Below are 144,179 nucleotides of genomic sequence, written 5' to 3'. Positions count from 1 at the left end.
TCCATTCTCACCATTTATTTGTAAATTTTAAATCTCAAAATCTAAATTTCATATCTTCTTGTTTTTAAAGTAATTTCCTTGATGAGTCTTTTATTCATGTTTATTAATTTTTAAATATATTTCAAAAGATTTTTTTAATGATAAGGGTATCACAATATACTTGAGACAAAATATATTTGTGGTTTCTTGAACATCGCTGTTAAATGTGAGTATGTATAATTGATTTTTGTGAGGCGAGGTCCCTGAAAACCCTGCTGATTGATCATTATGATCCATATGTTGAATTAATCAAGGGGTGTGGGGACCTACATATTCATGTATATATAAGGCATACCACTTCATATGATTGTTGCTACCTGAGGAAGGGGGAACATTTAACCCCGAAACGCGTTGGGGCTTATAATCTTGCAATAAAAAAAGTTTTTTGGAACAATACCATCATCTTTATGAACTTTAATAGCAGCGCAGCCAATACCGTGGTTTTTTCATTATCCCCTAATCCATCCTAATGGTGAAATGCAGCAAGGAATTCCCTGAGCTTAGGTACACAGACGCTGTTATCTGAAGCTGTATACAGCGTTTCCACGGACCTGACTATCACCTATGGCTCGGAGCCTGAGGAAATTAGCCCTGAAAAGGGCTGAAATAAACTTCTGTCCCTAATCTGTAGAACGCTGTGTGTATAGCGTACACAGCAGGACCGGCGACAGGAGCTGCGTGAGCGGTGACTGACACCCAGACGCAGAAGGCAGATAATGGCGTCCTGAGGGAAAATGGTCGTATTTATAATGCAAGGACATGTGACATTGACAGCCTATGACACATGCCCTTGCTTGTCTGGCAAAAAGTCCACTTAGCCGTGTGTCTGTCTGGGATTGGCTGACATGCTGGCCCGCCCGCCCGCCCGCCCCGCGCGCTTAGAAAAAAAAAAAATGGCGATCGGCATTTTCTCAGCACCACAGATCTAATACCAGTCTCCCCCGCACACTATACGCTGAAATTTGATAATAGTGTGAATCACAGAGTGACTCACACTATTACAGTGAAAAGCCAGCTAGTAATTAGCTAGGCTTTTTGCTGATAGAACCGTTCTCGAACGTAACTAGAGCTGCCGAACTTTTAGCAAAAAGTTCGAGTTCTAGTTTTATCTAGAACACCCCCCAAAATCACTCAAACCGCGAACTGGAGAACCTCGAACCGCGCTCAACTCTAGTTACAGTTGTTCGGTTCCGTAAAAAAGGTAGAACATCTGATTGTCCACGGAAAGTAGTAGACATCTTACATTTGCTGGAAGATGGCCTTTCTTCAGCAGATGTTAATGTAGCTTTCCCACCTACCCCATGGACACAAACTTTTTTTCCTTTTCCAACACGCCTGTTCCCCTTTCCACCAGCATCTGTCCTTTTGCCACTCATTTTGTTAGCAACAAGATTGGACACTTAAAATGTGGTAGCAAAAATGGAGAGATGGTGTAGATTGCAGAGGTGGTCTAGCTTTATTGACAGCTGAAGAACCAACACTGACTATTCCAGTCAATTTTAGTATGCCCTTAACAGTGGCAGCACAGTTTGCAATTAGAATTGCGTAGCAAAAATGGACAGGTGGGTAGAATGCACAGGTGCTGTACCGTGATTGGCAGCAAAGTAACACTTTGGTAGTATCACAGACAATTTTAGTATGCCCCTAACAGTGGCAGCACAGTTTGCAATTAGAATTGCGTAGCAAAAACTGGGCAGGTGGGTAGAATGCACGGGTGCTGGACAGCGTACAACAAAGGAACACTAACTTAGTATTCCAGACACTTTTAGGATGCCCCAAAAAGTGTCAGCTCTTTGGGGAAATAAAATAGCGTGGCAAAAATGGGCAAGTGGGTAGAATGCACTGGTGCTGTGGGTCACTGGACAGCAAAGGAACACTAACTTAGTATTCCAGAAACTTTTAGGATGCCCCAAAAAATGTCAACCCTTTGGGGAAATAAAATAGCGTGGCAAAAATGGGCAGGTGGGTAGAATGCACGGGTGCTGTAGGTAGCAGGACAAAAAAGGAACACTAACTTAGTTTTCCAGACACTTTTAGGATGCCACAAAAAGCGTCAGCTCTTTGGGAAAATAAAATAGTGTGGCAAAAATGGGCAGGTGGGTAGAATGCACGGGTGCTGTAGGTAGCAGGACAGCAAAGCAACACTAACTTAGTATTCCAGACACTTTTAGGATGCCCCAAAAAGTGTCAGCTCTTTGGGGAAATAAAATAGCGTGGCCAAAATTGGCAGTAGGTAGAATGCACGGGTGCTGTGGGTCACTGGACAGCAAAGGAACATTAACTTAGTATTCCAGACACTTCTGGATGTCACAAAAAGTGTCAGCTCTTTGGGGAAATAAATTAGCGTGGCAAAAATGGGCAGGTGGGTAGAATGCACGGGTGCTGTAGGTAGCAGGACAGCAAAGCAACACTAACTTAGTATTCCAGACACTTTTAGGATGCCCCAAAAAGTGTCAGCTCTTTGGGGAAATAAAATAGCGTGGCCAAAATTGGCAGTAGGTAGAATGCACGGGTGCTGTGGGTCACTGGACAGCAAAGGAACATTAACTTAGTATTCCAGACACTTCTGGATGTCACAAAAAGTGTCAGCTCTTTGGGGAAATAAAATAGCGTGGCACAAATGGGCAGGTAGGTGGAATGCATGGGTGCTGTGGGTAGCAGGACAGCAAAGGAACACTAACTTAGTATTCCAGACACTTTTAGGATGCCCCAAAAAGTGTCAACTCTTTGGGGAAATAAAATAGCGTGGCAAAAATAGGCAGGTGGGTAGAATGCATGGGTGCTGTAGGTAGCAGAACAACAAAGGAACACTAACTTAGTATTTCAGACACTTTTAGATGCCACAAAAATTGTCAGCTCTTTGGAGAAATAAAATAGCGTGGCAAAAATGGCCAGGTGAGTAGAATGCATGGGTGCTGTAGGTAGCAAGGTAGCAGGACAGCAAAGGAACACCAACTTAGTATTCCAGACACTTTTAGGATGCCACAAAAAGTGTCAGCTCTTTGGGGAAATAAAATAGCGTGGCAAAAATGGGCAGGTGGGTAGAATGCATGGGTGGTGTGGGTCACTGGACAGCAAAGGAACACTAATTTAGTATTCCAGACACTTTTAGGATGCCACAAAAAGTGTCAGCTCTTTGGGGAAATAAAATAGCGTGGCAAAAATGGGCAGGTAGGTAGAATGCACGGGTGCTGTAGGTAGCAGGACAGCAAAGGAAGCCTCACTTTCTATCCCTGCTAATGAAAAAATGCAGCAAGGAATTGCCTGAGCTGAGGTAGCCAGACGCTGTTATCTAAAGCAATGCACAGCGTTAGCACGGACCTGCCTAGCATCTATGGCTATGAACGCATGAAAATCAGCCCTGAAAATGGCTGAAATAACCAGGGGTCCCTAATCCCTAAAGCGCTGTGTAGATTGCACTGTATGTCTATAGCGCACACAGTAGCAGCAGCAGCAGCTGGAGCAGTGACTGTCACCCACACGCAGCAGAGAGATAATGGCGGCGACGGGGAAAATGGCCGTGTCTTATAAGGCAAGGACATGTGACATGCACAGCCTATGACACCTGCCCTTGCTTGTTAGGCAAAAATCCACTTAGCTGTGTGTGTGTCTGTGATTGGCTGACAGCCTGGCCCGCCCCACTGTATGCGCGGTTTGTGAAAAAAAAAAAATGGCGATTGCCATTCTTTCAGCACTCAGCAGCAGCACTGATCTAAACCCCGTCCCCCCGCACACTATACGCTGAATTTTGATAATAGCATGATTCACAATGACTCACACTTTTACAGTGAAAAGCCAGCTTGTAACTAGCTAGGGTTTTTGTTGATCGAACTGTTCTCGAACGTTACTCGAACTGTCGAACTTTTAGCAAAAGGCTCGAGTTCGTCGAACGACTCGAACACCCCCCAAAATCACTCGAACATGAAACTGGCGAACCTCGAACATCGCTCATCTCTAGTAGTTCCTCCTTGAAATCCTGGTGACCCACTGAGTTGTTTTTCCAGCCCCAGCTCTCTACATACTATCCACTGAACAAAACCAAGATAACCAATAGGCTTCCAGGCCAGAATTCTGTTTTCTCCAGCCAGAGCTCCAGCAATACTGCATTTTACCAGGAGAAATATACCTACCATCTAGTACCGCACCACAGTGGTAACAACAGGCAAATACAGGCAATAAATACAAAGTTGTGAGAACCACTTTAAAATAGCAAGATTAGTAACACTTCATGTAAAACCATGTCAAATATGAACACAAAACATATATACTGTAAACAAAAAGGTAAGTGCCCGAGACCAACCACAGAGAATGAAGCTAAATGACCATGCGGGAGGAGGGAAGAAAAGCGTCACCACGCGAATCGCCATGTACAATGGCGGCTTCCTCAGGGGCATGGTGTATTATCCGGATTGATCCCAGCTATTTCCCTGTGGTGTCCTCTTCCCTCTGCTTTATTCCAAGCAGTCAGACACACTGTCACACAGGGTGAGGGGCACGGTCTGACTGCCCCCAATCACAGACGCTGACACTGCTGATGGGCAAGTGAAGCAGTGCATATGCATGAGTTAATGAGCAGCCCCTGAAGTAGTGTTACCATTGCACGGGAGACTGGTAAGTATAATGCGCCTGCCCTAATCCTCCTATCCCTTCTACCACGATTTTAAAGTGCCTGATTTGGGTCCCAATAGACTTACAGTCAGGGCCAGAAATATTTGGACAGTGACACAAGTTTTGTTATTTTAGCTGTTTACAAAAACATGTTCAGAAATACAATTATATATATAATATGGGCTGAAAGTGCACACTCCCAGCTGCAATATGAGAGTTTTCACATCCAAATCGGAGAAAGGGTTTAGGAATCATAGCTCTGTAATGCATAGCCTCCTCTTTTTCAAGGGACCAAAAGTAATTGGACAAGGGACTCTAAGGGCTGAAATTAACTCTGAAGGCGTCTCCCTCGTTAACCTGTAATCAATGAAGTAGTTAAAAGGTCTGGGGTTGATTACAGGTGTGTGGTTTTGCATTTGGAAGCTGTTGCTGTGACCAGACAACATGCGGTCTAAGGAACTCTCAATTGAGGTGAAGCAGAACATCCTGAGGCTGAAAAAAAAGAAAAAATCCATCAGAGAGATAGCAGACATGCTTGGAGTAGCAAAATCAACAGTCGGGTACATTCTGAGAAAAAAGGAATTGACTGGTGAGCTTGGGAACTCAAAAAGGCCTGGGCGTCCACGGATGACAACAGTGGTGGATGATCGCCGCATACTTTCTTTGGTGAAGAAGAACCCGTTCACAACATCAACTGAAGTCCAGAACACTCTCAGTGAAGTAGGTGTATCTGTCTCTAAGTCAACAGTAAAGAGAAGACTCCATGAAAGTAAATACAAAGGGTTCACATCTAGATGCAAACCATTCATCAATTCCAATAATAGACAGGCCAGAGTTAAATTTGCTGAAAAACACCTCATGAAGCCAGCTCAGTTCTGGAAAAGTATTCTATGGACAGATGAGACAAAGATCAACCTGTACCAGAATGATGGGAAGAAAAAAGTTTGGAGAAGAAAGGGAACGGCACATGATCCAAGGCACACCACATCCTCTGTAAAACATGGTGGAGGCAACGTGATGGCATGGGCATGCATGGCTTTCAATGGCACTGGGTCACTTGTGTTTATTGATGACATAACAGCAGACAAGAGTAGCCGGATGAATTCTGAAGTCTACCGGGATATACTTTCAGCCCAGATTCAGCCAAATGCCGCAAAGTTGATCGGATGGCGCTTTATAGTACAGATGCACAATGACCCCAAGCATACAGCCAAAGCTACCCAGGAGTTCATGAGTGCTAAAAAGTGGAACATTCTGCAATGGCCAAGTCAATCACCAGATCTTAACCCAATTGAGCATGCATTTCACTTGCTCAAATCCAGACTTAAGACGGAAAGACCCACAAACAAGCAAGACCTGAAGGCTGCGGCTGTAAAGGCCTGGCAAAGCATTAAGAAGGAGGAAACCCAGCGTTTGGTGATGTCCATGGGTTCCAGACTTAAGGCAGTGATTGCCTCCAAAGGATTCGCAACAAAATATTGAAAATAAAAATATTTTGTTTGGGTTTGGTTTATTTGTCCAATTACTTTTGACCTCCTAAAATGTGGAGTGTTTGTAAAGAAATGTGTACAATTCCTACAATTTCTATCAGATATTTTTGTTCAAACCTTCAAATTAAACATTACAATCTGCACTTGAATTCTGTTGTAGAGGTTTCATTTCAAATCCAATATGGTGGCATGCAGAGCCCAACTCGCAAAAATTGTGTCACTGTCCAAATATTTCTGGACCTAACTGTATATGGAGATCAGATATTCGGAATTATTTTATTTTATTTTTTTTTTTTTTTTTAAAACTGCAGTTGGACGACCCTGGATATCTGTTGGATCGCCCATCACTATTTATGATTCTAGGGGTTTTTTTTAGAAGTTTTTAGAGTTCTTTGGTATTAAAGCACACCAATCACCAGGATGACATACCTTTAGTGATCAGCTAGGATGTATAGGTTTTGAAATACAAGCAAGTAAAGTTTGTAAACTCAGCAGTTGGTGAGTTGGTGCAGTTGCAGCAGCTGATAGCTGGGGTAGGTTCATAGCTATTTCCTCCCCTTGTTAATTATGCTAATTCTATTATACAATTGTTTTACTTTGTGACTAAAAGGACCTGTGCTGACGTCATACCTGTTTCGGACGTGTACCGCCCCAGCAGCGGTCAAACCGCTCGGATCCGGGTGTCGCTACTCGTGGCTCGAGGGTCTCCGGACCTGGGGGCTCAGGGTCACTCCAAAACGTGATGGGGGGTTATTTACAGGGGAATTAGATAATTTGTGACACCACCCGTGGTGTGTGGTAATAGGGAGTACCGCCACTGCCGTTGGGAATACCTGGTGTGATGGAGTGGGGCAGCCAGATGACGTTACCCTATGACGATGATTTAGCTGACCACTAAAGGTATGTATAGAATGAGCATGATAGTGCCAGAATAGCACTGGCTTTAGGTTATATAGGAAAACCCTGATAATTGGTGCGCTTTAATAATATTATTATATTTCACTTCTATTTCACGTAGTTTTTCATTTAGGTATCACACGGATATGTGTGTGTATATTTGTGAGGAAGATGTCCGAAGAGTGGAAAAAAGAAAAAGAGTAACTAAGAGAAGATCTTAGAATAGAATACATTCTATTATATAAAGCTGTGTGTGTGTGTGTGTGTATATATGTCTGCTAAAGAAATCACCACCATCGCATTTACAATGATGAAATTTTGCACAGCCACCTCATTTGACTCAGGGAACGTCATACACTATGTTTTGAGGGGAAAATTTAACCCACACACAGACAGACACACAGACACACACAGACCAGACATAGAGACACACACACACACAGAGACACACAGAGACTGATACAGAGAGACACACACACACACACACACACACACACACTCACAGAAAGAGACTGTAATGCCTGTCTGGATCCACAGACTCAGACGGGCTGTAATGGACAGGCTAGAGGGAAGCCACTCACCAAGCAGGACCCCCAGAACCCTGAAACCTTTAACCCCTATAAAGGGATTTGGAATTACACAGGGCCCTGGAGATCACTACTTATGGAAGGCTGCAGTCTGAGAGAGTAGTCATCAGGCAGGGTCAAACCAGGAATTGCAGTGTGGCGCCCCTGACCTGGTCAGCCACCACTGAGTACTGCACCCATGCTGGGGACAGTACAAAACAGGTAATCCAGAAGGCTGACCGAGGTGTGACTACACAGGCGCATAGTGATCAGGTCTCACACATTTACCTTTGAGAGGACCCCTGGGGATCCCAGGAGGGGGCGAAGCCTCCATCTCCACTCGAGGGGTGGAGGGGGCGAAGCCTCCATCTCCACTCGAGGGGTGTGGTAGAGAGCCTGGTTGCTAGGTGACGTAGGCAAGAACAGGAGAGGAGGGAAGAGTGAGCCGAGGACAGTTGAGTGGTGAAGTTCAGGGAGGGCAGAAGCAGACCCTGTAGCTCTACACAATTCTGACAACGTACGCGCAGTGACTACCGACGGGGGAGAACGGTCACCTGGGAGTGCTGCCCGAAATCCACACACAGCTAAAGAGAGAGCAACGGAGTGGAAAGTAAGGAGACTGTCAGGGAGAACCAGGCCCAAACGGGTAGCAGGTCCCAGTGCAGGGATAGATTCACCTTTCCTTTGCCAAACCTGCATGAGGGGGCACTTTACACCCCCAAGACAACACCACAGAGTCCGCAGCCACGTAGCCAAAGTTAGGGCCCATAGCTCACAGGAGGCAAGCAGCCGGAGTGACCTGGTCCAGGCTACAAGCAAACGGGCCAAAAAGAAGGGGAGACAGGCACCAGCAACTTCCCTGGGCGACCCCAGCAGGGCTTCAAGCAGGGGTTACCCCAAAACACAACGGGCTAAGGAAGGCGAGTTGGTAGCCACCCTCATCAGTCAGCCTGAAGGACACCTGGTTCCAGCCTGGTTCATCCCAGCTACGCCCGGGTTACTCACCCTGCCACCATCAGTGAGTAAAATCCCTGAAAGACATCCTGCTTGTGCGTGTGAGTCATTCTGCGACTTGTAGTTCCACACACCTACACGGGACCCTGGGGCATGCCTCACTCTCAGGAGGCTATTACAACTGACTGCACCTACTATCAGCCCCAGGCACCCCTAACCTGCAGTGGCGGTCCCCACTGACCGCAATTCTGAGAGTGGCGTCACGACAATCAAAATAGAGGATTTCCTACCTGTGACGAGATCCAGCCGAGTGGAGTCCCTGAAGGTAATGCACCGCTGCACCGACACCGAGCCTCGGGGCCCCACACATCTGGCGTCACGAACAGGATAAGGACTAGACCTGTTCAGACAGGTGACCATGTGCCTGGGCGGTCCGCTTGGAAAATTGGAAGCGCCGCCATATTGCCACCATGAAAAGCGCGCTGAAAAACAACAGCAGCCCGCGCTGGGAGAAGTTACCGCCCACGAAGAGGTGTGGCTACCCAGAGATCCCCTGGAGAGTCCTGTCCTCGCAAGTGATGAGAGCGGAGGCGTTCAGAGACGTCGGGAAGGAAAGGGAGCCAGAAGCCTGCTGCTGGAAAAGGCAGAGCGGAAACTGATAAGCCTGCTGTTGGGAGAAGAGTTCAAGGCAGTGAAGGAACTGGCACTGAGACTGCAAGGAAGAGTCGGAGGTCTGCTGCTGAGAAAAGATCTGCAGAGCGGCGACGACGTGGTGAAGATGGCGTCTGAAGATAGGAGCCCAGAGCCGGGTTCCGCTGCCTGGTGGTCCTGGGAGCTTGCCCAGTTCAGTAACCGACTGGAAGCGAGGATCGTGCAGCAGATCCGAGAGGGACGTGCGGAGCTGCAGGAGATGGCTGCGGCGGTTCAGGCCTATGAGAGGGGAACCGCACGACGAGTGCCAGACCGAGCGGCGACGACTCAGGCCCCGACGATGTTACCAATGGGTGAGTCCTGTGTTGCCCCTGTCAGCGCGAGTGCCCCGACCCTTGCTGCCATGCCCGCGGTCCCTGAAGAGGCGCCCGGCGCTGCAACGCTGAATCAGGCCGCAGCCACGCCAGGTGCGGCCCGCCAAGCCCAGGCCGCCGCAACGATGCCCAGCCCGGCCCGCAAAGATCCGGCTGCCACCGCGACCCTCCTCCACGCCGCAGGTGTGACGCTGACCCAGGCCGCCGCCATGCTAGGCCCGGCCCACCAAGACCCCACCGCAGCAGCGACGCTCGTCCGCACCGCAAGTGAGGTGCTGAACCAGGCCGCAGCCACGTCAGGTGCGGCCCGCCAAGGACTGGCTGCATCCGCGACGCCAATCCAGGCCGCAGAAGCGCCCAGCCCGGCCCGCCAAGACCAGGCCGCTGCCCCGCCAGGCTCGGCCCGCCAAGACCAGGCCGCTGCCACGCCAGGCTCGGCCCGCCAAGACAAGACTGAACAATTATTTACCCCGGCCTGCAAGGCCAGAGCAGACACCGCTCCCCAGTCCAAGGAAGTCCCTGCTAGGAAGTCCCTGCTGGGGGAGGACCCCGAATACTGGAAGCTGAAGGCTGATCTGGAGGCCCACTTCCCAAAGGAGATGGTGGACCGGTATCTGCTCCCCCCGCATACTCACAGGAAGACTCCTGCAACATTCATGCCAAAGGGTCCCCCGCCCTGGCCTGCTGATGAAAATCCATCCCTAGCGCTGCCACCAGAGGAGTGCCCAGAAGAACTAAGGGGGAGGGGAGGCCAGGAAGCTGAGAAGCTGACCCCAGAGCCATCAGCAGTGGATGCAGCACCAGTCCAAGAGCCCGAGATGCTGCCATACTCCCGCTGGGATGAAGAGGGCCCGACATCCTCCGCTGAGGAAGATTTGCCCAGATACCACACCTGGGAGCCTGCAAGCAGTGAAGTAGCAGCCCAGCAGAACCCAGCCCGCAAGACACGGCGCCGCAGCAGGACAAGGGATCCACCTGCACAGCAATCTCCAGATAGAAAAGACGAAGTAACAGCCAGAGACTTGGAGGAGAAGCAGTCATTAAGGAGAGCTAAATCCCAGGTCAGAGGCCCACTTTGTCGTGGAGTAGTGGAAGACTTTAGTTTAAAATCAGGATATGGCTTTATAGTTGTACCTGGAATGAAAGAAGGCATCTTTGTGAACAGAAGGGATGTGAGAGCACATTTACCTAGAGGACATCCAGGAAGAAACCTACAGATAGGAGACTCAGTAGAATTTACAAAGCACCAAGGAGAACGCGGATGGTACGCACTAGATGTTACACCATGCCCCAGAAATCCCTACAGTAAACCTGCTGTCTCAACACTACAAGATAAAGAAAGAGAAAAAGAAACAGACACAGAAGAAGAGGAAAGAAAAGACAAAGAACCCATTGATGAGACCACTACAGATGATGACAGAGATGGAGAAAGCAACAGGTGCCGCAGCCCTACAGGCCCAAGCCCTGGTAAGGAGGAAGAAGGAGCAAAGTCCATGTAAAGTAAAGTACAGCAGTTACAAGTTTTGACAAGTTTCGCAACGTTTACATGTTCAAGAAATGTGCCCACATGAACTAATGTGAGAAACCTCTTTTTGCACTTTGAAAAATGAACCTTAAGGCTATGAACTGGCTATAGCCACAAACTCTCGCAGTGTTTATAGTTACCCCAGAGGTACAACCACTACCAGGGAGCACGCCTGTTTATGGGGCCTGGCTCTCCACCACAAAGAGGGTACCTGGTCAGCACCAACTGTGGAGGCCGCCTCTACATCCTGCTAGAAGTGGCTGAAGGCGCGGCTCCACCAGGCCAGGTATACCCTGAAACCACCAGACCATGAAAGCCGCCTCTACATCCTGCCAGAAGTGGCTGAAGGCGCGGCCAACAGGAGAGGCAGATGGGAAGAAAGGTCTGGGAAAGCTGATGGCCCAGACCTGGTTACCAAAAGAAACCGGTGACCTGCCGCCTGAGAGGGTTTAGGGTGGGTTAACGGACTTGTGAGTGGAGGGTGGTGATGTATGGTACCTGTTGGTTTTAAAACGTTTTACCATGTTTTACTGTTTTATGCATTTTAAAATGTTGTCTTGCAGCCCGAGGACGTGCTGGTGATAACTAAGGGGGAATGTGGCGCCCCTGACCTGGTCAGGCACCACTGAGTACTGCACCCATGCTGGGGACAGTACAAAACAGGTAATCCAGAAGGCTGACCGAGGTGTGACTACACAGGCGCATAGTGATCAGGTCTCACACATTTACCTTTGAGAGGACCCCTGGGGATCCCAGGAGGGGGCGAAGCCTCCATCTCCACTCGAGGGGTGGAGGGGGCGAAGCCTCCATCTCCACTCGAGGGGTGTGGTAGAGAGCCTGGTTGCTAGGTGACGTAGGCAAGAACAGGAGAGGAGGGAAGAGTGAGCCGAGGACAGTTGAGTGGTGAAGTTCAGGGAGGGCAGAAGCAGACCCTGTAGCTCTACACAATTCTGACAACGTACGCGCAGTGACTACCGACGGGGGAGAACGGTCACCTGGGAGTGCTGCCCGAAATCCACACACAGCTAAAGAGAGAGCAACGGAGTGGAAAGTAAGGAGACTGTCAGGGAGAACCAGGCCCAAACGGGTAGCAGGTCCCAGTGCAGGGATAGATTCACCTTTCCTTTGCCAAACCTGCATGAGGGGGCACTTTACACCCCCAAGACAACACCACAGAGTCCGCAGCCACGTAGCCAAAGTTAGGGCCCATAGCTCACAGGAGGCAAGCAGCCGGAGTGACCTGGTCCAGGCTACAAGCAAACGGGCCAAAAAGAAGGGGAGAGAGGCACCAGCAACTTCCCTGGGCGACCCCAGCAGGGCTTCAAGCAGGGGTTACCCCAAAACACAACGGGCTAAGGAAGGCGAGTTGGTAGCCACCCTCATCAGTCAGCCTGAAGGACACCTGGTTCCAGCCTGGTTCATCCCAGCTACGCCCGGGTTACTCACCCTGCCACCATCAGTGAGTAAAATCCCTGAAAGACATCCTGCTTGTGCGTGTGAGTCATTCTGCGACTTGTAGTTCCACACACCTACACGGGACCCTGGGGCATGCCTCACTCTCAGGAGGCTATTACAACTGACTGCACCTACTATCAGCCCCAGGCACCCCTAACCTGCAGTGGCGGTCCCCACTGACCGCAATTCTGAGAGTGGCGTCACGACAATCAAAATAGAGGATTTCCTACCTGTGACGAGATCCAGCCGAGTGGAGTCCCTGAAGGTAATGCACCGCTGCACCGACACCGAGCCTCGGGGCCCCACAGCAGAACAGTGACAGAATCGGCAGGCAAGGATGTAATCACAAAACAATCAGTGGTCAAATCCGGATCGGACAGCGCGGTACATAAACAGCAGGCAGGAGAGGTAGTCAGGAAACAAGCAGATATCAGCACACGGGAACTATACAAATCTGACGCCCTGGACAAGCCAGGTAGTCACAGATAGAGCCCCGCACAACACCAGTCCCCTCACTAGGTAACACCAGCCAACCACATTAAACCCTAGTGACCCCCCTCAGGGCTGGATGGACACACCAGGGGGGCAGAGCCAGGCGGTTGGCATGCCCACCGAGGAGTTCAGAGAGCTTGAGGCAGGAAAACAGCACACAAAAGCAGTGGAGTTCAGTTGAGAGTGGAGTGGAGGAGGTCAGGCCTGTGTGACAGGCCTGTGACAGACTGACAGGTGCCAAGGTAGGAGCCCTGGTACCTTTTGGCTAGGACGCATATGGAGGCCTCTGTCTGCAGGAGCCGGGAAGACGGCTCGGTGGAACCATGGTGGACCGGGACAGGGTAGTAGCCCGCCGGTACCGACCCGAGGAACAGACTCGGAAACCGGAGCACAAGAGGGGGTACTCAGACCCTGAAACGAGGTCTAGAAACTACTGGACTGACTTAATTAACTGATTGCGGTCTGGACTTTAGGTCCTCTCCTACCCAAAGTCCCTCATAGAAGACAACAGCCCAACGAGGGGGATAAGCAGCCACCGCCACGGCTCAGAGATCCCACGGGCCAGCGTCTGCGGGCAAAGGGTTCCTCCGACATACACAAGGTGGGGAGCGGACTCCTGTATTGCAAGTTCAGGTAGTCCATCATCACAACCAGGTGCAGGAGAAAGGCAGAGACCACCAACCGGGTGGGGGAACCCGACTGCAGCCGGCGGCGGGCGCCAACCACCATCATCTTGGTTTACCAGAGACGCGAGTGTTTCATTCTAATAGTGAGTACACCAGTGCCCTCCGGCCGCCCATCTCCCTGCACCACCAAAGCACCCCCAATGGGTCCCGGGGCCACCATCCCTGCCCACAGAGGGGTTAACAACTTGCTGCGTACCATCTCCCCCAGGTGCCCCGTAACTGCAGCGGTGGTATCCACCTTCACCACATCCCATGGGTGGCGTCACAAACTTAAAACACGGCTCCGGCCGTACACCTACGTCCCCAAACCGCCAACGCCCTTTTAGATCGGAGTAACCGCAGGGGCCCCCGGGTCCGGAGACGCTCGAGCGACCCACCAGCGAGCCCTGATCCGAGCAGCTTGGTTGCAGCCGAGCACGAGGCGGCACACCCCGATTTCCTGGCGTCACGAACAGGATACTTACCCATCCACTTACCTTGTGGAAGTGTGCCTTGAAGTGAAGTCAGCGGTGATTCGGATTTTCAAAATCCGCCATCTTGCCGCCATCTTTTGGCGCGAAGATTCCCGCCAGAGTCTTCTTCCCTGCGAAAAGAGCGCTAAAATTGAAGCCCCGCCTCCTGGGAACGTGGCGGCGCTCGCTCCGGTCGCAGGAGCGGGTGAGGCCGCGGCGCCTGCGGTCACCCAGGTAATGCCAATCTCCTTGCCCTATGTGCCCGGTGGTGCCTGGCTACCACAGTACGATAGGAAGCCTATTGCGCTGCCGTTGTTCCGGAAGAAAATAAGCATAATCCTTGACTTGTATGCCATGACTGGCAAGCAGCGTGCAGCAGTAGTACTCTGTCAGCTGACCGGCGCCGCCGAGCAGGAGGTGGAGACCTGGGCAGACACGGACCGGGCCTCGATAACCGCCATTTTCGATAAACTCCAGGTCACTTTTGAAACCCGTACTGAAGCGGAGTTACGGATGCAGTTTTATCATTGTCGGCAGCACCCGAAGGACAGTGTGGCGCCCCTGACCTGGTCAGGCACCACTGAGTACTGCACCCATGCTGGGGGCAGTACAATACAGGTAATCCAGAAGGCTGACCGAGGTGTGACTACACAGGCGCATAGTAATCAGGTCTCACACATCTACCTTTGGGACATGTCCACTCAAGGGGTGTGGTAGAGAGCCTGGTTGCTAGGTTGCGTAGGCAAGAACAGGAGAGGAGGAAGTAGTGAGCCAGTTAGTGAGTGCAGGGAGAGCAGTCGCATGCAGCAGACCCTGGAGTCTGTCACAAGCTGACAGCGTACGCGCAGTGACTACCGACGGGGGAGATCGGTCACCTGGTAGTGCCACCCGAAATCCACCCAAGGCTAGAGAGAGCAAAGGGGTGGCAGAGTAAGGGGTCTGCCAGGGAGGTACCAGGCCCGCAAGGGTAACAGGTCCCAGTGCAGAGATACATTCACCTTTCTTCTGCCAAACCTGCCGGTGGGGGCACTCCAGACCCACACCATACCAACACAGAGTCCACAGCCACGTAGCAAAGAGAGGGCCCATAGTTCACAGGAGGCAAGCAGCCGGAGTGACCTGGTCCAGGCTACAAGCAAACGGGCCGAAACGAGGGGAGAACAGGAAGCAGCAACTTCCCTGGGTGACCCCCGTAGGGACTTCAAGTCAGGGTCACCACAAAAACACACAGGGCTAAGGAAGGTGAGTTGGTAGTCACCTTCATCAGCCAGCTGGAAGGATACCTGGTTCCAGCCTGGTTCATCCCAGCTACGCCCGGGTTACTCACCCTGTGTTACGGGGGGCTGTCTGATAATAACCTAAAGGAGTATCAGACAGTCAGGGTCCACCGTGCAAAGACTCTGCTGCAGACTATGGCAGAGTGCAATACCTGTTACCTCACAGAAGGATATATTTACATTAAACCAATTAAAAAAAAAAAAACAAAGAAAAAAAACTGCAAAACTGCCCTATGTGAACATAGCTTAAATACTAAGGTAACAAAAACTTCAATACTGAGCGTGTGCACAAGGCCTTGGACCATGTGCACATATTGAGTATTTGGTTAGTTTTTTTTTATTTGTAAGGCCATGTGTGCACGGTCAGCATTTGGTGAGTTTTTTACCTCCGTATCTGTAAAAAATATTGAGGTAATAAAACCTCACCAAATACTCAATGTGTGCACATGGCCTTATTGTAGTAGATGAAAATATATGGGTTTGGGATTGGTGTGGGCAGATGTCTCCAGCCTGCACACTGTGTGTCCCCCTCCATTTTCCGTTTCTCAGGTCATCAAAATGATGAGCCCCAGTCAGAACTGTCAGCCATATGTGTATATCTAATATATAAAGCTGACTGTGTATATGTACAGTTAGGTCCAGAAATATTTGGACAGTGACACAAGTTTTGTTATTTTAGCTGTTTACAAAAACATGTTCAGAAATACAATTATATATATAATATGGGCTGAAAGTGCACACTCCCAGCTGCAATATGAGAGTTTTCACATCCAAATCGGAGAAAGGGTTTAGGAATCATAGCTCTGTAATGCATAGCCTCCTCTTTTTAAAGGGACCAAAAGTAATTGGACAAGGGACTCTAAGGGCTGCAATTAACTCTGAAGGCGTCTCCCTCGTTAACCTGTAATCAATGAAGTAGTTAAAAGGTCTGGGGTTGATTACAGGTGTGTGGTTTTGCATTTGGAAGCTGTTGCTGTGATCAGACAACATGCGGTCTAAGGAACTCTCAATTGAGGTGAAGCAGAACATCCTGAGGCTGAAAAAAAAGAAAAAATCCATCAGAGAGATAGCAGACATGCTTGGAGTAGCAAAATCAACAGTCGGGTACATTCTGAGAAAAAAGGAATTGACTGGTGAGCTTGGGAACTCAAAAAGGCCTGGGCGTCCACGGATGACAACAGTGGTGGATGATCGCCCCATACTTTCTTTGGTGAAGAAGAACCCGTTCACAACATCAACTTAAGTCCAGAACACTCTCAGTGAAGTAGATGTATCTGTCTCTAAGTCAACAGTAAAGAGAAGACTCCATGAAAGTAAATACAAAGGGTTCACATCTAGATGCAAACCATTCATCAATTCAAAAATAGACAGGCCAGAGTTAAATTTGCTGAAAAACACCTCATGAAGCCAGCTCAGTTCTGGAAAAGTATTCTATGGACAGATGAGACCAAGATCAACCTGTACCAGAATGATGGGAAGAAAAAAGTTTGGAGAAGAAAGGGAACGGCACATGATCCAAGGCACACCACATCCACTGTAAAACATGGTGGAGGCAACGTGATGGCATGGGCATGCATGGCTTTCAATGGCACTGGGTCACTTGTGTTTATTGATGACATAACAGCAGACAAGAGTAGCCGGATGAATTCTGAAGTGTACCGGGATATACTTTCAGCCCAGATTCAGCAAAATGCCGCAAAGTTGATCGGACGGCGCTTCATAGTACAGATGGACAATGACCCCAAGCATACAGCCAAAGCTACCCAGGAGTTCATGAGTGCAAAAAAGTGGAACATTCTGCAATGGCCAAGTCAATCACCAGATCTTAACCCAATTGAGCATGCATTTCACTTGCTCAAATCCAGACTTAAGACGGAAAGACCCACAAACAAGCAAGACCTGCGGCTGTAAAGGCCTGGCAAAGCATTAAGAAGGAGGAAACCCAGCGTTTGGTGATGTCCATGGGTTCCAGACTTAAGGCAGTGATTGCCTCCAAAGGATTCGCAACAAAATATTGAAAATAAAAATATTTTGTTTGGGTTTGGTTTATTTGTCCAATTACTTTTGACCTCCTAAAATGTGGAGTGTTTGTAAAGAAATGTGTACAATTCCTACAATTTCTATCAGATATTTTTGTTCAAACCTTCAAATTAAACGTTACAATCTGCACTTGAATTCTGTTGTAGAGGTTTCATTTCAAATCCAATGTGGTGGCATGCAGAGCCCAACTCGCGAAAATTGTGTCACTGTCCAAATATTTCTGGACCTAACTGTATGTATATGTATTGTGTGTATATGTATGTATGTGTGTGTATGTATGTTTGTATGTATGTGTGTGTATGTATGTGTGTGTATGTATGTGTGTATGTTTGTGTGTATGTCCACTAAAGGAATCCGCACTGTCACATTTACAATCACGATATTTTGCACAGACACCCCAGTTAACTCAGGGAATGTTATAGACTATGTTTGAGGGGAAAATTTAACTCCGCGCTATAGTTATTTGCCAAAAAACCCCCTTACATTAAAATCAATGGAGCTGGAAGCTACAGGTCATTAATAGGAGCTGTGATTGGTTGCTATAGGCAACGAAGGACATTATTAGTATAAGAAGCTTATGATATCAGTGGAGAGACTGACAGAAAAGGAAAGAGAGAAAGGGAAAGAGACAGAGACAGCCAGGGAAAGAGACAGACAGACTGCCAGGCAAGGAAAGAGACAGACAGACTACCGGGCAAGGAAAGAGACAGACAGACAGAGACTGCCAGCCAGGAAAAGAGACAGACAGAGACTGCCAGGCAGGACAAGAGACAGACAGACAGAGACTGCCAGGCAGGGAAAGAGACAGACAGACAGACTGCCAGGCAGGGAAAGAGACAGACAGACTGCCAGGCAGGGAAAGAGACAGACAGAGACTGCCAGGCAGGGAGAGAGACAGACAGAGACTGCCAGGCAGGGAAAGAGACAGACAGAGACTGCCAGGCAGGGAAAGAGACAGACAGAGACTGCCAGGCAGGGAAAGAGATAGAAAGACAGAGAGAGACAGACAGAGAAAGAGACAGACTACATGCACATTTACACACAGCCGTACAACAGGCACATTTCCTTACACACACTATACATTACCTCATCTTGAAGCTCTTCACCATTGCAGGGCAGGAGAGCAGACACTGGGAGATGCACGGAGGCTGCAGCAGCTGAATAACAGGACCTGCCACATCACCGGTCATGTGATCAGGCAAAGTCCTTCATCTCAGCCTCCGTTCTGCTCCACTACATTTCCAGTCCTCTTCTGCACTGATCATCACATAGATCAGAGCAGAGAGGACAGCTCTCTATGAGCGACCCGGGCCCCCTCACTGCTCTGATGGTGGCTCTGCACCCTGGGGCCCGGTGAGCAGAGGAATGAAAGGGGAGGGGCCAGGGCTGTCAGCGGCCCCGCCCCCTCCTGGCTTCTGCTCACGGGGCCCCTACAGGAGTCAAGATTGTAATACCCTGATGCCGCCCCCGTCCTGCCGATGTGCTGCAGGGTGGGCGCATTATAATGGGGGTCTGAGCATGGGCCCCCTGGAGCCTCGGTCCCCGGGCGGTAGCCCAGATTGCCCTCATTATAATCTGCCTATGGCTGCAGCCACCGGAGTTCCGGAAGATCTGTCATCACAAGTTTGGCGCCTGAATCAGGACTTCGTCAGGATCCTTGCCGCCCTGCAGCTACCGACGAAAGTTAAGCCAGCAGAGAAGATACAGCTTGCAGACAGCCCGGAAGACGTCCCCTGGATGCAGCGGAGGAGGAACAATGACCCCCGGTATGGACCGCCTGTTTGCTACAATTGTAACAAGACTGGGCACTACTCCAGACGGTGTCCGTTAAACGAGCAACCTCTGAGGCCAAAGGCCAATCCTCAGGAGCAGATCCTCAAGGCCCAGCTGACTGGCGGGATCGATACAAGGGAGGTCGCCCCATCATCTCCCTGGCGGTGGACGGTGTCCCGACTATGGCTCTTCTCGACACCGGGTCGCAGGTAACGACTATACCCTATACGTTGTACCAACGGTATTGGACTGATAGCGAACTTGCCCCCCCCCCGGATTATAGTCTAACCATCATTGCGGCCAATGGACTCCCTATGACCCAAGTGGGGTTCAAAGAAGTGACTTTGACCGTAGGGTGAACTGTGCTGAAACGTCAGGGGATGATTGTGGTACTGAATGATTCCAGTGACCATAACCCAAAAGTGGTCCTAGGGACCAATGTGATTGAGAACTGCATAGGGGAGGTGTTGAGCCTGCTGCAACAATTGTCTGTCATAGCGGGAGGGGGCCGGCAGAGGGCTCTGCAACGCGAAATCCGGGCCCTCCTGCAGCGGCAACAGGTGAATATGACAGGTGGGGAGATCGGTGGTGTGCGAGTGATGGACGCAGCGCCTTTGGTGGTGCCGCCGCGGAGTGAGATGATGATTTGGTGTAGGGTAGCAGTAGGTCCCCAGGGACAGGATTACCCAGCAATAGTGGAGCCATTGCCTTCGGAGCATTTGCCCACAGTAATGGCAACCAGAGGGGTGATTGATGTCAAAAAGGGGAGAGTGCCCGTGAGAGTGCTGAATTGCGGAGAGGAAGAGGTCAGGCTCCCCCGCTATGCCACCATAGCCAAATTGTTCACCGTAGATGCACACGCTATCCACAAAACGACCCCCCACGACCACCACATCACATTCGGGCAGCGACCCTCCACCCAAACAATTAGAGGAGTGGTGCCGGGAGTTGCATGTCGTCACCGAGTCAACACCCATGCACCACAAGGAAAAGGTATGCTGGGTAGTGCAGGAGTACGGGCAGGTTTTCAGCAAGCATCCATTAGATTTTGGGAGAGTTTAAGGGGCTCAGCACCATATCTCTGATGCCCTGGACTAGCCAGGTTGTCACAGGTAAGGCCTTACACAAACACACCCCCCGCCCTTAATAAGGTGACAGCAGCTAAACTACAAAAACCCTTGTCACCTCCCTCCGGGTTTGATGTTCACACCAGGGGGGCGGAGGCAGGCGGTTGGCTCCGCCCACTGATTAGTTCACAGGCCCGGAGGCGGGAAAAACAGTAGTCTAGTCTAGTCTAGTCTTGACAGTGAAGTGGAGTGGAGTGAAGTTCAATGGCAGACCTGTGCCTAGGTCTGCCATAGTCTACACCAGGTGTCTGGGTTGGAGCCCAGTCACCTCTGTCAAGGAGGCAGATGGGGGTGGCCGCCTGCAGGAGCTGGGATTACAGCCGGTGGAACTGTAGGGACAAGGTACGGGCGGTAGCCCGCCGGTACCGAACCGGGGAGCCGATTGGAACCCGGAGCACTAGGAGGGGTACTCAGACCCAGTACGAGGCCTAGAAACAACCGGGCTAAGTCAAATCAACTGATTGAGGACTGGACTTTAGGACCTTTCCCACAGAGCCCCGGGGCGGTACACATCCGCTCTTCTGGTGTCACGAACAGGATTGAACCCATCCACTTACCTGTGGAAGTGCGCCTTGAAGTTATCATTAGCGGCGTCCCCGTTGAAAAATTGCAGAATCCGCCATCTTGTCACCATCCTGTGGTGCGAAGTTTCCCGCCCAAGCCGTCTTCTCCAAGCAAAAAGGGCGTGAAAGTCAGGCCCCCTGAGAGCAGAGCGGTGCAGAAAGCAAGCAGAGTGCCCCGAAAAGACCAAGGGGGGGTGGGTGAAGATCCTGCCTCATGTGACTGAGTGGATAAAGGGCAGGGACTCCAGGACTCTGCCACCCGTTGTGTTCCTGGAACCCAAAAGTGCACCATGTCCGCCCCGTCCGGAGAGCCAGAATTCCCCTCGCCCGCGCCCGGAACAGTGGCGTGGGTGGAAGCCCGGACGACCATGATGTTCTGCACGGTGGCTCAGTGGCTAGCACTGCAGTCTTGCAGCGCTGGGGTCCTGGGTTCAAATCCCACCAAGGACACCATCTGCAAGGAGTTTGTATGTTCTCCCCGTGTTTGCGTGGGTTTCCTCCGGGTACTCCGGTTTCCTCCCACATTCCAAAGACATACAGATAGGGACTCTAGATTGTGAGCCCCAATGGGGACAGTGTTGCCAATGTATGTAAAGTGCTATGGAATTAATAGCGCTATATAAATGAATAAAATTATTATTATTATTATTATTATCTCCAAGCTCAGGTGCGCTTTCTTATGGAGCGATGGGCGGCCGAGATGGAGGGGATAGCTGCCGCCGTGCGGGCACGTGAAGTGGCGGCAGTGTTGGGGGAAAGGGTACGTGACCAAAGCCACTGTGTCCCAGAGGGACCGGCCGCTGCGGCTGAGGGACCCGGTCTGCTCCCACCCACCATACTGCCTCCCCCACTGCCCGTAATGGTCGCTGCTACCTCTCCGCTCGGATCCCCATCTCGGTCACCGGTGGCGGAGTCTGTCCCAGACACCTATTAGGAGCCGCCTACGGCCGCAGCACACGGACAGCCGCCCGTTCGGCCTGCACTATCCCCGCTCCCGTGGAAGGCCAATTCCCGGTAGGTGCCCTCGCCCGATGTGGTCCCGCCGGTCCCGGAAGGAGCCCTGCTTGAGGAGGTCCCGGCCCCGGCAGTCCGCCTGGCCAGGGAGGAGAAGGGCACGGCCCGGAAGAAGGCCCAGCAGGTGAGGCTGGTCGTCTCCGGGTCTCAGGCCTCAGCTGAGGTGCCACGGGGTGGCCGCTGCCAAGCAGCAGAGCCGGCTGTGACACAGCGGGGTTCACCACGGAGGGTGTTAGTCGTCGCTGGCACCAGGAAGCACCGACTGGGCCAGACCCCCGCACAAAGAGACCCTGGGCAGGCAGACGCCCCATATTGGGATCGGCGGCCAAACCAGCTGGGCCGGGAGATCGAGGCCTGCAAGAGGCGGAAGGCAGAAATCCTGACCCGTACCATCCGGGAGGAGAACCTGAGGAATGCCACCTACCGGGTGCGGGGCCCGACCTACCAAGGCCAAGTCCGCCGGTTTGACCCCCAGCGTGGATAGGGGTTCATCTTTGAGCAGCGCCTCGAAGCCGAAATTTTCGTCTCCCGACGGGATGTCAACTCCCACCTCCCGTTGGGCCACCCGGATCGGGATCTGGTTCCAGGTGATCTCGTGACCTACACCCGGCATTGCGGGGAGAGGGGCTGGTTTGCCCTTAGTGTTAAAAGGAGGGTGCGCCAAGATGTTCCAGAGCGCCCTCGGTCCCCTCCCCCACCGTACAGCTCTGGGGTTACAGTGGAGGAGGAATATGAAGATGAAAAGTAAAAGGTAGCGGATCCTGGCTACCAATGCAACCGCTGGCGATCCTCCGGGTCAGGGTGTCCCCTGGACGTGGGGCCTCTGAGAGACAAACAGGTGTGAAACCCTGTTCCGTCCCGTAAAACAACACCTTGGCCCGTTCCTGGACTGGGGAGAAGAAGTGCTGCCCGTTTCTTAGGGGCAGCATCAAGGCTAGGTTTGTTTGGGTGGGTGACAGAAGGACCCAATCCCGTTCCCGTATTAATAAAAATGTTTAATTTTTGCAACTTTTAAGAATATGCCTCCAGTAAAAGGGAAGAGTCCTACCGAACCGGGGAGCCGGTTGGAAACCGGAGCACCAGGAGGGGTACTCAGACCCAGTACGAGGCCCAGAAACAACCGGGCTGAGTCAAATCAACTGATTGAGGACTGGACTTTAGGACCTTTCCCACCTAAGACCCGACTGAAGACAACAGCCCAACCATTAGGATAAAGCCACCGCCCAGGCATAGAGACCCGACGAGCCAGCGTCTGCGGGCAAACAGGGCTCTCCCGGCACATACCAAGCTGGGGAGCGGACTACCGTTGCTCAGGCATAGGAGTCAATGTTTCTACATAAGTGAGGTGCAGGATAAAGGCGGAACCCACCAACCTGATAAGGGGAAAACCGCAGCCGGCTGCGGGCACCGTTCACCATCTTGTTTGGTTTACCAGAGACTCCAGCGTGTTTGTAATAGCGAGTACAATAGTGCCTTCGGGCCGCGCACAGCACCGACACGCCATCACACATCCGTTCCCGTGCCTCAGCATCTCCCTCGGGCCCCCGGGACCATCATCCCCCTACCCACGGAGGGGTCAACACCATCCCTGGGAGCCTAGTCAACGGCAGCGGTGGTGTCCATCCATTCACCACAACCCGTGGGTGGTGTCACAAACTCAAACCCCCCTACAAACAACCGCTGCTACGGCCGTGGACTTCCCCGCCGAAGTCCCTATGTGTAGCGCCAGCAACCCCTTTTCAGAGCGACGTGACCACTGGGTCCATGAGGAGCTCGAGCCACCCACCGACTAGCACGGATCCGAGCGGCTCGGCAGCCGGCCGAGCCCCGGGGCGGTACATATCCCCACGGGAACACATCCACCCATTAAAGAAAGGTACAGGCCGATCCCACCTGCACACTACCAGTGCACCAAAGACATGTTGAGGAACATGAAGGAGGCAGAGGTCATCCGGGATAGTTGTAGTCCCTGGGCAGCTCCCTTGGTGCTGGTGAAGAAGGATGGTACCATGCGAATGTGCGTGGATTACCGGAAGATCAATCAGATAATGCATAAAGATGCATACCCTCTCCCCCGCATTGAAGAGTCATTGGCTGCGCTGAAGACTGCTATTTCTCTACCCTTGACCTTACTAGTGGCTACTGGCAGGTGGCGGTTGCAAAAGAAGAGCGCGAGAAGACTGCGTTCGCTACTCCCATGGGACTCTGCGAGTACAACAGCATGCCGTTCGGGCTGTGCAATGCCACGGGGACCTTCCAGAGGCTCATGGAATGCTGTTTGGGACATCTTAACTTCGAGACTGTCCTGCTGTATCTGGACGACGTGATTGTGTATTCCAAGACGTATGAAGCCCATCTGGAGCACCTGGCAGAAGTGTTCATGGCCCTCTCCAAGTACGGGATGAAATTAAAACCCTCTAAGTGCCACCTGTTGAAACCCAAAGTGCAATACCTCGGGCATGTGGTGAGCGCGGAAGGCGTAGCCCCAAAACCTGAGAAGATTATTGCTATCAAGAGCTGGCCGCAGCCGACCACGGTGAAGGAGGTGAGACAGTTCCTGGGCCTGGTGGGCTACTACCGCCGTTTTATCAAGGGATATACTAAGATGGCTGCGCCCATTCAAGACCTCCTGGTGGGACAGACCAAAAATGGTAGACCTCCTAGACCCCCGTTTGTCTGGGATGAGAAGCACGAGGAGTCCTTCCAACAGCTGAAGTCGGCCCTGACAGGAGAAGAAATCTTGGCTTATCCTGACTACGGCCTCCCGTTCATCCTTTACACCGATGCCAGCAATGTGGGCCTGGGCGCAGTCCTGTCCCAGGTACAAGATGGAAGGGAAAAGGTGATCGCTTACGCTAGCAGGAAGCTCCGGCCGACGGAGAGGAACCCCGAGAACTACAGCTCCTTCAAGCTGGAGTTCTAGGCCTTCGTGTGGGCAATCACAGAAAGGTTTAAACATTACCTCGCGGCAGTGAAGTTCACTGCTTACACAGACAACAACCCGTTGACACATTTGGACACGGCCAAGCTGGGCGCCCTGGAGCAGCGGTGGGTGGCTCGCCAATTATGACTTCACCATCAAGTACAGGGCTGGCCGTAAGAACACCAAAGCGCATCCACTGTCTCAAATGCTACACTTGCCTGATGGAGGGATGGAGGAACACAGTCTGGAGGAGATCGAGTTACCCGCATTCCATCGGCCAAAGGACAAGAAGCCCTGTGTTGGCCAACAGCAGGCGAATCTTGACCCAATGCCCAGCCAAGGGTGGCAAGAAGCCCAGGACCAGGAGCCTGCAGTTCAGCTGGTCAAGATGATGATTGCCCAAGGCTCTTCCAGGATGGTCCCTACAGCCCCCTCCGAAGCTCAGAGGTTGTGGAAAGAGAGAGACCGCCTTTACCTGCATCAAGGGAAGCTGTATAGGGGGTTGATCAACCCGAAGACCCACGAGAAAGTCCGCCAGCAGGTGGTGCCCCAGGCATGTGTGCCCAAGGTCCTGCAGGCCTACCATGACGGTGCAGGACACTTCGGCTGGCAGAAGCTCGAGATGCTATTGAGGGATCGCTTCTACTGGAGTGGGATGCGGGAGTCCGTAGAAGCCTGGTGCCGAGAGTGTGGTCCCTGTACGCTGAGAAGACGGGGCGAAACCAGTCAGAAGGCCCCGCTACAGCCGATTTTCACCCACCAGCCGTTGGAGTTGGTCGCTTTGGACCATGTCAAGCTCACGCCCAGTGAGCGGGTACACCTACGCCCTGACCATTGTAGATCACTACTCAAGATTCATGGTGGTTGTTCCCATCAAAGATCTAACAGGCCGCACTGCAGCCAGAGCCTTCCAGGCCTACTTTTGTCGGCCACATGGCTACCCGGAGGAGGTGCTCACGGTTCAGGGCCCGGCCTTCGAAGCGGAGGTGTTCCAGGAGTTCTGCCACTTGTACGGGTGCAAGAAGATCCGGACCACACCCTACCATGCCCAAACTAATAGGATGTGCGAGAAAATGAACCATCTTGTCCTTAATCTCGTCAAGACACTACCTCTGGAAGAACGGAATCTGGGGCCCGAGAAGCTACCCGACTTGGTGGACATGTACAATAACATCCCTTGCAGCTCCACCAAGAGCACGCCTGCGTACCTGATGAGAGCCCGGCCGGGGCGGCTGCCAGTGGACCTAGAAATGGACGTAGAGGTACCTGAAACTCTTCCCCCCACTGCCAATTAGGATGCCAAGCGACAGACGCAGATATAATGTTGCCTTCATCCAAAGGTGGTGCTCTCGATGTCTGAGAGATCTCAACAGCAGCAGCTGTTTCCACTTCCAAAGCAACTGACAACCTGCCAATCACACTGCCTGTTTCGGGTAAAGAGGTGGAAGGTCTGCGTCCAAAAGCATGTGTGACTCCTGTCCCCACAGTCACAGAGGATGAAGAGCACGCAGATGCACTTGATGGGGCAGACAGTGGTTGCCCTGCCCCGCTAGGCCGCATTGTAGCACAGTGACCTTCCCACTGCGACTTATGCTTCATTTAAAGTCATGTACAGGGTGGGCTCCCCAGTATACAGCAAAACCACGCACCAGGAAAAGGACTCTAGGCAGTTGGGTTGTTAAATGATTGTTTAACTTTACCAAAACCAACCATAACAACAATGCATAAAACAGAAATAGAACAATCTATTCACAAGTACAAAAGCCTACACCCCTATGCTGCGCCACTCGTAATGGCGATTTATACCCCCTTCTCACCAACCTTTGCCTAACCAAGGGACAGCCTAAACAGTCGCCTAATAACTGGTAATCCCTCTGCGTAGCAAGAGTAATTGTGTGTGTGTGTGTGTGTGTGTGTGTGCGATCAAGACCTACCAGTGGTACAGCACAAGAGCTTACAACTTATCTACCTAAACATAGACAAAACCCATTAACCCCCCTAAAAACCCTTATTTGCTGAAGCATCACAGATAAGGCAGATGATAAAAGTGGTAAGGCAAACCACACAGCTCAGCAACACAGTCCTGGAAATCTTGTAAAGCAACAGTCAATGCAAACATGTGTCGCTGTCCCTCTAGGATTTTAACTGTAACTGACAAACTCACAGAGCAGAGGCAGCAAGTCTTATTGTCTATATAGGCGGCCTAAGCAGAACAGATATGTGTTTTGTTACCATAACAAAGTGTTGCGTGCATGCAGTCCTGGCTGGGCACAGCCTACCGTACCCGGGTACTGTACTGTGGTGGCCTGTTGCCATAAATACAGACTTGACAATCCTCTCACGGTAATCAGTATAGCCAGCAAGTGAAGAATGGCGGTCTCCGGCACAGGATGCTGCTCACACACGTTACGGTCCTCCTCACCAAACTCCAACACGAATCTTCTCACAATCCACCTAAAGGCCCAGTCACACTAAACAACTTACCAGCGATCCCAACAACGATCCAACCTGATAAGGATCGCTGGTAAGTTGCTAGGAGGTTGCTGGTGAGATGTCACACTGCGACGCTCCAGCGATCCCACCAGCAACCTGACCTGGCAGGGATCGCTGGAGCGTGGCTACACGAGTTGCTGTTGAGCTCACCAGCAACCAGTGACCAGCCCCCAGCCAGCAACGCCGCGTGGAAGCGATGCTGCGCTTGGTAACTAAGGTAAATATCGGGTAACCAACCCGATATTTACCTTGGTTACCAGCGCACACCGCTTAGCGCTGGCTCCCTGCTCTCCTAGCTACAGTACACATGGGGTTAATTACCCGATGTGTACTGCAGCTACATGTGCAGAGAGCAGGGAGCTGCACACACTGCTTAGCGCTGGCTCCCTGCTCTCCTAGCTACAGTACACATGGGGTTAATTACCTGATGTGTACTGCAGCTACATGTGCACAGAGCAGGAGCTGGCACTGACAGCTGAGAGCGGCGGAGGCTGGTAACGAAGGTAAATATCGGGTAACCAAGGTAAGGGCTCCTTGGTTACCCGATGTTTACTGTGGTTACCAGAGTCCGCAGAAGCCGGCTCCTGCTGCCTGCACATTTAGTTGTTGCTCTGTCGCTGTCACACACAGTGATGTGTGCTTCACAGCGGGAGAGCAACAACTAAAAAATGGCCCAGGACATTCAGCAACAACCAACAACCTCACAGCAGGGGCCGGGTTGTTGCTGGATGTCACACACAGCAACATCGCTGTTACGTCACAAAAGTTGTTCGTTAGCAGCGATGTTGCTAGCGATGTTGTTTAGTGTGACTGGGCCTTAAGTGTTTCCGTGGTGGCTCCTTTCTGTTACGCACACCTTTCACTTTTCCTTCAGCTCACACACAGCACCTCCTCTGGTCTCTAAGTCCACAGCCGAATACCGTTTTGCCGTTGCTATAGTGACCAAACAGTCAAAGGCAGATACAAAACAGCGGCCCCTTGTGGGTGTTCAGCAACAATGCATACAATGAACGGCAAATAAGCATCTTCATTCACAGTGGATAAAGGTCATCAATACACCCTCACCCTATCACTTCATATCCATGTGACGGTTTATGGACGAAGTACTCAAACTAGTGAGTTTTTGGCCTCTACTTACAGATTGGTGACAAATCTTACAGATGACATAAGTTGGGTGATCCTTTGCGATGTCAAAAAAGGCCCAGGCTAGGCAAGGCTTACAGCCCATGCGACCTGCACAGCCATCATGACTTCTGCTCAGAGGCAGATTTGTAACTGAGGATGCACTTGTTAATGTGCTTCCAGTACTCCGTCTCTGTCCAGGAAGACGTAACATAACCTCGTCGTCAGTAGCATGCTCCTCCACCTCCTCTGCTGACCTCATCGACTGGCTCACTGTGGATTGACAGTAAGTGTGGTCTCCAAACTCATCATCACCTTGTGTGTTCTCACTCCCCTTGTTCTGACTCCTCAGAGCCAACCTCTTCCTGCCCTGACCGAATAGTAAAGTTGTCGTTCCAATCAGGTATCTGAGTCTCATCAGCATGTTCCCCATTTTCTCCACCAAGAGGACTTACAGTTTGGGAATGAGGGTCTACATTATGCTCAGAACCTTTTTCATCTGGGCCTGGATCCGACTCACAAAGCTTCTGGGCATCAGTGCAGATCATTTCCTTGTCTGGACTCACTGCAGCTTTGGAGCAGACCTCTGATTCCCAGGCTATAGTGTGATTGAACAGCTCTGCAGACTCCACCATCTCTGTTACCCCATACTCACTACTACGAAGGGCGGGTGGAGACTTGAGAGCTGGTAGGAAGCAAGTGCGATTAGGGTGACACCTCAGAGGAATGGAGTATTTGGGATATAGAAGTTGAGGTGGAGGAGAGACCACTTGATGGAGCACTTGAGATCCATTGAAGCACCTGCTCTTTTGGTGCCTCATCTACATTTGGTAGCGAGGGTCATATCCGTAAACAAAGGGATCATATCAGATTATCCACGGGAAGAAGTAGACATCTTATTTTGGCTGGAAGTTCGTGTTATGAACCGGTGCCGCCGTAGCCGCAAGCATCCTGCTGCGGTTCCAGTTGCGCCCAGGCGTCAGCTGCCATTTTTGGCCGTGCCTCGGTCGTCCAGCTGGCTGCTTCTTCATCCATGTCTAAGTGTGGAGAAGCGGCTAGTGCACATGCGTGTGCCAATTTACCCCAGCCACAGCCTAAGTCCAGTGTTTCGCCTAGTGAGCATGCTCAGCCTTACTGTGCCATTCCTGAGGCTAAGTCCTCAGTTTGGGCTACTGAGCATGCTCCCACACCTAGTGCGAAAAGCCTCTTTGCACAGGTACTTGAACTCTGTGCCGTGTCGAAGTCCTGTGTTGTGCCTACTGAGCATGCTCAAGCTGATAGTCTGTTTTCTGAGACTGTTGTTCAGGCTACTGAGCATGCTCAGGCACTTAGTGCATCAGAGGCTAGGTCCGGTAAGGACCTCACTGGCCATGTCCGTGAGGTGGCAGGCCCTGATAGGCCAGAGGGCATCAGATGTCCTAATGATGTGGCCACTCCGGACTGGCTCGCAGAGGCCCGCCCCTATGACTTGTCACCTCATCATTGTTCATCAGACGATGACTGGTGCGGTGTTTGGGGCGTGGTTGCTATGAGGTCATCAGTGAAGTGGTGGTTCCGGATAGTCCGCTGATTAGGTCACTGATTACGTGGCACTCTGCTATTGGCTCCTGGAGGTGCATTATGGTCCATCCTGGGTTGGGGTGGACCCAGGTTATAAAAGGGGCTGGAGACAACATGGAGGTGCTTAGTCTTCTATTATGCTCAGACAGAGCACACCTCCATGTGTTGAACCCATTGTGGCTTTAGGACAGAGGTAGGCAGGGCTAGGGCGTCAGTGCTGGACGCCACCACACTTGGTAACGTGGCATGGTTACGGCCAGCTCCTGTCCTACCTGTTCTGCTAGTGCAGCCCAGTGGCATTAACTGGGCTGCTGATGCGCCTGCTGTCCACAGGTGTGCCCCCTATGCACACGGACAGCGTACCCAATGGCCCCTGTGTTGTTAACAGGGAGTTCCTGGGCTGGGTGTGTGGACCCTGTGACGCTAACAGGGTTCACAGTCTCCTGATCCGAGTGTTGTCTATCTCGGGTCAGGCTACTATTAGTTTCAGAGCCACCCAGCTCTGTATCCTCCGCCTAACCTTCGGGTTGCCAGCATTTCTTTTTCCATCTGGGAGCACGGTGGACCCCGACTGGCGATTGGGATATATATCACCTTGTCCTAATCTGCCAGTCCCCCCGTAACAGATGGTGTTTCTTCAGCAGATGTTACTGTTGCTTTACCACCAAACGCACGGACACAAACTTTTTTCCCCTTTCCAACACACCTGTTCCACCAGCATCTGTCCTTTTTCCACTCATGTTGTAGATGACCAAATTTTCAACTCTGCAGGGACACCCTACTCAACGCCGTCTCAGCACAGCAGCCAGCCCTCGGTCCCTCAGATGTGGACAAGTGAAAGACCATTTCCTCCTAGCCATGACAAAGCGGTGAGATTCATCCTGTGCACCACTGGTGTTTAGTGGAAAAGCTGATATAAGATTGTGTAACAGCTTCTGCTGATACTCCTGATACTCCTGCATACGTGCGTCCCTTTCGATGGCACAAATTATTGCGCCAAATTTGGGCTCAGACACCACTTAAGTGGGATCAATTTTCCCACAGTTGCAAACTTAAAATGGTTATTTTCATGAAGCACATTCAAAAATCCACAAGTCTTTAGTCTCCCCAGGATGACACAGGGGTAGAAAAGTCCTTGCATATCTATGACTTGCTCATCTTGATGAACGTTAGTCTGTCCACATTGTCACTGGACAGACGCGTGCGCTTATCTGTCAGCACACACCCAGCAGCAGCACTGAAGACATGTTCCGAGAGAACACTGCTTGCGGGACACGACAAGATCTTCAAGGCGTAAGTGGCGAGCTCGGGGCATTTTTCCAGATTGGAAGCCCAAAATGAGCAAGACTCCAGTTGCACAGTCATGACATCGATGTTCACTTGGAGATACTCCTGTATCATCCTCTCCAGGCGTTGACTATGTGTCAGACTTCTTGTGTCTTCTGGCCTTGCAAAGTATGGTGTAAAAAATTCATGAAACGATTACATAAAATTGCTGTTACCACCAGATGCGGTGTTACTGGTACGGATTGAGTGATGACTCGACAGTCTAAGATCTAAGATTGCGTACCAGCTTCTGCTGATACTCATGCATACGTGCATCCCTTTCTATGGCAGGAATTATTTCACCAAATTTTGTCTTGTACAGGGGATCTAAGAGTGTGGCAACCCATTAGTCAGCATTACTTTGAATACTGACAATCCGAGAGTCATGTTGTAGGTAGTGCAGCAAGAAGGCGCTTATGTGTTTTGCGCATCCAGGATTAACAAGTCCTTGCTGTGCTGTTGGCGGCAAGGTGAGAATCATGCTTCCTCCAAAAAATTGGGCCCCACAGACACCACTTCAGTGGCAGCACTTGTGCCCCATTTGCAAACTGGATAGGTTGATTTGCATCAAGCTCATTCAAAAATACGTCGGCCTTAACTGTCCCCAGGATGACACCGGGGTAGGTAGCAAAGTCTTTGCTGAGCCATGACTTGTTCATCTTGGCTCATTTTTGAAAACAACACAAGGGAACTCCAAGCAGAGTCTCCCTTTTTTCCAAAAATTGGGCCACACAGACACCACTTAAGTGGCAGCACTTGGGTCCCAGTTGCAAACTTGACAGGTACATTAGCATCAGCACATTCCAAATCCACATGCCTTTACTCTCCCCAGGATGACACAGGGCTAGTAAAGTCCTTGCGGATCCATGACTTGTTCATCTTGATGAACGTTAGTCTATTTACATTGTCAGTGGACAGACGCGTGCGCTTATCTGTCAGCACACACCCAGCAGTACTGAAGACACGTTCAGAGACAACGCTGGCAGCTGGACATGACAAAATCTCTAAGGCGTAAGTGGAGACCTCTTGCCATTTTTCAAGATTTGAAGCCCAAAATGAGCAAGGCTCCAGTTGCACAATCATGGCATCGATGTTCATTTGGAGATACTCCTGTATCATTCTCTCCAGCCGTTGACTATGTCAGACTTGTTGTCTCTGGTGGCCTTGCAAAGGATGGTCTAAAAAAATTATGAAACGATTCAATAAAATTGCTGTTACCAGCACCAGAAACGGTGCTGCTGGTAAGGTTAGACTGGGCATCATCAAAAAGACTGGGCGGCATGGTGGCTCAGTGGTTAGCACTGCAGTCCTGCAGCGCTGGGGTCCTGGGTTTGAATCCTACCAAGGACACCATCTGCAAGGAGTTTGTATGTTCTTCCTGTGTTTGCGTTGGTTTCCTCCCACACTCCAAAAACACACAGATAGGGAATTTAGATTGTGAGCCCCAATGGGGACAGTGTTCCTGATGTATGTAAAGCGCTGCGCAATATGTTAGCGCTATATAAAAATAAAGATTTTTTTTTTTTGATGACGAGACAGTCCCATGTTTGTCAAGTTACAACTGGGAGATTCACTCCGTGCACCACTGGTGTTTGCTGGAAAACCCGAGCTAAGATCGAGTAACAGCTTCTGCTGATACTCATGCTTACGTGCGTCCCTTTCTATGGCTGGAATTATTTCACAAAATTTGGACTTGTACCGGGGATCTAATAGTGTGGCAACCCAGTAGTCATCATCACTTCTAATTTTGACAATCCGAGGGTCATGTTGTAGGTAGTGCAGCAAGAAGGCGCTCATGTGTCTTGCGCAGCCATGCGGACCAAGTCCTTGGTGTGTTTGTGGCATAGAGGTGCTAACCGTGCTTTCTTCCTCTGACATCTCCCCCCAACCTCGTTCAACCGAAATTTGAACAAGGTCTCCCTCATCTGCTGAGTCTTCCATGTCCATCGAGAGTTCGTCCTCCCTTTCTTCCAGGTCTCCTGCACCTTCCTCAACATTTTGGCTGCTACCATGCGCCCTTGTTAATCCCTCTCCCCCACCGTGCCTGCCGCCTTGGTGATGGTAAACGTCTGGACCTTGTAGATGTTGGTATACCTTGCGCAATATGAATCCTCCTGTACTTCCTCCCCTTCCTCTTGTCTCACCCCCTGACTCCGAATAGTGTTTAGCGTGTGCTCCAGCATGTAAATGACTGGAATTGTCATGCTGATAATGGCATTGTCAGCGCTAAACATATTCATCGCCATCTCGAAACTGTGCAGAAGGGTGCATAGGTCCTTGATCTGAGACCACTTCAAAAGCGTGATCTGCCCCACCTCTGCATCTCGTTGGCCCAGGCTATACGTCATAACGTATTGCACCAGGGCTCGGCGGTGCTGCCACAGTTGCTGTAACATGTGGAGAGTGGAATTCCAGCGTGACGCCACATCGCATTTCAGGTGATGAACCGGCAGGCCGAAAGACTTCTGGAGCGATGCAAGTCGGTCAGCTGCGGCGGTTGAACGGCGGAAGTGAGCAGAGAGTGACCGTGCCCTGTGCAGAAGCCCATCTAGGCCGGGATAGTGGGTTAAAAATTGCTGGACAACAAGGTTCAACACGTGAGCCATACAAGGCACATGTGTCATGTTACCCCAGCGAAGGGCCGCACCCAGATTTGCAGCCTCTGCCCAAATCCTGTCTGGTAAGGCCACCCGCGTTGTAACTATGCACACGGCCTTCCCTGGCTGCAGGTTGAGTGGAGACAACCATTTATGAAACTTGGACCGCAGAGCTGACCACAACTCATCCGCTGTGTGACTCTTATTTCCAAGACATTTCAAGCTAAAGACCGCCTGATGCCGTTGAGCTCTGCTGTCAGCATAGTAAGGAGGTGTGCAGGATTCCTTGTGTGCAGTTGCAACACGGGTTGCCTGACCAGGCAGGCTTGGGGCAGAGGTAGAAGACCCAGACGAGGTTGAGGAGGCAGAAGCAGTGGAGGAACTTCGACATACAGAGGATTGACGCACAAGTCGTGGGGACGGCAAGACTTGTTCAGCAGACCCTTCTCCATCTATCACCATAGTTACCCAGTGCCCAGTCAGCGACATGTAACGCCCCTGTCCATGCTTACTTGTTCAAGTATCGGTGGTCAAATGCACCCGGTCACACACAGAGTTTCTCAAGGAAGCGGTGATGTTGTATGCGACATGCTGGTGTAGCGCAGGCAACCCTCTATTGAGAAATAGTGGCGACTGGGCATCTGGTACTGAGGCACAGCGACGGACATAAGGTCTCTAAAATCCTGTGTGTCCACCAGGCAGAAAGGCAGCATTTCGGTAGCCAAGAGCTTACAGAGGGATAAAGTCAACCTCTTAGCTTTGTCATGGCTCCTAGGAAATGGCCTTTTATTTGTCCACATCTGAGGGACCGAGATCTGGCTGCTGTGTGGAGACGGTGGTGAGTAGGGTGTCCCTGCAAAACTGCTGGTCTGTGAGTAAAGTGCAGGCGGAGACATGATGTTGCCTTCATCCAAAGTTGGTGCTCTCGATGTCTGAGAGAGCTGTACACCAGCACTTGTTTCTCCTTCGAAACCAACTAACGACCTACCAAGCAAACTGCCTGTTGTGGTTAAAGTGGTGGAAGGTCTGCGTGGAAGAACAGGTCTGACAGTCATAGAAGATGAAGAGCGCGCGCATGCACTGGAAGGGGCAGGCGGTGGATAGCCCGTTCCGCTAGGCCGCATTGCAGCACGGTGAGCTTCCCACTGGGACTTATGCTTGTTATTCATGTGACGATTCATGGAAGAAGTTGTCAAACTGGTGAGGTTTTGGCCTCTACTTATAGATTGCCGACAAATTTTATAGATCACAAGATTTGGGAGATCCTTTGCAAGGTCAAAAAAGGACCAGGCTAGGCAAGGCTTAGAGGACATGCGACCTTCAGAGCCACCCCGACTTGTGCTCAGAGGCAGAGTGGTGGCTGAGGATGCACTTGTAGACGTGCTTCCATTACTCCGACTCTGTCCAGGAAAGCGCAAGGTAACTTTGTCGTCAGTTGCATCCTCCTCCACCGCTTCTGGTGACCTCCTTGAGTGCCCGACTGAGGGTTGACAGTATGTGGGATCTAGAACGTCAGCATCAAGCGTTGTGTTTGCACTACCCTCGCCCTCAGACCTAACCTCTTCCGGCTGCAGGTTGAGTGGAGATAACCATTGATGAAACTCAGTCTCCAGAGCTAACCGTCCACGACTCCTCAGCGGTGTGACTCAGATTTCCCATACATTTCAAAGTAAAGAGTCGACCACCTGATGAGGTTGAGCTCTGCTGCTAGCATAGTAAGGAGGTGTGCTGGATTCCTTGTGCATAGTTACAACGCGGGTGGCCTTACCAGACAGGATTTGGGCAGAGGTGGAGGACCGAGATGAGGTTGAGGAGGCAGAAGCAGTGGAGGAACGTCTACATACAGAGGATTGGCGCAGAACTCGTGGGGACGGCAAGACTTGTACAGTAGACCCTTCTCCATCTCTCATCAGTTACCCAGTGCCCAGTCAGCGACATGTAACGCCCCTGTCCTTGCTTACTGGTCCAAGTATTTGTGGTGAAATGCACTCTGTCACAGACAGAGTTTCTCAAGGAAGCGGTGATGTTGTGTGCGACATGCTGGTGTAGCGCAGGCACACCATTCTTGGAGAAGTAGAGGCGACTAGGCATCTGCTCTTGGGGCACTGCGATGGACATAAGGTCTTGAAAATCCTCTGTGTTTACCGGGCGGAAAGGCAGCATTTCTGTACCCAACAGTTTGCAGATGCTGATAGTCAACCTCTTAGGCATCTCATGCCCTTCTAAAGACCTGTAAAACACTGCAAGGGGACTCCAACAAGACTCTCCATTTTTCCAAAAATTTGGCCACAGACACCACTTAAGTGACATCAATTGTTCCATAGTTGCAAACTTAAAATGGTTATTTGCATGAAGCACATTCAAAAATCCACAAGCCTTTAGTCTCCCCAGGATGACACAGGGGTAGAAAAGTCCTTGCTGATCCATGATTTGTTCATCTTGATGAACGTTAGTCTGTCCACATTGTTACTGGACAGACGCGTGCGCTTATCTGTCAGCACACCTCCAGCAGCACTGAATACACGTTCCGAGACAACGCTGGCTGCGGGACATGACAAGATCCCCAAGGCGTAAGTGGCGAGCTCAGGCCATTTTTCCAGATTGGAAGTCCAAAATGAGCAAGGCTCAAGTTGCACAGTCATGGCATCGATGTTCACTTGCAGATGCTCCTATATCTTTGTCTCCTCCTCCTTTTACTCGTCCAGCTCTTTTCTTTCAGTATGAGTATATGTGCTTGTCACTTTTCCATGTGTTTGTGGTGTCTTCTGAGTTGTTTGTCACCTTTTGTACACCTTAGAAGGTGTTTTCTATGTGTTTGTATGTGTTTATATTTGCCTGCCATTGTTTTCAATGGGGTTCGACGGTGTTCAACGAACACACCTGCCGTTCGACGAACCGAACTCGAACACTAGGGGGGTGACTCATCTCTAGTCCAGAAGGCAGTCATTGACAGACTCCACAAGGAGGGTAAGCTACAAAAGGTCATTGCTAAAGAACCTCTTTGTTCACAGAGTGTTGTATCCAAGCATATTAAAGTAAGTTTGACTGGAAGGAAAAAGTGTGGTAGAAAAAGGTGCAAAAGAAAAGGCCATTAAACATTTTTGGAGAGATTCACAAAGATTGGATTGCTGCTAGAGTCAGTGCTTCAAGGGCCACCACACAGGACATGGGCTACAACCGTCACATTTCTTGTGTCAAGCCACTCATGACCAATAGACAATGCCAGAAGCGTCTTAACTGAGCCAAGGAGAAAAATAACTGGATGTTGCTCATTGGTCCAAGGTGTTGTTTTCAGATGAAAGTAAATTTTGCATTTCATTTGATAATTGCGGTCTCAGAGTCTGCAGGAAGAGTGGAGAGGCACACACTCCAAGCTACTTAAGGTCTACTGTGAAGTTTCCATAATCAGTGATAGCTTGGGGAGCCATGTCATCTGCTGGTGTAGGTCCACTATGTTTTATCAAGACCAAAATCAACACAGCCATCTATCAGGAAATTTTAGAGCACTTCATGCTTCCCTCTGCTGACAAGCTTTTTGGAGATGGAAATTTCATTTTCCAGCAGGACTTGGCACCTGTCCACATGGCCAAAAGTACCAGTTCCTGGTTTTATAATCACAGTATTACGGTGGTTGATTGGCCAGCAACTTGGCTGACCTACACCCCGTAGAGAATCTATGAGGTGTTATCAAGAGGAAGATGAAAGAAACCAGACCCAACAATGCAGACAAGCTGAAGGCTGCTATCGAAGCAACCTGAGCCTCTATAACACCTCAGCAGTGCCATAGGCCGATCGCCTTAATGCCACGCTGCATTGATGCACTAATTCATGCAAAAGGAGCCTCGACCAAGTATTGAGTGCATTTAACATACATAATTTTCAGTACACGCCAACACTTCAGAGTTTAAAATCAGTTTTTCAGTTGGTCTGATATAATATTCTAATTTTCTGAGATAATGACTTTTGAGTTTTCATTGGCTGTAAGCAATAATCATCAACATTAACAGAAAAAAACACTTAAAATAGATCACTCTGTTTGTAATGACTATGTAATATATGTGCTCACCTTTTTGTATGGAATTATTGAAATAAATTAACTTTTGAGGATATTCTAATTTATTGAGATGCGCTTGTATATCCCCTTCCTTGGCCACTCCTGGTATATATGTGAGCATTCTTGCTTACTTGTCCCTTTCCTGGTATACACAGTGCCTACAAGTACCAAAACAGAGGAAGGGGGTGACCCCGCTCACCTGTACCCGAGATCAAATCCAGACCGTGCACGGAAAGAAAGAGGTAGGCAGACCTCAGCATCAGCATGAATAGAGTAGAAATCCAGCAATCTGGATCTAGAGACAGACTAAGAACAAACTCTGTTCGAAACGCGTCCTCTCACGTTTATTCCTATGAATTCATGATGGAAAAATGTTTTAACTTGAACATGAAATAAAGAAAGAACCTATATTTAACCTATTTTGGACCAGATTGCTGGATTTCTACTCTATTAGTGCCTACAAGTAATATTCAACCCCCTGCAGATTTAGCAGGTTTGATAAGATGCAAATAAGTTAGAGCCTGCAAACTTCAAACAAGAGCAGGATTTATTAACAGATGCATAAATCTTACAAACCAACAAGTTATGTTGCTCAGTTAAATTTTAATAAATTTTCAACATAAAAGTGTGGGTCAATTATTATTCAACCCCTAGGTTTAATATTTTGTGGAATAACCCTTGTTTGCAATTACAGCTAATAATCGTCTTTTATAAGACCTGATCAGGCCGGCACAGGTCCCTGGAGTTATCTTGGCCCACTCCTCCATGCAGATCTTCTCCAAGTTATCTAGGTTCTTTGGGTGTCTCATGTGGACTTTAATCTTGAGCTCCTTCCACAAGTTTTCAATTGGGTTAAGGTCAGGAGACTGACTAGGCCACTGCAACACCTTGATTTTTTCCCTCTTGAACCAGGCCTTGGTTTTCTTGGCTGTGTGCTTTGGGTCGTTGTCTTGTTGGAAGATGAAATGACGACCCATCTTAAGATCCTTGATGGAGGAGCGGAGGTTCTTGGCCAAAATCTCCAGGTAGGCCGTGCTATCCATCTTCCCATGGATGCGGACCAGATGGCCAGGCCCCTTGGCTGAGAAACAGCCCCACAGCATGATGCTGCCACCACCATGCTTGACTGTAGGGATGGTATTCTTGGGGTCGTATGCAGTGCCATCCAGTCTCCAAACGTCACGTGTGTGGTTGGCACCAAATATCTTGATCTTGGTCTCATTAGACCAGAGAACCTTGAACCAGTCTGTCTCACAGTCCTCCAAGTGATCATGAGCAAACTGTAGATGAGCCTTGACATGACGCTTTGAAAGTAAAGGTACCTTACGGGCTCGTCTGGAACAGAGACCATTGCGGTGGAGTACGTTACTTATGGTATTGACTGAAACCAATGTCCCCACTGCCATGAGATCTTCCCGGAGCTCCTTCCTTGTTGTCCTTGGGTTAGCCTTGACTCTTCGGACAAGCCTGGCCTCGGCACGGGTGGAAACTTTCAAAGGCTGTCCAGGCCGTGGAAGGCTAACAGTAGTTCCATAAGCCTTCCACTTCCGGATGATGCTTCCAACAGTGGAGACAGGTAGGCCCAACTCCTTGGAAAGGGTTTTGTACCCCTTGCCAGCCTTGTGACCCTCCACGATCTTGTCTCTGATGGCCTTGGAATGCTCCTTTGTCTTTCCCATGTTGACCAAGTATGAGTGCTGTTCACAAGTTTGGGGAGGGTCTTAATTAGTCAGAAAAGGCTGGAAAAAGAGATAATTAATCCAAACATGTGAAGCTCATTGTTCTTTGTGCCTGAAATACTTCTTAATACTTTAGGGGAACCAAACAGAATTCTTGTGGTTTGAGGGGTTGAATAATAAATGACCCTCTGAATAAACTTTTCACAATTTAAAAAAAAAAGAATCAAAAAAGAAATAACATTCTTTTTTGCTGCAGTGCATTTCACACTTCCAGGCTGATCTACAGTCCAAATGTCACAATGCCAAGTTAATTCCAAATGTGTAAACCTGCTAAATCTGCAGGGGGTTGAATACTACTTGTAGGCACTGTACTATATGTCCTCCTCCTGGTGCCCATCCTGGTATATATGCCCCCATTCTGGGAGCCTCCTGGTATATATATATATATATATATATATATATATATATATATATATATATATATATATCCCTATCCCGATTTCTGTCCCCTTCCTTGTATATATATGTCCTTTCCCTGATACATATGTCCACTTCCTGGACCACTCCTCGTATATGTCCCCATCCTTATTTGTTTGTCCCTTTCCTAGTATATATGTCCTCCTCCTGGTATATATGTCCCCATCCTGGTTCATTTGTCCCCAAATCCTGGTATTTATGTTTCATCCTGGGAGCCTCCTGGTGTATACAGTGCCTTGCAAAGGTATTCGGCTGCCTTGAATTTTTCAACCTTTTCCCACATTTCAGGCTTCAATCATAAAGATAAAAATTTTAATGTTATGGTGAAGAATCAACAACAAGTGGGACACAATTGTGAAGTTGAACGAAATTTATTGCTTATTTTATACATTTTTAAAAAATAAATAACTGAAAAGTTGGGTGTGCAATATTATTCCTCCCGTTTAAGTTAATACTTTGTGGTGCCACTTTTGCTGCGATTACAGCTGCAAGTCGCTTGGGGTATGTGTCTATCAGTTTTGCACATCGAGAGACTGAAATTCTTGCCCATTCTTCCTTTGCAAATAGCTCGAGCTCAGTGAGGTTGGATGGAGAATATTTGTGAACAGCAGTTTTCAGCTCTTTCCACAGATTCTCGATTAGATTCAGGTCTGGACTTTGACTTGGCCATTCTAACACCTGGATACGTTTATTTGTGAACCATTCCATTGTAGATTTTGCTTTATGTTTGGGATCATTTTCTTGTTGGAAGACAAATCTCCATCCCAGTCTCAGGTCTGTTGCAGACTCCAACAGGTTTTCTTCAAGAATGGTCCTGTATTTGGCTCCATCCATCTTCCCATCAATTTTAACTATCTTCCCTGTCCCTGATGAAGAAAAGCAGGCCCAAACCATGATGCTGCCACCACCATGTTTGACAGTGGGGATGGTGTGTTCAGGGTGATGAGCTGTGTTGCTTTTGTGCCCAGTTTGATTTTGTTTCATCTGAACAAAGCACCTTCTTCCACATGTTTGGTGTGTCTCCAGGTGGCTTGTGGCAAACTTTAAACAAAACTTTTTATAGATATCTTTGAGAAATGGCTTTCTTCTTGCCACTATTCCGTAAAGGCCAGATTTGTGCAGTGTACGACTAATTGTTGCCCTATGGACAGACTCTCCCACCTCAGCTGTAGATCTCTGCAGTTCATCCAGAGTGATCATGGGTCTCTTGGCTTCATTTCTGATCAGTCTTCTCCTTGTTTGAGATGAAAGTTTGGATGGACAGCCGGGTCTTGGTAAATTTGCAGTGGTATGATACTCCTTCCATGTCAATATGATTGCTTGCACAGTGCTCCTTGGGATGTTTAAAGATTTGGAAATCTTTTTTTAACCAAATCCGGCTTTAAACTTCTCCACAACAGTATAACGGACCTGTCTGTTGTGTTCCTTGGTCTTCATGATGCTATCTGCACTTTAAACAGAACACTGAGACTGTCACAGAGCAAGTGCATTTATACGGAGACTTGATTACACACAGGGGGCTTATATTTATCATCATCAGTCATTTAGGGCAACATTGGATCATTCAGAGATCCTCAATGAACTTCTGCAGTGAGTTTGGTGCACTGAAAGTAAAGGGGACGAATAATATTGCACGCCCCACTTTTCAGTTATTTATTTTTTAACAAAGTGTAAAATAAGCAACAAATTTCGTTCAACTTCACAATTGTGTCCCACTTGTTGTTGATTCTTCACCATAACATTAAATTTTTTATCTTTATGTTTGAAGCCTGAAATGTGGGAAATGGGTGAAAATTTCAAGGCAGCCGAATACTTTCGCAAGGCACTATATATCCCCCTCCTGTTCACATTCTGATATATATGTCCTCATCCTGGTCTCTGTCCCCTTACTGGTATATATGTCCTTCTCCTGGTATATATGTCCCCTTTCTGGGCCCTTCCTGGCATATTTGTGTGCTGCAAAAAGAAAAAAAAACAAACATTTTACTCACCCTCCCCAGCTCCCACACTGCACAGCGTCCTCTCTGAGTGGCAATGCATTTCAGCTTAATGTGTGCCCTCTGATGCATATTCAGCTGAAGCAAGACAGGGCTGGGTCGGCGGGCCTCCAGCAATCGTCTTCAGCTCACCGAGCACTTAGTTGTCCCGGCTGGCTGCCATCTGCATCCTCGCTACCTCTGCGTTGCCTGAAGCAGGGTGATGAGGTTGTACAGTGATTACCTCATCACACTGCTGCATGTTGAGCCGCTGGATAATACGTTGGCGCTCATTTTGCCTGCGGCACATGGCTGATTTGCATGCGATGCCTCTGAAGCACTTTGCTTGCAACTTAGCAATGTTTTGTAATGGCCAAAGTGACACCTCCGGACCCCTCTACCATGGCCGTGACTGGGGCCCGGTGAAGAGGGGGCCTGGGGCTTAATAAAACTAAGTAATAACCCCAGGCCCCCCTCATTATCAGGCCCCATACCACAGTCATGGTTGTATTGCTATGATGGCGGCCATGTTCCTATCCATTACATACTAAGTGATTTACAGCTTCTAGCAGTTTTACTTTGTGCTTAAATGGAAGGACCTGGCTTTATTTGCCAATTTTCTGCAGTATTGATGTATTCTTGTTATTTAGGGACTTGAGAAGAAGCAAAAATTGTTGTTTCAAGATTTAGCTTTAGGTTCTAATGGTCATCCTAGAAGTACTATATATCTAATATATAAAGCTGAAAGTGTGTATGTATGTCCGGGATTGGTATCTGCACCGTCACAGCTACAGCCACAAAATTTTGCACAATCACACGTCTGGACCCCGAGATCGTCATAGGATATGTTGTGAGGTGAAATTTTAACCCCACGTGTTCCAATTTAACAATCAATTTTGCCCCTATCTACATAATGGGGAAAAAGTGAAACGAAAAGTGTATCCGCACCGTCGCATTTACAATCACGAAATTTTGCACAGACACCTCATGTGATCCAGGGAACATCGTAGACTATGTTTTGACAGGAAAATGTAACCCTGTGTTTTACAGTTACGCTCCAAAAAACATGCTTTCATTAAAGTAAATGAAGCCTAAAACTACAGGTTATTAATAGGAGCTGTGATTGGTTGCTATAGGAACAAAAGACATTCATAGTATAAAAAGCTTATATGTAAGGTAATAAGATGTCGGTGGGGAGACGGATAGAGAGAGAGAGACAGAGAGAGACAAAGACAGACAGGAAAGAGACAGAGAGATAGAGACAGACAGGGAACGAGACAGACAAAGACAAACGGTGAAAGAGACAGACAGAGACAGACGGGGAAAGAGACAGACAGAGACAGACCTGGAAAGAGACAGACCTGGAAAGAGACAAACCTGGAAAGAGACAGATGGGGAAAGAGACAGATGGGGAAAGAGACGGACAGACATGCAGACAGGGACAGAAACAGGCAGACAGGGAAGGAGGAGACAGCCAGAGAGACAGACAAAGATAGATGGGGAAAGACACAGAACTTGATAGAGAAAGACGGGGAAAGAGACAGAGAAATAGAGAAAGACAAGGAAAGAGACAGACAGAGACAGGCAGACAGGGGAAAGAGACAGACAGGAAAACACACAGACAAAGAGACGGGGAGACAGACGGGGAAAGAGACAGACCTGGAAAGAGACAGATGGGGAAAGAAACAGAGAGATAGAGACAGACAAGGAAAGAGATAGAGACAGGCAGATGGGGAAAGAGACAGACAGGGAAAGAGACAGATGGAGAAAGACTGGGAAAGAGACAGACAGAGACAGATGTGGAAAGAGGCAGATCTGGAAAGAGGCAGACCTGGAAAGAGACACCTGAAAACAGACAGACCTGGAAAGAGACAGACCTGGAAAGAGACAGACCTGGAAAGAGACAGACGGAGCACATTACTTGGCCAATTTAGTTAAATCTGTGTGGAATATCTGGGGTGTTGAAATATATGTTGTGAAATGCTTCTATTAACTTAGTTTTGCCTTTTATTAATTACATTTCTATTTGTTTTGTGGTTTTTGTGTGCAGAATAAATTTTTGTTAATAGATTCTATTTTGTTAACAGCAGTTATTAACCCGGGCGAAGCCGGGTAGTACAGCTAGTCTAATATATAAAGCTGAGTGTATGTGTGTATGTCCGCTAAAGGAATCCGCACCGTCGCATTTACAATCACGAAATTTTGCACAGACACTCCATGTGACTCAAGGAACGTCATAGACTATGTTTTGACAGGAAAATTTTACCCCGTGCTTTACAGTTACTCTCCAACAAACCAGGCTCCATTAAAGTCAAGTCAATGGAGCTACTGTTCAAGCTATAGATTATTAATAGCAGCTGTGAGTGGTTGCTATAGGAACAAAAGACATTCATAGTATAACAAGCTCACGTGTGAGGTAATAAGATGTCGGTAGAGAAACAGAGAGACGCAGACAGACATAGGCACAAACAGAGTAAGAGGCAGACAGGGAAAGGGACAGAGACAGACTGGGAAAGAGACAGAGAGAGAGACAGACAGTCAAAGAGACAGAGGCAGACAGAGACAGACAGGGAAAGAGATGGATAGAGAGAGACAGAAAGAGACAAACAGACATAGACACAGACAGAGTAAGAGGCAGACAGGGAAAGAGACAGAGACAGACAGAGAGAGACAGACAATCAAAGAGACAGAGGAAGACAGACAGACAGGGAAAGCGTCAGAGACAGGGAAAGAGACAGAGACAAGGAAAAAGACAAGAAAAAAGACAGGGAAAGAGACAGACAGACGGAGAAAGAGATAGACGGGGAAAGAGACAGACGGGGAAAGAGACAGACGGGGAAAGAGACAGACGGGGAAAGAGACAGGCGGGGAAAGAGACAGGCGGGGATAGAGACAGGCGGGGATAGAGACAGGCGGGGAAAGAGACAGACGGGGAAAGAGACAGGCTGGGAAAGAGACAGGTAGGGAAAGACAGACACAGAGCTAGAGAGAGACAGACAGATACAGAGAGACAGACACAGAGATAGAGAGAGACAGAGATAGAGACAGACAGAGACTGATACAGAGATGGACACAGACAGAGAGACATGGATAGAGACCGAAACACACATGGATAGAGACAGACACACAGAGACAGACAGAAAGAGACAGACAGACACAGAGACAAACACACAGAGACAGACACACAGCGACAGAGACACACAGAGACAGATACACAGACTGACAGACAGACACAGACAGACAGAGAGTGGGAGAGAGACAAAGAGACAGTTATTATCCTGGGCAACGCCGGGTACGACAGCTAGTTGTAACATAAAGAAGCGGTTTATTTATACAGGATACATTTGGATCCATCTAAAGTGAATAAAAGTGAAATCCAACTTCAAATGTTTAGTCATGTAACTGTATTGGTCTGTATACTTTGATCGACTCATTTGTTATATTTGTGCAGTATTACATGGGCATAATCTCAATGTAAGCCAAGCTAACATCGTGAAATGCCATGTATGCCAAAAGTAATACAAACAGAAACAGAGAAAGAATCAAAACACTGTTTAATTCAAATATACAAAAATGGACATAATCTGAGGTACATTATAAAAGAAATCCCATACATACATTAAATTAGACCAGGGTGCATTTTCTCTCATTCCTGGGAGTCAGAAGGATCTTTAAGTGTTCTATAAGGTAGCATTTCCTTCAGATGATAAATTGTATGATCCTGCGTACCGAGGCCTATGGATTATAGCACACCATCAATCGCCACACTATCATGTAACGGTGTGGGAGAGTGTTTAAACTTCACATATACTAAAATGAACACAAACATCTCCTTCATACTTGTACACGGAACATACATACAGAAGCGCTGTACTGACATTGGCACCACTTGATGTCCATATTGTGCTTATGTATGTACGTTATAGTGTTCCTACAATGGCGCGGCCACTCAGGCCATTACATACTATTACAATCCTATTGCATTCACAGTGCAGGTGCAACACCAGTGCCAATATTCCCCATCATAAATGTCAAGGAAGCTCAACTATTGTGCTCTGCTATTCGCTCATTTTAACATTACAGACCAGTAAAATTGATTATTGTTGCCTTCTTGTTATCCCTCATTTCCACCCCTGTATCATCGACAGTGCACACACTAATACATTATGACAGCATGGCTACAATGGGTGCCATGCTAAATTTCTCTTTATACAATGGTAGAAAAATCATGTCTAACAAAATAAGAACATTTGGGTAGAAATGAACACATTGGATTTGTAAACTGAATATGTGCTATTGCTTTCTTGAAGAAATCGATACAAACTGCTCGTAGTTAACGTTAAAACGGTTCCTTTCCTGAAGTGTTCCAACTGTGACGATGGAGTCACATACAGACCATTAAGGCTAAAAATGACATTTTTGATCCAAACTGTACAGTAGTAGGTTTGCACATTATATATATATATCAAACAAATAAAAAGACAGGAAGTACAGAAAATATTCCCACTAATTTCCTCCCAGTGTCGGACAAAGTGCCCTCCAAGGGTATTGCCACGTTTTGTTTCATTGTCTGTGTTGCCTTGTTATCACCTGAGTTTGCAGATTTTAACCTCTTACACCCCAATGTAAAACAAGCAATTTTAATTTTCCTTTACCTCCCTTAACAGATGTATTTACTTATAAGTGACCTGTTAAAAATTGTTTTTGACTTTATCTTGGTCACGATAATTGCATGCTCGTCTTCTTTTTCCATTCAGAGTTGTCGATCTTTGTTAGAGCTCACTAAGACATTCCCTTGCCAATGCTAATTACGTCTTAAAAGGATGCCATTTCTTTGACCAAGGATTATTTGTTCCTTTTTGCTATATAAATGAATATTTAAGTATTAAAGTGAGTCAGCACTGAGCACCTATTTAATATAACCTTGTAGAAGCAGGTCTCAGAGATATATTCCACCTCAAAACCCTAATGCAAAACAATTTGCATTTTTTTCCAAAATGCCGACATTGCAGATATTTTAAATATTCCTATCTGAATACAGTGGTTAGTATATGTCTGGAGAGACCTTTCTACAGTTTTACCACTTGTAATTATGAAAATATACTGATTGGGAATTTAGATTGTGAGCCCCAATGGGGACAGTGTTGCCAATGTATGTAAAGCGCTGTGGAATAATAGCGCTATACAGTATAAGTGAATAAATATTATTATTATTATTATTACCTTGTCATGGCTACTTTCTGTTCTCATTGTGAAAATAGCTATCTACAATCATGTCTTTTGTGACCAACCTGTACATTCTAGTAATACTCAATGGCTAAATGCACTTTTGCATCTCTTTTTGTTTGCTCCATTGCTTCTAAAAAGGTAAAGTGACTATGCAAATACTTTTAATAGAGACTGAATCCTACCCATTTTGTGTACACAGCTCTTATCCAGACTTCTTTGTTTCTATGGTTACATACTACAAATGATAGGAAATCTAGCAACACAAAATGACTGTTTACAGCAGACACAGGAGCTTGGTGCACCATTGACGTGGCTGAGCAGCTCAGGGCAGCATCCCACCTACTTTGATTCATCTCCGCTATTTCTTCCTTGATTGATACTTCTGGCATTACAGGACCCACCAAAAGGTCGAGAGAGATGTTAAACAAGTAGGCGGAAGGTGCACTGAGCTGCATAGCCATGCCAAGGGTGCACCAAGCATCTGTGCCAGGTTTGAACAGTCACTTTGTGCTAACAGACTCCCATTAATCCTCGGTGTTTCTTACTGCTTCAGTGATATGTCACTTTTCTTAATCTGCTCCCATTTATTCTTATAAACAGTATTAGAGGAGACACAAATATGCAAAGTGGTAGCATATCTTGGGGCATTTTAGGTGCATCCGAGCAATTCCAAGAGATGTAACAGTGCACAAAGCTTTCCATAACTCCTACAGCTCTACAATAGGTGCATCAGATGGTGGTACAGATTGGACATGTACAATAGAGAACAATTGGTGCCAAGACAGTTTGTAAAGGAACACAGCCCAATGGTCAGCAGTTATTTGAATTCATTATTCATTCCTCAGAAACAATCATAGGAGCTTCTCATTGATTCTCAGATAAGTGCTATGACTACATATGTTTTCATCTATAGTCTCCTGTTCTACACAATACTACACATGTTCTGAAGTTAAGCGACACTTGGTATATTTAAATGATTTCAATGTGCTGATGGGTGACAGCTGGATAATTAAAATATGATAATTCCTTATAATTTTCTTGTTTGGGAGCTGCTTTGTCCTTCAGAAAGGAAAAAAAAATTCCAAAAACATAAAAAGTCAAAACCCCTCTTCTTTCTAGTCTAAGAGTGGTCAATTTGACTTTTTCTTTTACTAACAAATAATGTTGTATCATCTACCTAAGCTGTGGGCAGACGTCACTACCTCTACTCTCCAATGATCAGTTATGATGGGATCAGTCATGGCATACCAATGTAATGGCAGTATATGCCATCCATAATGAAAAAACACAGTTGCTATGCTAAATGCATGCAACCAGTCCAGACAAATCTGAACATTACTACTGCTGCGTTATGGTGTTTTAAGGCATTTCGACCACTGATCAGGAATATAAGTGGGGAAATAAATGAGATGTGAAGAGATACGAGAAGGGCTTTGACTGCGTAAGATGTGTGGTGATTGAATACTGATGAAGTACGTCTAGCCAGGCCTGTGGAAAGAAAAAAAAAAAGAAGAAATGCTGTTAGAGAAAGAACAATATATTCCATATACAATTATTAGAATGAGCTATTCATTCACACTACTATGGCACTGCTCTGCTTTATATGTCTGCCACCTTCTGCACCATGTTATGTCTCCAACTAAATACAGAGGGGTGATTAACAGGAGGTGATTAACCTAACTCTGGGAGAGGAAGACTGGGATCCACCACACTCTCTGTTTACCTGGTGGATTATTCAGTCTGGCTGGGAAGGGTAAGAGACAAGCAGGAAGATTCATCCTCTGTGGGAGAAGCTGAGGCTTCCAGAGAGACCTGGACATTTATCGCTTACTGGACTATATCCGGTTTCCTGGACTACTTTACCTCTCTGTGTGGTGGATTATTTGATGGACATTCGGGATTGCATGGAATAAATATTCATTGGATTGTTAAATCATCTCTCACTCTGTTGAATGTGTGATATCGGAAAAGGACCCCGTGACACAGAGGCATGCAGAAGTTTATTCTGTTGCCTTACAAGTAAATCCAACAGAAAATATATGGCATGCTCCACTTGGCTTCATATGGAGCCATACAGTGCTAGCGTGTAACTGTATAGTAAAATGCAGGAGATAAAGTGATAAGCAGGTTTGCCTAAAAAAGAGCTGAGGAAGTACTGGATATGTGTGGTCATCAAACAAAATATAGTGTTACAGAAAGGAAACTTTTTTTCATTACTACTATATTAATTTACCAAACTTGTATTCTTTCCTTTAGATGACTGACCATAGTCAAGCCTGTCAAGCTGAATACATATTGAACGTTACTATGGGAATGTAGGAGTTACGCTCCTATAGAGATCACTTTCTATAATACTAAAGTGCTGGTAGTGTAAATTGCTGCTGGGTACCTCATACATCTGCCTGCCTTGTTTTTCTGGTGAACACATCAGTGCTGGAGCAAGGCTTATCATATAATTAGTAAGAAAAGACCTCACTCAATATTCTTATACGTTGCGTAAGTGACAGACATACTTGTAGAGAGGCTGCAACTGGAGGTGTGATGTCTTCATGGGAGCCTGATATCCGTAGGAATCATAGGAGCCAATGAAATCAACTGAATAGGAATCAATAATATGTATGTTACAGGACAATGGAGAACAACTATTTTATCCAGAATGTGTATGTTACAGGACAACGGAGAACAACTATTTTATCAAGAATATGTATGTTACAGGACAACGGAGAACAACTATTGTATCAAGAATATGTATGTTACAGGACAACAGAGAACATCTATTTTATCAACAATACGTATGTTACAGGACAAAGGAAAACAACTATTGTATCAAGAATATGTATGTTACAGGACAACGGAGAACAACCATTTTATCAAGAATATGTATGTTACAGGACAACAGAGAACATCTATTTTATCAACAATATGTATGTTACAGGACAACGGAGAACAACTATTTTATTAACAATACGTATGTTACAGGACAACGGAGAACAACTATTTTATTAACAATACGTATGTTACAGGACAACGGAGAACAACTATTGTATCAACAATACGTATGTTACAGGACAACGGAGAACAACCATTTTATCAAGAATATGTATGTTATAGGACAACGGAGAACAACTATTTTATCAAGAATATGTATGTTACAGGACAACGGAGAACAACTATTGTATCAAGAATATGTATGTTACAGGACAACAGAGAACATCTATTTTATCAACAATACGTATGTTACAGGACAAAGGAGAACAACTATTGTATCAAGAATATGTATGTTACAGGACAACGGAGAACAACTATTTTATTAACAATACGTATGTTACAGGACAACGGAGAACAACTATTGTATCAAGAATATGTATGTTATAGGACAACAGAGAACAACTATTTTATCAACAATACGTATGTTACAGGACAACGGAGAACAACTATTGTATCAAGAATATGTATGTTACAGGACAACAGAGAACATCTATTTTATCAACAATATGTATGTTACAGGACAACGGAGAACAACTATTGTATGAAGAATATGTATGTTACAGGACAACAGAGAACAACCATTGTATCAAGAATATGTATGTTACAGGACAACGGAGAACAACTATTGTATCAAGAATATGTATGTTACAGGACAACGGAGAACAACCATTGTATCAAGAATATGTATGTTACAGGACAACGGAGAACAACTATTTTATCAACAATACGTATGTTACAGGACAACGGAGAACAACCATTGTATTAAGAATATGTATGTTACAGGACAACAGAGAACAACTATTTTATCAACAATACGTATGTTACAGGACAACGGAGAACAACTATTGTATCAAGAATATGTATGTTACAGGACAACGGAGAACAACTATTTTATTAAGAATATGTATGTTACAGGACAACGGAGAAGAACTATTTTATTAAGAATATGTATGTTACAGGACAACGGAGAACAACTATTTTATCAAGAATACATATGTTACAGGACAACGGAGAAAAAGTATTGTATCAAGAATATGTATGTTACAGGACAATAGAGAACAACTATTTTATCAAGAATATGTATGTTACAGGACAACGGAGAGCAACTATTTTATTAAGAATATGTATGTTACAGGACAACAACTATTTTATCAAGAATATGTATGTTACAGGACAACGGAGAATAACAATTTTATTAAGTACAGCTAACAAAATTGTACTGTAATAAAAAGCATTCTAAAACTGTGATGTCCTAATTGTACTTCTCATACTCTCATCTGTTTTGCTAGGAGTGTTTCATCTTTTTTTTTTTTTTTTTTTTTTCTTAAAGCTGGCCCAATCGTCTTCAATTAGAGCCAATAATCTTTTTGGTCCCTACGTTTTGTAGCTATGTACAGTTACTGATGTGTCATTGTCTCCAGCATTGTAAGTTTCCCTCAATCACATCTTGTATAGTGTGGCTACTGTGCAGAAGAAGGCACCTGTACCACCAACATGCCTGCTGTATCCTCAGGCACCTGTACATACTCAGAGAGGACTATGGGCAGCATGGGTCTTGTTCTATATGAAAAACCTATTGTTGGCCCAGCTGTAGAGCAGACCAGAGGTGGATATATCATTGGTGCAGCCTATGCGGCCGCACAGGGGCCCAAGTGGTAAGGGATCCTCATCCACCTCCAGAGCAGGTGGAATTGTACATTATGATGAGTTCTTGGGCTGCAAAGGGCCCAGATATTGTTCTTGCATAGGGACCTCCTCTGTCTGTGTCAACCAGTGGTGCAAACCCCATGTTCAACCCACTGGACTAGTGGTAATATTCTTGTCCTAAAGTAGCAGCAACCTTTATGACTGCAAATTCAAGCCCCTATCATGTTCACAAATATATTGTGTATAAACAAGTGTGTGTCAGCGATGTGTATGTATTGTCGTTTCATTTGTTTGCTTTATGCAAGTATAATTTATGAGCATTAAGACAGAATTTTATATGCACTGTATGACTGAGGTGCCAAGGGCTCAACAACAGTAACATTCACTCTGGGGCCCACTATTCAACTAAATCCAAATATTCAATAAAATAGACACTACTTACAATAGTAGATGGAGCTGCAGGTAGAACAGCAGGTTCAACTACCACGCTTCCTATCAGTAACCACAAGAACCAATACAAGTTAACATAAAACAAAATTTTATACACTTGCCCAAGAAAGTTAAGAGTGATTATTTTCTCATGTATAAAATGGCGGCACTAATCTTAAGGAATTGTACTCAATAAATTAAGTAATTAATGACATGCTCCATGCGGGTGGCACCGAGCAAGACACCCTCTGCTGGATTGTGGGGAGATCATCACTATGCAGCACATGTAAGTATACATCACTATCAGTTCATTACTGCTGCACCCCGCGTTATATATACATTTTATATATATATTTTTTACATTTTCTACATAGTCTATATTTTCTCTCTTTTCACTGCAGCACATATGTATGCATTAACTGCTGCAGTTTAGTCTGAGTCAGACATTTGATGCAGCTAATGAATACACACCCACCTATCTCCTTTTTATAGAGACACCAAATATCATGAAATAATTTATTTATAGAGTACAATCCCTCAAGATTGTTTTCTCTTAAGTGTATCATTTATTGCTGTATTGGTCACCCTCTAGTGGTTACTTATAGAAAGCGCGGTAGTTGAACTTTTAGTAGTTAGTACATCCAAATATTATATTGACCACATTCACAAATTGACCTGTTTTTATGTAACAATAAACTAAGTATTTGGTGAAATAAATGATGTGATGCTGCTTTTGTCTGTAATTAGTAAATCAGGTACATGGAGCCAACTACAGCTCATGTGGGGGGGCGCCCACCAAGAGATTGCCCATTTCCATGCGCGCCAGTCCAACTTATCGTTGGACTGGCGCACATGGAATCGTGGTATTGTGTACACGTGGTATTGTGTATGCAAAATATGGTAGCACAGTCTGGTCTGTGTATTTTATTATGGTTTTATTCATGCAAAATATAGTATTTGAGCACAAAGTTATACACTTTAGTTCACATTTCTTATTTGGGTATGAAGTTACAAATTATAACATTTTTTTCCCATATATTATGAAGGAACCTTATGAATAATACTCACAGCTGTCTTCTTCATCCATGAAAACTTTGCTGACGTAACAGGCATACACAAAGCCAAAGAGCTGTGAGTGAGCAGAAAAAGAAAAGAAAAGTAATGGTATATAGATTTTCGTGGTCACATATTTTCTAATGTAGAATTGTCTATGAAATATTCAAATCCTGAACTACATAGCTATTTGTGAACATTAAAAAGTGTTTTGTTTTATGTTTTTAATCAAAGTATACACAATATTAAATTGTGTGTTACTGCGATATATAAGTACAATAGAACAGCTAGTGGAAGGAGATCCATGCTGTCCCTACCACGTGCAGCATGAATCAGTTAAATAATTGTGTATGGTTCACTGTGAAACACTGCAGCGTTTCAAAGAAAACGTATTTCAAAAAGTCAGCTGGGTACCATGCTTCTTGGGTGACTAGCCCAAGGCCTCTCTGCTCTGCTCTCCTAGTGTTTGTGTATAAGGAGAGACATGGCAGTATACAGGAGAAGGACAAGCCACCAAGGGCCAGTCTCCTGGACCAGACGCATAGTTCTCAACCAAAGTATGCTTTCTCAGAAATGCCACAAAGTGTCAAGTGTATGCTGCCCATGGTTCAGACAGCATGAAGCTCTTACATGACAAATCTGCTGGCAAACAACAAGGAAATTATGTGAGGTCTTGAGAGAGATTGGGTGAAATCATTCATGGTGCAATAATCACTAACCAAATTAATTCACCTATTGATGCCTCTTTATAATGACCACTTCATTTTAAAAATGATTGCATATTTTAGTTTTTTAATAAAACAATAATCATGTATAAGAAATTATTTAATAGACACCGATAAGCACTGACATATTTGCAAATAGTTGTATTTCCTGATGTGTTCGCTTTTGGGCTGCTCATTTACTATTCTCTAGAGGCAAAATAGCCATTATTGCACCATGACTTTTTTTTTTTTTTTTTTTACTGTCTAAAGCATGATGATCTCCCCTACACATTACTAATATGTGAGCATTGAATGTGCTTCACTATAACCAATCCGAGGTAAATTTTCAGAACAATGCTCAGCCCAATTGTGCATATCACATATTTCTCATGTTAGTGTGGCGCCCTGGACAAGCCAGGTCGTCACAGAACTACACCAACACACCCCACACCCCGGTTAGGCACACCAAAGCCAAACACAAAATCCTTGTTGCCTTCCTCCAGGGGCTGATGTCCACACCAGAGGGTGGGCCAGGCGGTTGGTACCGCCCACCGAGGAGTTCACAGTGCTGGAGGCGGGAAAAGAGTTTCAGATTAGTTTGGAGAGGAGTAGGAGTGAGGAAGTAAAGTGGTAGTGGAGGAGACTGACCGTGTCCGGGTGCGTGGCCCGGGCACATACAGCAAGGTTGGCAGACGCTGGTGACTGTCTGCAGGAGAGGCTAATTGGAGCAAACCGTATGGACCGTGGGCGGGCGGTGGCCCGGCAGTACCGGATCGGAGAGTAAAGAGAAGCCAGCACCATCCGGCAGGGCTTACGGACCCCGACCAGGCTAGGAGTCGCCGTAAAACTGGTCAAATCCGTTAGCGAAGGGAACCTCTGGGGTTTCCCAGCAGTCAAGACCCGATTGAAGGCAACAGCTCAAACCGTAAAGGGAAACACAGTCACCGCCAAGGCTACAGTTCCCAGGGCCAGAGCCTGCGGGCAAAAGGGGCTCCCTCAGCATCCATCCAAGCTGGGGAGCGGGTTACCGGTGGGAAGCCATTGGAACCGTAACACAACACAGGTGCAGGGAAAGGCAGTCACCATTAACCTGCCGAGAGGAGAAACACCGCAGCCGTCTGCCGTGGCCCCAGCTCTCGCTCAGGTGATGCCGTTCTCCTTGCCCTATGTGCCCGGAGCTACTTGGCTGCCGCAGTACGATGGGAAACCTGATGCGTTGCAGGTCTTCCGGAAGAAGCTTAGCCCGCTACTGGAATTGTACCCCCTAACTGATAAGCAACGTGCAGCGGTAGTGCTGGGGCAGCTAACCGGTGCGGCTGAGCAGGAGGTGGAGACCTGGGCCGAGTGGGACCGGTCCTCTGTAGCCACCATCTTTGAGAAGCTACAGACTGCCTTTGAGACCCGTACCGAAGCCAAGTTGCGGATGCAGTTTTACCAATGCCGGCAACGGCCCGCGGATAGCATTTGGGGCTATGGCTTTATATATGAACCGGGCCTGGAGGCCGAAGTTTTTGTGGCCCGACGGGATGTCAATGCCCATCTGCCGGAAGATCACCCGGGCCGCAACCTGATGCCGGGAGACTTGGTGCAGTACACCAGGCACTGCGGGGAGAGGAGTTGGTTTGCGCTGGAGGCGAAGCTGAGGGGCAGTTAAGAGGCCAGAGTATCTGCCCAGCCTCCTCCCCTGGCCGACACCGTGGATCCGGAGTAAGTCGGCGGTCCCCCGCCAAAAAGTTGTCCCCGTTGGGACCACCAGTACAGTTTGAAAGTTTGTAAATGATAAGGATAATCAACCGAAGAAGTTCATCTGATTTACAACTGTGATTGAACCGGTCGTTGCCGGCAACTGTTGTCCCCGAGGGGACTGTCTGTAACCTTGCGTAAGGAACTGCTTACGGACAAGCCCGAGAACTTGCAGAGCAACCACGAACTTGTGGAATGTAAATAAAAATGTTGGGCTTGATACCGTTACCGCATCCGGAGAGGCTGATTTGGGAGGATGGGCCTGGAGGAAAGTGATGGCCCAGGCCCGCCACTACCGTAACCGGTGGCGATCCTCTGGGGGGGATTCAGGGGTTCCCCATGGACGCGGGTCCCCTGAAAGGGACAGAACCCGCTCGGGCAACTTGGTGTTGGACTGGGGTCAAGGGGTGCTGCCCATTTGCTTAGGGGCAGCATCAGGGCCAGGTTGCTTGGGTGGGAGAAGAGCGGAAGCCGTGACCGTTATTTATTAAAAATGTTTGGTAACGTTTAAGAAATGTGCCTCCCGATGTGGGAAGATTGAAAAATGCTTGTTTACATGTTTTACCGTTTTTACTCTTTTACAGTTAAAATAAAACCGGTGATGGACGGGCAGCCCGCGGACGGTCTGCATTTTACTAAGGGGGAATGTGGCGCCCTGGACAAGCCAGGTCATCACAGAACTACACCAACACACCCCACACCCCGGTTAGGCACACCAAAGCCAAACACAAAATCCTTGTTGCCTTCCTCCAGGGGCTGATGTCCACACCAGGGGGTGGGCCAGGCGGTTGGTCCCGCCCACCGGGGAGTTCACAGTCCTGGGGGCGGGAAAAGAGTTTCAGATTAGTTTGGAGAGGAGTAGGAGTGAGGAAGTAAAGTGGTAGTGGAGGAGACTGACCGTGTCCGGGTGCGTGGCCCGGGCACATACAGCAAGGTTGGCAGACGGTGCTGACCGTCTGCAGGAGAGGCTAATTGGAGCAAACCGTATGGATCGTGGGCGGGCGGTGGCCCGGCGGTACCGGATCGGAGAGCTTACGGACCCCGACCAGGCTAGGAGTCGCCGTAAAACTGGTCAAATCCGTTAGCGAAGGGAACCTCCGGGGTTTCCCAGCAGTCAAGACCCGATTGAAGGCAACAGCTCAAACCGTAAAGGGAAACACAGTCACCGCCAAGGCTACAGTTCCCAGGGCCAGAGCCTGCGGGCAAAAGGGGCTCCCTCAGCATCCATCCAAGCTGGGGAGCGGGTTACCGGTGGGAAGCCATTGGAACCGTAAAACAACACAGGTGCAGGGAAAGGCAGTCACCATTAACCTGCCGGGAGGAGAAACACCGCAGCCGTCTGTGGGACCCGTCCATCCAGCCGTTTGTTTTACCGGAGACTTTGCATTCATCATTGGCTGAGTGAGTACCACCGTGCCGTGCGGCACAGCGCTGCCCCTGCGACCCTGCACCTCACCAGGCCCCGTAACCCGCCTGCCAAACATTGCTACCCCTCACCGGGCCCCGGGACAACCAACCCCCCTACCCACGGAGGGGAGAACTAACATCCAAGCTGCTCCCTGTCATCGCTCCCGGGATCCCCGTCCAGAGCAGCGGTGGTGTCACCAATCTCACCACAACGGTGGGTGGCGTCACGGACAATATCCCTAAACCCAAACCACCCCCTTTCACTCACGGGCGAGGAACGCCGCTCGAGTCCCCGGGATCCGGCCCACCTCTCGAGCCACCACCGAGCAGCAGCAGCAGCAGCCGGACCCGAGCAGTGGGTGAGCGCAGCGTCCCCTCCTCCGCCCGCGACATTAGTACCCAGCAGTGCACCTGAGTCACTGACCGTCCAGTGTCACTAGCATTTCATTCGCATGTTCTGTATATCAGTTATACAGTTAGGTCCAGAAATATTTGGACAGTGACACAAGTTTTGTTATTTTAGCTGTTTACAAAAACATGTTCAGAAATACAATTATATATATAATATGGGCTGAAAGTGCACACTCCCAGCTGCAATATGAGAGTTTTCACATCCAAATCGGAGAAAGGGTTTAGGAATCATAGCTCTGTAATGCATAGCCTCCTCTTTTTAAAGGGACCAAAAGTAATTGGACAAGGGACTCTAAGGGCTGCAATTAACTCTGAAGGCGTCTCCCTCGTTAACCTGTAATCAATGAAGTAGTTAAAAGGTCTGGGGTTGATTACAGGTGTGTGGTTTTGCATTTGGAAGCTGTTGCTGTGATCAGACAACATGCAGTCTAAGGAACTCTCAATTGAGGTGAAGCAGAACATCCTGAGGCTGAAAAAAAAGAAAAAATCCATCAGAGAGATAGCAGACATGCTTGGAGTAGCAAAATCAACAGTCGGGTACATTCTGAGAAAAAAGGAATTGACTGGTGAGCTTGGGAACTCAAAAAGGCCTGGGCGTCCACGGATGACAACAGTGGTGGATGATCGCCGCATACTTTCTTTGGTGAAGAAGAACCCGTTCACAACTTCAACTTAAGTCCAGAACACTCTCAGTGAAGTAGATGTATCTGTCTCTAAGTCAACAGTAAAGAGAAGACTCCATGAAAGTAAATACAAAGGGTTCACATCTAGATGCAAACCATTCATCAATTCAAAAATAGACAGGCCAGAGTTAAATTTGCTGAAAAACACCTCATGAAGCCAGCTCAGTTCTGGAAAAGTATTCTATGGACAGATGAGACAAAGATCAACCTGTACCAGAATGATGGGAAGAAAAAAGTTTGGAGAAGAAAGGGAACGGCACATGATCCAAGGCACACCACATCCACTGTAAAACATGGTGGAGGCAACGTGATGGCATGGGCATGCATGGCTTTCAATGGCACTGGGTCACTTGTGTTTATTGATGACATAACAGCAGACAAGAGTAGCCGGATGAATTCTGAAGTGTACCGGGATATACTTTCAGCCCAGATTCAGCCAAATGCCGCAAAGTTGATCGGACGGCGCTTCATAGTACAGATGGACAATGACCCCAAGCATACAGCCAAAGCTACCCAGGAGTTCATGAGTGCAAAAAAGTGGAACATTCTGCAATGGCCAAGTCAATCACCAGATCTTAACCCAATTGAGCATGCATTTCACTTGCTCAAATCCAGACTTAAGACGGAAAGACCCACAAACAAGCAAGACCTGCGGCTGTAAAGGCCTGGCAAAGCATTAAGAAGGAGGAAACCCAGCGTTTGGTGATGTCCATGGGTTCCAGACTTAAGGCAGTGATTGCCTCCAAAGGATTCGCAACAAAATATTGAAAATAAAAATATTTTGTTTGGGTTTGGTTTATTTGTCCAATTACTTTTGACCTCCTAAAATGTGGAGTGTTTGTAAAGAAATGTGTACAATTCCTACAATTTCTATCAGATATTTTTGTTCAAACCTTCAAATTAAACGTTACAATCTGCACTTGAATTCTGTTGTAGAGGTTTCATTTCAAATCCAATGTGGTGGCATGCAGAGCCCAACTCGCGAAAATTGTGTCACTGTCCAAATATTTCTGGACCTAACTGTACATACTTTATAGCTATTTTCCAAGTGTTCTAATTTATACTAACACCAATATTTTTGTACCTTGGGCAGCACAGTGGCTAAGTGGTTAGCACTGCAGGACTGGGGTCCTGGGTTCAAATCCCACCAAGGAGTATATCTGCAAGGAATTTGTGTAGCACTGGCATTCTTGCACTTCCCTCCCTCCTGCAGGGATGCTAACTCACTTGTCGTAGGCGGCCTGCATGCCCTGCCTAGCTTCCCCACAGTCGTCCATGTGGCTCTTCTCTGCTTACCCCTCCTTGGGCCTGTGCAAGCAGCACAGGTCCTCCAGGACTGCTCCTAGGGCATGTGTGTGCACAGCAGTCCTTCTCATAAAGAAGAGCCAGTGTACATTTCTGAATTGCCAATACCCTGATGTTTTTCTGTGCTACCTGCCTCAGTCATCCCAGTAGTTTTTGTCTACACAACAGACTCTGCCTGTTTGCACCTGTGTCTGTCCTTGACCTGCTGGTCAGCGGCCACAGTCCTGGTCACTGATCTGGGAGTGCACCTGGCTTTTCCTCGCGGTGAGTGCTTAGTGAAAACCAACCCACTAAAGGGTAAGCCCAGGTCCTCCCTGTGGTCCAGTATGTCCACTTCTGCTCGCCGCATTACCATCTCCAGCTGCGAGCGTTACAGTTTGTATGTTTGGTGACACTGGTGATAATAATCTCTATAAAGTGCTGTGAATATAATTGAGTAAAATAAATACTTGTCATTCTTTTTATTTGCTGCTTGCATTTCACATATTGATCTCATGCACTGTCAGCTGTTCTCTTCACCACAGATACCTATTTTATGGTTCTAATCAAATTAATTGAACTCTTAATTATCTTTTAAAGGCTTTCAATGGATATACAATGAAAGCCCTCAGTTCCTTTCAAGTCTGATTTTTATTCAAAAGTAATGCGAATTCATGTCATCAGCTTTTGTCTTTGCCACTATTGCTTGACGGGGTATAGGAAATAAAAAATAGTGAGGCAGCGGTAACAATTTTCTTCTATTTAAATCCCTCTTGGACACAGCAGATACTACAGAAGAATAATTTCGGTTGTTGGGAAATCAGCAGCAATTTTAGTCAAGTCCATAATTAATAATGCTGACTTTCAAAGCTAGAAGAACTCTAATGTTTTCATTCATGCTCACCGCCAGAAAGATCTGTAGTGCACTGCTCAGAGCTTCAATATAAGGATAGTCGAGAAGACAGCCAGTCACCGTGACCATGTGATGATCAGCCAGTGACAGTGGCGGTGTACGAACTGGTGTCACTAGGCAGCCAGGGCCATTCTCCATCCACCATGACCGATGCAGGGAGGTGTTAAAATTCATTATCAAGTCTCTGTGCTGGAAACATCAAGAACAAGAATTAGGGGTAGTTTACGCGCTGTGACATCACTCAAGCGATGTCGTTGGGGTCACGGTGTTTGTGACACACATCCGGCGCCGTTAGTGACGTCACAGCGTGTGACAGGCTGGAGCGACCTAAAACAATGGCAAAAAAGACAAAAATCATTTGTTTTGGAGAGGTCGTGTAATAACAAAAAATCGTTGTCAGGTAAGTAGCGATGTTGTTCCTCGTTCCTGTGGCATTATACATTGCTATGTGTGACACCGCAGGAGCGACGAACATCTCTTTACCCCCATCCACCGGCAATGCGGAAGGAAGGAGGTGGGCGGGATGTTACATCCCGCTCATCTCCACCCCTCCGCTTATATTGGTCGGTTGCTTAGTGACGTTGCGGTGACGCTGAACGCACCTCCTCCTTGAAGGAGGGATTGTTCGGCTGTCACAGCAACGTCGCTGAACAGGTATGTGCGTGTGACGCTGCCGTAGCGATAATGTTCGCTACTGCAGCGATCACCACATATCGTTACAACGACGGGGGAGGGTGCTATCGCACGCGACATCGCTAGCAATTGCTAGCGATGTCGCAGCGTGTAAAGTACCCCTTACTGTTTTAAAGCGCACCAATCACCAGGATATTCCTATATAAAGTAAAGCAAGGGATATACTGGTGCTACCATGCTGATTCTATCCATACCTTTAGTTGTCAGATTGGATGTATAGTTTTTGAAATACAGGCAAGTAAAGTTACAGAAATGTACAGCTTTTCTATTGGCAGCAGCTGCCGAATAGCTAAAATGTGGGTCAGGTTTTGCTATCTATTCCCTTCCCTGTCTGATGCCTGGACTCTGCAGATGCTAGACTGTAAACTAAAGCCAGTATAGCACTGGCTTTAGTTTATATAGGAAAATCCTAGTGATTGGAGCGCTTTAAGTTACACAGGATATACAGTATTCAGAGCCAAGTATGATATCAAATGCCCAACTGGGTAAGCCTTTCATAAAGATGGCTCTTAAAAGTTTTTTTTATAATCTCACAAGACTGGATCCAATAGTAGTAAACCAAGTTCCATCAATTCATAAATACTTTCTATAGCAAGAAGAGTATGGAAAGTCATGGAAAATAATGTCTTACCTGTGATAAATGCCCCACTTCCAGGTAAAAACAGATTATAAAAGCATTCCATGCCACCCATAATGCCAGCCACACAGAATACTGAAGGAAAATAGAATGGACAGAAAATAAATGGAAATATCAGTTTAAAGCAGGCTAACAGTTGAGATGTCCTTCATGCATGATTAGCTTAGACACATCTAACACTGCCTAGTCATTTTTCTCCTATCATCAGTTGTAATCCGACCCTTGTAAACGTCTTACCCTATATCAGCAGTGCTGCACTTCCATTACATTGCCTATAAGTGAGGATATGAGATGACATGTCATAGGGGCTAGACTGTTGTTGCATGCCATACAAAGCAATGTCACTGCAGCAGCCTGTGGTTGACTAATGCACTTGTTTCCAGATATTACTCATGTTTCTCGACACATAAGTTCACATAAAGTGGTGCAGGTCTGGCTACCCTTTAAAGGGACTGTCAACACGGAATGAAGTCCAAACCAAGTGCAGGCGCTCGGAGTATCATGGAGCGGCCAAACATTGAAGTGCATCTTTCCACCTGCTTGTTTTCAATCTTTTTCTTCCCTTCCACCTTTTATTTGATTGACAGCTCTGGCTTTATAGGTCTAGAGAATGGCAGAAATCGAGGGAAAACAAGGAAGTGGGAAGGTGCACTTAAATGATTGGCAACGCCATGATGCACCGAGAGCCTGTACTTGGATTGGACAGTCTCTAAACAGCACAAACTATAGCTGGTCTATAATCATGATATTTAGGACCTAAAGGGATTAGACCTATATTAGAACAATATGTGCTCATGCAATTATTATATGTAGCCTTTGAAACCTGTTATTTTTCCTTCAAAAATGAGTAGACTGATTTTGGCCAGCAAATATAACTTACATCTATTTCTTATTTATAGGATGATGGTCACGCTAGGAGCATTGTATCTACAGCATCCTCTACAATCCTGCTGGATCTTTGGATAAAATCTACTCATAGGTAGCCATATTACTTACCAAGATCAAGTATCTAGATCTGTAATGTAAAGTGCCGAATATCCCCAAGATGACAGCCATAATGTGCAGGAAATTGGCTAATATTGGAGCCCACTGGTAGCCGAGGAAGTCAAATATTTGCCTCTGTAGAGCAGCTGCCTGTCATAATTTAATGCAAAAATCCATGAGATTAATGTTCAGTCTCCCAGGGTCGTAAAGTGGACAAACATTATGATTTGATGGACTAAAGGGTACAAAGTGACCTAATGATGATTCACAACTTAGCAATCTATTCAATATTTATGGGGCCTTTTCACTGCCTTTAAAAATACCATTGAGTGAGGGAAACACATGAACACATCCAAGAGCCTGTAGGTTATGCTGCAAAGGTGGCGGGAGCAAGGGGGTTAAAACTATACTATCAATAATATTGAAGAAGCAGAGGGTAATTAAAAAGCTTTTAACCTCAGAAGTTTGCAGTTTTAATTGGATTATTGAACAGAAAATATTAAAGTACCAGAATGCTCTCACATATTATTGCACACAGACGGATGTAGGGCATTTCAAAAGTATTCATACCTTTTCTGTCCTTACACTCAGTAATCTTATACTGAAATATTCTATGTCAAACAACATTTCATGTTAGACTAAGGTCACACAGGAGTAAAACGGACTGAGTGGAATGCGAGAGAAGAATCGCAGCATGCTTCTTCTCCGCGTCTGAGCTGCGATCACAGGATCATATCACTGTGGCATGACACTGGGCTTACACTCCAGAGCGGGAGCCGAGTGTCATGCGATGCACTTGCAGTACTGCTCGTGTGGCTTCAGCGTTAGATTTACACTGCATGTATAATATCGGACAGCAATTGACATAATATAGTAAGATTTTCTAAGATAGCATGATGGCTCAGTGGTTAGCACGGTTATTTTACAGCACTAGGGTCTTGGGTTCAAATCCCACCAAGGATGACATCTGTATGATTTCCCTATATTTGTATGGATTTCTTCAGGTTTCCTTACACACTCCAAAGACATATTGGTAGGGAATTTAGAATGTGATTCCTAATGGGGACAGTGATGATAAATTCTGTAATGCTCTGTGGAACTGGATAGTGCTATATAAGTAATGCATAATAATTCTGAGTAACAGAAATCTTTGCTACACCAGCAGAAATATTTTCTGAATTACCAGATACAAAAGTCAGTAAAATTGGTTGTCTGGCAGAAATGTTTTGGGCTGAGTTATATTTAAAGGGGTATTCCAAACCAGTGGTGTACCGCTAATAGAGGCAGGCCACGCCACTTCTATGGGGCCCGTGACGGGGGTCGCAGTGGCTGCCCACTGTGTGTGCGCTCTCACTTTCATCATTCCTAGCAGGGTAGGCTGCCCCGGGACGGTCACCAAGCAGCTGATTAAGGCCGCTGGGGGCAGCATTGTTTCAATAGCTGCAGGCTGGATGCAACACAGATGAAGACATGCATAAAATGCACATCTCTGCTGAAGAGGAGGGAGTAGCAGAGCAGCATCTTCTTCCAGTCAGAAAGCTGTGAGAGATGCCAGGAGTACAATAGCCAATCAGGAGAGGGGGCTGAGCTAGGTCAGTACAGCCGTGGGAGAAAGAAAAGATGAAAAGGAACACACTGCAGGAAAAGGAGCAGAGAAAGCAGAGCAAAACACAGAGCTGAGCAAAACAGAGCAGAGCAAAGAGGGAGAAGGAGCAGAGCAAAAAGTGAGAAGGAGTAGAGAAAGCAGAGCAAACAGAGCTAAGCAAACAAGAAGAAGCGGAGAAGATAAGGACAAGGAAGAAAAAGCAGAGGACAGGATCTGAACACAGCCAGGAGGGCCCACAGGAAGTGTGTGGCACCCCTGAGGCTTCCGTCGCCACAGAGATATTGCACCTCAGCCAAAGGTGTGGTATTCCATCCCGGGTAAAAATGGGGTCATCTACCGGTTCACAGCCAAAACCTGCACACACCTATTGGTAGGCATACACCGGGTCAGGGATAGTGGCAGTAACCCCCATTGATGATCTGGTCATGGGGCCGTGAGTCCCATCCACTGGTCCCAATGGTGAGGGGAGGGGCCTAGCCAGGGGGAGTGTGGGAGGGGTCAGAGAGAGTGAGTAGAGGAACAAGTCAGTCAGTCCCAGAAGGAAAGGAAAGAAGGAGGTTCCTGGTGGAGATCCTGGGGTCTTGCTAGGCCCAAGTGACACAGACTGAAGGGATTCCAGGGTCACGGAAGGGCAATTGTCCCGTGACCTGTTCCACTAAAAGATCGGGTGGAGGGATCTGGCTGCAATACAGGGACGGTCCCTAGACAGAGAGAAGAAAGACATTATTTTCAGTGAAACCGAAGGCCTGGGAGATCGTTGCAGGCGCCCAGGGCCACAACCCACCACAGATCCCCGGTAAAGGCGAGCAAGATACGACTGAGGTCAGCCACCTTTGTACAGGCCCTGTGGTGGAGGTGCAAGACAGCATAGCACTGTTTGGCGCTAAAGAGACAGCCAAAAAGGACACATAGAGGGGTGCAACGGTACTGACCCTTGGACTATTCGGGATCGGCGGAGGTCCCTGACAGCAGATCCTGACATACTGCGGGTCACCGGTCAGCGGAACTGTGAGACTAACAGTGAGTAAATATCTTAACTGCAAGCCCTGTGTCGTCTGCTTGATTCTGCACCTCATCCACAAGCACCATAGACTTTACCAAGCACCAAAGGTTGCCCCGGGGTACCCGCTCTACCTGTGGAGAGCAAGAAACATCTCAGCTGCCATAACATCAGCCCCGGAGGTCCCTTCTAGCAGCTGCGGCTCCATAGTTGCAAATTACCACAGGTGGCGTCACGAATTTTATATAAACTTCATTACCATCTCCCCCATACCGCCACATTTTATTGACTCCACCAGGGTCACGGAGTCAGGCCCCGCCACAGCTGACTACTCCGGACTAGTTCGGCCCGACACCGAGTCACCTAAAGCCCTGGGGTGGGTGAGTCACCCTTTTGGTGTCACAAACAGGATTTGAACAAGACCCATTAATACGGGTGACGTGTGCCTTAAGAACTGTATTTAATAGACTGTGTTTTACTTGTGTGGAAAAACTGACGCCGCCATTAAAACTGCTGGGCACAAGAAGAAAGGGGACATGCCTGGAAAAGAGTGCGAAGATAGGCCCCGCCCCCTCTGTGGGAGTGTTGAAAAATGGCGCGCTGAGGAATTGACTATCCGGCAGTTGATACTGCTGCCTAAAGGAAGCAGAAGTTGCCAGAATGTACTGGATAGTGGGCGGATGGATGCCACCAGTAGTGGGCTGGGTGCCGGCCTGGCGCCAAGGAGTGGTCCGGCCCCCAACCCCGCCTCTGGAATGGAGAAGGGTGCAGCCGAGCATTGGCGGTGAACGCTCGAGAGCAGTAGACGCGAGCAGTAACCGGTAAAGCTGCAGAGGCGTGATGGCAGAGTTCTCCTTACCCAGTACGCCAGGAGAGGCATGGGAGAAAGGATCAGACCCCGGCCTTAACCTCCGGCTGGAAGAAATGGAGCATATGGCCCGCCGGTTGCGGAGGCTCGTGGCAGAAGCCGAGCAGCGAGTGGAGGAAAAGTCTGAACCGGGGAGCGCACGTGAACACCAGGCGGCATCCTGTGATACCGAGAGCTGCGAGTCCCAGGCTGCCACTACGGAACCGGGTAAGGGAGATGTCACCCCCGCCCGGCGGAGCCCGGGTCATCTCGTGCAGCCTTTGCCTAGTCCCCCTGCCGGCGTGCCGGTCACCACTGCCGACCCCTTTGAAGCTTGGGCCGCCGCCGCGGACCCTGGTGCCGAAGATGCCGCCCTTGACCAACAGATCCCCGACCGGTTAGTGAGGCCCCTGCCCAGTCCTCCTACTGGCGCACCCGGTGCCGTCTCCCTCGGTGTGGACTGGGACGCCTTACCGGTCCGTGATCGCGGGCTGGCAGCCCCGCTGGCGCCGGTAATGACGGAGGCTGCGACAACCCTCGTGTGCCAGCAGCAAATGGCTCAGTTTAAGTTGGAGAGGGAATGCTGGGAGGCGCAACAGGCCAAAAAGGAAGATGCTAACTTCGCCGCCAAAGAAAGGATGAGGAAGGCCAGGAAAGCCACCAATGGTCCAACCCGGAGGGGCCGCAGCATCGACTTCTGCCTGGAGCGAGGATGGGGTTTCATCTGGGAACCCGGGCTGAGCAGAGACATTTTTGTGTTCCGGAGGGACATAGAGGAGCATTTGCAGCAAGGCAACCCGGGACGCGATGTCCAAATTGGCGACCGGGTTGAGTATACCCGCCTGATGGGGACCCAAGGGTGGTACGCCCTAGATGTCCACATACACCGGGCGGATGCAGCTCCGAAACCATCACCCCGCAGCAGTCCTAGCACGAGTTCCCAGGGGACCCAAACCAGCCTTGCCGCGGCTTCCATGTCACCGGGAGCTGAGCCAGAAAAGGACCTCTACAATTAAAGAACATCCTTCAGCATGACTGTAAATAGCCCCATCTTCAGTTCCCTTGTTCTTTTCGAAGACGTCCCTTCCTGAATTTGTCTGCCCCTCGTTCTTTTTGAAGACGACCCCGCCCCCCACTGCTTATGGACAACCGGTCCACCGGACTTTAGGTGGCCGGACAGTTGAATAATGTTTTAGTAAAGTGTAAGATTGAGTTGATGGACATGTGGGCCACTGGACTAGGCGTGGCCAGGACTCCACCATGTATATAGTTGCACCGGTTGTGCACCCTACCAGAATTATGGTGGGAATGTACCTTGAGAAAGGTTGTGCATTTGGACAGTAAAGTGCACTAAAGACTCTAAAGTTTGTTAACATGTTCTGCAACGTTTAAGAGAAGTGCCTCCCATAAAGGGATGAAAAGTTAATTGTTAACCTGTTATTACAGCATTTTAAAAATGTTGCAATTAATACCACTGTATTTTTTGTTTCAGCCCACGGGCGTGCTGGGATTTGCTGTGGGGGAGTGTGGCGCCCCTGAGGCTTCCATCGCCACAGAGATATTGCACCTCAGCCAGAGGTGTGGTATCCCATCCCGGTAAGAATGGGGTCATCTACCGGTTCACAGACAAAACCTGCACACACCTATTGGTAGGCATACACCGGGTCAGGGATAGTGGCAGTAACCCCCATAGATGATCTGGTGATGGAGCCGTAAGTCCCATCCACTGGTCCCAATGGTGAGGGGAGGGGCCTAGCCAGGGAGAGTGTGGGAGGGGTCAGAGAGAGTGAGTAGAGGAACAAGTCAGTCAGTTCCAGAAGGAAAGGAAAGAAGAAGGTTCCTGGTGGAGATAGTGGCGTTTTGCTAGGCCCAGGTGACACAGACTGAAGGGATTCCAGGGTCACGGAAGGGCAATTGTCCCGTGACCTGTTCCACTAGAAGATCGGGTGGAGGGATCTGGCTGCATTACAGGGACGGTCCCTAGACTGAGAGAAGAAAGACATTATTTTCAGTGAAACCGAGGGCCTGGGAGATCGTTGCAGGCGCCAAGGGCCACAACCCACCACAGATCCCCGGTAAAGGCGAGCAAGATACAACTGAGGTTAGCCACCTTTGTACAGGCCCTGTGGTGGAGGCGCAAGACAGCATAGCACAGTTTGGCGCTAAAGAGATAGCCAGAAAGGACACATAGAGGGGTGCAACGGTACTGACCCTTGAACTATTCGGGATCGGGGAAGGTCCCTGACAGCGGATCCTGACATACTGCGGGTCACCGGTCAGCGGAACTGTGAGACTAACAGTGAGTAAACATCTTAACTGCAAGCCCTGTGTCCTCTACTTGATTCTGCACCTCATCCTCAAACACCATAGACTTTACCAAGCACCAAAGGTTGCCCCGAAGTACCCGCTCTACTTGTAGAGAGCAAGAAACACCTCAGCTGCCATAACATCAGCCCCGGAGGTCCCTTCTAGCAGCTGAGGCTCCATAGCTGCAAATTACCACAGGTGGCGTCACATATTTTATATAAACTTCATTACCATCTCCCCCATACCGCCACATTTTATTGACTCCACCAGGGTCACGGAGTCGGGCCCCACCACCGCTGACTACCCCGGACTAGTCCGGCCCGACACCGAGTCACCTAAGGCCCTGGGGTGGGTGAGTGAAGTGCAGCAGGGAGACAGGTGAGTATTATAATGCACAAATGTCTGCCTGTAATACTACAGAAAGAAACTGCTCTGTGCTGTGACATCACTGTTTATTATCAATGTACTGTGACATTACTGTGTTACCCCTGTAATGTGACATCACTGTATGTATTATCCCTGTACTGTAACATCACTGTGTATTACCCTGTACTGTGACATCCCTGTCTATTACCCCTGTACTGTGACATCACTGTGTGTATTATCCCTGACATCACAGTGTGTATTACCCCTGTACTGTGACATCACTGTGTATTACAGTAGAAAAAGAAGAACGGCACTTCTGGAGTTATTATTGGTGCCAGTATTATCTTAGTACAGTATTAGTTACTGTGTATATTACCCCTGTACTGTGACATTACAGTGAGTATTATTCCTGCACTGTCACATCACTGTGTGTATTATCCCTGTACTGTCACTCCTGGAGTTATAATTGGTGCCGGGGATATGGTCCAACTCCGTAAACTTTAAATTAAAGAATATGGCAGTCAAACATATAGGATAAAACAAAAAGATCCCTTTAATTGGTTGCACCATGCAAAGTGTATAAAATAATATGACGATTCTGTCTCACCGACCTTTATAAAAAAAAATACACTGTCAAAAAGTGCCCACAGTGGATGACGGCTCTGGCTATGAATGGTGTACAATGTGGAGATCGCTGTGGAGCTGATGAGGTTTACGATGATGCCTAGGTGCTGCGTCTGAACGCTGGGGAAAATGGCATTACCCCTGTCCTGTGACATCACTGTGTGTATTACCCCTGTACTGTGATATTACTGTGTGCATTATCCCTGTACTGTGACATCACTTTGTGTATTACCCCTGTACTGTGACAATAATGTGAGTGTTATCCCTTTACTGTGACATCACTGTGTGTTATCCCTGTACTGTGACATCACTGTATGTATTACCCCTGTACTGTGACATTACTGTGTGTATTATCCCTGTACTGTGAAATCACTGTGTGTGTTATCCCTGTACTGTGACATTACAGTGAGTATTATTCCTGTACTGTGACATCACTGTGTATTATCCCTGCACTGTGACATCACTGTGTGTATTATCCCTGTACTGTGACATCACTGTGTATTACAGTGCATGCTATGTAGAACAGGGATTAGCCTGGCCCCTGAAATGGAGGTCACTGATGATGCTTTGTGTCACCGAGAGGGCAGAGGCTGCAGATTGACCGCAGTCTCTGCCCCTTAATGACGTTTCAGTATCCCAGGGTGCATTGGGGATTTTCAAACAAAGTGTCATCAGAGAGGGAAAAAAAGCAGAGTAGTGAGGGAAGGAGAGGGAATTTTTCATTAACGTATATTAGAAAAAATATTGGATTATAACAGAGATTTAGGAATAAAGTAAAATTTAGTTTTGGACCACCTCATAAAGGAATCAGAGCCAATAAGTATAGGCTGCTTATCAGGGTCCACTGCTTAGTAATTGCCCTCCCGGACAAAATTTGTCAGCCAGATCCTGATTCCCAGTCAGGCTGAGTGTCAGACTGTCAGCGTCTGCAACTCTGTGCTGGCGCGTTGTGTACACTGCAGTGCCCTAGCAGCTCCTCCTACTCTGTTGCTCCTCTCTCTGGCTAAACTTGCATGTGACCTTGGCTGACATAGCTTTACAGCCAGAGAGAGGAGCTTTGGAGGCAGGCGTGCGGGCGGCAGCCATTGGTTGTGCTGCTCATGGGCGGCTCAGCACGGTGTCTGCACCCAGCAGAGACTCAGACAGGCACATCATACACAGTCACAAAACAGGCGCACAGCACTGCCTAGACTGGTCCGAGCCAGAAGGAGCCGGGCCCAGTAATAGTCTCAGGTAATAGTCTACTTGCTGGACTGGTAGATGTATAGCCTGGCTAGGATAAAGATTAATTCAGAATGTGTATATACGCCCCCAGTAACTTGTATGCCGGCCCTCAGTAACTTATATGTCCCCCCATTAACTTGTACGCTGTTTATTATCTTTATATTTTATTGTTTTTTTTGGGGTTTTTTTATCGGGGAGGGGGTGGGGGGGGCCCATTCAGACATTTGCTATGGGGGCCACATGATTTCTATGTACGCCCCTGTTCCAAACAAATACATGTTTGGTTTGAATTCCAAAACATCCCTTCTTAATTGTGTCAATATGTCGCACAAAATAAATTATATACATTGCTGGCACAGTAGCTCAGTGGTTAACACTGGGGTCCTGTGTTCAAATCCCACCAAGATGATGCAAATTTGGTGATTAAATTTTTACACCATATTCATGCACCCAATCTACACCTCTGGCAAAAAAATTTGCATCACTAGCACATTATACTCATTTCGGTACTGATGCGTTTTTTGCCATGAGATGGATGTCTGTGACCCAGTAAAGTCAGTAACCTCACCTGAGGTGAAGTCACTGACTTTACTGAGGTCTCCTGAGGTCAGATTACCTGAGATCACAGGTGTAGGACATTGGGAACCTTCAGCTGTGACCGCTGAACGCATGGCTTACTCATTCTCTACCTGAAGCTCACAGCAGATGCTCATGTTCTATGGCAGCCCGCTGTCACTTCAGATGTAGCAGAGCTTGAATTGTCATGGGACCTCGTGTGGATTATGTTGGACATGGGTATTTTGGGGGGGTTAATAAATTGATGAAAAAGGGTGTTTTTTTCTATTTTATTTCAAATAAGGGATTCTTTTTCTGTGTTTGTGTTTATTTCCCTCACTTACAGGTTAGTAATGAGGGGTTCTCATAGATGCCTCCCATTACTAATCTAAAGCTTAGTGGCAGCTGGGGGCTGTTATTAACCCCCTTATTACTCTGATTGCCACTGCAACAGGGCAATCGCGAAGAGCTGGGTAAAGTCCCGGAATTGTCACATCTAATGGATGTGACAATCCTGGGCGGCTGTATGCTGCTATATTTATGCTGGGGGACCCAATAGTCATGGGTCTCCCAGCCTAAGAATACCAGCCCCCAGCTGTCGGCTTTATCATGGCTTGGTATCAAAATTGGGGGGCACCACACGCCATTTTTTAAAATTATTTATATGGTTTTTAACTCCTTTACGACCCATGACGTACTGGGTACGTCATGGATCGTGTGCGGTTTTTCCCCGCCCCCTGCTGTGGGCAGGCGGCGGCGATGTGCGCACATATCAGCTGTTTTCAACAGCTGACATGTGTGCCTGCTAGTCGCGGGTGGATTCGCTTCCACCCGCGACTATTAACCCCTTACATCTCGCTGCCAAAATCTGGCAGCGAGATGTATATGCGCACCGCCATTATTCTGACTTACCCCGCCCCCATCGGAAGTCACGTGACATGATCACGTGACTTTCGGTGGTTGCCATGGTAGCACAGGGTCATGTGATGACGCCTGTAGCTAACACGAGTCATTTACTCTCAATGCCGGAATACAGCCGGCATTGAAAGTAAAGCAGCATATCTGCAGTTCTCAGCTCTGCAGCTGTGATCTGGAGATATGGCAGAGCGATCAGATTGCTGATTGCTATAGCACCGTAGGGGGACTAGTAAAATAAAAAAAAAAAAGTGAAAAAAAAAAGTTTTAAAGAATGAAAAAAAAAAATAAAAAAACCTAAAAGTTCAAATCACCCCCCTTTCACCTCATTGAAAAGTAAAGGGTTAAAAAAATAAAAAATATACACATATTTGGTATTGCCGCGTTCAGAAATGCCCGATCTATCAAAATATAAAATCAATTAACCTGATCAGTAAATGGCCAAACGCCAAAATTACGTTTTTTGGTCGCCGCAAGTTTTGTGCAAAACACAATAACAGGCGATCAAAACGTAGCATCTCCGCAAAATTGGTACCATTAGAAACGTCACCTCGAGACGCAAAAAAAAAGTCATCACTGAGCCATAGATCCCAAAAAATGAGAACGCTATGGTTTTGGAAAATGGCGCAAAACGTGCGCCACTTTTATTGGACAAACTTCTGAATTTTTTTTAACCCCTTAGATGCAAGTAAACCTATACATGTTTGGTGTCTACAAACTCGCACCGACCTGAGGCATCACACTGACACATCAGTTTTACCATATAGTGAACACGGTGAATAAAATATTCCAAAAGCTATTGTGCGATCACACTTTTTTGCAATTTTTCCGTACTTGGAATTTTTTTGCTGTTTTCCAGTACACTATATGGTAAAACCTATGGTTCCATTTAAAACTACAACTTGTCCCGCAAAAAACAAGCCCTCATATAGCAAGATTGACGGAAAAATAAAAAAGTTACGGCTCTTGGAAGAAAGAGAGGGGAAAAATAAACGGAAAAACGCAAAATGCCCAGGGGCTGAAGGGGTTAAAAAAAAAAAAAAAAAAAAAAAGCTGCATGAGGTTCCTCTTATTTTGATACATAGCCAAGATAAATGCAAGGCTGGTGGCTGCAGCCTGTAGCCGTTTGTTTTATCTGTGTTAGGTATCATATTATGGGGGGACCCTACGCCAATTTGTTTATTTATTTTTATACCATGATAGTAACACACAGACAGGGTATGTGATTGCAAGCAGCCAGATACCGGCACACAGGCTGGGGTGGCGCGCCTGACTGCAACCAATCACAGATGCCAGGACTGTCTGTGGGTGGGGGAAAGAGCGAATATGGATGAGCAATAATGAGCAGCCCCAGATGAAGAGTGAACAGTCCAAAATAAGTTAAAGCAGCAACGGAAAGTATTCACAGCAAGAAGCCTTGTGGATAAAAGACATTAAAATCATCCATTTATTTGTTCCAGCTCTGTTGGTTGCCAGACCACAAGCAATGGTGTCACAACTAGGAATGAGTGGACCTGTGGATGTTCGGGTTTGTTAGGTTCAGCCAAACTTTAGTTAAAAGTTCAGTTCTGGACCAGGACTTGACCTAAACTTGACCCTGGACAATGCGTACCCAAACTTTGGTGCTGAAAAATAGTCGCAGTAAAGTGGAAACAAAATGGGGGGAATAGCAGGACAATTGCACTACAAAACAAATGTGGATAGGGAATAAATTGAAGAAAAAAATGACATGGGGCCTTCATTAATTTTGATAATCAGTCAACGTAAAGCAGACAGCTGGAGGCTGTTATTATCAGGCCGTGAATGCCCAACCTAAAAATAGCAACTCACAAATGCCCCAGAAGTGGCTCATCCTTTAGATGCGCCAGTTCTGGTGCTTTGCCCACATCTTTCCAATTGCCTTGGTGTGGTGGCAATTGGGGTAATATTTTGCAAATTGATGTAAGCTGTGAATAGGCAGCTGACATCAAGCCCAGGGGTTAGTAATAGAGAGGCGTCTATCAAACAAACCCCATTACTAACTCGGTACATGTACAGTTAAAAAACAAACAGAAACACACACACTCTGGAACAAATAGTTTATCTGAATAAGAACTCCCTCACAGTGCCTCGTTCACCAATTTATTAATTAAAAATTGAATCACGGTTCTGATGTAATCCAATGGTATCCCTTAGACCAAATAATCCCCATGGCGTCTATCGAATCCTATGGAGCCTCATTCTGAGAGTAAAATACATAAAAATAACTAAGGCAATCGGGAAGAGTCGGGCAAAGCACCTGAATTGGCACATCTAATGAATGAGCCACTTCTGCGCATGCTATTTTTAGGCTGGGAAGGGCCAATTAACCATGATCCTTACCAAGCCTGACAATAACAATACACAGCTATCTGTTTTACCTTGGCTGTTTTTCTAAAGTAGGGGGGACCACATATTGTGGTTTTCATTTAAAAATTTATAAATAAATAATTTTTAAACACGGCATGGGATCCCCTCTATTTTTGATAACCAAGCAATATATAGCAGTCAGCTGTCTGTTTTACCTTGACTGGTTATCAAAAACAGGGGGGACCCAGGTCACTTTTTTTAATTTATTTTGTTCCCAGCAGCATCCTGATATCATCACCATGCCAAAAACTTGATGATTGGTTGTGCTGCAGCTTTTCAACAAGCTTTATTCAGCATCCAATCAGCATCCCAACTCAGACTTGCATGAGAAGTTTGTGTTCGAGTGCCGGACACTAGGTGTCATGTACGAACTCCAGACTTCACGGTTCGGGTTCGCTCATTTCCAGTCACAACCACCAGTCAGCTGACCACTAATTGGCTTGTAGGGTCAGGAGACTGATGATGAGTTAATTTACTGGTTGGGAGCCAGCACATCTCATCCTAAAATGTGTATGACCTCACAAATTAACTTTTGGCTGAATTGGCAAAAATTCCCACAGGCACGCTCCAAGGTCATATAGAAAGCATTCACAGAAGAGTGGAGGCTCTTAAATCTGCAAATAAAAGCCCAGTGTCATATTAGCATCCATAATTTTGTAATGACCAGTAAGCTAATGTAGGGGTAATGGTTAGTGTAGTTCAAATACCTTGGGCCATATGGTGTAGTTTGCAATTAGAAATATTTAACTGAATTAGAAAATAAGACAAAACAAACATTTTCACTACGGTAGTTCTATTGAACTTAACCTGTTGGCAAGGACCCAGTGCAATTCAGTGTAGTCTTGCATTGAAACATCTAGTTATGGTGTTTATTGTACCCATCACGGTGTGTAAAATGAGAAGTGACAAGCCATGCGAGAGTCTGAAGTTGGTAAAGAGTCACCTTTGTTTTAGTTAACAGACGTGCAGCAACATGTACATACAACATTCAGCTGCACAATCCACAATGACTCTGTTAACAGAGGAGAAGAAGAAGCATTTTATTCTTGAGGGTTCTACAATCTTAGTAGTGACCCTTCTACACCACTAATCTCTTTGCGCCTCTCCTTGCTGTAAATTGGAGACGAGTAGCGTTTGTTATTGAAAAGAGAAGATGAGCAAACTCACTGGACTGAAAAATGAAAAAAGCTGAGAATTGTACAAGGAGCGAAATCAGACACAAGGAATTGTGAGAAATCCAGACAGTGCTAATTCATGAATGTCAATTTCATGGAATATATTTCAAGATTTGTATAATCTTAAAATGTCAAAAAATAAAAGAAATTAAAGCAGATGGCTACCACCCCCCCACCCCGAAACTTAGAGGGGACCTGTGTCCAGGTCAAAGTAGGACAGACTTCTCTCTTATTTTATTCTTGTTTATTCTTGCCGGTCCCCTGTACATTTTGTTTTTTTTAATAAATAAATATATATATATATATATATATATATATATATATATATATATATATATATATATATATATATATATATATATGCATACACACAGTGCCATGCAAAAGTATTCGGCCCCATTGAATTTTTCAACCTTTGCCCACATTTCTGGCTTCAAACATAAAGATAAAAATTGTCATGGTAAAGAATCAACAAGTGGGAAACAATTGTGAAGTTGAACGAAATTTATTGTTTATTTTAAACTTTTATAAAAAATAAATAACTGAAAATTGGGGCGTGCAATATTATTTGGCCCCTTTAAGTTAATACTTTGTAGCGCCACCTTTTGCTGCGATTACAGCTGCAAGTCGCTTGGGATATGGCTCTATCAGTTTTGCACATCGAGAGACTGAAATTCTTGTCCATTCTTTCTTTTCAAATAGCTCGAGCTCAGTGAGGTTGGATGGAGAGCGTTTATGAACTGCAGTTTTCAGCTCTTTCCACAGATTCTCGATTGGATTCAGATCTGGACTTTGACTTGGCCATTCTAACACCTGGATATGTTTATTTGTGAACCATTCCATTGTAGATTTTGCTTTATGTTTTAGATCATTGTCTTGTTGGAAGACAAATCTCTGTCCCAGTCTCAGGTCTTTTGAAGACTCCAACAGGTTTTCTTCAAGAATGGTCCTGTATTGGGCTCCATCCATCTTCCCATGAATTTTAACCATCTTCCCTGTTCCTGCTGAAGAAAAGCATGCCCAAACTATCATGCTGCCACCACCATGTTTGACAGTGGTTCAGGGTGATGAGCTGTGTTGCTTTAATGCCAAACATATCGTTTGGCATTGTGCCCAAAATGTTCGATTTTGGTTTCATCTGACCAGAGCACCTTCTTCCACATGTTTGGTGTGTCTCCCAGGTGGCTTGTTGTAAACTTTAAACAACACTTTTCATGGATATCTTAGAGAAATGCCTTTTTTCTTGCCACTCTTCCATAAAGGCCAGATTTGTGCAGTGTACGACTGATTGTTGTCCTATATACAGACTCTTCCACCTCAGCTGTAGATCTCTGCAGTTCATCCAGAGTGATCATGGGCCTCTTGGCTGCATCTCTGATCAGTCTTCTCCTTGTTTGAGATGACATTTTTGAGGGACAGCCGGGTCTTGGTAGATTTGCAGTGGTATGATACTCCTTCCATTTCAATATGATCTCTTGCACAGTACTTCTTTGGATGTTTAAAGTTGTGGAAATCTTTTTGTAACCAAATCCGGCTTTAAACTTCTCCACAACAGTATCACGGACCTGCCTGTTGTGTTCCTTGGTCTTCATGATTGCCTGTTCTGTTCCTTGGTCTTCATGATGCTCTCTGTGCTTTAGGCCCGTTTCACACATCAGTAAAAAACACTGACGTTTTTAACTGGCGTGTAAAACACGCACATGTCCATCCCTGTGCCGTGAATCACGGCACACGTGGGTTGTCTAAGTGCAATCCGGGCTCCGTTCTCTGTGGCCCGTGATTGCACTTAGAGATTAACTCACCTGTGCGCGCTCCCGCTCTCCATGGTGCTGATCGCTCCCGTGGTGCAGTATCCGGGCGGCGCTGACCCCCGCAGCAGCTGCTTCCGGGTCGGCTGTGTCGTGCATCATGAATATGCGCGACAGTAATGAGCCGGCTCAGAAGCAGCAGGCTGCACGGGCTGCAGAGGACATCGCTGGAGCCGGGTGAGTAAAAATGATTTTTATTTTAAAAGCACGTTTTTTTCTGGCACGTGTCTCACGGATCACACCACTGCATGGTCCGTGGGACATCAGTGATGCCAGAAAAAAATGGACATGTCTCCGTGCGGCAATCACGGACACGCGTGAACGCTGCACGGAGACATGGTCAGTGAAAAATCACTGATGTGTGAGCAGACCCATTCATTATAATGGGTCTGCATATGCCAGTGATTCTGGTACGTTTAAAAAAAAGCACAAACGTACCAGAATCACTGACGTGTGAAAGAGGCCTTAAACAGAACACTGAGACTATCATAGAGCAGGTGCATTTATACGGAGACTTGATTACACACAGGTGGCTTATATTTATCATCATCAGTCATTTAGGACAACATTGGATCATTCAGAGATCCTCAATGAGCTTCTGGAGTGAGTGTGCTGCACTGAAAGTAAAGGGGACGAATAATATTACAGGCCACAATTTTCAGTTTATTATTTTTTATAAAAGTTTAAAATAACCAATAAATATCGTTCAACTTCACAATTGTGTCCCACTTGTTGTTGATTCTTCACCATAACATTACATTTTTAATCTTCATGTTTGAAGCCTGAAATGTAGGAAAAGGTTGAAAAATTAAAGGGGGCCAAATACTTTCCCAAGGTACTGTATGTATGTATGTATGTATATATATATATATATATAGATATATATATATATATATAGATATATATATATATCTGTATATATATATATATATATATGTATACACACACATATGCATATATATATATATATATATATATATATATATATACACACAATACAGTTCAAGTTTGCGGTCACTTAAATATTTCCTTATTTTTGAAAGGACAGCACTTTTTTTTTCAATAAAGCTAACATTAAATGAAACAGAAATACACTCTATACATTGTTAATGTGGTAAATGACTATTCTAGCTTCAAATGTCTGTTTTTTAATGCAATATCTACATAGGTGTATAGATGCCCATTTTCAACAACCACCACTCCAGTGTTCTAATGGTACATTGTGTTTACTAACTGTGTTAAAAGGCTAATGGATGTTTAGAAACCCCTTGAAAGCCCTTAAGTATGTTAGCACAGGTGAAAACAGTTTTGCTGATTAGAGAAGCTATAAAACTGACCTGCCTTTGAGCTAGTTGAGAATCTGGAGCATTACATTTGTTGGTTCCATTAAACTCTCAAAATAGCCAGAAAAAGAGAAATTTCATGTGAAACTCGACAGTCTATTTTTGTTCTTAGGAATTGAGGATATTCCATGGGAGAAATTGCCAAGAAACTGAAGATTTCCTACAACGCGGTGTATACTACTTCCTTCAGAGGAGAGCACAAACAGGCTCTAACCAGGGTAGAAAGAGAAGTGGAAGGCCCCGCTGCACAACTAAGCAACAAGACAAGTACATTAAGGGGGTTTTACATGCAACGACATCACTAACGAGTCGTTGGGGTCACGGAATTCGTGACACACGATCAAAACTACTCACCTAATCGTTGATCGTTGACATGTCGTTCTAATCCCAAATATCATTGCTGTTGCAGGACGCAGGTTGTTCGTCGTTCCTGAGGCAGCACACATCGCTACGTGTGACACCTCAGGATGGAGGAACAACACCGTACCTGCGTCCTCCGGCAACGAGGTGGGCTTTCTTTTGGCTGCTCTCTGCCCCTCCGCTTCTATTGGACGGCTGCCGTGTGACGTCGCTGTGACGCCGCACAAACCACCCCCTTAAAAAAAAGGCGGTTCGCCAGCCACAGCGACGTCACTAGGCAGGTAAGTATGTGTGACGGGTCATAGCGATGTTGTGCGCTATGGGCAACGATTTGCCTGTGACGCACAACCGACGGAGGTGGGTGCTTTCACCAGCGACAACGCTAGCAATGAGACCAAACTTTTGAACTGTAGTGTATACAGTAGGTACAGAAAGTATTCAGACCCCTTTAAATTTTTCACTCTTTGTTTCATTGCAGCCATTTGGTAAATTCCAAAAAGCTCATTTTTTTTCTCATTAATGTACACTCTGCACCCCATCTTGACAGAAAAAACAGAAATGTAGACATTTTTGCAAATTTATTAAACAAGAAAACCTGAAATATCACATGGTCATAAGTATTCAGACAGACCCTTTGCTTAGTATTGAGTAGAAATACCCTTTTGAGCTAGTTCAGCCTTGAGTCTTCTTGGGATCCTGGATTTGGGGATCCTCTGCCATTCTTTTTTGTGGATCCTCTCCAGTTCGGTCAAGTTGGATGGTCAATGTTGGTGGACAGCCATTTTCAGGTCTTTCCAGAGATGCTCAATTGGTCTTGCGTATGGTCTTCTGCATGTCATGCGAGAGCGCGTTTTTTTCACCTAGCATCCGTATGACATGTGACTTCAATGCAAGTGCTGTGCAAACACTATGCGAGTGTGTACGTTTTTCTCACCTAGCGTCTGTGTGACATGCATATGCCATCCGTATGACATGCTGTGCAATATGTTTCTCGAACCCATAAACTTGCATTAGCAAGTCTGGGGCAATCTACGCAGCCATACGCAGCATGCTGCGATTTGATGCTCAGCACAAATAGAGCTGAGGAAAAAATAGTAAAAAGACACTGCCTGATTGATTAACACTGGTGTAACTGCAATCCTATATTTTATCAGATTGCACTCGTCCGTGAAAATCGCAAGTGGAACCGTACCCTTAGGCTGTCAGCCCATGTGCGCTTCAAATCGCTGCAGAAACACTTCGTAATGGATGCAGTGTTTCAGCAGAATAGATGCCGATTTCATGCACTCTGGATGCTGCCTCTCCCATAGACAGAGTGGGAGCTTCATCCAAAGCGCACAAAAGAAGTGACATGCTGCATTTTTGAATGCACTAATTTGAATCAAAATTTCAGCATCCAAATCGCTGCATTCAAAAAAGCATCGTGTGCACGGATTATGCACAATCTTCATAGATTGTGAAGGGGACACAGGATGCATGCATTTACGCTGCAGTGCCAGATGCAGCATAATGCATGCAATACGCACACGTGCGCAAATGCCCTAAGAAGCATTTCAAGGTCCTGGAGTGGCCTAGCCAGTCTCCAGACCTAAACCAAATAGAAATTCTTTGGTTTGAGGGAAATAAAACTCAATGTTGCCTAGCTACATCCCCAAAATCTGGAGAAGATTTGTATGGAGGGGTGGGCCACAAGCCCTACTGCAGTGTGTGCAAACTTGTTTAACCTCTGTAATTGCAAACAAAGGTTTCTGTACCAAATATTTAGTTCTGTTTTTCTATTGTATCAAATACTTATTGCATGCAATAAAATGCAAATTAATTATTTAACCCCTTCATGAGCAATGACATACTAGTACGTCATTGGTCTTCTCCACTGTGTCTGATCAGCAGACATTGCTCATGTTCCTGTATCTGATTATCAGTGCAGCTAGCAGGTGCTGGTGGATCAGAGATCCAGTCATTCCTGTTAACTCCTTAGATCGAGCTGTCAAACTGTGACAGCTTGATTTAAAGCACCATGGATTGTATCGCGCTGTTCTATGCTGCCATCGGTGGCCCCATTATGTGATCATGGGGCGCTGATGTGTTAAGCCTGCTTTACACGTTATGATTAAGCATACGATATCATATGCGATCGTAACCGCCCCCATCGTATGTGCGGCACGTTCAGTTTGTTGAACGTGTCGCACAAACGATTATTTGCCGTCACACGTACTTACCCTTCCATACGACCTCGATGTGGGTGGCGAACGTCCACTTCCTGGAGTGGGAGGGACGTTCGGCGTTACATCAACGTCACGCGGCAGCTGGCCAATAGAAGCAGAGGGGCGGAGATGAGTGGGACGTAAACCTCCCGCCCACCTCCTTCCTTCCGCATTGCCGGCAGGAGCCGCGGGACGCAGGTAAGATCTGTTCATCATTCCCGGGGTGTCACACACTGCAATATGTGCTACCTCGAGAATATTGAAAAACCTCACGTTCAATTTTTAGCAATTGAACGACATGCATGCGATGAACGTTTTAACGTTCAATCGCAATCGCACGTAGCTGTCACACGCTACAATATAACTTACTATGCCGGATGTGCGTCACTTACGACGTGACCCCGCCGACACATCGTAAGATATATTGTAGCGTGTAAAGCCCGCTTTACCATGACAGCGCGGGGTCGGATGATGACCCCTGATGCTGTCATGAGAACACAGCATTTGTCCTGATTACAGCGATGCGCTGCACACAGTGACAGTGTACAGTGTAATTCCCCTAAAGGAACTAGTAATATCAGTTAAAAAAAAAGTTTTAAAAAACATATGAAAAAAATTAAAAAATAAAAGTTCAAATAACCCCACTTTTGCCCCATTTAAAATAAAACAATTAACAAAAAAAACCAAACACATATTTGGTACTGCATAGTTGCATGCAGAAATGCCCGATCTATCAAAATATAAAATCAATTAATCTGATCGGTAAATGGTGTGGTGAGAAGAAAATTCGAGACGCCAAAATTATGTTTTTTGGTTGCCGCAACATTGCATCTATACAGAAATGGTATAATTAAAAACAACAGCTCAAGACACAAAAAATAAGCAGTCACTGAGCCCCAGATCCCGAAAAATGAGAATACTATAGGTCTAGAAAATGGCGCAAAAGCGTTATTTTTTTTTTGGACAAATTTCTGAAATTGTTTTCACCACTTAGATTAAAGTAACATTATGCATGTTTGATATATACGAACTCATACCGACATGAGGCATCACACTAACACATCAGTTTTACTATATAGTGAACATGGTGAATACAAAACCTAAAAACCATTGTGGAATTTAACTTTTTTCACAATTTCTCCACCTTTGGATTTTTGGCATGCTTTCCACCAGTCTTTCACACTGATTTTGGGTGACCTTATGCCACTCCTGATGCAAAAATGTAGTGAGTAGTTCTTCTTTGTTTGATGGCTTGTGAATATCCATCTTCGTCTTGATTACATTCCAGAGGTTTTCAATCGAGTTCAGGTTTGGAGATTGGGCTGGTCGTGACAGGGTTTTGATGTCGTGGTCCATCCACACATTGATTGACCTAGTTGTGTGGCATGGCGAATTGTCCTGCTGGAAAAAACAGTCCTCAAAGTTGGGGAACATTGCATGAGCAGAAGGAAGCAACTATTTTTCCAGGATAACCTTGTATGCGGCTTGATTCATACGTTCTTTGCAAAGTTTAATCTGCCCAATTTCTAGAGTAAGAAATCTTCTCTGATGAGTCTAATTTAGAATTTTGCCAACAGCTGGTCGTCTAATGGTTAGACAAAGACCTGGAGAGGAGTACAAGCCACAGTGTCTTGCACCCATTGTGAAATTTGGTGGAGGATCAGTGAAGATCTGGGGATGCTTCAGCAAGAATGGAATTGGGCAGATTAAACTTTGCGAAGGACGTATGAATCAAGCTGCATACAAGATTATCCTGGAAAAACAGTAGCTTCCTTCTGCTCAGGCAATGTTCCCCAACTCTGAGGACTGTTTTTTTTCCAGCAGGACAATGTGCCATGCCACACAGCTAGGTCAATCAATGTGTAGATGGAGGACCAACCCTGTCATGGCCAGCCCAATCTCCAGATCTGAACCTAATTGAAAACCTCTGTAATATAATCAAGAGGAAGATGGATAGTCACAAGCCATCCAACAAAGAAGAACTGCTTACGTTTATGCACCAGCAGTGGCACAAGGCCACCCAAAAGAAGAATAAAAGACTGGTAGAAAGCATGCCAAGACGCATGAAAGCTGTGATTAAAAATCATGGTTATTCCACAAAATATTGATTTCTGATCTCTTTCTGAGCAAACATTAGTATTGTTGTATATGAATGATTATGAACTTGTTTTCTTTGCATTATTTGAGGTCTGAAAGCAATGCATTGTTTTATTATTTTGACTATTTCTCATTTTCAGAAAATAAATATAAAATGCATTGCTTGGAAATTCGGAGTAGTTTATAGAATAGAACAACATTTTACTCAAAAATATACCTATAAAGAGAAAAATCAGAAAAACTGACAATTTTGCAGTGGTCTCTTAATTTTTTCCAGAGCTGTATATGAACTGGGTTTGTAAAAATGCAAACACTCTGCAAATATAGCCTCACAAAAATATATAAAACATATTTTGTCTTCTAGAAATAAAAATAACTCTAAACACCTGTAGTACAGCCCTGCACAATACTGGCCATACTTTAATATGTACACTTTACAAAATTGACTGTTGAAACCGGAATATACGGTAAATAATATCTTTTTAAGCTATGTACACACTGACATTTTTTGAGAATCTACTCCAAAATCTACCTCAAAAATGTCTTAAAAAATGTTGAAAAACATTTCTAGTTCATTTAAATTTTAACCCTTTTCGCTGTTAGGGTTTTTTTAGATGTTTTCTCCTCTCCAGGTTATGAATGCCTCTTTGAAAAAAAGAAAGCTTTTGTTACTTTTGGGGCGGCACGGTAGCTCAGTGGTTAACACTGCAGTCTTGCAGCGCTGGGGTCCTGGGTTCAAATCCCATCAAGGATACCACCTGCAAGGAGTTTGTATGTTCTCCATGTGTTTGCGTGGGTTTCCCCCAGGCACCCTGGCTTCCTCCAACACTCTAAAGACATACAGATAGGGAATTTAGATTGTGAGCCCCTATGGGGACAGTGTTCCTGATGAATGTAAAGCGCTGCAGAATATGTTAGCACTAAATAAAAAAAAAAGTAAAGAAGATTTACTTCTTTGAGGTAGATTCCTCCTGGAAACCACTCCAAAAATAAAGAGCTGCAAAACACAATGCAGTGGGGAAAAAAAAAGCTTTAAAAACTCTTCAAAGCCTCTTAAAAAATGAATTGGGAAAAGATAAACTCCTCAATAAACATCCTCAAAAAGGAGAATTTCCTGAACTGGTTTGAAAAACTCCTAGGCGTCAATTCATGAAAATATTTACTCCAAATAACTGTCGGAAAACACCTTGAAGAGTCACATCATTTTTTTCACAAAAGGAAGTTGCGCAAAACTTTGTGACTTTTGCCGTTTTCACTCCAGTTTTGGATAGATGCACCAATATGGATCGAACTGGAGTGGAGCCAGGGAGGGATGGGGCATGGCTACATCCACCTGTAAAAAATTTCAAAAGGGCCAGTGTTTCTTACACCAAAAATATTATTCTAGTATCTGACTAATATTTCTAGCAATGCGCACAGAGGTGTATGTCACTGATAATATGTGCTGAATTCATTAAGTGTGGTGCGCCTCGATATACAAGCATGTCTCCAACCTAAACCCTATTGAGCATCTGTGGGGCATCCAAAATGGTAGGTGGAGGAGCGCAAGGTCTCTAACATCCACAATCTCCATGATTTCATCATGGAGGAGGGAAGAGGATTCCAGGGGCTCCTGTGAAGCTCTAATGAACTCCATGTCCAAGAGAGTTAAGGCAGTGCTTTGAAAATAATGGTGGTCACGTAAAATATTCACACTTTGGGCACAATTTGGCCATTTTCACTTACGGGTTTACTCACTTTTGTTGCCAGCAATTTAGACATTAATGGCTGGGTGTGGAGTTATTTAGAGGGCACACCACATTTACACTGTTATACAAGCTGAACACTGACTATCTTACATATCTTCAGTGTTGTCTCATGAAAAGATACAATAAAATATTTTAAAAAATGTGAGGGGTGCACTCACTTTTGTGATACTCTGCATATACAAAAAAAATATTTTTTATAATCTCCCCATAAGGCACGATTCAGTCTTCTGGGCTTCACTGATCTTGCTCAGTGCCTCCTCTATGCCCGCAATTGTTGTTCACCTGTCCTGCTTGATGTGGATGACATGTTATAGGTAATGATGAATGCTCGAGTCCTCTTTACCCAAGTCGAGAAGGTCAGACGGCCTGGAAGGGCAGGGCTCGACTAGAGTAATGAGTATAATGGAGTCAATGATTGGCCAGTTCAGCTCTCTGCCAACATACAGCCAGCCTTAAAGACAGCATTTCTGGAGAAGGATGGGCAAGGTTTATTTTTTCCCACAGCATCTGAAAACGTTCACCCTCTGTGAGAGCCATTCAAACACTGGAAGCGGCTTTTACTGGGGTGCCGGCTCCCATCAGTCACTGATGTGAGCCAACTCTATTTGTTGGATGTTTCACAAACAACACACCTGAGCACCCATATAACTTGTCCGAGCACCCTGACACTCAACTGAGTATCGAGCAGGTGCGAGGACTCTTCATTAATCATAGGTCTTTCACACAGTGCCCTCAATCTTGTTACTGTGTAAGGGTACCTTCACACTTAGCGATGCAGCAGCGATCCGACCAGCGATCTGACCTGGTCAGGATCGCTGCTGCATCGCTACATGGTCGCTGGTGAGCTGTCAAACAGGCAGATCTCACCAGCGACCAGTGAACAGCCCCCAGCCAGCAGCGACGTGCAAGCGACGCTGCGCTTGCACGGAGCTGCCGTCTGGAAGCTGCGGAGACTGGTAACTAAGGTAAACATCGGGTATGGTTACCCGATGTTTACATTAGTTACCAGCGCACAGCTGTGTGTGCAGGGAGCAGGGAGCCGCGCACACTGAGCGCTGGCTCCTTGCTCTCCTACCATAGCTACAGTACACATCGGGTTAATTAACCCGATGTGTAATGCAGCTACATGTTCAGAGAGCCGGAGCCGGCAGCACAGGCAGCGTGAGAGCTGCAGAGGCTCGTAACTAAGGTAAATATCGGGTAACCACCTTGGTTACCCGATGTTTATCTTGGATACAGCTTACCTCAGCTGTCAGATGCCGGCTCCTGCTCCCTGCTCGCTTCATTTGTCGCTCTCTTGCTGTCACACACAGCGATCTGTGTGTCACAGCGGGAGAGCGGCTTTGAAGAAAACGAACCAGGGCTGTGTGTAACGAGCAGCGATCTCGCAGCAGGGGCCAGATCGCTGCTCATTGTCACACACAGCGAGATCGCTAATGAGGTCACTGCTGCGTCACAAAAAGCGTGACTCAGCAGCGATCTCGGCAGCGAGCTCGCTGTGTGTGAAGCACCCCTAAGTGTACTTTGCTTTGTCCTGCTGATAACAGGCTGAAGTACTGTATTGGGCATGAGCTGGGAGAGAGTATGCATTACATTACTTTGCTCTGCCCTAAGCAGGACAGTACAAAGTATGCCTCCACAGAAGTGAGATTGGGGGCCCTTTGTGAATAACCTATGATGTGTCATCCATATCAAGCAGGGCATATGAATTGCAGGAATAGAGGAGGTGCCTAGAAGACCAGTGAAGGCTATCGGACCATACATGGGAGATTATGAAAGGCATTTTTTTGGGATATGCAGAGAGGATTGGAGACTTTTACACAAGTGGATGCTATTAGAGGAGTTAAATGTGGTGGCCTTAGCTTTATATTCGGAAAACCTGGTGACAGGTTCCCTTTAATGAATTTGGCGTATATTTTTCCTGCAGATTGCAAATTAATACTGGCATAAGAAATAACTGTCTTAGTTAATCTTGGCCTTAGTTAGTTTGGGTGGCACAGCAGGTCAGTGGTTAGCACTACAGTCTCACAGTGCTGGGGTAGTAGGTTCAAACCTCCACCAAAGACAACATCTACAAGGATTTTGTATGTTCTCCCACTGTTTGCATGGATTTCCTCCCATACTCTAAAGACATACAGATAGGAGGGAATTTAGATTGTGAGCCCCCATGGGGACAGTGTTTACAACACCTAAAAACCTCCATCTGACCTAATGGTTGTGACATTTGCTAAATAGTCATGACCTCTGTAACTCTAGTTATAACTTTAGCTGGTCTATGTTATTAATATGAACTATAGGTAAAAAGAGTAAAAATTACAGAAAAATATAGTAAAACTTATATGTTAAGGATTCACTCACATTTGTGTATAAATACGTCGAGTGCAATTGGATAAAAAATTGGATTACACTTGCACCAATATATAACAATTCGGCAGTGCTAATCTGAGATTTTTCCTCGGGTGTTTTCGGCCTGAGGAAATAATTGTAGCATTTTGTGAATGTATCTGATCAGCAGGAGTGTGGCTAACAGGCGCAAGTGGATCAGAGATCCACCCATCCCTCTTAACCACTTAGATCACACTGTCAAACTCTGACAGCACAATCTAAAGCACTCCAGTGGAAATTGCGCCGTTCCCCGCCACCATTGGCGGCCCAATGACACGATCAGGGGGCGCCAATAGGTTGGCATAGCAATGTGGTATCAGCTGAAGACCCTTGTTGCTGCCATGACATGTTTCCTGTGAATCCTGGGAGAGCGCTGGCACTCACAGGAGAACAGCATTTCTCCTGATCAGAAAACAGAAAATCGCTGGGTGGTAAAGGGGTTAATGTGTTTCTGCTGCAAAAACGCATAAACAAATGCATGTAATCCACACATAAGTAGTTTAATAAAGTTTTGTCAAAGCCACATACTATGAAGTATCAAAAACATAGCAGCTTTATTTAAAATATGACAAACCAAAAAGAGGATAAAAATGCAGCATCAAAAAGTAGATAAAAACGCATGTAAAAAGACGCACTCAAAAACGCATGTAAGAAAACAATGAGCTTTTGGTGAGTGTTTGATGTTGCAGATTTTTTTGTACCATTTCTGCACCTTCAAGTTACTTGTGTTTTTCATTGTATTTTTGAGTACTTTTTTTTACATGTGCTTTTGTCATGGTTTTGACGCTGAGGTTCTTGTCTTTTTGGTATGTTATGCTTGTCTTTAACAAAACTTAATGATTTCCTTAAGTGCAGATTAGATGTGTTTGATGTGTCTCCGAAATAGAAACGCACTAAAAAGCATGTGAGCTTTTTACCTGCGTATTTTCCGCATCTAATGCAAGTGTATGGGGAAAATCTGCACATAAAACTCAGCGTACCCACAAGAGAAATTTACTGATTGTGGATTTGAAACTTGCACTGCAGGTTAGGCTAGTTTCACACTTGCGTTGGACGGGATCCGTTGCTATCCGCAGCCTTGAGGAATTACGGTAACCGTTACAGGAAACCGTCATATTCCTCATAGACTTCTATTAGCTACGGATAGCAACGGATGGTCTTGAATTGCATCCGCCCCGCAGCGCATCAGTTGTTTTGACGGTGACCGTCAGTGAGCGTCGGGCGAATGGAACGCTGCATGTAACTTTTTTTGAGCAGCGGAAACCTTTATTTTTCACTGCGCATGCTCTTCTTTTTTTTTTTTTTTTTTTATCACAAACTTTATTTTATTTCTTGGTGGCCGAACGTTCAGCTGAGCGCTCGGCCGCCAACATCATGTCAGGGCGCTCAGCTGATCCGCCGGCATGTCAGGGCGCCCAGCTGAGCGCTCGGCCACCGGCATGTCAGGGCGCCCAGCTGAGCGCTCGGCCGCCGGCATGTCAGGGCGCTCAGCTGATTCGCCGGCATGTCAGGGCGCCCAGCTGAGCGCTTCGCCGCCGGCATGTCAGGGCGCCCAGCTGAGCGTTCGGCCGCCGGCATGTCAGGGTGCCCAGCTGAGCGCTCGGTCGCCGGCATGTCAGGGCGCCCAGCTGAGCGCTCGGCCGCCGGCATGTCTGTGCGCCCAGCTGAGCACTCGGCCGCCGGCATGTCAGGGCGCTCAGCTGAACGCTCGGCCGCCGGCATGTCTGTGCGCCCAGCTGAGCGCTCGGCCGCCGGCATGTGAGAGCGCTCGGCCGCCGGCTATTAAGAGCGATCAGCTGATCGTTCACAATAGTCGGCTACCGGTAAACTGTAAGAAGAAAAGAAAAAAAAAAGCTTTCCGTTATTTTGTACGATCCGTAGCATTGCGTTGCGCCACTATATGCAACGCATCCGTTGCATGCGTCACACAACGCAATGCTACGGATCCCGTCCAACGCAAGTGTGAAACTAGCCTTAGTCTACAGTGAGTAAAAAAGAAGCATTGTGGGCAGGAGATATCTATGAATCCCATCCACAGAACTGTAAGATGCTGTGTTTCTGAAGTAGCAAAAATAACCAGCATTAGAAGCTCACCAAAAGCTCATCATGGGAATATAGCCTTATTGGGAGAGAAAGAGGAGAACATGCTATATTTCCATAATATTGTTACCACTAAACACAACTTACCATTTTTTGCAAATATCCAACCATCAATCTCGTCAGTCCCTGTCTCAAATTGCCTCACAATCTAAAGGGTGCTTTACAGGCTGCGACATTGCTAACGATATATCGTCGGGGTCAGATGAAAAGTCAGAAGTAACTCTATGTGACTGTAGATTGTCAAATCATACTGTCACGATTCACCTGGATTTCCTGTGTGGGGGTCACATCATGGCTATTCTCATCCGAGATCTCTCAATAGAAGAGAACTGAGAGACGCACAGGAGTTTAGTCGACATGTGACCACACGTATGCCAATCACATACAGGCTGCTATGTGTCTGTCCATCTGTCCACCTGCATGGGGAAAACAGGTGAATCGTGACAGTGTACACATTTTACATTGTTACGATTTGCCAGTCACATGAAGTGACTGCGTACTTTTCATCTAAACCAGGCAACTGTTAGGCTATATGCTCACAATGAGTTTTTGTCGCTGCATAAATTTGCAGTGTCAAAAATGCCATAAAAACACATGTAAAAAAACGCACACAAACATGCATGTAAAAGGACACAAGTAACCTTTACATAATAGGTGCCGAAATTCTTCAGCATCAAAAACTCACCAAAAACGCATCGTGGGAACGTAGCCTTAAAGAGACCAGCTCAGTTTGGATTTTTGATCGTAAAGCCCCATGGGAGAAAAATATGCAAATTAGCCCTCTTGCAGAACAAAAGAGACTATCTCAGAGAGTAATATAATTATATTTCAGTACCCTATACCTTATACTGCCTAAGGCTAACACAAGCTCCTCATTAATGCCACTAATAAATGCTATTTTCATTCTGTGCATACGAATATGTGTAATATTTCTAGATATCCACTGGGCATTTCCTTTTCTTACCTTTTTTTACATCATTCACAATATAGAAACAGATCATAATTGGGTGTTTGTTTCTTCCACAGACGCTGACTAGATACAGTCTATGTCAGCACCTAACAAAGAGATACTTGCACCCCCCACATCAGCTGCGGACGAGAACTAGTTAAAATGCTGATATCAGTGAATGCTCCCAGATCGGGGGCTCCATTGGAAGCACATCACAGTCTGATGTAGAGGCATGTGGCTGACAGAGAAATGTTTTATTGACAATACTTGGGACTTGTGTATCCCTGAAAATGCCGGATTAAGAATAAAGCCAATGTATCTTATTTCTACCCCTGTGCATTGCGTTCTCTGTCATGGACCGTTCAGTAAATATTATATGGAGTTTTTCAGCAGTACATATGCCCATGTGTTAAGTGCCAGCTGCTCCACCATGCAGGAATTGGGAATTCCCTGCAAAGCCTGAGCTTTATGGAGCGGACCTCATTACACATATGTGGCTCCATATTACAAGAAAGTAAATGTTTGTAAAGGAATAATGAGTAATTAAAAAGGGAGCTACACAGAGGCTTAACAGAGCACTTCCATAAGAAAGGAGAATTAACATATATTAAGGCCAGTGTTTATTTCCAGGGTCACACATGAAATAGATTGGGAATGTAGAGAGTGCAAAGGCTAAAGGTCAGGAACAGACTGGGGACGTCGGTATTCCATAGCATGAGAATTCCCAGAACAAGAGTCAACCAGCCCTGCACAATGAATATTTAATATATCTATTGCTCTAAAGGGAAAGTCAACCAAAACGCTTGAAATAGATGTAAAATTTTCATGATCAGTATTCCATGAAGCAAGTTTATTATGAGGGTGGAGATACCAAAGCGTGAGCCCAAATATATAGGTATTTAGCATTAATATAATTTATGCTTAATTTTCATCCCATTATTAATAGAGTTGGAACAAATTTATTTGCACATCCTATTCCATCGACCATGACAGTGTTCTATGGCCACCGGAATGAGAAGGGGAGCACTAACACTTTGTTTAGCCAATCAAATGCGGCGTGAAGCACATGTGACATTGTTCCAGGCTGGCTAATCAAAAGAAGAGTCATGGATTCCAGCTGGTGGGAGGCTATACGCCTTCTCCTATTTCAGCGTCCTGAGACCACTGTCGTGACCCATGGAATGGGACTTGCCAGTTGATTTCCACCATCTATTAATCCAATCATTTATCATGTTCAGTGTGAAGATACATTGATAATACATAGACATCATTCACTAGTTCAAGATTTGCTCTATCTGGGTTCTGCTTTTGGCAGGGGAGTAGCTCCAGGGTTGCAGATTTAGCAGTCACCTTGGTACAAAGGTGGAATACAGGCCCCTCTGACACGAGAAGGCACTAGTATTATAAATAGCACATGGTACACACACGGTCAAAATTGTTGGTACCTCTCGTTTAATGAAAGAAAAACCCACAATGGTCACAGACATAACTTGAATCTGACAAAATAAATAAAAAATCTATGAAAAGGAACAAATATAAGTCAGACATGGCTTTTCAACCATGCTTTCACAGAATTTAAAAAAAATAAAATAAAACTCATGAAACAAGCATGGACAGAAATGATGGTTCCCTCCTTAACTTAATATTTGGTTGCACAATCTTTTGAGACAATCACTGCAATCAAACGATTCCTGTAATTGTCAATGAGACTTCTGCACCTCTCAAAAGTATTTTGGCCACTCCTCAAGAGCAACTGCTCCAGTTGTCTCGTGTTTGAAGGTTGCCTTTTCCAGATGGCATGTTTCAGCTCTTTTCAGAATAGTCCAATGTTCTCCTCTTAGCCATTCATGGGTGTTTTTAGCTGTGTGTTTTGGGTCATTATCCTTTTGCAAGACTCATGACCTGCGACTGGGACTAAGCTTTCTGACACTGGGCAGCACATTTCTCTCTAGAATCCCTTGATAGTCTTTAGACTTCATTGTACCCTGCACAGATTCAATACACCCTGTGCCAGATGCAGCAAATCAGCCCCAGAACATAACAGAGCCTCCTCCATGTTTCACAGTAGGGACAGTGTTCTTTTCTTGATATGCTTCATTTTTCTGTCTGTAAACATAGAGCTGGTGTGCCTTGCCAAAAAGTTCCATTTTTATCTCATCTGTCCATAGGATATTCTCCCAGAAGCTTTGTGGCTTGTCAATATGTAGTTTGGCAAATTCCAGTCTGGCTTTTTTATGATTTTTTTTTTCAACAATGGTGTCCTCTTTGGTCGTCCCCCATGAAGTCCACTTTGGCTCAAACGACGATGGATGGTGCGATCTGACACTGATGTTCTTTGAGCTTGAAGAAGTTCACCTTTAATCTCTTTAGAAGTTTTCCTGGGCTCTTTTGTTATCATTTGTATTATTCGCCTCTTTAATTTGTAATCAATTTTCCTCCTGCAGCCACGTCCAGGAAGGTTGGCTACAGTCCCATGGATCTTAAATTTCTGGATAATATGTGCAATTCTAGTCACAGGAGCATCAAGCTGCTTGGAGATGGTCTTATAACCTTTACCTTTAACATGCTTGTATATCATTTTCTTTCTAATCTCCTGAGACAACGCTTTCCTTCACTTCCTCTGGTCCATGTTGAGTGTGATACCCACCATCTCACCAAACAGCACAGTGAATATCTGTAGCCCTACATACCCACTAAATGATTACAAGATTGTAGACACCTGTGATGCTAATTAGTGGAAACAACTTGATTTAACATGTCACTTTTGTCACATTATTTTCAGGGGTAGCATCATTTCTATACAGGACTCTTTCGTGAATTTTTTTTTTTTACAATTCTGTGGAAGCATGATTGAAAAGCAATGTCTTACTTTCATTTGTTCATTTTCATAGATTTTTTTTATTTATTATTACTTTTGCCAGATTCAAGTTATTTCTGTAACCATTGTGGGTTTTTCTTTCATGAAATGAGGGGAACCAACAATTTTGACCACATGTGTAGATGGTAGCTTTGATATAGATTTTGTATTGGAGCCCAGGATCTTCACGTTACGCCTCTTGTTATTGGTGTCATCAGTTGGAATGAGTATTTACAAAGGTTTCTGCCCTTTTTTCTCAGCTGAATTTCAAGGTTACAGACCTTTCTATGAGTTTTTACTACCACTGCATCACTGGGCATTAATTCTAGACTCAAGATCAGGTGAAATTAAGACCATAAATATAACAAGGTCCAGAGGATATTCTTCCAGTGCAGTAGCCACAAAGGTCAAAACCACAGTGTTATAAAGCCAACAGACAGTGATTGCTTTATCTGACTGTTTAGAACAGAGACATAAACCTTGAAATTACTTGTTCACTAAGCGCCTAAGTATTACTGGGTCATGGAGGGAACATTACTATATGATGAAGGCCAAATGTCAGCCCTCTCATACACTGCTATAGCTGGCCTAATGCTGACCATCTACATGACATCAGTCTTCACTCATCCATCAATATGCACATATGAATTGGCTTACTGCATATTTTTACTTTAGGACGAGGGGACTAATTAGCTGTTATAATCATCTGCATCGTACAGAGGAACAAAGCATTAGACATATAAAAATCCAATATATACAGTCTCGCATTACCCTTATGGCACATGGCAAGGGTCTGCCATCATACCTGTCATCCATTCCGACTGGAATCAGTGACTTTCACTGTCATTTGGCTAATGTGTGGCCTGCTATACATAGTTTAAGAGGCTATGTATGGAATTACAAATATCAGTATGGATGAGACAACTGAACAAATGTTACACTCATGTCATTTCATGAGTATTGACTGAAAAAATTAAGCAAATCTTAAATTTGCCTCTATGGAAGGAACATGTACATAGTCTGCTAAAAAAAACACAGACAGTGAATTTAGCTTTGAAACTAAAGGCCCCGTCACACACAGAGATAAATCTTTGGCAGATCTGTGGTTGCAGTGAAATTGTGGACATATTGTTCCATTTGTACACAGCCACAAACCTGGCACTGATTGTCCACAATTTCACTGCAACCACAGATCTGCCGCAGATTTATCTCTGTGTGTGACGGGGCCTTAAGATGCATAAATGTATTGATAAATCTGGTGAAAGCGCTTAGGGAACCCAGAATTATTTGTTTTTCGTGCGCCTTATTTTTTCCTCCCTTTATTCCAAAAGCCATAACTTTTTTTACTTTTTCATCAAATGATTGCTATGGGATGAGTTGTAGTTTTGAATGGCACCATTCATTGTATCATACAGGGTACTGAAAAATGAGAAAAGAAAACTCCATATATGGTGAAATTCCACCATTTTTTGGGAAGGTTTTACAGCATTCATTGTACGGTAAAAAGAACTCTGCTCTATGACTCTTCAGGTCAGTATGGTGAGACGACATTTTGTTACAAATGAAATCTTGATCGCATTTTATAGTATTTTTGTTGGAAGTGTCTTGACCAAAAATTTCTGGCCACACATGGCAGTTATAGGGTAAACCATTGTTTCCCCACAATTACAATGTAGAGGGCCGATGAGAGCTGGTCCAAGATGTCACCCGCAATGACATCATTTAAATGTCACCGTCAGAATGTTACGGTACACTAGTAATTAAATGGTTGAACTACAGCAATCAGTCTGGATGCTGCCGTCACAGACAGATGCCGGCTACGAACACAGTCGCCATCTGCCAGATATGAAGCAGGCTCAGCTCCTGAGTTGGCTTCATACTTTCCTTAGAGACCTATGACGCAAATGTACATCATAGGTTATAAAGGAAGAGGACCAATACCACTTCAGACATACAGTGCCTACAAGTAGTATTCAACCCCCTGCAGATTTAGCAGGTTTGATAAGATGCAAATAAGTTAGAGCCTGCAAACTTCAAACAAGAGCAGGATTTATTAACAGATGCATAAATCTTACAAACCAACAAGTTATGTTGCTCAGTTAAATTTTAATAAATTTTCAACATAAAAGTGTGGGTCAATTATTATTCAACCCCTAGGTTTAATATTTTGTGGAATAACCCTTGTTTGCAATTACAGCTAATAATCGTCTTTTATAAGACCTGATCAGGCCGGCACAGGTCTCTGGAGTTATCTTGTCCCACTTCTCCATGCAGATCTTCTCCAAGTTATCTAGGTTCTTTGGGTGTCTCATGTGGACTTTAATCTTGAGCTCCTTCCACAAGTTTTCAATTGGGTTAAGGTCAGGAGACTGACTAGGCCACTGCAACACCTTGATTTTTTCCCTCTAAAACCAGGCCTTGGTTTTCTTGGCTGTGTGCTTGAGTCGTTGTCTTGTTGGAAGATGAAATGACGACCCATCTTAAGATCCTTGATGGAGGAGCGGAGGTTCTTGGCCAAAATCTCCAGGTAGGCCGTGCTATCCATCTTCCCATGGATGCGGACCAGATGGCCAGGCCCCTTGGCGGAGAAACAGCCCCACAGCATGATGCTGCCACCACCATGCTTGACTGTAGGGATGGTATTCTTGGGGTCGTATGCAGTGCCATCCAGTCTCCAAACGTCACGTGTGTGGTTGGCACCAAAGATCTCGATCTTGGTCTCATCAGACCAGAGAACCTTGAACCAGTCTGTCTCAGAGTCCTCCAAGTGATCATGAGCAAACTGTAGACGAGCCTTGACATGACGCTTTGAAAGTAAAGGTACCTTACGGGCTCGTCTGGAACGGAGACCATTGCGGTGGAGTACGTTACTTATGGTATTGACTGAAACCAATGTCCCCACTGCCATGAGATCTTGCCGGAGCTCCTTCCTTGTTGTCCTTGGGTTAGCCTTGACTCTTCGGACAAGCCTGGCCTCGGCACGGGTGGAAACTTTCAAATGCTGTCCAGGCCGTGGAAGGCTAACAGTAGTTCCATAAGCCTTCCACTTCCGGATGATGCTCCCAACAGTGGAGACAGGTAGGCCCAACTCCTTGGAAAGGGTTTTGTACCCCTTGCCAGCCTTGTGACCCTCCACGATCTTGTCTCTGATGGCCTTGGAATGCTCCTTTGTCTTTCCCATGTTGACCAAGTATGAGTGCTGTTCACAAGTTTAGGGAGGGTCTTAATTAGTCAGAAAAGGCTGGAAAAAGAGATAATTAATCCAAACATGTGAAGCTCATTGTTCTTTGTGCCTGAAATACTTCTTAATACTTTAGGGGAACCAAACAGAATTCTGGTGGATTGAGGGGTTGAATAATAATTGCCACTCTGAATAAACTTTTCACAATTTAAAAAAAAAAATAAAAAAGAAATAACATTCTTTTCTGCTGCATTTCACACTTCCAGGCTGATCTACAGTCCAAATGTCACAATGCCAAGTTAATTCCGAATGTGTAAACCTGCTAAATCTGCAGGGGGTTGAATACTACTTGTAGGCACTGTATCTGCTATTCTAAGTGCAATATGGCAAATGCGTATTAAAGTGAGGGCTGTATCCTGAGACTATGGTCACTATTAGGAGTCTCAGTCACAGATTCCACCACAAGTAATGCTGCATTATTTTGCCCCATAACATGACAGACACTATGACAGAAAGCTGATGGACACTATTATAGTCACTAAGGGTCTGTTAGGCACCAATAGAGTCTGTGTTGTTGGCATTGTTAATGTTTTGCTTCTAAGAGGGAGCAGACAAAAGGAAATGATTAGCACAGTCTGAACAGACCTCATTCATAAAAAAACAGACTATTTTTCAAGGTTCTGGATCTGAGTTTCATCAGTGTTTGGTCCGTGTGTTAGCTTTTACCATCAGTGTTCATTAGTGGTTTTCACTGAGGAAAAAATAAATAAATGACAATGTTGATCATGGACAGCACACTGATTAAACACGGATACCATCCATGTGCTGTCCGTGGTTTTCACAGACCCATAGACTTGTACGAGTCATTTTAATCCGTGGCTTGGATAAAAACCAGACATATGAACAGTCACATAGACTATAATAGGTATGTGTTTTATCTGTGAAAAACAGATATAGAACACGTATGTGACTCACAAACGTCTGAACAAGGACAGAGAGAGAGAGATTATTCTCGTTTCCCATAGACTTACATTGGGCGTCGAATATTCGCGAATAGTCGAATAGCGGTGACGTATTTGCCGGATATTAGAGAAGCTAAAATTAGAGTATTCGATCATCCCTATTTTTTACCTCAGTATTTGTAGCCAAAACCAGGAGTGGGTAAATAACAGAGAAGTGGTGACGTGTTTCTATTATACTTTTCCTCTGATTGTTCCACTCCTGGGTTTGGCTTAGAAATACTGGGGTAAAAAAACCTCACCAAATACTCAGTGTGCACATGGCCTTACAAATACTGAAATAAAAACTCACCAAATACTGAACATGTGCACGTGGCCTAACATCTACGCTGTGATCATACAGATATTTGCCCTAGTATCACAACCAGAGGTGTACGGGATGATAAAAAGATTATACCAGGTTCACACTACATCTGTGAATTTTTTTCAGAAGCATACTGCCAAAAATGTATACAAATGTATGCCAAGTGTATGCTTTTGTTTTGTCAGATCAGTAAACAGAAGTAAACAGTTGGCATATCGCTGTATGCTGTTTGGAGTATCTGTTTTCTTTTTAAAAGATGAAGTACACTGTGACAAATCCAAATGTATGATGAGCAAATGAATGCAAACATATATATTGACATTTGGATAAGCTAGCCATTCCATTAGAAAAAACACACCCTAATGTATAATGTAAAGGTTTTGTTAGGAAAACCCGCATACAAGTGCCACAGGGAGACACTTTAAGTAGAGGCGTATCTAGGGGGGGGCTGGCGGGGCATCTGCCCCAGGCGCAGTGTCAGGGGGGCGCTGTCATGCCGACTGATGCAGCACTGAGTCTCCCCGGGGACCAGGGCCGGCGTCAGCGCTTGGCTGTCAGCAAGGGCGGTGATGTATGCTGCTGCCCCCGGGCCGAGTTCCAGGGACCGCAGCACTCCTGCCAGCAGCCCGCACTTTCCTGGTTTGCTGGCTCCTCACTTGCACGGAGCTTTCACTGCTGCGTGCAGGGTCTGTTTGTCTGTGGGCGGAGCTAGCATGCACTGTGCTCCAGTAGATACTAGAATGTACGGGCTCCTTCCATGTATGACTTAATTTATAATGGAGCTCGTCACGCCCACTAACCTGGAAGGAGCGCATACATTCTAGGCTCAACCCACAGAGGAGCCGAAGCATCTACATACCACCGAGTTGTAAGTCACCCTCCCCACCCCAGTGCTGTATACCCGAAGTACTATCTGTCTCACGCACTCAGTGGTGTATACCCCCAGTACTATTTGCACCACACACCCCAGAACTGTATAACCCCAGTACTATTTGCCTCACGCACCCCAGAGCTGTATACACCCAGTACTATTTGCCCCACGCACTCCAGAGCTGTATGCCCCCAGTACTATTTGCCCCACACACCACAGAACTGTATAACCCCAGTACTATCTCTCTCATGCACCCCAGAGCTGTATACCCCCAGTAATACTTGCTCCACGCACCCCAGAGCTGTATACCCCCAGTACTATCTGTCCCATGTACCTCAGTGCTGTATACCCCCAGTACTATCTGTCCCACGCACCCCAGAGTTGTACACCCCCAGTACTATCTGTCCGACGCACCCCAGTGCTGTATACCCCCAGTAATACTTGCTCCACGCACCTCAGAGCTGTATACCCCCAGTACTATCTGTCCTGCGTACCTCAGTGCTGTATACCCCAATTACTATCTGTCCCACGGACCCCAGAGCTGTATACCCCCAGTACTATCTGTCCCACGCACCACAGAGCTGTATACCCCCAATGCTATCTGTCCCATGCACCCCAGTGCTGTATACCCCCAGTACTATCTGTCCCATGCACCACAGAGCTGTATACCCCCAGTACTATCTGTGCCACATACCCCAGAGCTGTATACTCCCAGAACTGTTTGTCCCCACCACCCCAGAGCTGTATACCCCCAGAACTGTCTGTCTCCTCCACCCCAGTGCTGTATACCCCCAGTACTGTCTGTCCCCCCCACCCCAGTGCTGTATACCCCCAGTACTGTCTGTCCCCCACCCCAGTGCTGTATACCCCCAGAACTGTCTGTCCCCCCCACCCCAGTGCTGTATACCCCCAGAGCTGTCTGTCCCCTCCACCCCAGTGCTGTATACCCCCAGAACTGTCTGTCCCCCCACCCAAGTGCGGTATACCACCCCAAAGCTGTATACCCCCCAGAGCTGTATATCCCCCATCCCAGTGCTGTACACCCCAAGAGCTGTATGTCCCCCCACCCCAGTGCTGTTTGCCACTTCAGAGCTGTATGACCCCCTCTGGAGCTGTACGTGCCCCCATTACTGTATGTCTCCAGTCTCTCCTGTGATGTATATAGCAGTATCAGTGTGCTCTGTGTGAGGCCATGTCTGTTAGCCATGGCCACCAATAAGCGCGGCACAGCAGCCACATGCCCAGGAGGAGATGGATGGGAGACAAGCTGGGGAGGTGAGCGAGGCTACTGCCGGCTTCCCCTTATTAATATCTCTAATGTGTCTGTGTGTGCATGTACAGTATGATGTGTATCTATGTATGTCAGTGTATATGACTGTGTATAGATTTGTCTATTTAGATGTAGTCTTGTGAATTTATTTTTAAATATGTATATGTGCGTTTCTATGTGTGTATGGGGCCCACTGAGACTCTTTTGCCCAGGGCCCACAAAACCTGGAGCCAGCCCTGGATGAACTGGAAGTTGTCAGTTCATGCAATACAAATGTGTATGGCTCTGACGTGACATTACAATTGATGTACCATGTACTTCTTGTGGTTCTGATTATGTATTTCTTTACCGATGAGGGTTTTGATGCTGTATTTCTGAACTGATGGGGTTATATGGATGTATTTCTGTACTGCTGGTGGTTCTCATGATGAATTTCTGTACTGCTGGTGGTTGTGATGCTGTGTTTCTGTACTGTTGGGTGTTACAATTATGTATTTCTGTACCTCTGCTGGTTATGGTGCTGTTATTAGCTCTGATCCTGGACACAAATAACAATTCATAAATTGTAGGATTGGACAACCCCTTTACTTAGAATTAGGATACACTGCTTAATTGTATAAGTAAAGGGCTTGTCTAAGTTTAAGATGAAATTCTGCAGTGACTCTATGTCACTACAGGCTTCTGAATTCTCACAACGCATGCTTTGCACACTTTTGTGATTCTCTGGTGCCAGTGGCAAGAGTGGACGGTCATGTGAGCACAAGTATGAGATTTTTATATTTCTGGCCACATTCTGATTTGACGTGTCCAGCCTCACTCAATTCATTTTGAGCGAGGCCACGCATGTCTAGTCAGCACGTGACCACATATATGTAAATCCCATACTTGCAGTTTCATGACCTCAAACTCTGACCATCGGCACCAGAGAATCGTGACAGCGGGCAGTGTGCGCACTGTGAGAATTCAGAAGTCTGCAGTCACATAGTAACTGCAGATTTTCATCTCAAACCTGGACAACCCCATTACTTATAAAATAAAGCACTGTAGCCCAATCATAACAGCGTGTAATATACTCACTGTCAGGATTCAGCTCTGCGTCTGGTTCCATCATCGTCATTTGGCCACTCCATTCATATGTGATTTTCATACTTGCATACGACAACTGGCTTTTCTTCATATGTTTCTCTTTGAACATTAAGGCTATGTGCCCATGTTGCGTTGTGTCACTGCAGAAATTTCTGCAGCGATTTGACAGCTCATGTGCGCTTCAAATCGCTGCACAAACACTGCGTAATGAATGCAGTGAAAAAGACGATTTCATGCGCTCTGGATGCAGCCCTCACCATAGACAGAGCGGGACCTGCATCCAAAGCGCACGGAATAAGTGACATGCTGCTTGTTAGAACGCAGCGTTTTGGCAGCATGCAAATCGCTGCGTTCTAAAACATAACGTGCGCATGGATTATGCACAATCTTCATAGATTATGCTGGGGACGCAGGACACATGCAGTTACGCTGCGGTGCAATACGCATAATAACTGCACGCAAATACGTAACGTGGGCACAGAGCCTAAGAGAATTGAATTATTGAGAGCAGCTCGTCATCACGTGACTGTGAGTGTGCAAATTAGATATGAATTATTGGTCACATGGGGGGGCGCCAACCTGAAGTCTTGCCCCGGGTGCCAGAAAGCCTAGATACACCTCTGCTTTAAGAATACTTTTACCTCATTGAAGGCTATGGCTACTGCACACTCCAGGCACATTTTATTTTTATTCCACATATAAACGTGCAATTGTGTGACTTGAGCATTTCTGATAAATATTATACCATAAAACTTTGAATAAATGTCTAAATTTAGCTTATTAGGTCTTTTATTAACATCTTACCCACCCAGCAACCTCCATCTTCCCTGTACTACAACACCTTGTAATCCTATGGATGACATGATTTTTTTTTCCCCCCACATTTTCACCTTTTTTTATTACATTTTATTGCACTATCAATGTTTCTACACAGTGATTATAGGAGAAGTGTAATCAATTTACAGGTAAAATCATAGCAAGTAAAGTAGTACTAATGCTGTCACCATTATGATGAGTTAGTTTCATACAAGGCAAATTGACTTAACATTATGTTTTTGGTCCAGAACTATCCAAATTACATAGTTTGGCGAATCTTGGGATTTCAGGAAGGCTCTGACCCATCATAAGGTGCAACTCTGTAGAGTAGCTATCGGGGGCCAGAGGGTGCGCATGCCTCGTGCTCAGAGGGGGCCAACCTGGAGCTTCAATACTGTTAACTATATTAGCGTGCGCAGTGCTCCGATATAGCTAAACTCTGCGGTAGTGCTGGGAGACACAATCTCCCTGCACTGCCGCTGATGATGACAGCACGGAGCGCATGCGCAGGACATCAGAGTCCCAGTGTGGTGACGTCATCACTAAGCGCCAGGACTCTGATGCCTTGTGCGTGTCATGACAGTGCTGTGATCCACCCATGTTGGAGCTATATATATATATATATATATATATATATATATATGTCTTTATAGGATTTAGAAAGCTGCAAGGCCTGTACATCTGACATCAACATGCAGAGTGGTGGGAATTGGGGGCCAGATATAAATCTTGCACCAGGGTCCATTGAACTATAGTTAAGCCACTGGTGTGGGGGCTCTTATACATGTGGGGGGCCTTTATACAGTGTGGGAGCTAATGTGGGGGCTGTCATATACTGTGGGGACTACTTTGGGGGTTCTCATACATACAGTGTAGGGGCTACTATTGAAGCCATTATACAATGTGGGGACTACCGTGGGGACAATTAATCAGTGTGTCGGCTTTTGTGGAGGCCATTATACAGTGTGTGGACCATTGTTTTAGGGAACATGTGGGCGCATTAAACTGTGTATAAGGGAGGTGTAGGGGCATCGCACTGTGTATAGAGGAGCTGTACATAGTGGACTTAGGAGACATTATTAAATGTTAAGAAGGCACTTAATTATTATGGTTATAGGGGCACTCAGGATATTGTGACGGTCAAAGGAGCACATAGGCCATTATTATTTTCTAGGAACAAAATTAGGACACTTTTTTAGGGCACTTTCACAGGGAATTAATATTTTTTACCATCTAGAGGGCAGAAAGGAGGCATTTTACCATGTAAGGCCTATTTTACACGTCAGTGAAAAACACAGACGTTTTTCAGTGATGTGTAAAATACGCATATGTCCCTCCGTGTGCTGTGATTGACGGCACACGTGGGTTGTCCATGTGCAATCCGTGATACGTGATCCATACTCCGTGATTGCACATGGAGATATACTCCCCTGTCCCGTTTCTGCTCTCCATGGTGCTGAACTCTCCAGCTCTGCAGCATCCGGCCCCACTGTCTCTCACCTCTGAAGCTATTTCCGGGTCGGCTCCGGCTGCATAAATTAATATGCATGCCATAATATTCCGGCCAGGAAGCTGCAGACAGCAGAGGCTGCACAGAGCGTCGCTGGAGCTGGGTGAGTTTAAAATGATTTTTATTTTCAATGTACGTTTTTTTCTTTTTCTGGTACGTGTATGGTCCGTGGGACATAAGTGATGTCAGAGAAAAACGGATATGTCTCCTTGCGGCAATCACGGACACGCGTGTACGCCACATGGAGACACAGTCAGTGAGAAATCAGGGATGTGTGAGCAGACCCATTGATTATAATGGGTCTGTGTATGTCAGTGATTCTGGTACGCATAAAAAAAAGCACATACATACCAGAATCACCGATGTCTGAAACAGGCCTAAGGGGCACATTGGTGGCATTACTATGTGGGGCAGTAAGAGGAGCACTTTTTTTTGCCACAGAGCAGGTGCAGTAATAGGGACACATATGGCAGCAGCGGCTCAATATTGGGGTGACTGGAGTATGAGGAGTTTTTGCATGTTGGGAATAGATGGGGACGGTGTCGGAAATGTGAGAAGTCAAATGTGTCTTTGTTGCAATCTCTGCAGATAAGTCGTGGCTGGAAAAAGTTGTCATGTCTGTCTGGGCCAGATGGAAAAGACGAGAAAAGTGAACAATTTCATCCCAAAAAACGTCAGCAGTAAGTCACCTTCTTTAACTGCACTGTATTCTCTTGCAGGACTGATAACTACCACTAAGTAGTCACCATATAGCGGTAATATCAGTGTCATCTGCTGAGGTTCCCCTATACCCACAATTAGGCTGTGTCGCCGTAGTTATCATGGTTACCTGGTTTGAGGCCCACTTAGATATTTTGCACCCCCTCCCCGAGCTGAACCCCTAGCTACGCCTCTGGTGCCACTATTAACCAATACAACTGTTATGTCTCTACCATCCATTGAGTGGCATTAGTTACAAACTTTTCTTTAGGAAATATTATGTAATCAACTCAGCAAAATGATACTATTTTTTTCAGCAGAATAAGTCAGTTATAGCTATCTATGTTAAACTAAACGATGAACAATTGTTAATTTTATAATCCTCCAACACTTCTGCCACATATCTGTGCTCCCTTGGAAGCCATAATCCAATATTTGGACCCATTAAATAAACATTTATTTCATGTATCAATGAGGCAGAATAAACTTGAACTAACAAACATGGTGTCCCAACATGGCATTTCCAAGCCAATAATGTGTTGTGCAGCTGTGGCCTCCAGATTCCAGCGGGTACCCTACAATTATTTTGTTATCTGGTTGAGAAGAATAGGTTTGAGTAAAAAAAAAACTTTTTAGCCTCTATAAAAAAAAAGATACATCTAAAATAAAACACAACACCTGTTAAAACTATTGACCATGACCACCCATAAATATTTTTTGAGAAAGGGAACTTTTTGCAACATTGTTCACATCTGAACAAAATATCAGCATGAATGTCAATATGACTGGGGCAGTGGTGAATCTAAAGGGGTTTTGGTGGGACAGATGCCCAGTGTGCCAGGAGGCAAGTCATCAGCAAATAGCAAGGAAGAAAAACCTAGCTACCAGTCTGGACTTGGGACAGATCGATACTAGTAGAGAGAATAAAGGGAGTCGTCTGCCATGGATAATATGAACTCTCTGCATCCCATTAAAAGTGAATTCTACAACCAAAATATTCATCTTTGTCTGGAAATCCATCATGATTTCTATTTTCATCCTACAAATGTTTCCTTTGTAATATTTCTATGATTAGCCACAAAATCCTAAAACATGGATATTGAAGCATTAGGAAACACAGGCCATCAGTTCTCTGATTGGTTTTATGTGGTAGTGTCTTTTGTATTTTGTAAAAAAAACAAACTTGTGATAAACTTATTTTGCGCATTTCTTGTATATTTTAGGTATTATTTTATTGAATATTTTGGGCATTATTAGTACAGGTGCGCGCTGATCCAGACTAGGGGACTTCTCTAACATATAGGTGTTTGTTTATGTACAGTTAGATGGGGAGTTCTACTTTATTACAAATGTCACCGCATAAAACTAAGCATATTTAGTGCAAGGTATTAGTCTGTCTGGAGTCATTATTCTGACATATTGTATAAATGATGCATAGATGAGATCCTTGAACATGGAAATTTCGTTCTGTAAAATACCAATAATAATTCAATGCAATAATGGTTAATTCAGTGGACACATAATAGTATACATACAGTAACATATATAGTAAACGTATAAATACTACAAGTGTGACAGTGTATCGCCGTATTTACAGATGCATCGTGTTACACGTGACAATGGCATTCATGTGTATATACAAGAATGTGTCTGATATCTTAATATTAATAAGTGTCTAGGTGTCTATAGTGTGAATGATGATTTTCAGGGAGACTTTGCCTGTACAGGATATATTAGAAGTGCTTGCAATCTTACAATGGAAGTATGGATATAATGGGATGATATGGAGTCATTTGGATGGCATAATTAGTGTAAATTCAGGAATGATGTGTTAATCTTGTTAATGTTTCCCAGAATCCCATCAAACCGGTTATTGTTTTAACTCACCAGCTGCAGGCAGCAGATCCCAACCAAGGTACATCTCCCAGTGCATTTGCCCATAGTGGACAGCTTGTGATCCCACAGACAGCAGGCTTTGGTGTAGACAATCCTGATCTGATAAGGTAATCCTGCAAATGTCAGCTCCTCAGCCTAGGATATTCTGCATTTTCCCTGTAAAGAAAAGGCCTGATGGCTTACAGGACCATGTTTAGCGATGCCACCCTACAAATCTACATGCTATATGGGAGAGGAGGAGCGATCACCCTTATGTCCTCTTTGTGTTGGTCTATTGTGTGTTTTGTGTATAAGGGGGGAGGATAGGAGTGGCAGGCAGAGAGGACAAGCCACACACCCACCCACCCTATAAGGATGCACCCTCCCCTCCCCTTGGATAGTAGGGAGCATGCTATTCACTCCTTCCTGGCCAGTCCCTGGGTGTGGAGCGAGGAGGAGGGGGTAAACGACAGCCAGAGAGGGGGGCGCAGACTAGAAAGCACCATTTGCCACCCCCCTTTTTAATACCCACCAGAGAATGAGTGCCAGCTGCAAAAGATCTTTTGTTACATTGCAGAAGAAAAGCAGATCCATCCAGTGTATTGAATGCAGTATTGTACAGAACGTGGATATTGCTCCTTCACCTCTCCCATATCTCCCAAGACCCAAATTCACAGCAATACATGTGATAGGCTGATCTAAGCATATGATGGAGCCATGAAGTGCTTTGTTTTATACAATGGAGGGGGTCAGTAACCCTTCACCTTTTGTACAAGGTTTCTTTTGTAATCTGTTAAGGTCAGTTTAGTCTTTTATTATTATTATTATTATTATTATTATATTAGAGAAGAGGGGCACTTATTTTTGACAAACAAGACTTTTTTGTGCCCATCCTCATCTTTTACCAGATCTGTGTCTACAAAGCTCTTCACCAGGACTGCTGGCTGGAGTGTCAGCTGTCCTTTACCTTGTGCTCATATCTGTCATTTAGTTATAAGACATAACAGTTATAATTAGTTATCATAAAGTTTATTTCTGGAATAAAAGCCTAACTATCAAGAACCAATATCACTCCTGTACAAAAGTAATTGTCCCCTGAAACCAGACTTTTCTATCCATGTGGAGCCTAAACGTTTATGTACTTCACCATGAGGTCATGTTCCCACTTAGCAGAAATACTTTGTGGTCAAATATAGACAAAAGACTGACATAAAATGCTCTGAAAAGTTGCAAATGTGGAGTGACTATTTAAAGCAGCTCCGCCAAGATGGATGGAGTTGGGTAATAGCTTAAGTGGGAAAAGGGGTGGCTAGGCATGGCTGTCAAATTATGTCAAGGTTCCAGCATTTTTTATACCAGAAATTTTACTCCAGTCCCTGACTGGAGTAGTATTTCTGGAGAGGCGTAACACAGGTGTATGCCGCTGAGAAGATGCACAGAATTCAGAAAGTGACCAGTGCCTCTTAATGAATTTAACGCATTGTACTCCAGTGAGGCCTTCATTAAGACTGGAGTATGAAATGCCAGTCTTAATCAATAGACCCCTTTGTTTTTTCAACTGCATTTTTTGCATTTGATTTCATAAAAACTCATGTCCACTATGCGCCTAAAGACGTTGTTGAGCTGTGCATGTTTTTTTTTTCTATAGGCTCCTATAGGAAGCCTAAAAAAAATATCATGAAAAAATGCAGTTGTGTTTTTAAAAGGAATCTGTCCGAAAACCATTTGTAGCGCCCCTGAGCCCATCAGGGTGCTACAAGGTTCTGCATCCCCACAAGGATGCAGGACCTACCCCCTTAAGGAACCAGAACCCCAGTGCCGGTAACACCAAAAACCCAGGTAATCACAGTTTTCCCCAACAATCACACATACAATGGTACCTAGCTAGGGTGGGACGATGGATGGGCGCCTAGAGGTGGAGCCACTCCAGTCCACTAGTTAACCAAGTGGGAGGGGCAGACTGTGGATTGTAGTCAGTCTAAGTTTGAACAGCAGTGACAGTAAAGAGGAGAGTTGAGTTGTGACTGTAGAGGTGTAAAGGTGGAAGTGAAGTGACACCCTGACTCGGGTTGACGGTGACCTGGTACCCAGGAGAGGTGGTTGCCGGTGGAGTACGGTGGAGTACTCCCGGAACTACGCACCGACGGGGTACAGGACCCTAGGACAGGAAAGAGCTTCAAGCCGACCTGTTAACACCTGCACAGCAAAGGGGACCATCAAGGACCTTGCTGACCCTAAAGAATCTGAAGACTCAGTAGCAAAGGGAGACCCGGGGACCACAGGGTTCACGCTACCGTCAGGCGGACAGAAGTGGACAAACCACAGAACGGGGACCCGCAGTGTTTTATACCATGGGGACCCACTTACCAGAGACAGGTGCAGGGGAAGAAGGTACAAGAGAAACCAGACTGGCACTGGGATGAAGGGAACCTGGAGGCGAAACCAGCCGGCCTCGGGCAACCAGTTACCATCTCAAGAAAGTGAGTAAACCAGTTGCACTGAATACCTGTGTGGACTCCCTTCTTCCGACGCCCACTGCACCATACACCCACTGGGGCAAAACCCTACTTGTGGAGGGACTACCATACTAGCTGCAAATACCACGAGCCCCAGTAGAGACATTCTGCAGCGGCGGCGGCTCCCTATACTTAGCCGCAACACCGCAAGTGGCGTCACATATAGACTTTATTCAACCATCCCCTGTAAATATCCCCATTACAAAAAGGGCCCAGGGCACAGAACCGGGTAACGGCCACCACCATGACATTCCCAAGAGAGACACTGACGGGGACCGAATTGCCCCATATCCCTGGGAGCTACATATTCATATGTATAGGAATCTTTTTCAAAGACAAATCCAGCAATACCTTTATATGTCCAGTCTGAACCTCGTTATTGAGAAATCAGCATTTGAATAGATATGTAAATGAGTCTGTAGATTTAAAGCCTCTGTCACTCCAGCTCTACTCTGCCAGCACCACCTCCTTCTGCTTGACTGACAGCCTAAATACTGTGTGACGTCAGGTGAAAGAGCCGTCAGTTAAGCAGGAGGAGGTGCAGGTGGGCTGAGACTAGATCTGGTTTGACAGAGACATCATATCTCCCAATAGGTCTTCAGCCTCATTTGCATATCAAATGAAACTCTGCTGTCTCTGTGATTGAGGAACTAACTGGCCATGTAAAGGTATTGCTAGATTTGACTTTGAAAGAGGTTTATGATGTCATGACTCAGTTTTGGGGCTCGATCCAGAGACATCTTGCTGCGTGATTGGTTTCCTTCCCTGCTGAGCCAGAGCCTGGTCATTCTCTGTTAAACTGCTGATGGTTCTCTTATCTTTGCTTTTCTCTTCCCTTGCATTACTGCTAGTCAGTTGTTTCTAACTTTCCTATTTTGTCTCTAACCTAACACAGCTTGGGTGATGCTATTTTGACTCACATTGCACTTGCCTTCTTTCCTGGCTATAGTTCTTGGTGTATATTTGCTTAGACGATCCAGCTCTGCAACAAACGTAATTTACCTGCTAGCCAGAGACCAGTTGTTTTACTTCTCTGTGTTCTTTACCTTCCTAACAGCTTTCATCTTTCCTTAGTTAGGTTGGTGGGAGGTTTCTCTTACTTTCATATATTATACTTCTTTTTCCCCCCTTGTGCGCGTGTTAAGTTTCATTACATTTGGGACCTGTCTATCTCTGCCCACTTTCCCCCAATGTGTGTAGCAACCTCTCATCTGGTTCCACAAGAAGTATGAGATGGCCTTTCAGGGATCCAGGTTTGAGTTGATGTTTTTAGTTGTGTAGGGGTTCTCAAGTCTCGGCGTGGTTGTATCTGCTCTGTTGTAGGTTTTATTTCTTCCTTTACCCATGTTTGATTTAGGTATGCGCATAAGGTTATAGTGAAGAGCAAAAGGGTACCAATGTTTTAAACTTATTAATTTCAGACTTCATATCTCACCATTAGCTACATCTTTAAGTTCGAGATTACCTTCATTCTATAAACAATCATCTTGGCTTTCTCATACATAAATTTGGCTTCCAACTGTTTAGCATATGTTTCGTAATGCAGAGTCTTATCATGTTACTGCATTCTTACTGTTTTGCTCCTGGTGTTTGAAAAAATATATTTCTTCTTGTACACTACAAATTACAACCTAGTCTCCCATTCTCTAACAGTTCAGTATTTTATTAGGTTGATTCCAAAAAAAGGTCACTATTTCAAATTGAGGAGAAGTCATTAAGATTTCCCAAGAATAGAGAAGCAGAATCATCCAACTCATCAATAGCGTTCTCTCGCTCAAGAAAATTGCAAAACTACATCATGGGAGTCCTATAACAGTTGGAAGAATACAAAGTGAAATATATCCATCCATTCAAATGCCCAGAGGTGGACGTTCAGGCAAAATATCGGAATCAACAAGTCAGTTCATCCCAAGGTCTATCAGTTCTGGCATGACAAACAAGGCAGTGAAGGTGGCTCATTTGCTTCACAGTAGTGAGATCACTCATGTCCATGCAAGCACCGTGCTATGCACATTATACAAGTCTGCGACGATGGCCCAAAAAGAGGTGAAGAAGCCTCGACTTCAATATCATCATTAGAAGCGTTTGCTCGAATTTGCAAAGGAGTACGAAAAGGGAACAGTAGAAGATTGTGGAAACAGTGATATGGAGCGTTGAGACGCTGATGGGTGCAAAAAGGTCTGGAAGAAACAAGGGAAGAAGGGATACCAGATCGAGAATTGTAGGACTTGTCAAATTTAGTGGAGGAAGACTGATGATATGGGTTTTTTTCGCAGCCAAATGCTTTGGATACTTGACCAAAATCAATGGTGGTCTCAATGCTGAATGAAATGAAATGTATGAAAAAGACGACATATTGTTTCAGCAGGACAATGACCCGAAGAATACATCAAGATTGGCGAAGAAATTGTACAATGACAATAAAGTAGAGGTGCTGGATTGACCCCCATACGTCCTAGACCTTAACCCCATCAAACACTTCTGGGTACAGTTGAAGGAAAAGCTGTATATGTACCCACGTGAGTCGACCAATGTACAACGACAGTGGTACCATGTACAAGAAACCTAGGATGAGATTTTGGTCAAGACATGCTTCAGTCTGATCGAAAGGATGCCCAGAAAGATTCAGGCAGTGATGAAGCCAAAGGTGGATTTACAAAATAATATAAATTAAAAGTTAGATTTTTAGAAACAAAACAGTAACAATACAGTGACATGTCAATAATCTGCATAACTGCATAATTATATGCTAAATGCATGTGAGTCAAATTTTTGTATGATATAGGCAAGATGATTGTCTATAAAATAAAGATAGTGTAACACTGTGTCCTGTTAGGACCAGGAGGACGGGTAGGCCAAGGAGGACTGGACTGAGCACCCCACCGAGGGCAAGGTGCCCGGTAGCTGGAGCACTACGGGTAGCAGGACAGTCCGTTCAGAGGAGTGGAGTGAAGAAGTTCCTGGGACCACGGAGTCTCTGAAGGTAGTCCGGGTGACGGAGCTCAGGTTCGGAGGCCGAGATGATGTCAGGCAGAGTCCGGAACCAGCTGAGCGAGGAGGTCGGTCACCACACGGATCCAGGGATCGGAGATGGTAGGGACTGACGAGATGGCGGACAGTCACCGTTCGGGGTTCTGGAAGCGTCAGGACCGGTTGGCGAGACAGGAGCGACTCTATAAGAGAGATAGGTAAGTACGGGACAAGGCAAAGGGAGACCTGACTCCTAGCTTAGCAAACACGAAGAACAGGCCCCGCCCACTTGGAAAGGATCCCCCTATATACCCTGTACCTAAATCTTCAATATCCTGTTGGAGGACGCTGGCCCTTTAAGAGAGGGTCAATGACCGCGCACGCGCCCTAATGCGCATGCGCGAGGCCCGGGTGCCAGAATCCAGAGCAAGAAGTGGTGCACAGGACGCAGGAGTGCCGGGCTGGCTCAGCATCGCAGACGGGCGCCGGGAGCGGGGACCTGGTTGCCTGGAGGACGCAGGTGAGGGAGCATGGAGGCTGTGGAGCGGGGGACCGGGGAGCGTGGCACGGGAGCGGGGAAGCATGGCAGGGGAGCCGGGAAACATGGCAGGGGAGCCGGGAAGCGTGGCAGGGGAGCCGGGGAGCATGGCACGGGAGCTGGGGAGCGTGACAGTACCCCCTCTCCCACGCCCCCCTCCCCGCAACCGGGACAGGAAGGCATGTATCAGAGGAGTACCCACATTCTCCCGGGGTTCCCAGGACTTATCCTCAGGACCATACCCAGCCCAGTCCACCAGGAAGAACTGTCGGCCCCGCACGGTCTTCATGGCCACGATATCCCTTACCGCATAGATGTCGTCGTCAGCAATAGGAGGAGGAGCCGAACTGGCAGCAGCGGAGAAGGGACCAAGGACAACCGGCTTGAGCAGGGAGACGTGGAAGGAGTTGGGTATCCTCATCGTGGCCGGGAGCTGCAGCTTGTAGGAGACCTCATTGATCTTGGCGATGACTTTAAACGGCCCGATGTATCGAGGACCCAGCTTGTACGATGGTAGCTTCAATTGGACATATTTGGAAGCAAGCCAGACCAGATCTCCTGGAGAGAAACACGGAGGATCTAGACGCCTCTTGTCCGCGTGTCTCTTCATCCACAGGGAAGCGCGTCCAAGGGACGTCTTGACAGAGTCCCAAATTGTTGAAAAGTCACGGACTACGGTATCAGCAGCGGGGACATCCGAGGACGAAGATACAGGTAATGGGACGGAAGGCTGAAGTCCGTAAACGACATGGAAGGGAGAGCTGGAGGAGGACTCACTGACGTGATGGTTATGGGAGAATTCAGCCCAGGGAAGGAGCGTGGACCAATCGTCGTGATGGGTGTTAACGTAGTGACGCAAGAAGCAGGTCAGGATCTGATTGACTCGTTCCACTTGGCCATTCGACTGAGGATGGTAGGCCGAAGAAAAGTCCAGAGTCACTCCCAGATGTTTGCAGAGAGCCCTCCAGAAGCGCGAGGTAAACTGAGTTCCTCTGTCGGACACAATGTGTGATGGAAAGCCATGCAACCGGAAGATGTGCTGTATGTAGGCGTCAGCGAGCTCTTGGGTAGAGGGCAGTCCAGCCATAGGGACGAAATGAGCCATTTTGGAGAAACGGTCCACCACGACCCATATGACCGTGTGTCCGGAGGACAAGGGCAAGTCTGTAATAAAGTCCATTGCAATGTGTTGCCACGGGACGGAGGGAATTGGCAGCGGCAGAAGACGACCATATGGCAGGTGTTTGGGCGTCTTGTTCCGGGCACAAGAAGAGCAGGCTGAGACAAAGGACGTGACGTCCGTGCGAAGGGATGGCCACCAGTAGTGACGTACAATTGTACTCCATGTTCTCTTCTGACCGGCATGGCCAGCTATTTTCGAGGCATGGCCCCAGTGCAAGACTTTTTGTCTGTCAGTTTCAGAGACATAGGTCTTCCCGAGCGGTATCTGGGCCAGAGTGACAGTAGCCACCAGAATGACTTTACTTGGGCAGATGATGGGTTGGGATGTCTCCTCCTCCTGTTCCATGGGCACGAATGACCTGGACAAGGCATCTGCTCGCACATTCTTATCCGCGGGACGAAAATGGAGTTGGAAATCGAACCTGGCAAAGAACAAGGACCACCTGGCTTGTCGTGGGTTCAGTCGCTGAGCAGACCGCAGGTATTCCAGGTTCTTGTGGTCCATGTAAATGATCACGGGGTACACTGCTCCCTCCAGAAGGTAGCACCATTCTTCCAGAGCCAGCTTGACTGCTAATAGCTCTCGGTCACCGATGGTGTAGTTGCGTTCCGGCGCTGAGAAGCTCTTGGAGAAGAAACCGCAAGTAACCATCTTCCCGGGGGAGGACTTCTGCATGAGCACTGCCCCGGCTCCAGAGGAGGAGGCATCTACCTCCAAGGTGAACTGTTGGTTTAACTCAGGACGGTGGAGCACAGGAGATGAAGCAAATGCCCGCTTCAGGGAGCCAAACGCGGCGTCGGCCGCAGGTGATTAGCCCCCTTCTTGGTCAAGGCAGAGAGAGGCGCAGTCAGGGCAGAGAAGTGAGGGATGAACTGACGGTAATAGTTTGCAAAGCCAAGAAAACATTGAATTGCCTTCAGTCCGGAAGGAGGGGGCCAGTTGAGAATGGAAGAGACCTTCTCCGGGTCCATCTGCAGGCCGGTATCGGAGATTACGTAACCCAGGAAGGGAAGAGAAGACTGCTCGAAGACACACTTCTCGTACTTGGCGTACAGACGATTCCCTCTCAGTCTTTGTAGTACCAGCTGCACGTTCTCTCTGTGGGTCTGGAGGTCCGGAGAGAAGACCAGGATTTCATCCAGATATACTACCACACAGATGTAGAGAAGGTCCCGGAACACGTCGTTCACTAATTCTTGAAAAACTGCCGGTGCGTTACACAGGCCGAAGGGCATCACACAATATTCGTAGTGCCCATCGCGAGTGTTAAATGTGGTCTTCCATTCGTCCCCAGAGCGGATGCGGACCAGGTTGTAGGCACCACGAAGATCCAACTTGGTAAACACACGAGCTCCTCTAAGCCGATCAAACAATTCGGGGATGAGCAGCAGGGGGTATTTATTCTTTACGGTGATTTGGTTCAACCCCCGGTAGTCAAGGCAGGGGCGCAGGTCACCCTCTTTCTTCTTAACGAAGAGGAAGCCTCCTCCAGCAGGAGAGGAGGATCTCCGGATGAATCCCCTTGCCAGGTTCTCAGTGATGTAGGCAGACATGGCTCTTGTTTCAGCAGGGGACAAAGGATATATCCGTCCTCGAGGTGGTGTGGTTCCCGGGAGTAGGTCGATGGCGCAGTCGTAAGGACGATGTGGCGGTAGTACCTCCGACTCTTTTTTATCAAAAACGTCCGCGAAGGACCAATAGGCCGAAGGCAGTCCTGGTAGGGACTCCGGAACCGGAGGTCGTTGGATGGGCTGTATTGACTTCAGGCAGTTCTCGTGGCAAGAGGAGCCCCATCGGGTAATTTCGCCAGCACGCCAGTTGACCGACGGTTCGTGTGTCCGTAACCAGGGGAGTCCCAGCAGGATTTGATGAGACATGTGCGGGAGGACGTAGAGAGTGATTCTCTTGGTGTGCAGGGCACCGATACGTAGTTCTACAGGCTTGGTGATCCACGAGATGGTGTCAGAGAGGGGTCTCCCGTCTACAGAGGCATTCACGAGGGGTTTGTCGAGTTGAGTAACCGGCACCTGGTACTTGTCCACCGTGGCCTGCTGGATGAAATTGCCTGCTGCCCCGGAATCGAGGTACGCCTCTGCCGTGAACCGCGTCTCTCCCGCTGTCACTTGAACAGTCCACGTAACCGGGTCTGAGAGGGTTCCAGTACCTAGGGTGGCCTCTCCTACCAACCCTAGGCTTTGGAGTTTCCCGGCCTTTCTGGACAGGAACGTAGCAAGTGTGTGCCCTCTCAGCAGTAGAAGCAGAGGCCCTTGGCGAGCCGTTCTGCTCGGCGTTGTTCGGACTGCCGCAAACGATCAATCTGCATGGGCTCGGGGACAGAGACGCCAGACGACGCCAACTGAGGTACGATGGGCTTCTGCGGAGCAGAGGAATGCCGTATCGGACGTCTGTCGTGGGACACCTCTTTGGATCGTTCCTGAAAACGGAGGTCCACGCGGGGGCTAGTGTGATCAGGGCATCCAGGGTGGAAGGAACATCGCGGCCTGCCAGCTCGTCCTTAATACGACCGGAGAGTCCTTCCCAGAAGGCGGCGGTTAGGGCCTCATTGTTCCACCCTAATTCTGAGGCCAGGGTGCGGAAGCGGATGGCATATTGACCCACCGTCAAGGTCCCCTGACGTAGCCTGAGGAGTGATGAGGCGGACGCGGCGGCACGTCCGGGTTCGTCAAAGGTGGTTCTAAATGCCTGCAGGAATTCCTGAATGTTAGTAGTTACAGGGTCCTCCTTCTCCCACAAGGGGTTAGTCCAGGCCAGTGCCTCACCCTCTAGATGAGACATCACAAACGCCACCTTAGCTTGGTCGGAGGCAAACAGATGCGGAAGCAGCTTAAAGTGGAGGGAGCACTGATTCAAGAATCCTCTGCAGGTCTTAGGATCTCCGGCATATCGGGGTGGAGAGGCCAAGCGAAGTTTAGAGGCTTCTGAGGAAGCTGCCATGGGAACTGCGGCCGTGGACTGTGCTGGTGAAGACTGAGATGCCAGGGACGTGGCTGTTGCTTGCAGCGTATTCAGGCGGGCTATGGCAAACTGGTGTCCAGAAGCGGAGATAGCCTTCCAAGAACTGACGTTAGCCCTGTGTAAACAGCCTGTGGCACCGGACTTTACTAAAGAGTTTGTGGTCCAGATATGCGATATCAGAGGTCAGGTTAGATGACAATTTGTCCCAGGAAGTGAATGGTGAAGAACACCTAATAATGTACCTGAGTAGGAAACTATCTTCCTGTGAAAAGAATTACTCCATAGTGGAGAAGGAGTGTTTAGCCATCAAATGGGCATTGAACACTATAAGATACTACCTATTAGGCAGGACATTTAGGTTAATGTTAGACTATGCCCCACTGAGATGGATGAAAGACAAGAAAGGGAACAATGTCCGAGTGACCAGGTGGTTCCTGGCACTGTAAGATGTTAGCTTCCATGTAGAGCATAGGCCCGGGAAACTACATGGCAATTCAGACGCTCTGTCAAGCATTCACTGTTTGATAGTGGAAGATGTCAAGCCCACTGGCTTTGGGCAGAGGGGGTGGTATGTAAGATGGATGCCGGACACATCTTGGAAGTCAATTATGTATCACAGAGGTGGTTATTCTCAGTAATGTAAGTGCAGAAGCAAGGTCCAGTACAGATAGTACTGAGAAATGTTAATAGGGTGTGGCAAGGGCCAGGTTTACGAGCAGTCAGAGAAATGAATGGATTTGGCTATCCAAAATTGTTGATTCTCGTTTCATTCGCTGTTCATTGCAATATTTGGTTCATTGGTAGGGTTATGGTCCTGAGGAAAGGACTTGGGTACCAGCCTCTGATATCTATGCTTTGCACTTGATAAGTGTAACAGCGTGTCCCTCCCCCGCCTGTGCTCATGGTGTAATTGTCTGTCCCTCCTTGACTGTCCTGTATGTACTACTTCTGGTGGGAGATTGTTTGTTCTTCTCAGCATGGGACTCATCCAATCCACAACTTGGTAGACAGAATAGAGTCAGGACGTCTAGAATAATTTCATGTATCAAATGTCCAGGGGGAGGTGGGCCCTTCTGCCCACCTAAGGGACTGATCCCAGGAGAAGAGAAAAATGAGACCCCTGTTAGTCCGTTGGTTGGATCTCGGCTGGAGAAGGACTTAAGGGGGCTTTACACGCAATGACATCGCTAACGAGATGTCGTTGGGGTCAAGGAATTCGTGCTGCACATCCGGCCTCGTTAGCGACGTCGTTGCCTGTGAAATGTACGAGCGACCGCTAATGATCAAAATTACTCACCTAATCGTTGATCATTGACACGTCATTCATTTTCAAAATGTTGTTGATCTTCTTGGACACAGGTTGTTCATCGTTCCTGAGGCAGCACGCAGGAACGACAAACAACACTGCACCTGCGTCCTCCGGCAATGAGGTGGGCATGTCTTTCATGCGCCTGCTCTCTGCCCCTCCACTTCTATTGGACGCCTGCCGTGTGACGTCGCTGTGACGCCGCACGAACTTCCCCCTTAGAAAAGAGGCTGTTCGCCGGCCACAGCGACGTCGCTAGGAAGGTAAGTCCGTGTGACGGGTACTAGCGATATTGTGCGCCATGGGCAACGATTTGCTCATGACACACAAATGACGGGGGCGGGTGCTTTCACAAGCGACATGGCTAATGATGTCGCTGCGTGTAAAGCAGCCTTTAGATCTATAGCTGAGGCTAGATCCTAGTGCCTGTGTATGGACTATTGTTACAAATTGGAGATCAGTGGCCACGTGGGATTGTGTTTTGTTGTTCACCCTGTTGGACTCAAGGAACTCATATAAGGACCATTGCCATATTTTCCCTGGCGTCGGAATACCGGGAGGCGCCCCCGGATCTGTTGTTTTGTTGTGGACTCCTTGCAGACTTTCAGGATTTATATTCATGTTTGGTGCTTTATCTTTGTGGTTCCAATAAAGCTCTTTGGATTGTTCCTCGGGATGGTGTCCCTTACTGCTCTGTCGCATACCGCATCACAGTAAGGATTTTTCATTGTCTTCATCCAGAGAAGCCTGGTCCTGGAGGTCCAAAAGCCCCTCTTAGAGAGAGGGGTACTCTCACAAGAAGGCTTTTACAAGCATCGCAGATTGTGTCATGGTGGCATTAGGATCTGTTGAAACTCCAGAATATTGTGTAGCACCCCTGAGACCCTCAGGGCACTACAGGGAACTGCATTCTCTTGGGGATGCAGGACCTACCTCCTGGGACCTGGACTATTAGTGCCGATACCACCAAAGCTCAAGCAAAATCCTAGTTCTCCACTCTACACCGAGCATAGTGGGTTATCAATGTAAGGGGATGGTTGCCATGGAAACGAATGAGTCCCTGGGATTAGCCAGCCTAGTGGGAAGGGTCAGCAGTCAGTAGGGAGTCTAGAGAGTTTAGCACACAGGAGAGGTGTGCGGACGTGCCTGAGCTGGGTCCATGCAGCGGTGACCCAGGGGCACAGGAGAGAGGTCGCTAGGTCGAGTACCAGAGATACTGCTGGGACTGGAGCACGCACAGGGCACAGGGCCCTAGATTAGGGGCCAGTTCTACACAGCTTGATAAATACCTGCCCAGTGAGGACACCTTCATGGACTTCACAGAACCAAATAATCCGGGGGCATCAGCAGTAAACTAGGATCAGAGTTCGAACACTTACCTCCCCACAGGGTCTGCACTGCCCGCCGTACGGAGGAGACTGTACCCCAAAAGGGACAGTCGGGCCCCAAATGCTCCACGCTACGGGGACCCAACCAACCGAGAGTGCCGGGGACAGAGCAACATGGGTCACTATATTGGCATTGATACTCCAAGGGACCTGAACCAGCAACTCCTGGGTCCAAGTGAGTAGAGACTGTTAAAGACAACCTGGTGTGATCTCCGTTATTATCTCACATCAGCCCCCAGGCACGGCCCTACCTGCGGAGGGCCCAACACCATTGCTGCAAACACCACCAGCTCTGGGAGTACCCACATTTAGCAGCGGCGGTTCTCTATCCTTAACAGCAACCCGTAGGTGGTGTCACATGACATTAACTCTATTCACCCCTGTAAATATCCCCTCTTACAAAAAGGGGCCTAGGGCAAGGGACCGGGCAACGGCCACCAGAGTGACATCCCCATTTGAGTGCCCCCTTCCCTGGGTGCTACAATTGCACTTTGCCTTCTAACTTCTCTGATATCTGGGAGACTCAGGCATCAATCCACAGACTTATTGTTCATAGGCAGGCTAGTAAGAGTTATTCTCTGCTGGTCTGCTTGTTAATCTTCTTTAGTCACATGTTATGGGATAGACAGTCATATTCACTCCACTGCTATATTTGCTGGCTGGACACTTTCATTAGTGCCAGCTATAGCTTGTCTATACTGGTCTGGAGAGGTGGTTTGAACCAGACTTACTGGAGGTTGTTGTACATTATTGATGTAAGCAGATGTGGTGTTTAACCTTGTTGTCCTTTTGTTGCTGCCTTATATCTTTTGCTTTTCTCCTTAGTTTCTACTGTTTGTTCCTGTGAGATTGCAGTATGTCTCAGTTTGTTTTTCCCCTGTCTGTCTTAGGCTATGTGCGCACTTACCGGATTTTGCCGCGGATTTGCTGCATGTTTCGCTGCAGAAAATGTTCATAACATCTCTGCAGTGAATCACCAGCAAATCCTATGGAGAAAAAAAATCCTGTGCGCACTGGGCGGAATTTGACAGCTGCATGTTTTGCTGCGGGAATCCTGCAGCAAAAACAAGTGCATGTCACTTCTTTTCCGCACATCGCTGCGGGATTTCACGCCATTGACTCCAATGTTAATCGTGAAATCCCGCAGGGAATAACGCAGGAAGCAAATTCTGTGCGGTTCACTGCGTTTTCCTGCGTTATTTCGCGGTTTACCTCCGGTAATGTACATCGCCTGTCTGCGGTTTTTCAGGGAAGTGATGTCATTACAGGAAGAGGAAGCCGTGCAGAGAGTAAACACACACACATCACACACACAGACATCACAGACACATAGAACACACATAGAAAGAAAACGGAAATATAGAAAACAAAGAACGTGGGCTCCGCCGTATTTTTACCTTCCAGCCGAGGTAAGCACACAGCGGCGGCCCCGTATTCTCAGGCTGGGGAGGGAGAGGGGCAGGGTTAATGTCCCCCGCCTCACTCCCCCTCCCACAGCCGAGAATATCAGCTGCAGCTGCCCCGGGACTGTCGCATGCATTATGCGGCAGTACCAGAGTGTCCCCCGGCTCTTCCTGCCGCCGTGTAGCAGTGGCAGCAGGGTAATACAAGGGGTTAATGATGGTGGGGGAACCACCGCCATTAACTCCAGGCTTGATCATGGCAGCGTCTATGTGACAGCTGACATGATCAACCCGTAAGTAAAGTGAATAAAACACACAGAAAAATCCTTTATTTTAAATAAAACAAACAAGCCTCGTTCACCATTTTATTAACCCCTCCCGCACCAAAGCTCCGGCGTAATCCACAGCTCCAGCATAATCCACAGGTCCTGCGCTGCTTACATCCAGCCGCGACTGTCACAGACACAGCGCTGAATGAATGCAGCAGACAGCAGAGGTCATCACCGGTCATTTTCCACGGCCGGTAATGTGAACTCACTGCCGACCGTGGGAAATGCAGCGATCTGTCCTCTATCTATCCCTCTATCTGTCTGTCTATCTATCTATCCCTCTATCTATTCTTCTGTCTATCTACTATCTCAGAATTTAATGACTTTTTTTTTTTTTTTCAATGTGCTTTTTTGCATTGAATGCAATAAAGCACATCCCAACCCGCACGCGGCAAAACCGCGGCAATACCGCGAACAATACCGCGGTCAAACCACAGCAAACCGCATGCGGTTTTCGGGTGCGGTTTGCCGCGGTTTTTTACCGCGGGTGCGGTAATCTTTGAGAGCATGCGGAATTTTCTCAAGAAAATTCCATTTCCCAGTGCGCACATAGCCTAAATTTGTGTTTCCATCATACTCCTGCTCCTTCCTTTCCTGGTGGGGACAGATTAGCTTTGGTTGGGAGTGTAGCCAGGCATGAGACTCATGCATCTTCACCATTAGGTGTAGCTCTGAGGATCTGAGGACAGGGATAGCCTTGGGTCCCCTCGCATGAGGGACAATATAGGAGTTCCCAGTCCATCGCTATTCGCTATCCTGCAGTGACATTATGGCAAGGGGTAAATTAGGCCATTTGTTGCATAGATAGAGCAAAGCTATACTGTAGATTAAAAATATTATACAGTCATATGAAAAAGTTTGGGCACCCCTATTAATGTTAACCTTTTTTTCTATATAATAAATTGGGTTTTTGCAACAGCTATTTCTGTTTCATATATCTAATAACTGATGGACTGGGTAATATTTCTGGATTGAAATGAGGTTTATTGTACTAACAGAAAATGTGCAAACCGCATTTAAACAAAATTTGACCAGTGCAAAAGTATGGGCACCCTTATCAATTTCTTGATTTGAACACTCCTAACTACTTTTTACTGACTTACTAAAGCACTAAATTGGTTTTGTAACCTCATTGAGCTTTGAACTTCATAGGCAGGTGTATCCAATCATGAGAAAAGGTATTTAAAGTGGCCACTTGCAAGTTGTTCTCCTATTTGAATCTCCTATGAAGAGTGGCATCATGGGCTCCTCAAAACAACTCTCAAATGATCTGAAAACAAAGATTATTCAACATAGTTGTTCAGGGGAAGGATACAAAAAGTTGTCTCAGAGATTTAAACTGTCAGTTTCCACTGTGAGGAACATAGTAAGGAAATGGAAGAACACTGGTACAGTTCTTGTTAAGCCCAGAAGTGGCAGGCCAAGAAAAATATCAGAAAGGCAGAGAAGAAGAATGGTGAGAACAGTCAAGGACAATCCACAGACCACCTCCAAAGACCTGCAGCTTCATCTTGCTGCAGATGGTGTCAATGTGCATCGGTCAACAATACAGCGCACTTTGCACAAGGAGAAGCTGTATGGGAGAGTGATGCGAAAGAAGCCATTTCTGCAAGCACGCCACAAACAGAGTCACCTGAGGTATGCAAAAGCACATTTGGACAAGCCAGTTACATTTTGGAAGAAGGTCCTGTGGACTGATGAAACAAAGATTGAGTTGTTTGGTCATACAAAAAGGCATTATACATGGAGGCAAAAAACCACGTCATTCCAAGAAAAGCACTTGCTACCCACAGTAAAATTTGGTGGAGGTTCCATCATGCTTTGAGGCTGTGTGGCCAATGCCGTCACTGGGAATCTTGTTAAAGTTGAGGGTCGCATGGATTCAACTCAGTATCAGCAGATTCTTGACAGTAATGTGCAAGAATCAGTGATGAAATTGACGTTACGCAGGGGATGGATATTTCAGCAAGACAATGATCCAAAACATCGCTCCAAATCTACTCAGGCATTCATGCAGAGGAACAATTACAATGTTCTGGAATGGCCATCCCAGTCCCCAGACCTGAATATCATTGAAAATCTATGGGATGATTTGAAGCGTGCTGTCCATGCTCGGCGACCATCAAACTTAACTGACCTGGAATTGTTTTGTAAACAGGAATGGTCAAAAATACCTTCATCCAGGATCCAGGAACTCATTAAAAGCTACAGGAAGTGACTAGAGGCTGTTATTTTTGCAAAAGGAGGATCTACAAAATATTAATGTCACTTTTATGTTAAGGTGCCCATACTTTTGCACCGGTCAAATTTTGTTTAAATACGGATTGCACATTTTCTGTTAGTACAATAAACCTAATTTCAATCCAGAAATATTACTCAGTCCATCAGTTATTAGATATATGAAACAGAAATAGCTGTTGCAAAAACCCAAATTGTTATAAAGAAAAAAGGTTAACATTAATTGGGGTGCCCAAACTTTTTCATATGACTATACATAGAAAACCCCTTTAAGCAGGCCATAAACAGAGAATTGCAAAATACACTGTAAAACCTACATACCATGGCCCTAATATTCTAGACTAGATGGTGGCTTGATTCTTGCGCATCGGGTATTCAAGAATAAGTATGTAGTTTATGTAGCCTGTACCACTCCCTCAGCAACACCCACATCCAATCCAGAGGCAGCTGAGCAGAGAGGTGGGCAGGACATGCGGAGGAGGAAATAGGAAGCAGCCGCATCTCCCAGCCTGCAGGGCCAGCTCGGGGAAGGAGAAAGTACTACAGAGTATGAAAAGAGAAGAAAGTGCAATGTGAGTTTAATCGTTTTTTGTTTTGTTTCTTTTTTTTTGTTTCTTTTTTCTTTTTTTTACTGTGTTCTGGAGGCTGCTGCTGGTGAGTATATAGAGGCTTTGGCTTGTCGGATGTATATAAAGGCTGCTAGGGTGTACATGCTGGGGTGTATATAAAGGCTGCTGGGGTGTATATAGAGGCTTCTGGGGTGTATATAGAGGCTTCTGTGTGCGGCGGTGTCTGTGTGCGGCGTTTTCTGTGTGCGACGAATCAGCGAAGCGTGGTTCAAATCCCGCGCCAATTCGCAGCAGGAAGCAGGACTGCGCCCTGTCGCTGATTGGTCACGACAAATCAGCGACGTGGGATTTCCGTTACAGACAGAATTAGACAATTATATATATAGATGGTATAGGTGAACAATCATGCTGTGAGGCTGTTTATTTAAGACCTATATAATAACACTGTTAATGAATGCACTAGTGTTTCCGGGACAGGTAGTTGGGGGCGCCAAAAAGGCAATTAGTAGCACATAACATAACTGATTCATAAGTTTGATTGCAAGTACACAGAAACCTGCAGCTGTCAATAGCAGCCTGGGTCTTGTGTGGTTAGTAATTGTAGAAGTAAGCTGTCTGAAAGGCCACCTGTGAACATTTATCTCTTCTTGGAATCACAAAGCCATCTGATTTATGAAGTAAATTTATCTTAACACATGATTTGTGTCGTTATTTGAACCACAAAGCTTACCAAGCAACAACTTATAATGTCCAAGAATTTTTAGAACCTGTAACTGCTGTTGTTAAAAAGTTCTGTAATTTTAGAGTGCCCAATATTATTCTTCATTATGGCACCAATCTTGACACCCATTTGAGAGTCTAAGTGGCTAAGTGGTCCAGGCCCACAGGTATCTGCATATTTACCACCCTGTATAAAGATAGGAGTAATTAGTCACTAATGAAATAGCAGGTCTGCAAAGGAAAGAAAATCAATTTTCACTCATTAACCCTGCACAATGGTAATTTTATTAGAGACAGAAAAAGCATTGCAAACGTGAGTGTTTTGTCCCTGTCACAGGCAGCCACATGGGCAGCTTCAGGATCTTTCTTGAGTCCTAAGCAGAATATTGGGTATTATCTACATTTGGATTTTTAATAATTTCAGCTTTACACATGAGAAATTATCTCACAAAAAAGAATGACCATTTGACCTACTGTCATCAAAGCGGATCTGTTACCAGCTGATATGTCACCAGATTTCATATTACAAAATGCATAAATTATTAAATATACCACTCAGACCTGCTTAGATTGGTGTGCTTACATTGAAAAGCCATGTCAGTAAGACTGGATAATACTTTATATAAGCTTAAACACAATATCCACCCATCTAGCTTGCTTGACGGATTGTCAGTGTCCCGTATCCTTGCTGCTGAAATCTCACGCTGCTCAGTACAAGGTGCAGCTGCCAATCAGGCTGGGTGGGTGGAGACTGAATTAATTTTGAATTCTGAGCTCTCTCATGCTATAGCTGGACTAACATTAGGATTTTACATCCATAGTGACATGGATTTTCATACTAAGTACACCAATGTCACCAGGTTTAACAGACCTATTTACAGAAGTCCTCCCATGAATATTTTTTTCATTAAATTTGTGTACAGTGGAACCTTGGTTTCTGAGAACAATCCGTTCTGGGAGGGTGCTTTTAAACCAAGTTACTCGTCTAGCAAAATTTCCCACAGGAAATAATGGAAGATCAGACAACTCGTTCCACAACTTGTATCATGTCCCATCCTGGTCCCCTATTGTGCCATTCCACACACGCACAAACATGCTCAAACACACACACACACACACACACCCACACCCACACATATATATATATATATATATATATATATTATGCTCACCACACCCTCCGTTCCCTCGCCAGCCTTCTGGTTCTTGTAGTCCGCAGGTAGAGACTGTGTATCGTTTAACCATCGTGACCAATTCCGGAGCTTCCGCTTTCAGTGCTTCAGCAGCAGCAGTCATACGCAGGAGCCGCTTGCCTCTGATTGCCCTTTGAGAAGCGGCTGACAGCAGAAGTTTCTCCATCGCCACGATGGTTACCGGATACGCATACTGTACCTGCAGACTTCAAGAACCAGGAGGCCGGCGAGGGAACGGAAGGTAAGGTGAGCATAATACAGTATGTGTGTGTGCGTGTGTGTTTGTGTGTGTTTGTGCAGACTGCAATGCGGATCAGAGCGCGGTGAAAGTACGGAACCGGAAGTGTGTGCGGTGAGTATTTGCTCGTACAGCAAAGATTGCTCTTTAACTGAGTTACAAATTTACAACAAGCTTTGCTCGTATAGCGAAATACTCACACACCAAGTTACTCGTAAACCGAGGTTCCACTGTATATGTCTATGGTTTGTAGCGTGAGTGTATTAATATACTTAATTACAGCCACATTCTCTGGTATCCAGCACTGTTCTGCATCTCTTCTCAGTGATATCACCACAACTCCAACTTTACTTTATGCTCCATGTATGAGTCGTCAATCTCTTTTACAACATAAGTTTATAGAGCCTCATTCTGACACTCCATAGGCTTAAAAGTGTTGTTCTGCCTTCGTCCACGTGTGAGCTGTGTGGACTCCGGCATACAGCTAACCTTCATCCAATGTTTCAGTAAACAGACTGTGTTGCCTTTAAGTCTTTATTTATTAAATGATGATGGATAGGTGGATGATCATAAGAAATGGATGATTGATTGGTAAAAACTATAACAAAAGATACAAATCCAAATCAGTACAGGCATATCACAAATAACAGAATGACATACATAGTAGTACTGGTATTTACAGAATCTGCATAACACAGAGAGCAATGCATATGACTGAATACAACATTTACACTGCTGATGCCGCCCTACACCTGCTCTGCATGTATCACAGCCTATGCAATCTGAGTAGAGCCACTGCCACTTCACAGTGCCTACATAACAACTGTACACATATTCCAACACAAATATGTAGTCTAGTACAATGATTCCTACCGGGATCCATTAGTCAGGAGGAACGATTGAAGAAAAGGAACTGGAGCCAACCATAGCACCTCTGAATCCTATGGAGGCACCAAGACATCTGCGTTTCCAACTCAGTAAGGGAAGGGAAAAGGGGCAGTCCAAGGAAGTATCTTTTCCTTAAAGCAACAGGCTCCAACCCACAGAAATACTGTAGAGATGTATGAGGAAAACATAAGAAAGCCAACAGTGACCTCTTGTGGGCAACAAACGATATTACCCTTATCCTATTTAATGAATAGGAGACAGAACACTCCCCGCTTGGCGTTAACCAATGCCACTATTGGACTCCTGAGGGGATAACAACAACACAAGTTCAGTGACTGGTCTGGTGAACAGTTTGTTCTCTCCGAGCTTGCTCACTCTGACCTCTACCTTGTGTACTCTCCCATCCTTGCTGGGAAAGGGTTTGGTGACTAGGCCGAGTGGCCACTCATTTCGGTGTGATTGACTGTCCTTTACAAGTACCACATCGCCAAGTCTGATGTTTGGATGGTCTTTCTGCCATTTTGTTCTGGTTTGCAGAGTGGAGAGATATTGTTTCCTCCATCTGTCCCAAAAGGCATTGGACACGTTTTGTACTTGCCTCCATTGTCTTCTGTAGAGGTCTTTCTCGGTGAATTCTCCAGGTGGAGCTCCTGGGACACAGGTTTTCTGTGTAAGTAACATGGCAGGAGTAAGAACTGTTGAGTCTCCAGAATCTCCAGAAAGAGCTGTCAATGGCCTAGCATTCATGATAGCTGTAACTTCGGCCAAGAACGTAGTCAAGCTTTCCTGGGTAAGTCTGGTGTTTGCTTGCAAGAGGATAGAATCTAGAATCTTGCGTGCAATTCCTATCATTCTTTCCCAGGTGCCTCCCATGTGCGAAGAGTGTGGCGGGTTGAAGGTCCAGGTGCATCCTTGCTCACCTAGGTACCTCTTTACATTAATAATGTCTAGATTGGAAGGGATTTGGAGTTCTCTTGCTGCTCCAATAAAGTTTGTGCCTCTATCAGAACGAATGTGCTTCACAGGGCCTCTGATAGCGATGAAGCGTCGAAGTGCATTTATGAAACTTGAAGTGTCCATAGATTCTATTACTTCGATATGAACAGCTCTGACAGACAAACAGGTAAATAGAACTGCCCAACACTTTGCTTCGGCATGGACCTTCCTAGTGCGTCTTGTAGCTACGGACCAGGGGCCGAACACATCCAGTCCAACGTTGGTGAAGGGGGGTTCAGTACTGAGCCTGTCAGGTGGAAGATTAGCCATCTTCTGGTTTTGAAACATGCCACGAAGTTTGCGACACGTAACGCAGTTGAAGATGAGTTTGCTCACGCTTCTCTTCGCTCCGACTATCCATAGTCCAGCCGTTCGTAGACTCCCTTCGGTAAACAAACGACCTTGATGTCTCACCAAGATGTGATGATGTTGAATGAGCAAGGTTGTGACGTGATGACGTCCGGGAATTATTACCGGGTGTTTCTCTGAGACTTCTACCTTAGCTTCTTGAATGCGGCCACCTATTCTCAGCAGCCCATCTTTGTCAATGAACGGGTCGAGTTTCCTCAACGCACTGTCTCTTGGAATGGGTAGTCCTTTGTCGAGATTGTCTATCTCCTTGTTGTAGGCTTCATTTTGTACAACATGGAGTATTGTAATCTTGGCTTTCTCTAGGTTGGGAGCAGTAAACGCATGCTTGCAGTGATGCCAACCTTTACTGCATCTCTGATTTGTTGGTAGTTCGGACTTGTAAAACTGAGTCACGTGTAGTAAAAAAGCGATGGCTCTAACAAGTGAGTTCCAGGTTGAGAATCTACTGAACCGATGAGATCTGAGGTGACATCCTGAAACCACTGTATGAAGAGCTGACACTTGAGGATGAAGGTCTTCATCGACATCTGGATCCACCAGTTCGAATGTATCGGGCCTGCTGATGTAGGACGTTGTTCGGTACAGGAAGGCAGGGCCTGTGAACCATGTAGTGTCCTTAAGGTGACTTGGTGCAACGGATCTAGTCGCATGGTCGGCGGGATTGTGATGAGTAGATACGAAATGCCACTGATCAGGGCGAGTTGATCTTCTTATTCTCAATACCCGGTTGCTGACGTAGACATAGAAGCGTCGTGTTTCGTTGCAGATGTATCCTAGTACCACCTTGCTGTCAGTGTAGAACTCTGCATCTTTGATCTCCTGATTCATTCCATCTGAGATAAGTTCAGCCAGCTCTACTGCAAGGACGGCAGCACAGAGTTCCAGTCTAGGTATCGTGTGTTCACGGAGTGGCGCCAGTTTTGTCCGACTCATGACGAACCCAATATGGATCTGTTCATTCACATCGGTGGTTTTAAGGTATACTACTGCTGCGATTGCTTTGACTGATGCATCGCAGAAGATACAAAGTCTTTGAGATTTGACTTCTGTGGATGGCACAGGAGCGTATGGTCGGTTCACATGAAGATCGGTCAAGGCCTCGAGAGACTTCTTCCACTCTGCCCACAGGTCTGCTTTTTCTGCTGGAAGTGTATCATCCCAATCAGATGTCCCTTGGGTGAAGTCTCTTAGCATCATTTTACCTTGGACGGTAACTGGAGCTACGAATCCCAGAGGATCGTACAAACTATTCACAAAGGAAAGGACACCTCTACGTGTGAAGGACTTTTCTTCTTTGTTGATCTGAAAGGTGAAGGCATCTGTCTTCAAGTCCCAAAGTAGTCCTAGGCTCCGTTGCATGGGAAGAGAGTCGATGCTCAGGTCTATGCCCTTCAGATCACTGGAATAGTCTTGAGAGGGAAAGGCTTCCATCAGTTCTCGGCTGTTGGATGCAATCTTATGCAACCTTAAGTTGGACTGAGCGAGCATTTCTTGAGCTCTTTTTAGAAGACTGATTGCTGCCTCGTTTGTGGGTGTGGATTTTAAGCAGTCGTCTACGTAGAAATCCTTTTCCACAAAGGATCTAACATCCGACCCGTACTTCTCTTCACCTTCTTTGGCGGAATTCCTGAGACCGTAGATAGCCACGGCGGGGGAAGGACTGTTCCCGAAGATATGTACCTTCATCCGGTACTCTATGATGTCTTTATCTGGGTCGTTGTCACGGTACCAGAAGAACCTCAGGTAGTTTCTGTGTTCCTTTTTGACGAGAAAGCAGTGGAACATCTGTTGGATGTCAGCCATAAATGCCACCGTATCTCTGCGGAAACAGAGTAGAACTTCTAAGAGTCTGTTGTTGAGGTCTGGGCCAGATAGTAGGACATCATTCAACGAGACGTCTTCGCACTTGGCACTTGAGTCGAACACCACTCTTATTTGGCCTGGCTTTTTAGGATGGTACACTCCGAAGATGGGTAAGTACCAGCGTTCCTCAGAGTCCCGTAGTGTAGGTGCGATCTCTGCATGGTTATTTCGGAATATCTTCTCCATGAAGGTAAAGAAATGTTCTCTCATCTCGGGAGACTTCTTGAGCTTGTGTCTGAGGGAGACAAATCGACTGTAGACCTGTTCCCTGTTGTTGGGTAGGCGTTGTCTCCGTGGTCGGAATGGTAAGGGTGCCACCCAGCTGTTCGACTTGTCTTTGGTTATTTCTTGGTCCATGATGTCCAAGAACATCCTGTCTTCTATGGACATTGCTGTTTTGTTGTCCTCTTTGGTCCTGTGGAAGACTGTACAGCCTATGTGGTCTTGTTCGTCCTCACAAGCGTGGTCTTCGTTGGAAGGAACTGCGAAAAGACATGGCAGAGGAGTACTGCTTGGTAATTCCTTTACCAACAGACTGTTGTGACATGGTCGGAAGAAAGACGGACGTCCATTTTCTAGTGTGTTGGTGAGCATACTGTTGACTGAGGCTGGCTTGTGTGCTCCTCCTAGACAGACATCTCCTATTACGACCCATCCTAGGTCAAGTCTCTGCGCATATGGAGCGTTCTGGAAGCCGTTATTGGACTCTCTAGTCTTATGCACGCGTAGCATGTCTCTTCCAAGGAGTAAGGCTATTGGAGCTTCTGAGTCCAGTTCTGGAATCAGGTGAGCTATACGCTTCAGATGGGGGTGATGAGCTGCTACCTCTGGTGAAGGTATCTCGGACCTGTTGTCGGGAATCTGGTTGCACTCCAGTATGGTAGGTAATGATAGGCAGGTCTGGCCATCTATGGATTCCACCTTGTATCCGGTTGCCTTCCTCCCCGCCGTCTCAACGGTGCCTGAACATGTCTTCAAGGAGTAGGGAGAACCGGGGCCCGCAATGTTGAAACTGCTGAAGAAGATGGACTTGGCAAGAGATCTGTTGCTCTGGTCATCCAAGATCGCATAGACCTTAATTGCTTTGTCCCTACGGCCTGCTGGGTAGACTCTGACAAGGCAGATTTTCGAACAGGACCTTGCTCCTGTGAGTCCTTTACAGATCTCCGTACATTGAGAGGTAACCACCGTGGTGTCTTCATCAGTGTTCTTCTGTTTTCCATCGTGTTCTTCTGCTTGCGGCAACACTCGTGTAGGTGGTCCAGGGTGTAAGGCTGTATTGTGATCCGTGCTGTCACATTCTGCACACTTCACACTAGCTTCGCAGTTCCTGGCCATGTGCGATGTTGCAGCACAGCATTTGAAGCAGATGTTGTGTTCCTTGAGGAAGCCTTTGCGATCCTCTAGAGACTTCTCCCTGAAGGCTCTGCATTTTAGTAGAGGATGTGGTTTCCGGTGTAGAGGACACTGTTTACTGATATCCTGGGGTTTGTTCTGTTCTGGAGGATGCTTACTCTCTTTGTGAGCAGGACCTGAGGAGACAATGTTAGTTTTGTGGACTGCCACGGGTGTCCTACTGGGTTTGACACCGGGGGCAGTGGTACACGACAGAGTAAAAACAAAACTAGGGTCATTTCTGATTTTAGCTTGCTGAGCTACAAACTCTACAAATACAACAAAAGGAGGGAATGGCACGTTATGTGTTTGCTTATACCGTGAACCGTGTGAGACCCACTTTTCTTGTAGATTGTAAGGAAGTTTTTGCACTATCGGATTGACACCCCTAGCGGTATCCAAGAATGCCAATCCGGGCAAATCTCCTTCCTCTTGGGCAACCCGTAACTCTACTAACAGATCACTTAGCTCTCTTAGCCTTTGAAAGCCTTTGGGTCCTATCTTAGGGAAGTCATCAATTCTTTTAAACAAAGCATTTTCAATAACTTCTATGGACCCATAGCATTCATCAAGTCTCTTCCACGCCAAGTGTAGACCTTTGGGTGGATTTTTAATGTTAATGTCTCTTAATCTTTTGGCGTGTTCTACCGATTCACTACCAAGCCATTTTACTAGGAGATCTAACTCCTCACTACAAGAAAGGTCCAAACCTCTGATGGTGTTCTGGAACGAGGCTCGCCACGACCTATAATTCTCGGCGCGATCATTGAACTTTACAAGTCCTTTTGTGACCAGTTCTCGACGAGCAAAGAACTTTGCAAAGTCCATGGTGGCTTGGTCAGTGCTGGTGCGAGCCGGTGTGTGGTCGTGTCTATTGTGTGGTGTATCACCATACCTGTAGGGTGTTTCCGCCTTCGGAAAGTCAGCATAGTACCTCCCCGGAGAGGAAGGTGTCTCTTTGTGGTAAGATGGTGGTTGTACCTTCCGCTCTGTGGGATAGTAGTTTTGGTGAACCTCCTCGTGCTGTACACTCTCTTGCTTCAAGTGGTGTAATTCGAGGTTGGATGGCTGGCCGTCTGCGTAGTCTGTTCGGTGAAGCACATCTGAGCTGTCATCTTTCCTGGAGTATTGGTAGACGTATTCTGCGACGCGCTGTGCTGGATCCTGCTGTTTTAGGTCCGGCCCAAGAACATCGCTGCGTCTTTCTTCGGGGTGCTCTGCCACTTCCAGGAACTCTGCCTTGGCTATTGTGGCCGCTGTCTCCTTTTCTACGGCAAGTCTTTCTAGAGTCAGTTGCAGATGTGCACTCTCTGCTTCTTGTTCTGCTTGCAGACGTGCACTCTCTGCTTCTAGCTCTGCTTGCAGACGTGCACTCTCTGTCTGTTTTAGTTTGAGTTGCATTTCCCGTTCAGCGAAGGAGGACCTCACTTTAGCTGCTTCGGCCTCAGCGCGTGCGACGGCAGCAAGCTCCCTAATTGAGGACTTAGTAGAGCTTGCCCGTGACCTTGTCTTCAGGGAAGACGCTCGGCTGACAGACATTGTGCACTTGGCTGCAGACTACTTTAGCAGGAAACAGAGTCTATTTGCGGACGGCCTTCCGCGTGGTGGAGAGTGGAATGGTGGTTTCTGGCGTACTGCGGTCTAGTCACTGCGGCTGTATGGTGGCTGCTGCGACATCCATATGCGGTACAGCGTGGATGTTAGCGGTCCCGTACTACAGCCTGCGACCGGCTATCTTTACTGGAGCTGGACTGCGCTCTTGTTCTATGTAGCTGTATGGCGGCTGCTGTAATACCCGTGTGCCGTGTAGCGTGGGTGTTAGCTGTCCCGTACAGTTCGTACAATCGCTGCCTGCGACCAGCAGCCCGTTTTTACTGAGCTGGACTGCGCTCTTGTTCTATGTAGCTGTATGGCGGCTGCTGTAATACCCGTGTGCCGTGTAGCGTGGGTGTTAGCTATCCCGTACAGTTCGTACAATCGCTGCCTGCGACCAGCAGCCCGTTTTTACTGTTCTGCCTTCGTCCACATGTGAGCTGTGTGGACTTCGGCATACAGCTAACCTTCATCCAATGTTTCAATAAACAGACTGTGTTGCCTTTAAGTCTTTATTTATTAAATGAAATGATGATGGATAGGTGGATGATCATAAGAAATGGATGATTGATTGGTAAAAACTATAACAAAAGATACAAATCCAAATCAGTACAGGCATATCACAAATAACAGAATGACATACATAGTAGTACTGGTATTTACAGAATCTGCATAACACAGAGAGCAATGCATATGACTGATTACAACATTTACACTGCTGATGCCGCCCTGCACCTGCTCTGCATGTATCACAGCCTATGCAATCTGAGTAGAGCCACTGCCACTTCACAGTGCCTACATAACAACTGTACACATATTCCAACACAAATATGTAGTCTAGTACAATGATTCCTACCGGGATCCATTAGTCAGGAGGAACGATTGAAGAAAAGGAACTGGAGCCAACCATAGCACCTCTGAATCCTATGGAGGCACCAAGACATCTGCGTTTCCAACTCAGTAAGGGAAGGGAAAAGGGGCAGTCCAAGGAAGTATCTTTTCCTTAAAGCAACAGGCTCCAACCCACAGAAATATTGTAGAGATGTATGAGGAAAACATAAGAAAGCCAACAGTGACCTCTTGTGGGCAACAAATGATATTACCCTTATCCTATTTAATGAATAGGAGACAGAACAAGTGTTATCCACTACTTTTACACTGATGATGCATCCTAAGGATAGGCCATCAATGTTTGATCAGCTGGGGTCCGACACCCCACACCCCCAACGAGCAGCTGTTACATGTGGCGGCGGCAGCAGAAAGCCGGAAATGGTCAGTTCTGGAGTTGCCCTATCAACTGATAACGGCCGAGGCCAGGTACTGCACATCCGCCTCTCATTCAAATTAATAGGATGCGGATGTGCAGTACCCAGCCGCAGCCGCTATCAGGAGACAAGGCAGCTCTGGAACTGAGCATTTATGGCTGCCTGCTGCCGCCGCCAGTGTCGGACCCCTGGTCGGTTATACATTGATGACCTATCCTAAGGGGTACTTTGCATGTTGCGACATCGCTAGCATCGGCTATCTTGTGATCGCTGCAATAGCGAACATTATCGCTACGGCAGCTTCACACGCACTTACCTGCCCTGCGATGTCGCTCTGGCCGGCGACCCGCCTCCTTCCTAAGGGGGCGGGTCGTGCGGCATCACAGCGACGTCACACGGCAGGCGGCCAATAGAAGCGGAGGGGCGGAGATGAGCAGGACGTAAACATCCCGCCCACCTCCTTCCTTCCGCATAGCCGGTGGAGGCAGGTAAGGAGATGTTCCTCGCTCCTGCGGCTTCACACACAGCGATGTGTGCTGCCGCAGGAATGAGGAACAATATCGTATCTCCTATTGGTGCACATTATGAAAATGACCGACGCTACACAGATTACTGATTTTCGACGCTTTTGCGATCGTTCATCGGCGCATCTAGGCTTTACACGTTGCAACGTCGTTACCGGCACCAGATGTGCGTCACTTTCGATTTGACTCCGACGATATCGCAGTAGCGATGTCGCAGCGTGCAAAGCACCCCTAAGGATAGGCCATCAATGTAAAAGTAGTGGACAACTTCTTTCAATTGTAAAAGCCACTTCCAGGTCAGGCAGAGCACAGTGTGACCCAGAGAGTCTGCAAAGCAGTGTCGACACTGAGAAACAGTGCTGAACGGCCCTGGATACCAGAGAGAGCCGCTGTGAGTATATTAATACACTTACCATACACTACATGCACATGCACACAGATTTTTATAAAAACAAATATATTGATGGTAATGGCTCTTCAATGTACTTAGTTTCTCGTGTGAAATCTGTTGAGTATTTAAGGCGACCCTTCACTCTGCACATTAAATTTGACTATGCTTTTCTAATGTAGCATCACTATTACTAATGTCCTTCTTTACACTACTTCTATTCATCAGATTGTCAGCTTGGCTTCTTCTTTCTTAAAATGGCTGCCACAGAAGCAAGGGTGGAAAGATTGAATTCTAGGATAGGGATAACATACTAATTGCTAGAGGCTCTATCTCAATCCCAAATAAGAGACTCTGTAGAGCCCTGTCGCAATCAACTGTTGTGCATCCTCAACCTCCACTCTATTAATTGCCTATACTCTATAGAACTGCAAGCGTACATCAGACTACTTTACGGACTTCCACAGGCCATAAATTAAGTGAAGGTCTAGCATGCAATCCTACTCCATTCAGATGGCTGGTTGCACTCCCAGCAATCAGTAAAGGCCACTTTACACGTAGAGATAAATCTTTGGCAGATCTGTGGTTGCAGTGAAATCATGGACATATTGTTACATTTGTACACAGCCACAAACCTGGCACTGATTGTCCACAATTTCACTGCAACCACAGATCTGCCGCAGATTTATCTCTGTGTGTAAAGTGGCCTAAAGTTATCCCCTGTTCTTTGGATAGTGTGTGACTTTCAAATGTGGGAATATTCCTTTAAATAGTGTTGCAGCTACTATTTTAGAAGGATAATTTGAGTTACAGATAAAAAGACCTAATTGATCAAGAATTGAAAGCATATGTCATGATGTCTAAAGGTAATGACACATCATGTTCCTGTTTGTGGCTCCATCCATCCAATTAATATAATAACCCTTAAAACCAAAATTTGAATCAATTCTCTTAAAATCATACAAAAACACTCACAATAATAAATAGTTATCTAAAGTGCACAGATGGAGAAGGGAGGAGGGTTAAAGATTAAAACCCTAAAAAATAAACCTCCCTCCTGACCACTACCTCATGCGAGGGTTGGCACCCTAATAGAAAACGATACTTTGTGACTCCATCCCCCTGAACTCATGAAAAATGCGATTAAGTTATGTCCCAACAGAGCCATAGCTTCAGTTATCAAGTGGAGTCCAAAACATGCAACTTTGGCTTCTGTTTGAGCTTTTATTGGCCATACAGTCATATGAAAAAGTTTGGGCACCCCTATTAATGTTAACCTTTTTTCTTTATAACAAATTGGGTTTTTGCAACAGTTATTTCAGTTTCATATATCTAATAACTGATGGACTCAGTAACATTTCTGGATTAAAATGAGGTTTATTGTACTAACAGAAAATGTGCAATCCGCATTTATACAAAATTTGACCGGTGCAAAAGTATGGGCACCCTTATCAATTTCTTGATTTGAACACTCCTAACTAATTTTACTGACTTACTAAAGCACTAAATTGGTTTTGTAACCTCATTGAGCTTTGAACTTCATAGGCAGGTGTATCCAATCATGAGAAAAGGTATTTAAAGTGGCCACTTGCAAGTTGTTCTCCTATTTGAATATCCTATGAAGAGTGGCATCATGGGCTCCTCAAAACAACTCTCAAATGATCTGAAAACAAAGATTATTCAACATAGTTGTTCAGGGGAAGGATACAAAAAGTTGTCTCAGAGATTTAAACTGTCAATTTCCACTGTGAGGAACATAGTAAGGAAATGGAAGACCACAGGTACAGTTCTTGTTAAGCCCAGAAGTGGCAGGCCAAGAAAAATATCAGAAAGGCAGAGAAGAAGAATGGTGAGAACAGTCAAGGACAATCCACAGACCACCTCCAAAGACCTGCAGCATCATCTTGCTGCAGATGGTGTCAGTGTGCATCGGTCAACAATACAGCGCACTTTGCACAAGGAGAAGCTGTATGGGAGAGTGATGCGAAAGAAGCCGTTTCTGCAAGCACGCCACAAACAGAGTCGCCTGAGGTATGCAAAAGCACATTTGGACAAGCCAGTTACATTTTGGAAGAAGGTCCTGTGGACTGATGAAACAAAGATTGAGTTGTTTGGTTATACAAAAAGGCATTATGCATGGAGGCAAACAAACATGGCATTCCAAGAAAAGCACTTGCTACCCACAGTAAAATTTGGTGGAGGTTCCATCATGCTTTGGGGCTGTGTGGCCAATGTCGGCACCGGGAATCTTGTTAAAGTTGAGGGTCGCATGGATTCAACTCAGTATCAGCAGATTCTTGACAATAATGTGCAAGAATCAGTGACGAAGTTGAAGTTACGCAGGGGATGAATATTTCAGCACGACAATGATCCAAAACACCGCTCCAAATCTACTCAGGCATTCATGCAGAGGAACAATTACAATGTTCTGGAATGGCCATTCCAGTCCCCAGACCTGAATATCATTGAACATCTGTGGGATGATTTGAAGCGTGCTGTCCATGCTCGGCGACCATCAAACTTAACTGAACTGGAATTGTTTTGTAAACAGGAATGGTCAAATATACCTTCATCCAGGATCCAGGAACTCATTAAAAGCTACAGGAAGCGACTAGAGGCTGTTATTTTTGCAAAAGGAGGATCTACAAAATATTAATGTCACTTTTATGTTGAGGTGCCCATACTTTTGCACCGGTCAAATTTTGTTTCAATGCGGATTGCACATTTTCTGTTAGTACAATAAACCTCATTTCAATCCAGAAATGTTACTGAGTCCATCAGTTATTAGATATATGAAACTGAAATAGCTGTTGCAAAAACCCAAATTGTTATAAAGAAAAAAGGTAAAAATCAATAGGGGTGCCCAAACTTTTTCATATGACTGTCTGTCTTTGTAGGGGAACAATTTCTCAGTAGTATATGCTATTGTGTCCGACTTCAGAGATGCAAAGGAACAAAAATCACATTTTAGGTGTTCAGTTGGAATTTCCCATTGAGACACAAAATTGTGGCAAATGCCTTATGTGAATTGGACCTTATACCAGGTTCAGTTGACCATATTATAGGTCAGTGGACTGTTCATGTGCTCAAAAGAAAGCACACTAATCCAACAATAACCAGCGTGCCTATGAACACCAATGAGTTTTCACATGGATTGCTAGTTGGTATGAAAAAACTCACAGTATGATAGTCTGATCCAATTTACAGACCAGACTAGGACATGTCAAGAACAAACAGCTGCTGTGCACATCTGCTAAGTGGAGAAGCCTATGGAGCTTCACATGGAGCAAGTCATATCCGCAATTTGTGAATGTTTCTGCCACGGATTTAATATGGTGAAAATACAAGGTTGCCAATACAAAAAATATAACCCTGGAAATATAAGCATGGTAAACAGAAACTATATTTGTGAGCATTCCCCTCTTACCTGGCAGGTAAATAATTTATGGGCAGATAAGGCTTGATTCACATCATATTTTCCCATCTCTGTACCAGGCAGATAAATATTATATGAACAGTGCGAGCTTAGCCCACATTTAACGCTTACTGGCCCAAACTATAATTACTTGCTGTATACCAAGCAATAAGTAGTGTTGTAACGTTGTTTCAGCATAAAAAGTATTGTTTATACAGTAGAACAAGATCCTTTCATCAATACCTAGTAGGTATAGTGGGAAGCATTTGTATAATGGAATTAGTTTTATCGAATAAAAAAATGAACATGCCAACACCAACCTTGACTAGAAGACTACACTAAATGCTAAGTGTCAGGATTCAATGAGTGCTGCTTTTAGGGTCAGCACACACGACGAGTAATGCGGAGCAAGTGGAATGCGATAAAAAAAATCACATTCCACTCGGACCAATATTACTCTATGGGGCAGCTCCCATGAGCGATTATTTTTTCAGCCCTAATTGGACTGAGAAAACAATTGCAGCATGCTGCGGGTGGAATGCGATCTTCTTTCACTCGCACCCATTAAAGTCTATGGGGGAGAGAGAAACATCGCACTGCACATCACTAGTCTCTCACACTGCTCTGGTGTGATTTTGGTCCACTCTTCTTCCAGTCTCTTCCACAGTTCTTTTACTATTGTGGGTTTCTTGGCCATAATTTTGTCACCTAGGATTTTTCAGAGGTTTTTTATTGGGTTTAGATCAGGACTCTGGGCTGGCCATTTCATTGTTTCAGTGTTTTCTGTTTCAATGAACTGCTTTACCCGTTTTGCTGTGTAACAGGGGGCATGGTCCTTCATGAAAATTGCTGGCTGATTGAGTGATGAATGCAAGTAAGGAACCACATGTTGTTGAAGAAGGTTCTGATACACACTTGCATTCACTCTGCCATGTAGCCGTATGAGAGGTAAAACTCCTGCTGCAGAAAACATTCCCCAAATCACAACACTTCCTCCACCACGTATCACTGACTTCTTAACACACTTTGGGTTCAGTCTATCTCCAGTTTGTTGACGAACATAATGTTTCCCATCAGACCAAAATAAATTAAACTTACTTTCATCAAGAAAATGAACTGTGGACCACTTCTCCTCTGTCCACACAACATGATCCTCACCAAAGGTGAATCTAGCCTTTTGATTCTTTCTGCTAGTGAGAGGTTTGGTCACTGCAGAGTGGGCTTTCAGTCCAAATGCTCTTAAATGTCATGACACTATATGACGAGATGGATCCTTACTCTGTTCAGTGCTGAACTGGCAACCAATTCCAGCTGTAGTGTTGAATTGATTACCCATGGAGATTTTCTGCATTATCCTGTCCTCTCTTGCATTTGTCTTTCGAGGGCAACTAGCGTTCTTGGGGGACTTGAAAGAGTTTGTGATGTTATAAAAATGCAATATTCTCGAAATCACACACTGGGAACAAACAACTTCTCTTGTTATGGTTGATAGGGTCACTCCTTGGCCTTCATCTGGACAACCTGCTGCCAGAGGGTTTCAGTCACTTTGGAATGCCACACACCATTTTTGCAAAGTCAATGCAAACTGGAAACTTAGGCTGCCAGTTACATAGGGCTTGTCAGATAATTAAGGAAATTAGCACTAGGTAACAGAATAACACCAATAACTTACAGGTATCTGAAAGTGTTCTCTAATTTTGATCAGTGCTCTTTTTCAAATATCTCATTTACATTTTTATTATGTGCTTTGGAATAAATTCAGTTTATGGAATAAGCTTAAAATACTCCTAGTTTACTCATGTTAGGACATAATCACATAAGACTGCACAATGACCTTAACATTTAGGAAAATTGTGTGTTGTTCTCTAATTTTGATCTCCAGTGTATAATAGGAATTTTTGAAGTATGATAAGAAAGAACCTAGTTACAGAATAATATATGTGCATACAAACCTATCAAGGAAGGAAATATAAAACCCAAAATCAAAATATACAATATATGGCAAATAAATGCCACTGTATGCAGGAACACTGCTGAACATTAAAAATAAAAAGACCTTTATTCAAAAACCAGTCACTGTGAAAGCGTTACATATATAATTCATTATTACCAGAAGCACTTCCTGATACATATGTTGGGGTGTGGAGCTGCAAATTTTCTTTTAATACACTTTCCCCATTGTTTAGTGCCAATTAGTACCGTAGTTCCATTCTTTTTAATTGGCATTTTGTATTTTTTGTTTTTAAACACTGTGTTGGACCATTTCTCTGCTAATAAAGATTTATAAATGTAAAGCATTTGCCAAGACTATTTTTTTAATTGCAGGTCCTTTTAGGTTTTATAGGAAAAAAACATCCCAGGAAAGTGACAATTGTCACATTTAGAGCTGTGGTGGGTCTAGTAAAGGTGACAATTGTCTCATTTGGAGCTGTGCTGGGTCTAGCAGCACTGTCACTTGACTGCTGGGTCACTCTTCACAGTGATGACGTGACCACTGGGACCAAGAGAGTAAATGGCATTGATGCATACACACATTTCTTATTGCAAACTGCTTCTAGACATTTTTCTACTTGAGGACTGGTTGTTCTTGTAGCTGCGTATCTGCAGCTTATAACATGGAATATGGAGCAATGAAAGAACAAGGAGAGAGGAAAAAACATAGAACTCTACAGTATCTTCTGTTCTTGTGTATTTTATTCCGATTGTTCACCCTGTCTTCTTTTAGGTGGCAGGTAGTGTGCAGTAGAGAGAGGACAGAAAATATACAGAACCTTGCAAAAGTATTCATATCTTTGATGTTTTTTCTGTTTTGTTGCAATTGTTGCATTCATACTTGGGATTAAAATGGAGTTTCTGTGGGGTTGTCCCATTTAGTTAGCACATGCCTAAAGCCCACTTTACACACTACAATATATCTTACGATGTGTCGGCGGGGTCACGTCGTAAGTGACGCACATCCGGCATCGTAAGGTACATTGTAGTGTGTAACAGCTACGAGCAATTGCAAATGAACGGTAAAACGTTCATCGCACGCACGTCATTCATTTCTCATGAATTGAACGTCAGGTTGTTCATCGTACCCGGGGTAGCGCACATCGCAGTGTGTGACACCCCAGGAACAATGAACAGATCTTACCTGCATCCTGCGGCTCCCGGCCAGCAATGCGGAAGGAAGGAGGTGGGCGGGATGTTTACGTCCCGCTCATCTCCGCCCCTCTGCTTCTATTGGCTGGCTGCCGCGTGACGTCGATGTGACGCCGAACGTCCCTCCCACTACAGGAAGTGGACATTCACCGCCCACATCGAGGTCGTATGGACGGGTAAGTACGTGTGACGGGGGTTAATCGTTTGTGCGGCACATTCAACAAAATTGAACGTGCCGCACATACGATGGGGGCGGTTACGATCGCATACGATATCGTATACAGAATCGTAACATGTAAAGCAGGCTTAAGACTTTGAAGTTGTACTGTGACACAATCAATGATTAAGAAAAAAACTAACAGAAAATTTTAATGTGTGTAAGTCTCTCTGGGGTATGTCTTGGCACACCTAGACACTGTGATTTCAGTGATTTGACAAGCGTCAAAAGGAACCTGAAGACCCACCTCTCCCGACAAGCCTACAACCTGCCGTAACTCTCAGTCTGATATAACGCCGAACAACCAGCTCGCAGATGCCGATACAATTGAAAGCAATGATGAGAGATGGAGCAGAGCGCTTCCTCTCTCCTGATTCTCTTGCTGTGTCTGTCTGCGCTCTGCCTCTGACATCTCAGCATAGTGGAGTGTGACGCCCTGGACCCCAGGGGTCACAGGTAATTACATCAGTCATATACACAAACACCCTCATCCCCTGTGAGGTCACACACACATCACCCGAAAGGGAGACCTGATGCCTCCCTCAGGGCTAGTAGAGCACACCAGGTGGGCGGAGTCAGGCAGAAAGGCATGCCCACTGAGGAGACTATGGTCCTGAGGCAGTAAGTTCAAGTAGATGAGTTTGTACAGTGACAGTGAGTGGTAGTAAAGCAGCTGTCAGGGACCCGGGTAGGAGCCTGGGACCCTTGTAACGTCAGGCAGGCAGACGGTGGTGGCCGCCTGCAGGAGTACCGGTACAGTAACCGGCGGACCCATACGGACCGGTCCTGGGTTGGAGCCCGCCGGTCCTGAACCGGGGAGTCAACCGTCTACCGGAGCACCAGAAACTGGGTACTCAGACCCCGTCCTAGCTTAGAAGCCACTGAGTATAGGCAAATTGACTGATTGCTGGCTGGGCCTCACGGGTTCATCCACACCCAAAGTCCCGAAAGAAGGCAAAAGCCCACCGAGACCGGGTGAGTGCCACCGCCAAGGGCCAAACACCCGATGGGCCAGTGCCTGCGGGCAACCGAGGGCTCCTCCGACAGCTCAACGCCGGGGAGTGGGCTACCACTGCCTAGGCAGGGGAGCCAAAACACAACTACCAGAGGTGCACGGGAAAGGGGTTATCATCAACCCCACAGGGGACATCAGCTGCCGGCCGCGGGAACCGACCACATCCGAACTTTGGTTTACCAGTGACCCTGAGTGTAAATTTATCGTGAGTACACCAGTGCCATCCGGGCACGACACTACACCGCGGTACGGCACCCTGCACCCCGACATCAACATCAGCGCTTGCAGTCCCCCAAGCCGGGCCCCGGGACACACCGCCCCTACCCACGGAGGGGGCTACCATCTTGGCTGCGGCCGCAACACCGATCCCGGACGAGCCCACCTTCACTCCAGCCGCAGCGGTGGTGCATCCCGTCACCATGACCCGTGGGTGGCGTCACGACCTGTGAGACGACAGCGCAGCCTTCCCCGGCTGCGCGCCCCGTCCCACCACCACCGCCACCACACTACCTCTCCCCTCTAACAGAGCAACGTGGCCCCCAGTCCGGAGGCGCTCGTGCCACTGACAACCCGAGCCCGGACCTCGAGCGGCTCGGCCCGAGCAAGCGGAAGAAGCGGCCGGGCCCCTCTCAGGGTGGTACAGGAGCACGATGACCGAACCGCGAGGGAACGAGGAGAAGTAAGTATCTATTTATTCACGGTGGCCAGATGGCTATGGGGGTGCATTAAACGCTATAAGAGTTGTATGCTACTATATGAGGGTACATAATACTATATGGGGGTATATTATAATACATGAGGGACTATGAACTGTATATTATAATGTATTGAGAACTATGGTGAGTGTATTATAATATATGGAGGACTATGGAGAGAGTATTATAATATATGGAGAACTATGGGGAGCGTATTATAATGTATGAAGGACTATGGGGAGTGTATTATAATATATCGAGAGCTATTGTGATGCCCTGGACTAGCCAGGTAATCACAGATAGCGCCCCGCACAACACCTGTCCCCTAAAAAGGTGTCATCAGCCAACCATTAAAACC

The 144,179-nt window shown here is 46.2% G+C and overlaps 1 protein-coding gene across 1 annotated transcript; it reads right to left on the bottom strand.

The window, feature by feature from the left end:
- Positions 1-45,727: 45,727 nt before the first annotated feature.
- On the bottom strand, positions 45,728-106,904 carry NKAIN1 (sodium/potassium transporting ATPase interacting 1). Its single transcript, XM_075335956.1, has 7 exons — positions 106,497-106,904; positions 63,008-63,145; positions 62,006-62,086; positions 60,673-60,870; positions 53,552-53,612; positions 49,933-50,014; positions 45,728-48,907 (listed from the first exon to the last, which is right to left on the bottom strand). The coding sequence occupies exons 1-7, from the start codon at positions 106,548-106,550 to the stop codon at positions 48,898-48,900; spliced, it is 624 nt and encodes a 207-aa protein (XP_075192071.1). The 5' UTR covers positions 106,551-106,904; the 3' UTR covers positions 45,728-48,897.
- Positions 106,905-144,179: the final 37,275 nt, after the last annotated feature.

Source organism: Anomaloglossus baeobatrachus, chromosome 2 (assembly GCF_048569485.1).
Source record: "Anomaloglossus baeobatrachus isolate aAnoBae1 chromosome 2, aAnoBae1.hap1, whole genome shotgun sequence".
NCBI classification, from domain to species: Eukaryota; Metazoa; Chordata; class Amphibia; order Anura; family Aromobatidae; genus Anomaloglossus; species Anomaloglossus baeobatrachus.
The sequence above is the reverse complement of the archived record's forward strand: the minus strand, read 5'-3'. Positions and strand labels throughout refer to the sequence as shown.

Coding starts and splice junctions, on each gene's coding strand:
- NKAIN1 (XM_075335956.1), bottom strand. CDS start 106,550: ATGGGCAAATGCACTGGGAGATGTACCTTGGTTGGGATCTGCTGCCTG. Junction 62,087..63,007: donor GATCTAGATACTTGATCTTG/GTAAGTAATATG, acceptor ATTTTCCTTCAG/TATTCTGTGTGGCTGGCATT. Junction 50,015..53,551: donor CATGGATGAAGAAGACAGCT/GTGAGTATTATT, acceptor ATTCCTATTCAG/TTGATTTCATTGGCTCCTAT.